This window comes from Leptosomus discolor, chromosome 10 (assembly GCF_034619465.1).
Source record: "Leptosomus discolor isolate bLepDis1 chromosome 10, bLepDis1.hap2, whole genome shotgun sequence".
In the NCBI taxonomy this organism is placed as follows: domain Eukaryota; kingdom Metazoa; phylum Chordata; class Aves; order Leptosomiformes; family Leptosomidae; genus Leptosomus; species Leptosomus discolor.
The window spans coordinates 12,997,752-13,112,539 of NC_141400.1; the positions used below are offsets into that span (position 1 = coordinate 12,997,752).

General features: G+C 45.0%; 4 protein-coding genes across 7 annotated transcripts; 2 read left to right on the top strand and 2 right to left on the bottom strand.

Annotated features, from left to right (window-relative positions):
* Positions 1-8,251: 8,251 nt before the first annotated feature.
* CYFIP2 (cytoplasmic FMR1 interacting protein 2) lies at positions 8,252-53,840 on the bottom strand. Of its 3 annotated transcripts, none has more exons than XM_009946403.2 (30): positions 53,724-53,840; positions 51,576-51,665; positions 51,418-51,495; positions 48,498-48,599; positions 47,335-47,516; positions 46,909-47,005; positions 46,095-46,223; positions 44,602-44,706; positions 41,461-41,549; positions 38,531-38,648; positions 37,564-37,683; positions 36,829-36,954; positions 35,661-35,827; positions 35,262-35,409; positions 34,772-34,925; positions 34,065-34,221; positions 33,223-33,319; positions 32,583-32,659; positions 31,534-31,642; positions 31,060-31,179; positions 30,182-30,381; positions 29,573-29,660; positions 20,645-20,788; positions 18,984-19,074; positions 18,162-18,292; positions 14,494-14,566; positions 13,886-13,980; positions 9,634-9,872; positions 8,973-9,120; positions 8,252-8,419 (listed from the first exon to the last, which is right to left on the bottom strand). In XM_009946403.2, the coding sequence occupies exons 1-30, from the start codon at positions 53,838-53,840 to the stop codon at positions 8,252-8,254; spliced, it is 3,759 nt and encodes a 1,252-aa protein (XP_009944705.1). The 3 variants fall into 3 exon arrangements, with proteins under 3 accessions (XP_009944705.1, XP_009944704.1, XP_009944706.1); XM_009946402.2 differs by having other exon boundaries at positions 41,461-41,552; XM_009946404.2 differs by lacking the exon at positions 51,418-51,495 and having other exon boundaries at positions 41,461-41,552.
* On the top strand, positions 28,075-28,740 carry FNDC9 (fibronectin type III domain containing 9). The gene has a single exon (XM_009946399.1). The coding sequence runs from the start codon at positions 28,075-28,077 to the stop codon at positions 28,738-28,740; it is 666 nt and encodes a 221-aa protein (XP_009944701.1).
* Positions 53,841-66,215: 12,375 nt separating the features above from the next.
* Positions 66,216-97,691, bottom strand: ITK (IL2 inducible T cell kinase). 2 transcript variants are annotated; one of them, XM_009956833.2, is made up of 17 exons: positions 97,521-97,691; positions 83,275-83,379; positions 80,302-80,383; positions 78,775-78,903; positions 78,084-78,124; positions 77,156-77,307; positions 76,609-76,674; positions 76,366-76,420; positions 74,022-74,101; positions 73,234-73,370; positions 72,384-72,458; positions 71,513-71,684; positions 70,639-70,855; positions 69,834-69,898; positions 69,626-69,744; positions 66,826-66,983; positions 66,216-66,287 (listed from the first exon to the last, which is right to left on the bottom strand). In XM_009956833.2, exons 1-17 carry the CDS (start codon positions 97,689-97,691, stop codon positions 66,216-66,218), a joined length of 1,896 nt encoding a protein of 631 aa, XP_009955135.1. The 2 variants fall into 2 exon arrangements, with proteins under 2 accessions (XP_009955135.1, XP_086326861.1); XM_086470735.1 differs by having other exon boundaries at positions 83,275-83,376; positions 97,521-97,658.
* An 11,409-nt stretch (positions 97,692-109,100) lies between these two features.
* MED7 (mediator complex subunit 7) lies at positions 109,101-110,718 on the top strand. The gene is made up of 2 exons (XM_086471079.1): positions 109,101-109,116; positions 109,720-110,718. Exon 2 carries the CDS (start codon positions 109,738-109,740, stop codon positions 110,428-110,430), a length of 693 nt encoding a protein of 230 aa, XP_086327205.1. The 5' UTR covers positions 109,101-109,116; positions 109,720-109,737; the 3' UTR covers positions 110,431-110,718.
* Positions 110,719-114,788: the final 4,070 nt, after the last annotated feature.

Below are 114,788 nucleotides of genomic sequence, written 5' to 3' on the forward strand. Positions count from 1 at the left end.
GTGTGAACAGTTTGGAGTGTGTTGCACACCAGTGTGTTTTGCCTTCATCCCTACCCTCCTCTGCTGATGTCCTCCCTTCCTGTGTTTGTATGTGGTGACCGTGTGTACACAGAAACCTACTGCTGATACAAAAGCCCTTTCGTTGCAGCAGGAGCCGTTAGCCAGATTTTGCTATAGGTCAGCAGACATAAGTAAAACCAATAGCATTCCTTTAGCAAGCCCACATTTATAGGTAGAAATTATATCTGTCATAAGGCAATATGAAGATGTAAGATCTGCAGGATTGGAGCATGTCTGAAAATTTGCTCTTTTTTTCCCCATAAAATATAAATTGCCCTTAGACCATCAAGCTGCAGCATTGCTATCACCGTATGGCTCCCTCACTCGGCGCCTGATCCTATCTCTGTACAACTGTTTTCTCCAGTGAATGTAATGTTCAAGTGTTTTGTGAGTCATTTGATTTTAATTGGGTCTGTTCATCAGTCACAGACCTGCAGGTCACTGTGCCAGCCAAATCCCACGTCCTCCCCTTTATCACAGGAGCACTTGATAATCAATCCAAATTGTGTGGCAGTAGGTTTTGATGTAGGAAATGAAATGTGTGCTGATTTATCAGTGATCTGGGAGCAACTTCTGCTGCTGTTACATATCATGCAGGCAAAAGACACCCTGGGCAAGACAGTGATGGCAGGATTTGGCCTTTATTTAGCAAATTTACATGCTGATGCTGGTGAAGAGCTATTCATGCAATGTGTGAATATGAGGCTGATTGCAGAAACTGAGGTGATGGCAGAGTGGGACATGTGTTTGCTGTGTATGCAGTGCTGACTGTCTGCAGGAATTTGTGTCCTCTGTCCCCTCGCGGGCTGTGCCTCCTGCTCGCCCTGGTGCTCAGGGCACTGTGGGTTTCTCCCCTTTGCTGGACCTTCTCCAACCCCCCAAGATCTTGCTTGTAGCTGGGGAGTCCTAATGGTGATGTGGTTATTGGCTGTTAAACTGTGTCCAAAATAATTTCCAAGCTTTTGTGGGTGAGTGTTGTTGACATCTGTGCAGAGCGCAGTTGCCTGTGGTGGACAAAGAGGTGTTAGAGAGGGAGCAAATTTTTGTGGAAGGGGTTGATCTGGGGTTAAAATAATCCTTTTGGTCAAGGTGCAACCTCATAAATTACTGCCACAGCAGAGGGGGTGGGACAGTCAAAAGCAAAAGGCACTTTGGGCCACAGCTTTTCCTTCCTCTGTCAGCTTGATTTCCTAAAGGAAAAGGCTATGCGACCACATACACGTGGTATTTATGTTTATGCACACCCCTTCATCACCAAAGATATTTGAGCCCATGGGCCACTTTTGCCAGATTTGACAAGGGGTGAGATCTCCAAGAGAAGCTGTTTTCAGTTCTGGGAAGAGACATGACAGGGAAGAGGTCCCAACAGGAAGGGGACACTGCAGTGTGAACTGACTGTAGCAGACTCAGGGAAGGAGCGTGCCTAGTTGTCACCACCGTGGGAGAAGCTTCAGTCAGAACTTGCAATCAATCATGGGACACAAGTGTGTCACGTATTTCTTTCTGGTGGAGGGGCTGCGGGGGTGTGGTGTATAAAATCACTAAGTCACAGGAGTTGCATTTGTTGGATTTAGCAAGGCTGTGTATGGCAATATGGGAGTTAAAAGCTGGGTAGGATTGGCATGGAATTGCCTACTATGCTAAGGACAAGTTGAGACTGATAACAGTAAAACAGAGATGCAACCAATGCCTCTCTTATTGCTTCATATCCTCATTTTAATGGGAAGGCTGTAATTAAGGGAATTCAGCTCCAAGCTATGACCTCACTGGTTGATACTCGCATCAGATGTTTCCTTAAAAATAACTCATTAGAAATCAGGGAGCCTTACTTAGCAGCTCATCTTCTAACAATGCAGTTCCTCCTGAAATACTGGTTTCCAGGCCAAAAAACTTGACTAGAATCCAGGGGTAGAGCAAGACAGCTTTGACTGCAAATAACTTCCTTAGCAACATCAAAAGGCTTTTCTTTCCCCTGCTCTTCTCTGCTCATCTCTTCTGGTCTGGAAAAAACGATGGAAAAATACTGGGTGTCAATTGTCCTGTGTTACAAAGAATGGTGGAGGTATCCTGGTAACAGGTGGTGGAAACTTTTGCCCTTGGAAGTCTGCTAGGCATGGTTCCTGTGGAAACTTTCAGAACAGGGTTGCAATATTCTGTTATGGCTTTGTATAGTTTCAGGGCTCCAATGAGCTGTTTGCTGCTTCAAAGGCAGGGTAAATCCTTCTCTTTCTGACAATGACCTGATTGTCTAGAGGTTAAATGAATCGCCTGGTTCAGATGGTTGCATCTGAATGTACATGAAAGGATGCTCAAAGCTTGAAAGACTGAACTTTCTTGAGCAGACAGCTTCTAATTCAGCCTATCTCAAGGTAACCCTGTCTGCAGTGGCTGAGGCTGTTATTTCTTGCTACAAGAGTTTAGACACCACCACCAACACGGCAAGTTCCCAAGCCTGTCACACCCATGGTGGGTTCCTGCCCTTGCTGTACTGCCCTCCTTGTGCCAGTGCACATAGCTGTGCGTCTGTGCTGTGGGGCAGCTGAGTGATCCAGGGTCATTAGGCCATGAAACACACCCCAACTCCTTTCTCCCAGGGTTGTTTATTTTTTTTATCCAGATCAGTTCAGTGATCCCGGTCACTGTGGCCCCATAAACCACGTATGTTGGCAGAACAGGAGTGGTGGGTTGGTGATGGACAGGAGGTGGATGTTCAGCTGGCATTGAAGGCTTTAAGGCATCAGAGCAGCAGTGGGTGCTACGAGGTGGAGAAACATGTAATCAGCAGATCATTTGTTTGCAGACCTATCTGCCAGGTGTTTGCATCAGAACTCTAAATCGAGCAAAACTAGATGTGAAAGGCTTGCAGAACGGGTCACAGAAAGGGTCATTTTGCTATGCTTTTGAAAGAATGAAACAATCATTGATGAACTGTTCTTCGCATTGATGAAGTGCCTTTAATCTGAAGATGTACACTTATTTAGAAACACTAGGAAGAAGAAAGACGTGGGCCTGTATCTTTGATGTTGGTCTCTTAGGGTTGGTTATGCAAAATTCAGTCTTGGACCCTGATACGCAAAGCAAGTATTGCTTCTGGCTCCAGGTGAGACCATGCAGCCCGTGGGCTCTTGGCACTTCTCAGGGCTGGTGTTAGTACTGGGGTGTCTGCAAGACAGCAGCTGAAATTAGTTTGAAAGAAAACAAAACAAAAAAAAAGAAATCTTGATGGAGGAAAGGATGAAAACCAAACAACTCCCTAGTATCAGTGGCTGAGTCAGGAAGAAAGTCCTGCTCTCCTCTCTGCCATTCCCCATTGCAGAACCATGTTGAAATCAGTAAACATTGGGCAACCTTCAGCCATCAGGCAAATAGTCCTCCACAGCAGTATGTTACCCACAGAGCTGCAGGCACATCATGTGTCCCGTGACTTAAAGCACATCGGAAAGATCAACAGAGCTGCCTGGTCATGGTGTAAAGTTCAATTCCAATTTTATGGGAAAATCATTGCATTTTTATTCCTCTTAAGCTAGGAATCTGTTCCCATGAAAAAACCTTGGGAAGAAGCTATGAAAGGGAACATCAGTTACATTTTGTCTCATGCTGACGAAGCATAGGTGCTCCCGCTCCCATAGATCCACGACGGTTGTTTCACCCTAATTCCTCAGCTCCCAGAAGGTCTTTTCTGCTCGGTTCTCACTGCTCCTTCTGTAGTCAACAACTACGGCTGCTCCTTAGATGCTTTTAACACAAACCTAAGAATGGCTTCAATTGTTAATTTGGAAAAAAATAGCACGGAGAGTCTTCTGGAATAAAAAGGCTTGTGTTGAGTTGACAAGGCTATGGTAATGAGAGGAAATTAGTTCCTCGGTTTAGCTGTTTTAAGTAGGGCCCGCCAAATTCTATTAATAATAACTACATAATTTTCCCTCCCCTAGCCTGTTTATACTAAAACAAGTTTTCAAATGAAAATTTGTTGTGGAAGGATGATTTTCTCAAAGATTTGATAGGAAAATTTGTTTGTTTTGGCGTTGGCCACAAAGCCTCATTTTTTCCCTTTGGTTTTGACAAAGCTCGACATTTTTATCAACAAAATGCTGCCATTATTCCTCTTAGCTTTTTCTTTGTGCCAGGTGCAACTGGAGGCTCTCCCCAAATAATAGTTATGGCAATGATGACACCGCAAGGTAAAGTCTGCCCATTTCATGAATGAGCCCAATTTTTATTTCTCTTCATCACAAAAGTCATCCCACATTTGTTGTACACACTGTTGGTTGCTGTGTTATGGGACATATCACCATGTACCAGATGCTTTACTCTTGCAGAAGCATTTCTAATGGAGATGGAAGCTTCTGTTAGCTAAATTTTAGAACAACAGCAAAAAATAATAATACAAAACAAAAATATCATCTTCAGCTGCATAGCAAATATGGATCCAAAATTTAACACCGTATCAGAACACGAGCGTAAATATACCTCACCATAAATAAAACTCATTATACAAAACTCAAGCAGCTTTTCATACAAATATGGTACATTTGACAAGAGTTTTTGAGAATATTTTCTTGGGTTTTTTACACCTTCAATTATTTTTTCTTTTGTTCTCAAACACACGTGAACCTACTGGACTGGAGTAATGCAGGAGAAAAAGGACTAACATGTTGTTCAATGCTAATAAGTGCTGTCAGAGTTTAAAAGGAAAACCACTGAAGTGCTGAGCTTGAACTAGTTTGCTTCCCCTTTCTATTGTATCACTGAAAGTCAAGGGTAGCATCATCCAAGAAAGGCATGTGCACTGCCAATAGTCACATTTTATAATGTCAAAGCCAGAGGGAACATTAAAATAACCTAGTCTGACTTCATTCATGACACAGGCCATCCTTTCTCCCCCCTGTAATTCCTGTATCGAGCCAACAACTTGTCTTTGAAGTAGATGTTCCAAGTGGTGCCTGGTAAATCCTGGGGAGTTTGCAGACTACTTCAGAGTAAGCAGGAAAATATAGGTAAAAAAGCAAGCCCATAGTCAGTGGACTTAAAAGTATCCAGACAGGGGTCCACATTTCCCTAGGAAAAAAACATTAGGGGTCTGCAGATTATAAAAGGCTGGAAACTACAGGATTAGAGTGTATCTGCAAGGAAGATTCCCAAAGTCAGCAGAAAGTCTGCAAGTGTGGAGAATATGCCTGACCCCGTGTCAATCTGTTACTATTTAGCCTTACTGTTACAAATTTGCTCACTATTTCCATTAACAATTATGACATTAAAAAAAGGATAGGAGTAAAAAAATTCCATTTTGATGGAGTTTTTTTAAAAATCTAAGCCCGGACCTCTTTCTCATACACTGTCAAGGAGGGTTAGAGAACTGAAGCTAAAGACTATTTGCCTCATTCATGTAATAAAAGGACAATAACATCACATCTCAGAAATGAAGACCAGAAGACTATTCCTAGCTGGTATCTCATACTACTTGAGCAACAAGGCAACATATCTGCATACACTCTACAGTCAAAAATACTTTACATTTTGTTCATGTATTTTGGACATTTCACTCAAAACATTTAATCCCTTGGAATCTGAAGGGATTGTACTTTTTTTGCCAGCAGATGTGAGGGCAACAAATATTTCACCTACCTGTTCTTTCAAGTACACGCAACTGTGTTTTGCAGGGTTTCAGAGAATTAATATGGCAAAACTACAGCAAAAGAATGTAAAGTGATATTCGTGTTTAGGTAAAATATCTCATGACTCACTCCAGACCTAAACAGATGAAAACAGGTATTTAAATTCAACTTACTATGTCCTATTTTGTCTAGGTAGCTGAAACTGGGCCGTGTGGTGAGTTTGTCCTCTTGTAACTTCTTGCTGATGCTGGTTTCTGAGAAGACTCCAACATCCCACAACATGTCAGATGCAGTAGGACATTTAATTTGTGCTGTGCCCAGAGGTGGCTCTGAGAGCCAGACAAGGACTTGTGCCACCTTTTCAGCAACACTTTCATACCAAAATAACAAGCACTTAAATATTTAGGTCAGGAAAAATAGGATCTCGGTTGGATCTATCTTCCTCGTATCTTGTTTTCCACAAAAAATAAAGTGCTTGATTGTCCTCTTCCTTTTAAAAATATATATCTGTAGATACCCTCACTCCAGTAGTGTAGAAGTGTTGGAACATGATGGAAAACCTCAACTGACATCCTTGGTGGAAAAGTAAATAGAGTGCAAGAGCCCTGCAGTGTTATCGAGTCCCAGATGCTCTTCTGCTGCTCTTCCTCACGACATGGAGGAGACAACTCGCCTTGCTGCGCTGGGTCCTTCCCTGCCACTCAAAGATTTCAGCCAGACTTCCTGAGATTTCATTTTACTTTCAGATTACTGTGCCACACAATTTCCTCCCTGCAGTTTAAATTTCTGTCTTGCTAATTAAAGGAAACTCAAGGTGTGAAAATGTCCAGCACTTTTCACATGTTGGGTATTTATTGATTATCAAGGGGTTAGAGGGTGAGCCTCTGGGAGAATCAATTCATCCCACTCAGCAAGAAATCCTCTTGCTAATAGTAGTTTGCTGGCTGTTGTTTCCTAAGACAAAATATTCCAGCTGGGACATTTCTACTAATTAATTATATGTTTCCTCTGAGAGAATAAATGCCCAGGCTCTGCCTTTTTAACATCTGTAATAGCATGCAGTTTACAAGGCATGATGAAATGCATGAAAGGAATATATGTTATCACATCTGTATACTGTAACAGCAATTATCTGCTGTGACCTGGCTAAAGCTGAGAAATTAAAATACTGCCAGTGGTGAGACTAGCATCATTTTCTCTTGGAGCATGTGGTTCGATCTCCTTTAATTTCAAGTACAAGCTTTTGTATCACTTCAATGACACTACTGAGAGGAAGCAGGGAAGACCATGAGCTATGAAATCCTTGAAGTTCCTGCTGAATTTGTTCTCAATATCCAGGGATCTTAGATTAGCTGAGTGGGAAAAGGAAACAGACTCCAGTGTTCCCTCTGAATGCCTTCAAACCTGGAAAATTCTAGGTATTTTTTTAATGCTTATTTTACCTCTTCTAAACAATCACATCATTTCTGAGCGATGGGAAGTTTCCTGAGCCCTGCTGGTAGTCACCATTCTCCGAAGAAAGATATTTTCTTGCTGTGCCACTAGCAATTTGTCTAAAACAAGGGAAAACAGCATCCCAGAACATACACAAATTACACACCCCAGTGCTCATCCTTGGCCGAAGATCAAAGATCATGTATGTTTGAGGTAACTACACTTGCCTCCTGTCAGGACCAGTGATTATTTCCACCCAAATTAATATGTTCAAGAGCACATTCACATGAATGCAGCCTCTTCCATAGTCTGTAAGAAATCTTGTTTAGTCCATGGAAGATGTGTCTTCGGGGGAAGAACCCTTGGCATTGAAGTAAGTCGATGTCCCATAGCGGGGGAAAAAGCCAGGCCATTTTTTTCCCCAGCTCTCTGAAGTGATGAGGAGTTATTTGGTGACCACATCATTGCTATTCTGAAACCCACGTGCCACAGCTCCCTTTAACAGACTCTAGGAAGGCCAATGACGTGGCAGAGAGCATGAAGCTAGCTTCAGCCTGAGGCATGCAGCCATCCAAGACCAGCCCGGCACGGCTCCTCTGCGCCCATCACTTGATCCTCAGGGTGTCACCCGTCTACAGGTAATATCCCGCCTTCATCCTTTCTTCCCCCCAAAGAGGGGCTTGTCTTCAGACCCTCCTGCTCCATGGCTGGTGGCACATGTCATTAGGGGTGTTGATTTGCCTCATTGCCTCTGTGGTGGGAGTGGGCTCCTGGTGCTATGGAAGCATGGAGCTCTTCCACCAGAACCCCCACATTTGGGGCTGCAATATGGCTTCAGAGTGATGTGTTCAACTGGATGAATCACAGGGAAAAAACGGACCACTTCATGGAAGAAAAGCACATTACGCCCGCCCACCCCCACCCACCCCCAAGTCTGAAAGCTACAAGTAAAACCGATCACAGGGATGGTACAGAAGAACATGCACTCAAACAGGGCTGCATGGGAAGATGTGACCTCGTGGGTAGTAGGCATACCCAGTCTTACTTTGTTGCCAGGTCTCACGCCATCGAGTTTGCCCCTCCCAGCTGTTCTGGGTTCAGTCCCTTCTCCCTTCCCAACCCATGGGGGGTCAGTGTCCACACTAGCAGGTGGTGGCCAGTGACTGGTGGATTGGGGGCTGGAAGCAGCGCACGTGCTCCACCGTGGAACTGTCTGTTTCTACCGACTTCATGTACTTGTTCAGGATGGCAAAAATCTCGTTGTTCAGGATCTGATATTTCCTGATCCTGTCGGCCATCTTCTTCAAGGGCTGGAGGGATGGTGAGGGAGAAAAACAGCAGATGAAGAGAGTCTAATGTCATCTGACAAGCTAGAAAGTACCAGTACCTCTGCCCTGCTGCTGGAAACCTCTACTAAAGCAAAGCAGCTATAACATGTGTTACAGTTCCACTTAGCACCTCCCAGGCACCAGTGACTCACTTCATTATAGGGTCTGATGACTCAAGACAGAGCATTAACAAGGCCAGTTAGTGGTCCTAAGTTAACCGTTCTAAAGTCTAGACTCCCAGCTGCTTATTGATAAAGCCACTGAGATCACAGGATGGTTGCTGTAAATATCAGCTTCTCAGCTTCAGCTTCCCAACCCCAGGGAGAAGGGAAAAGCTTTGGGAGAAAAAGATTCAACTGTCAAGCCAATTAAAACCTTGGCCTCTCTGCTGAGACCGCAGATGGAAGTCTGCAAGTGTGCACAGTTTGAATAAGGTTAACACCGGGCATGGTTGTAAGTTTGGACAAAGCAAGATAGAAAACAGAGAGAGAAGTGTGCTGATTCAGGTCCTTTGGGCCCTCACCCTTCAACTTACCACGTTTTTTATGATTTCATCCTTCCCATCCTGCCTCTGTACCTTCAGCAGGTGGTAGCAGAAGTCAAAGAGGTCGAAGCGCCGTTGCTGTCCAAGGAGAACAATGATGGAGCAACCTGCCCAGTTCAGACCATCGCCAAAGCACTGCCTGGAAGGACAGGGTGATGGGATGGGGAGAGATGACAGGATAGAGCTATGTAAGAGAAGTCCTGCCATGGCACCAGGAACTTTCCTTGATGAATTCCTGGGGAAATCAGATTCAGTCCTACTCCCAGAAAATGGGTATACACCTAGAGAAAATGAACTCAGAAGGAGATACGCAGAATTACACCAGTACCAGGCTGTGCAGGGTGCATGACTGGGTAAGATGGATGAGGACCTATCCTCTGACTTGGGTTGTTGGCCCATCTACCCATCTCCTTCTGCATGTCACCTTGGGCATGTCCCTTTACTTTGCTCCCTTCCCCAGCTGTTCAGATAGAAAGCTCTCTAGGCATCTCTGTGTCCATGCACAACAAAGTCCTTTGATCAAGGACTTGCGTTCTCCCTCTACATCTACGCTAGCTGAGGCTATCACTGCAGCTGAGGGCATCCTGGGAGCTTGCTGGCCCTGCTAGCTCGTGCGCGGCACTAACGGCGGAGCCAGCCGACGGACACTCACTCTGCAGTGAACTCGTTGGTGCCCACGGGGATGCAGTACACAAACTGCATGGCACTCCAGAGCCGGTGAAACTCCACGCACTCATCCACGTGCATGACCCCGTTCGTTGGGGGTGGCCCGCGCCAGATCGGGTCCTGCAGGTAGCTCCTAATTCGCGTCAGGATCACCTCGAACATGGACAGCCCGCAGCATAACCGCTCCTTGGTCAGCAAGTCACCCTCCCGGGCAATGGCTATTTGCTGAGGAGGAGGACAACCAAAGAAACAGAAGTGACGATGTAATACAGATGGACCCTCTCGCTGGACTTAACGCTTCCTGGTCTCCCCGTCTCTTTCAGAGTTAACACACATCCCATGCAAGGTCCAACCTTACCTCGGATGGCTGTTCTCATGGCACTCCCCACCAGAGAATACTCATCCCTCAAACGGAAGCAGACTTAATACTGTGCTTAATTATATTTCACCAACCTTAGTATCTTTTGAAATAGCTACATACGTCAGAAAACAAAAGTTGAAGGCAAAGCTCTGATCAGAAATACTGATCCTTAATTCTGCTAGCATGCTGGTCTGTGATATTAGTGCTACTCAGCATTGCTGGGTTCAACTTAATGATTTCTGCAGATTATGAAAATAAAACAGGAGAGAACAGGGACGTTTTGCTTCCCAGGACACTGCCATCATCCCTTTAAAATGTAGCTAGCTTATGGCTTTCTGGATTTCTTTTGTAGTTAGGGTTAAAAAGCTCTGAGGAAGATGAGAAGCCACTGGAACCTTAATACTGGAAAACCTGTGGTTTATAAGAAAGTCAAATAATATTTTTTTCCAGATATGGAAACTTTACATGTATAGAGAATTTCTGACATCCTCACTCAGATTTACATGTACAAATCTGGATGGTGTTCATTTGGCTTTTACACTAGAGGAAAAATAAGAAAATTGATTTCATTTCAGCCCCATTGCTGCCCCAGAGCAAAAAAAAAAAAGGGGGGGGGGGGGGCGGGGATTTTGAATAAGCAAGCAAGGCCTCCCCCCTGGTACAGGAGCACTGACTCTATGGAGTTCACCGAGTGGGGCTGGGGTGCAAGCGTGGAATTTGCTCACTGCCCCAATAGCCTCTTAGCTGCCCCATTTCTTGCCATTTCCAGCGGCATTACTGACTTCTCTGTGCAGCACTGCCAAAAATAACACAGGGAACGGGAGCCGAGTGCTGTCAGAGTCATGCCTGTGGCTGTGGGAGGCTCCAGCTCTGCCGTGCTCACCCCGGTAGGTGAGTGGCTGCCACAGCACCCTGGCCCCACAGGCACAGCCTTTTACCCCTCTCACCACTTCAGCAGAGGCATGCAGAGCAAGCGTGACATTTACCGATCCCCTGCCTATCCCAGAGAACTTCCTGGAGCTTTCAGTAGTTTTTATGCATTTGCTCCATTTCCAGCTGTCCCTATAATACCTATAAAAATGTCATCCTGATCAGAATCACGATGGGGGCTCAGAGCATCTGGTACAACGGGCAGGCACATGTCCTGGCTAGGGATTAAGAACATGAATTATGCTTGGTTTACTTTGGTCATCTCTACTCCACTCTAAAAAAAAATGAATGTGTCTGCATATCCCCTTTCCTGACTATCAGTTTATGCTGGCAGTAACTTAAAGCATTTTTAGTTTGGTGGGTATTGAAATTAGAAGCGTTACAATCCCTGCTTGTGCCACAATTTCAAGGACGTTCTGGGAACCTTGGATCAATTAATGTTCAACTAATAGCAAACATCAAGGGAAAGCTGTATTGCTGTGCAGAGGCCAGATTGGGTCTGGGATTCCTAGATCTGTTAACACAGGAATGATATCACCAGTTTCATGGCATGCACTTGCATATGTTTGCTTAGCAAGTAAAGATGTATTTTATCCAGCTTGTTTTTACAGCTAAAGGCTGTACACTTTGTCTCTTCTCACGTACGCCAGACTCTTATGGGTACTGATTAGCATCTGCACACACTATGAGGGCAAAATGGGGACACAGTAGAAGTAAAGCCATTTCAAATATAAATTAGGTATTAGCATTACTCTTGTATATAGTATACATATATATAAGATGTAGTAAAGAACAGGTATTTTTGAGAACAAACTAGTCCAATGATCTTAGTATACTGTTTCTGAAGAAATCTTAATCTAGAAGGGGATGTATCTGGCTCTCAAAGGATGTAGTGCCACCCAGTTATGCACATTCACAGACAGAATTTTGTTCTAAAATTCATCACCATAAGTTTTTGATATAGGACTACTACCGTTGGGTAGATACCTAACATGATGAAGGCAGCTGGAGAACTATGAGTCCTGTGGCCGGATCTGCCTCAAAGTCTGGGGCCCCATTGATTTCAAAGATCAAGAGAGAAAGGGTGCTCTCGAGATAAATTGTCAAAGGATGACACTGTGCTGGCTCAACCATTCCCTGTCTTCAAGAGGAAAGGCTCCCATTACTTCCAGTGAAAAAAATCAGACTGAACAAGTACGTTTGAAAATCCCTTACTAAATACCCAATACCCTTAATAGCATTAAAAGGGAGAGGATTCCTTTAATGAACCACTTTGACCCCCCTCATTCTTTATGAATCACCTATCAAACAGCTGATTCTGGATTCTCAGTGCAAAACAATTAACTTACAACAATCACCAACAGTTTTCCTGTCATTGCACAAATCCAGTTGTGCCATACCTCTTTTACAGCTTGTTAACTGACCAGCTTGCAAGAACCGTACCCAAAGCCTGCAAATACTGATAGACTCCCACTAACTACAGCAGCCTCTGGCTCAGACCCTTCACAGCATGTAATTATATAAAATGCATAGGGCCACCTTTTGGGAGAGGCATCTAGCAGGCAACTTCTGCTCAGATTCTACACAACTGCTAAAAGGCACTTATGCATTCTGCAGGAAAAAAATCCCATATGGCCTGTGTCCAAAACTGCATTTCCAAAATGCATGCCCAAAACTGCATAAGGAGCAAGCTTAGAAGCTATGCAGGCACCTAAGAAAGTGACTCTTGTGTTCATTTACATCTGAGCTCAAAAAAGATCTGATACTCAACTGTACCTGTGTGATGAATATGGGAGCAGTTTACGGAAAAATTAATTTTTAGCACATGAAATACCTTTTGTTTTCATCACCATTGTAACTATGGCAGGGATAAGCAACGAGTGGACTCTAATAGCAGATTTCAATGATGATTTTGCATGGAAAGAAGGAGAGATAGAAAGACCAACACAAAGACACAAAAACACAGAGGTGAATTCTTTTTCTCGAGTGTCTCCTTTAAAAGGAAGTCAATGGGAAGTGAGAGAAGTGTCTACAAGGTAAGATAAAGCCCTCAGTTATCCAGCCAATTTCTTTGTTTCATATGATTTCCAATGAAGCAAAGTTCAAAATGTCCTTGATCCACCAGAAAAACAAGAACAAAAATCAACAACTTTGTCTGCCACAGATCTGTTACCTCATACAACGGAGCGTTCATTCCATTCCCTTGGCAGTACATTACAGAAAAAGGGTGTTGATTGATTTAATACTTTGAATGATTTTTATCCCATCAGCCCCACTAAGTAGGCAGTTTGTTTGGCTATTGATATCAATGGAGCTCAAATATTTCCCATTACATTGATCAATCTAGGGAGATATTTTTAACAGTACACAATTTCTGCACAAGAGATCTTTTCCAAGCTGACCCACCTCAAGAAGACACTTAAATGGAGCCATAATTTTAAGCATGTGCTGAAGCTCTAAGCATGTGCTAGGAGGGGAACCATTCTCAGATGTATTCCTTGACAGGGATGAGCTTAAAAATGGACCACACTGCAGCCCTAAAAGGGGATCCCCAAAAGTGATGGCAATTGATTAAGTCAGAGGCAGCCCTGCAAAGTTTCCCCTCAAACCACCCCAGCAATTCTCCATCTTTTTGAAATGGAGAAGAAGAGTTTTTCACAGTTGTTCTTATTCAGAGCTGGCTTCTAGCACGCTTGCCTTACAGCTCCCTGCCAGCTATCCAGGCTGGAGGCAGCAGCACACCATCTCTGGTCCCGCTCACAGATTTCCCTTCAAAGTGTCTGCTAGGGCAAGGATTCTGATTTTCTTGTCCGATTGATGTTTTGGAAAAAAAAAAAAAGAAAAAAAAAAAAAAAAAGAAGAAGAAGATCACTTTCCCAAGGCCCAACAGGCCATCCGGGGACTGCTATGAATTTTCAACAGCCATCCCTTTCAATGAAATCCTTACCTGCGGAGTGCCCAGCCTCTCTATTAAGGGAACCAGGTGAAGTGGGGCATACTTGGCTTCGAGACGCTTCATGCGCACCTCCAAGCGTTCTCCTTCTGTCAAGCGAGCAGCAAACAGTGAAATGAGAGGAGGAAGTGGAGACCCGCAATTTCCGCCGAGTTTGCTCAGAGCTGCCCCCCAGCAACCATCCAACGAGACTTTGGATCAGTGAGCCAAACCGACAGCAAATGAGGGAACCAGTGATGCAGAGAAGGGAGGGATGTGCGATTGCAGTCTCAGCAGCAGCTTAATCACACATGTCCAAAAGCATGTCCCTGTTACTGATCACGCCTGTTGAGATGGACATTTCATGCTGTCATTCTCTAAAGAGGCCGTGAAATGGCTTTAAAACCTTAAGAGAACCCCCAAATTGACTAAGGTTTCATTCTGTAACTAGGCTACAGAAAATGCACCCTTGGCATTTGTTTGCACCTGACTTTTGGCTATATCCAGTTATCTGTTTCGAGGGGGAAGCAGGGCCAGAACTAATCCTCAGCAGAAATGGGAGAGAAACAGCTTCTGGGCAGAGACCCCTGAGTCTGTCCACTGCTCCCCTCTCAACTTCTTACCTTTGATGTAGACCCTGGGCAAAATATTTTGGAAGGGAGCAGCATGCAGCAAATCACAAACTTCTTCCTGGGACTGAGGCAGGAAGAAAGAAAGATAACGTAAGTTAAAAATACCTACAGGGGTTGAGTGAATGGCTCAGGGGCCTGGGCAACACTACAACAATTCATGTCTACGGCACCTGTTCAGATCCAACCCAGCTCAGTAGTAACTCCAGTGGTTTGAACCTAAATCATAGAATCGTTTGGGCTGGAAGGGACTTTAAGAGGTCATCTAGTCCAACCTCCCTGCAATGAGCAGGGACATTTTAACTAGATCATGTTGCTCAGAGCCCCATCCAACCTGACCCTGAAAGTTTCCAGGGATGGGGCTTCTATCACCTCTCTGGGCATCCTGTTCCTGTGTTTCACTACGCTCATTATAAAAAATGTCTTCCTTATATTAGTCTAAGTCTGCCCTCTTTTAGTTTAAAACCATTACTCCTTGTCCTGTCGCAAAAGGCGCTGCTAAAAAGTTTGTCCCCATCTTTCTTATAGGCCCCCTTTAAGTACTGGAAGGCTGCTATAAGGTCTCCCCAGAGTCTTCTCTTCTCCAGGCTGAACATCCTCAACTCTTTCAGCCTGTCCTCACAGGTGCTCCAGCCCCCTGATCACTTTTATAGCCCTCCTCTGGACTTGCCCCAATAGGTCCAAGTCTTTCTTGTGCTAAGAATGAACTACAACTGGAAGAAATACCTCTCAAGTTAAGCCAGGATGTTTCCTTAACTCAAATATGTTACTTCCTGCCTGTACAAGGCCAGAGCTTTATAGTTATTTTCTGTCCCACTTACTGGCACTGCAAGTAAGAGGGCATAAAGAACACAGAGGTTTCAGTGTCACCTTACCCTGATGACTTCCTGCTGTTTATCTTTACAGAGAGTGCTCAGGTGGAAGTTACACTTTGGCTTAGTTATTTTAGGCTGTGTACATGTAAAATATACTGATGCATGGCTCTATTGCAAATAGGTACATAATACGTTGGTCTGAAATTACTTGGTTGTTCATATGGTGTTCTCAGCCAGGGCTAGCAGACCAGTATCCCAGTGGTGTAGGCACCAGGGAGAATAACACAGAAGTCCAGAGAGGAATAACATCATGAGATGCCACCTGAGAGAACGCATGCTGATGCACTTGAGAAAAAAATAATCCCAAACACAGATGCACAAGGAGAAACCTAGAAATAGGCAGGTGGAGACTGAGGAGCGATGGCTGACAATACACTGTATACGAGTCTGCAATGGGAAACAGCAGCAAGGAAACCAAAGCTGTTTAACACAGAGGCATTGCGTCACAACAAGGCATTAGTTTGCTCCTACAAAAGTCTCGTTCTAGGACATGCTTTCAGTTCTGAGCTTATTGTAGAGATTTAGACACACTCGAAAGCAGGTCATGACAGTGCAGCAAGATATTTGGGGGCTAGATGGAATGACTCGGCTGGGTTTGTTTGGGATGCACGGGTGGATACCCCACCTTCCAGCCAAGAGGGAGAGGACAGTGGAGCATGGAGCTGCAGGAGGCTGTACTGGCGCATGGATGCTGGGATGAGAGCGAGTTTGTGGGAGTGCAGTTTGTGACACAGTGCTGGTGGGACAGGAACAGTTCAGGGTCCCTCCATGGGCAGAGAGATGCTGATGCTAATGTAGTGTGCCTGTCACCTTGGTTATTTTGTTTTCAAAATGCTGTTCATTCCTAGATGAATGTTCTTTCACTGCTGTTTCCCTCTGATAAATAGAGTATTTTCACCATTTGCAGCCTGCATCCACCCGGTATCTGTCCCAAAATAGTCATGTTACTAATAGATCTCCTCCCCAAGACCCATTACCTGAGAGTAAGAAATCTGCTTAGAAAGTTAGTCCCAAGCAACCCCTCATTCCTCAAATTTAAACAATAAAAAGAGGGTAGAATGGAGCAGACTGTGCAGCTTCACTAGAGCAGTCTGCCAGCAAATACCACCAGCCTTAGATCATTCTGACAGCCATGAAGACAACTGCACCATAAAAACAATGGCTCCTGCTGCACAAGAGCTCCATTAGAGGGAAAATCTTGTTACGCGATGGCTCTGCGTATCTGACATCTTCCAGCGAGTGAGAACCAGTGCCTGCTGCACGCAAAATGGCTTTATGTTCTGAATCTATTTCTGTGTGGGAAAACAGGGGATCAGAGAGGGAGAGACTTTGGCTGGCACAGAAAGTGGGCATATGTGGACTTTGATAGGCAGCCTTCCTAAAGAGACTCCCAAATTCTCACCATCTTCTTTTCTTTATTTTCTGCTATTCTAAAATGCCAGTATACTGCTCATGTACAGCTCCTGGGACTGGAGGAATATTTTTGCATTGAAACAAAGGATTTCTAAAAGAAACCACCATGTGTCCCTTTAGTGTTCACTTAAAGATGGGACAGCAAAGGTAAATGCAGTACATCCAGCATAAAATCCCACACTGAGAACAGCAGAAAGCAGTGACGAAGCCACAAAGGGAACAGAAACTGCCAGGATATAGTTGGCAACTCTGGTCATTCTATAAAGTAAAGCCAAGCTGCTAGGTGACATACATCTCTCTAGTTTTCTTAATCTTACGCAACTACTGCTCACTGGATGTGTTTGATACACCATATCAGGAACTAAAAGTCTCTATGTCTGGGATTAAAATGCAAAGACAAGGGCACAAATATCCATTCTGAGGACATGCAGAGATTTTCAGTTTTCCCTGTGTTCTGTGGCTGGATAAAACTTGGAATCTTTGAACTTCCTTCTGGTTTTGCTCTGAACAAAACTTTCTGGCTTCGCTTGGAAATCCCATTTTATGCTAGGGAAGTCTTTCTGAAATATTTCTGGAAAAACTGAAACAATCCTGCCAAAACCATTATGACATGAAAAATGATTTTTTCATGTAAAATTGAACACTCCTCAGTTGGCTCTAGGCCAAATGTGAGACAAATTAATTACAAAGTAAATTTATTGGGTGAAAAACTAGAAGCTAAGAAGATGTGTGGCACTGAGCCATAGCCTTTGCCCCACATCAGAAAGGGCATCACATGAGCTGAGAGACTTGTGCATGTACAAAACTCTTGCGCAGTGGGCAATATCAAGTCGTCACTCCAGCTAAGTTTTCAGTGAAGATATATATAGGAAATGTATCATCAGCTCTTCTGAGATTTCCTTCCTGTTGAATTGCTTTATCCTTATCACCATTAGACTCAATCAGGTTTTTTTTCATTGCACTGGCACCCCAAAAGAGCAAAGGGCTCAAATCTACTTCTCACTGTATGAATATATATATAAAAAAGTATTAATCCCTGCCCCAGAGAGCTTACAATCTAGAAATAAGCTCCAGTTGGTTTTATTTCCGAGAAGTACAACTGAGGGGTAGCTTTGGGTCCAAGAATTAAATCTAGATCTTCCAGTATTCAGATTCTCCTTCAGCAATCCCAGAGGTCAGTGACCAAGCACTAATGCACACCATGCCCATGGACATGCCCACAGACCCCAGTAACAGCCCCAGAGAGACCCTGAGCACACAAGAAGCTGGAAAGTAACATCTCCCGAACTCTTCTGCTGGAGAACCCACTTCCACTTATACTTTTGAGCTGGCAATTTCAAGTATGAGCTGTTGGTGCAGGGGGTTTTGCCTTACCAAAGCCTGCTCAATAAGGAGGCAGAAGAGGATGGCATTGCCCACTTCTCTGAGGCTCTGGAACACGTCGGTCTTCAGCTCTGCATACTCAATGATGTCCTTCAGCTGATGGTGGAAAAACTCCAGGATTCCTTAAAAGACAAATAAGGACAGTCAGAACAGCAAGAGCAGAATCACCCTCCGATAACTTGGATAAAAAGACAATCAGTGGCTGATATTTCCTTAATCACAAATTGCAAGCTGTAACTGCTAAACAGGATAGATAGAGACTGGCATTGGGGAGAACTAGCACACGGTGTCTTATTCTGCTTTCAGTAATGCTTGGGAAATAGGGCGTAACTCATGTGAAGTCCTTGGATTTCCCCACTGGAGGAAAAAAGAGATCAAGACTGTAATGGATGTCTTGATGCTGGTGCATGTATACTAGCTAATTTCCCCATCCAGCTCAATGGCAGCCTGCAGTCATGCTGCAAAAAATCTTTGCATCAACTAAGTAGAGCTTTTGAAAAATACCACTGAACTCACAATAACAAAAGCTTACAAAATCCTGGAAACAAAACAGAAGCTCCCAGAAGACATTCTCTTATCAGCCATCTGTGTGTTCAAAGGGAAACTTCCAACAGGAGACTTCTCGGAAAAGCTTCCTATACATGTTCCAGTGTCAATAACAAAGCAGCTGAAAGTGTGTCTCAACAAGCCTGGCTGCATGTTGCACTGGCCTGTCAGGTGCCAAACCTTGTTTAATTACTTGTGTGTGCCTGAGTAAATGCTGTACCAACACGTGGGTGAGCTCTTGCTCAAGCATCTATCCATAGCACCCACCTGGAGAGCCATATTCATGTCTTGGCAAGCGGCATATCTTGGGCATTACTTCGATCAGAGTCTTCACATACTGCAGGATGGTGCCTTGCAGCTGTTGGAGACAAAGGGAGGTTAAACTGGAGTGACGGCATTGGTTTTGAAAGAGGCTGGTTGTGGATGGGTCCGTATCTGACAGCACAGGATGAAACTTCAGCTGGAGTCCAAGAAGAACTTGCTTAATTTGGATTTCGGTCAAATATAAAATTCAGCCCAAGTGTATGGAGTTAAGAGTGCTTTTATAGCTCCCTCCCAAATAATAAATCGCAGCTGCATGGATTTTCGATTTCAAAATACAGCCTGCTGTGTTTGCACTGTGTGCAGCTGAAATCCAAACAAGGCTTAGTCTTAGATCCAGCTGGGCTTGTGCTCCTAACCCAGAAAGGATTTCACCAGAGCTGCTAAAGGAGTCCTTCCCCAGCACAGGAAATGTGCTTCCACCTGAGGAATGATCACTAGATACTCAGCGTTTAAAAAAGAATTTACATGCATGTAGAACAGGTTTCTGCAGATCTGATGTTCTGAACTAATACGGACAAGAGTGAGGTGTATTTCTCAGTTAAAAGCACTTGCTGTCATTGGAGTTACACACCTGCATCCTGGAGATACATTATATGGTATTATGCACTAAACACTGTTTAGCTAAACATAAAATCTTTGTCTTTGTGCTGAATGCTGTCTGATCTCGCACACCAGTTACAGCATTTTCAACTAAGTGACACAAATTACATCTTCAGTAACTATGGTGCTTTACAGTAGGGAAACTGGATACACGCTTGGGATTTTCAGTCATACATTGCTTTGTTAGACAAGTTCAAAATGGCATCATTGCAGTCAAAACAGAATTAAGTATTTCTAAAGAATGAAAATTGTCTTTCCAGTAAAGCAAGGGTTTCAGTAGAAAAGCATGACCTGAAAAATTATACATTTTTGCACACTCCCTCCTCCCTTCTTAATGCTCAGTATTGTTAGTGCCCTCACGGAGAACATGGTATCATTTCCCTGCAGACATTGCATTTCCCTTCTGAAAAAGAAGACAGAACTAGAAGGCAGATAGGACTATTGGCAGCCTGGCTTCAGAATACCTGATGGAAATGGACAGTATGGCTTAAATAGGGACTTATAGCAGGAATTTTCTTGCAAAGACTCAAAAAGTTGGTTTCATCAGTTTTGCTGCCTGCTCTCTACCTTCCTGCAGCTCTCCAGGGGTATCACAAGGCATTGAGACAGAGTGCTCTTGTGCTATTGCTCAGCATGAGCACATGTCTTAAAGGTCTCCCAGACTGCAGCACAGGCAGTGCTGAGGGATTGCGAGTGCCATGTCCTACCTCATCACTTCCCAGTGGCTTTTAGCAAAGCAGCATGCTCCACCACCCCCAGATGTAGGTGGCTGATCACAGTTGACACTTCAAGATGGTGGACATGCTCCACCATCCCACAGGAATCAGTGGGATTCCTCACAACACTGAAAATCAGACTGTTAATACAAGTGTTTCAGTGTGGATCAAGGGACGTGAGGTGCCCAGATGTGAGCACCCTTGAACCCAAAGCCCAGGCTGACTGTCCAACCTGCACCTCTCAAGGCATTGAGGTTCCTCCATCACCAGGGTTAGGCTCAGAATTACCAGGCTCTTGACGATCTTCAACAGCTCTTCCATGACCACGGCGATGCCTTGATAGCCAAGAAGCCTGCAGATTGTCTTGAAATGAGGTGGCCCCACAAAATTGCGGTATGAGCTATAGATGTGACTGTAGGCGATGTTGAGAGGCTGAGAAATTAGAAGCACGACGACAGTTAGACAGGGGCATTTACCAGACCTGTAAGTAATTCTGTTATCACAGTATTATGTTCCATCGCCTCAAATAATTTTTAAGGAAGAGGAGGAGAAATAATAATACCCACAACAATTCCCATTTCTTCTACTTCTTGTGGCAAAGAGGAGACTACTTTTCTTCCTACATAGTCGGATATATTCTAATCTCAACACACTGTCATGCCACAAGGTTTGTTATCCTGCTATGTAGCAACACCACTTTCATTTCCAAGGTAATTTACTCCCCCGTACATTCCCAGTCAAGGATTTCAGTTCACTGGCCCTTTGCCTCTTCAAACCTAAATTCTTCTCTACTAAAACAAAAAGCTTTATACATAGGTAACCAGACAGGGTTTGGTTTTTTTTTTTTTTCCTGTGGGCAATTGCTTTAAATGCGGCTTATTAAGAAAAGTAGGAACTGCAGCATCTGAGCTTAAGGGCAGTTGGAAGAGACATGGAAAAGATCCTTTTTGCATCCTACAAAGCTCTATATCAGCCTCTGTACTTAACAGACATCCCCATGGCACTGTGCAAAGGGCAAGAATCTAACCCTGGTCTAGGGAGAATAGTACCCAGGGCTTTGACCCCCACCAAATTTTTAGCAGCGGAAAACAGAAAGTGATTTCCAGGAATGTACTCTATCAGTGTGATCTTGGAAATGTGGGAATTGCCACAATGTTTTATCACTGGAACATTTAGAGGATCCATTTGGTCTGAGGAAAATATAAATAGGGGGAAATTAATTCACTTGTGTGATCTGAAAAAAAAAATATACTGAAAATCAGATTTAGCTGAGACACCGTATGCTTGGCTCAGGCTCTGCAATAGAAGTGTTGGCATCATGATTCAGCCCAGCAGAGAAGGGCTGCAGTCTCCTCCCATGATATCTATAACTGCAGCCTCAGTAAACAGCAAAAAACTCACATTCTTGAAAAGATTCTGGCATGTAGTGCCCTTTCTAGCAAAACACAGATAAGCTCCTGGCTTATGCTTACCAGAAGATCTTTCTTAAACAAGGGTAAGAAAACAAATTAAACTGTATCCCAAACGCACCGTGCACAGCTGCCTTCACTTCTTGTGCGAACGCTGTGTACCAGAGGCACACTGCATCCTCACGCAGCAGGGAGCTTGCTTCCCTGCACATACTGCAGACCCCTCTCTACAGGGATTCCCTTCCCTGCCAGCAGTGGAGCCGAGGGAGCAGCGGGACCAATGCATTGAAGAGCTTAGGGTGAAAGGGAGCAAGTGCTGAAGTAGTAGAATAAGTCAAAATGTTGTCTATCCTCCAGCGCTGCTGCTCCCAGCAATTGCAATACAGCCAGCTTCAGTTGTCCTCCAATTCTGACTCACTTACCTTGAGATTTACTTTAACACTAATAACTTAAAAAGTGAAGTCATTTGCTAAGAATCATTAAAGTATTTTCTTTTGCTCTCAGATACAGAATTTCAGCCGACTGATGTACTGATTGTGCTTTCATAGACTTGTCAGTTGCTTTAATTCATTAATTAACTGTCCCTCATTTTGTTACAGCCCCACTGCTCTGGTCCAGCAGCTTACTGCCCACTCTAATTCCTAGGTGCTCTTTGAAAGAGCTAGCACAAAGAAGACACAGAAAGTCCCTTACTTTCTGTGAAATAAAATTTCACCTACTGGTTCTGGTAGGTGAAAAACCCCCTTGAATACTGTAAAGTACAGAGAGGCTACTTGGAGGCTCTGTAGTGCATCCATTCACAACGAGCGTGAACTTTCTCTCCCATCAAAACTAACCCAAAGGGTGCTGAGTAAGTACAAGCCAGAGTTTAAAAATTAGTTAGGCAGACAGAAGCCTACTTTCAAAGATCCTTGGATGCCAACTCTTGTTAAGAGAATGGCATTTGAGCATCCTGCTTCGGCTTCCATCTGCACCCTTAGATAACCAAGTCTTTAAAACTCTATTTGGTAGAGACTGATCCAAAGCCACGAGATACGCACACTGATAGATGTGAAAACCAGCAATGGTTTGTGTTTTGAAAAGTGTGTCTGTTTAAACACCAGGTAATGCCCAGCCTGGAACATGTGCCAAACGGCCGACACGAGCACCCCAGAGGGAAGCCAACCTGCCAGGGCCCCAGCCCAGCCACGCTCCCACGGCATTTTGTTGTTGTGGCTTTTGCATGTGTCGTTCCAGCCCTGAACATCCCCAGAAAGCGCCACACCGCCTGGGTGATCCAGGCAGCCCCGAGATGGCTCCTCGCACCCTCATGCCATCGTGTCTCCCTGTGGGCTCCTTTACCCGGTTATTTCCCCACGGTTAGCACACTGGGGGGGAACTAAATATCCCCATTTCAGTGGGCTCATGAATCCACACTAATTTCTGGAAGCCTCTTTGCTACTCCATGGCTAGGAGACAGGTCTGTCTGCACACGTGCCATGGTCCCCTGAGATGGGCTATCACTGGTACCCAGTTGTGGAGCAGCTGGTCAGATCTTCCTTGTAATGAAGCAGATATTTTGCTGTATGAGCAGTGAGCGGATGGTGCTGCTGCACAGCCACCTACCTCGCAGCACTCCCTCGCCTCTCAACAGGATAATGGGGCTGGAGAGCAGCTTTCAAGTGGGCTTTTCCCTCAAGTGGGGGTCTCAGCAATAAGCCTGACTGGGAGAAGACACATTTTAGGATGTGCATTGGCTGCAGACGAGCATGATGATTCATCCCCGCCTGTCTGCAAGATGAGGTAGGTTCATCGAGCTCTCCGCAGAGCCGCACAGCACATTAGCAGCAGGCTTGTCTAATAATAATACTCTGCCAGCAATTAAAAATATAGCTCCATTTAAGGGTGAGATACACAGCTTGGGGTAAAGACTGTAGGATGTAAAAAATGACACCAGTGGGTATTTTAAGACAAAACAGCTGAAGGCACAAGCTGGCTGCAAGGCATGGCTTGCTCCCCCACACTGGGCAGCCGCTTCCATCCCCTTGGAGATCCAGAGCAAAGCCCCTGATCTCGCCACTTCTTGGGAGCAGCAGCTGCCAAACACACTGAGGAGGTTTGCCCCACCTTTGGTTTGGGGCCAAACAGGCAGGTTTTGGGGCTGGGAGGCTGGGAGTGCATGCAGCATGGAGCAGAGTTCCCGGTGTCCCGCAGAGCCCAGGTGTCCCACCCTGCATGTGGGTCTCAGGGACAGCCATCTATAATTGGGAGCATGTGGGGAAGGCCCCCATGTTGCTTTGGGAGTTCAGGAGGTTACTAGAGATGCTCTGGAGCAGATTCAGCAGCAAATAAAGCCAAAAAACCCCAATTGTCATTTCCATGTCTTTGAGCTTGTTGTTGGCTGTCACCTAGACCTGTCTGAGCTCACCTGAGGGAAGGCAGGGAGAGTTTTATCTGATAAAATAGATCAGAGAGATAACAGACAGATAATACTGCCTGTGCCAGAGCCCCCTTGGAAAAATGAAGAGCCAATGAAAGAGGAATGTACTTAGAGACAAAAAAGGACTTACACACGGCCCAAGACCAGTCCAGGCTCCTAGCCAACCTAACTGCAGTATGACAGCCGAGACAGTGTCTTAGAAAGTGAAAAACAATTCTGATCGTAATTGTCAGAGGAGGGTCTCTAAGTCAAAGAGCCTGAATATGGCCTGGTTCCTTCCCCTGCCACAGGCAACCTTCACTCTCCCTATAAAGCTTTTACCATATTCAGCTGTATCAGCTGGTTGCTAAGACTTTCATGCAAAAAACCCCAAACATATTCTCTAGCTGGGATGGACAGGACACGTACAATGCAGCAGGCATGTTTACATACTGTATTGAGACTGTGTCTGTGTATATCCTGTGTCTCAGCATGATGCCTCACTACACCAACTACTGATTTTCAGGGACTGTATACACTGTTATTATTTACAAGAAGCCGATGGCCGTGGCAGGCAAGGTAGCACAGCCCACATGGTTGGTTGGAGGGGATCAGCAGCCTCCACTGCCAACACCTCCTGCAGGAACCACAGTTCCTTCACGCCTTTGTGCTGTTGCTGCAGACACGACAGCAGAAAATAAAGCGGCTCCATCCCATTCACATGCCGTAACTATTTTTACAAGCACTGGCTGCATGCACTGTCCTTCAGGTTACATCTGCCTGCACGTTCATTAGAAAAGGGGGGACAAATTCAACCAGAGAAAGGGAAACAGGGATTTCCAGTGAGTCTGGCATGACCCTGGGTCCAACGGTGCCAAGAAAAACAGGAGCACTCATGAAAACACATAAATGAAGCCCAATCTAAAGCATTTACAGAGCTAAGAAGTGGTTAACGAGCAGTAAGTAGCAGGTAGCTGGTAATTTTGCAGCTTCTTTGTTGGATACTTGGCAACCTGCTGTTTTTCATAAGTGCCTGAATGACAGAAAATGGCTCAGTTTCAGCTGGCCACTGGAGTGTGCCCACAGTTTGCATCCTACAATGAGGAGTGAGGGGTCCTCGGCAGGGCCACAGCTGGGTCCACCTGCAGATATGGGGGACACCAGTGCTGGAGCAGTCCTGGCACTGGCATGGTTTTGGTGTCTTCTAGTCCTAAGAAATACGAATTTCAAGCTCATCACCAGCGTAAACTGGTGCAAGCTTTATTTTGGGAGCAGGTAATACCAACACCACTGAAAGCTTTGCTGTGGTTTCCTTTGAGCTAGTGGTTTGCACAGCACGCAGAAAGGTCAGCAGGACCCTTTGCTGGCCTAATCCAGCTATTCCCATTTTCCTCGGCTTCCTCTCTTCCTGCTAACACATCTTATTTGTGAACAACTGAAATTTAATTTCAAAGCAACCATGAACACTGATAAACTCAACAACCCAAACAGCCTAAGAAAGCAGTTCTCTCATGAAAACATTACCACCTTGTGTAATCCACCTTTCTGAAGCACGGACTTGTACCCTCAGCTCTCTCCCTGCAGGCAAGGATGTACTTTACTCACAGCACGGCACCAGCTAAGAGCTCTCTATCCCCCTGCTCCTGTAAGCAGGACTGAGTTGTGCAAAAGGCAGGAAGCCACCTGGGAGCACTTTCATCTCCATCCCTGCCCATAATTATTTTCATCTCTGCTCCCAGTTTTCAGCTCGCTGGCAGCTGCAGCTCACTCACAGAGACAGAAGGGAATACAGATCTTGGAAGACAAAAGCAAAACATCCAGAACTGCAAAACATAATTCCAAAGCAAGGGTCACGCATACTCCCCAAGCTTGTAACAGTCCCTCCTGATGCAGTTTGCATCATCTCATCACTGTTGATATTTAGAAGATCTTCAAAAGGTTGCAAGCACGACATAGAACGAGTAACTCCAGACCCAGAACCAACATTTATTCTGGGAAAGTTACTCTCACAAACACATTTTGGCTTCAGAGAGCAGCGAGCCACTCGTTCAGAGCCTCTCCTTACCAGGCCCAGTGCCATGTCTGTCCCCTCCTGGCCACAGGCTCGAGCTGTTCCCCTGAACACCACTGGCACTGACTTTGCCTCTCCCTCCTGCCCTCTCATCAGACTGACAGGGAACATTCCCAAGTTGTCTATAAAGCAGGGGCACTGAAAGAAGAGCCTGTCTTAATCCCACAAGAGTTCAGCAGGAGGTCGAGGTCATTGAAAACCCAGTTTCTACTCCTATCACATCGCTTAGAAAATATTAAAAAGCTAATGGACATTGCTGCAGCATCAGAGATGAAAATCTACTGCTCACTGGCTTTGGCTTAAATCAGTAGTTTAAATGTTCAAGACATCATAGAATTAAAGACAAAGCCCCTGAGTGCTAAAGTATCAATGTGGACCACAGGCCAGGATCCTGAATTTCATACTATGTGCCAATATGTCTCTAACCCCAGACCCTGCTGGGGGGCAGTGAGGGTCTTGCAGGGGGACTGTGGATAGGGAGAAAAAAAGAAAACCCCAACCAACACAAACAAGCCAGCAAACAAAACTACCTGGCTTTTTTTTGGCGCCTCAGAGACACATACTTCTCCCAGGCAGAAGCTTTTAGCGACAACATTCCCAAATCACTCGAAGATGCCTGCCCATCCTTTCTTCTTGGTTGCTATGGTGAGAGATGACGGAGCCCCAGATGGGTATAATATGAGGCAGTGTGCGGGGAAGGGATTTAGCAGAGGCAGGAGGGAGGTGAGCGGTGGATAGAGGAGAAGGCACTGCCTGCCCGTGGCCACACTGCTCACCAGCACTGACGGGCCACCACGGACCTGCCTGGGGAGGTAAGCAGCTGCCCGAGGTGCTGGGAGGGCTCAGCGATGGGTGCGTGTGCTGTTCTGCTCTTCATGTAAGAATGGTTAATACAGTCGTTAAGATGAGCTGATTTTCAAGTGAATTAAAGGGAGGTTAATTATAGTAAAAGAGAGAGGAAGAAGGAAAAAAAAGAAACCAGTTCTATTGCATGCAGCTCTGGCTCAGAGCACTCGGCTTGTTGGGAGAGATAACCCTGCAATGAGGCTCAGGGAGCACTTTGGGGATCTAAAGGAGTGATGTACTGAAGTGATTTGGGGCTGTTGCTAAACGGTAATTTGTCAGTGGTCAGTGTCTTTTATCTGGGGGAGAGCTTTGTACTTATTATTAATATATTTGTATTTCCCTAAAGGCATTGATTTTATAATTCACCAGCCTTCAGATTTCACATTTAAGGTCCTGATATTACAATGTGACATCCTGCAGGAACAGAAAGAGTTTATACTCTATTAAGCAACAAGTAAGGTACAGAAAATGCAGCAACAACTTAAACCAGTGAATTAATCATTATGCAGCTTTTAAAATGGCATTTAGGAGTAAAAATCAGAATATCTATTGGCAGCTGCACAAGGCAAGTTGGAGCTAGTTTAATGATCAGTTTATGTTAACCACACTTGCAGTATCCTTTCTATTCCATGGGAAACAAAAAAGCCAAAAAAGCTTCCTATATAGACAACTAGTCAGAACAGATTTTTTAAAATCTAACTAGAGCATAAAGTATGCCTTATGTACCAGTCGGGGGTTTTTTGGCTATCATAGAATCATAGAATGGTTTGGGTTGGAAGTAGGGCGATACAGTAGTCTGGGCACCAGCAGGATTCATCTTTTGTAATTGTAGCCATCTAAGACCTAGCATCTAATCTAAGCTAGCCAGGCATAGCCCTGAGTCCAGTCCAAGGGCCAGTAAAGCTGGTGGAAAGACTTCACTGATGTCAGTGGCCTTTTGAGCCTGTACATGAATCGGGAAACTCAGCCTCTCCCTGCATCTGGTTTCAGGGGCATGATGAACATCGAAGTGCACAACATCACTTACACCAGTGCCACTGTCTCCTGGTCCATGAACAACCCCTGTCCAGAGAACTACTACCATGTCATGTACCGCCCCAACTGGAACAGTGTCTTCGCCGGGTATTTACGCCAAAACTTCCACCGCGAGGAGCGAGTTCCTCACCCCCTCAGCTCCCTTGTCCTCCACCAACTCACGCCATCCACCATCTATGTCCTCTGCATCACGTGTAAGAACTCTTACCCCTCCGGCAACCACTGCACCACCTTCCACACTCTGGACAAAACCCCCCTAGTTTTCGGTGGCTCTAAGCACGAACCTACCCCCTCCATGTGGATGGTGAGCAGCCTGCTGCTCCTCTGCTTCATTGCTCTCCTGGCCTACGGCTGCCTGCAGTTCTGGTCTGCACGGTGCCACCAAGCTGCGAGGCTGAAGCATCCCAACTCCAGCCCCGAAGAAGTGGGCGAAGGGAGCAGCTCGCCGGAGGGGCCACTGAGTGACGGATTGAGAGAGGAGCTTCTGGAAGTCCCCATGACCACTGTGCTAATGCGGAGCTCCAGTTTCACGAGGGAGAGTCCGTACAGCTCCCCTCACTGCTTTTTTTCCTATAAAAACAGCGACGATAAAAGGGCCATCTTGCCACAGCACGGCCTTCAATGAGTGAAAATAAAGGCAGACCCTCCTTAGAGGTTTGGCTCGTGCTGCTCTTTCCCAGCTCGTGCCCACCGGACTGCCTGTGTGTCCATGGCGGCTGTTTGTCCCAAGGTAGAACATGAGATGCAGACATTGGTCACAGGGAGAAGACTTTTGTCAAGTGACAAAAATATTCTCATTTGCTGAGGGTTTTTCAAAAAAGAAACCAAGTCAGCTCTCTGGGAACTGCCAGGCTCGACTGACTGTAGTGTCATTAGCTAATCTGCATCAGTGCTGTAGGTTCCCTTCAGAGTCATCAATCAACGTGCACAAGAAATAAACTCCACTCAAGTAGTTTCATACTTGAGCGATACTCCACTAGCATCACACCCCAAGCCCTCATAACGCATGTATAAACAACAGTCATCACAGCCTGACAAAAAAAGCTTTTTGTCAGTATTAAGTAGTCTATATTTGCACACACAAGTATTTTAGTAATTCCCATTTTGAACTACAAATGGTGAAGTGGTACCTTCCTTGGGGAAGAGCACTGCTATGGAGCTCCAACTTGGTCTCCTCTCTGTGCATTTAGATGGACGTGACTTGGTCTCAGTGCCAACACCAAGCACAGAGCAGCGTCAACATCCTCTAACACAGGCATGTTACGGAGAAGAATATGGGACAGAAATAGCAAAAGCATACTGAATTTGCTTCTTGCATGGCTTTTTGGTTTCACATGGCTACGTGACCCTGCACATTTGCACTCGCGATTCTGTTAATGAACTACTTCTTGCATTTCTTTCCTAAATAAATACTTCCAACATCAACCCCTTCTGGCTGTTGTGCCTCATTTACTGACCTTTGATCCGTAGAGGTAATACGGCTGAACATTGGCTGGCTTGTCCCGCTGAGGTTCCTGCGTGAACGGGATTGCTGTCCTCACAAACCTGTGGCGGGCATGGGAGATGGGGAGGAAAGTGGTCAGAGCCCGGCCAATCGTGCTGAGCGCAGACATGGCATGCTCTTGGATGAACTGCAGTGGCAGACTGATTAGCTATTCATCACCCTCGCTACATGACCTGGAATGCAAACTCCTGCCCCAGTCTATTGGGGGTGTAAACCATGTCAGTTTAACCTACCAAAGGTGTGGTTTCTTCTCAGTTGGGGCAGGCAAGAAACCCATATACAAGTAGCTACCACAGCTCTGCTGCTCAGTAAACCAACCCTCTAAATCAAACTATCTCAGTTGCTTGCAATCACTGTCAAACTCTGTTGCTTGAATTTCTTACTAACATTTTCAAGGCCACGGGGAGCTGGTGGGCTTTAACTTCATTTTAACCGTAACCGCTGCATCCCATAGGGAATGAAAACCTCACCACAATGCATGTGACTCTTACGTGGCAGATTTGCTATTTTGTAAGGAAAAGCAGGGTTTGCAGGTGACCCCTGCCTTGGTTTTTCTCCTCACCTGTTGGTGGATCCATTGTAGCAGTAGTTGGGTAGAAAGTCAAAGTTGAGCTCCCAGAAGACGTGGAGGGTGATGCGCCCATAGGGTGCAGAGACGTTGTGGTTGGCCTCCCGGAACATGGCATCAAAGCTGTCCAAAGTCATGTGCTTGCACAGCAACCTGTGAGTCAGGCGATTTATTTCCAAAAGCCACTCCAGCTCCTGCAGCACATAAAGCAGCAGCAAATGCAACATATTACCAAGGTGACAACAGAAACAGCTGATTTAATTGCCAAGGGAATGATTTTATATCCACACCCACAGAGAACTTTCCAGGTGAGGATGTAGCAAATGCTAAAGGCACCAGTTTAACTCAGTGGCTGAGGTCAATTGCACTTCTACTCAAGGGGTCCTGGTCCAGTATCTCCTAAACCTGCAGGAAGCAAAATTAATTTGTTCCCCACTGAGCACTGGCTGGCTTTCACATCAGAATCCTTCAAAGGTGGATACTGGTAATTTTACACTACTTGACTCTGATGCTCCTGTAATGTTATCAAAGGCAGCAAATCCTGTACACACACAAATGATGTCTCAGCCACCTTCATCCAACAGCGGGAATTAAAGCCAAGATTTCCTTCTCCCCAGTTACAGGACTCTCTTACATAAGCTCAGCAAAACCTAATTGCTGACTGTCACCTTTCCATTTAGGCAGATACTTAATGGTCCAATAATAATGCAATTAAAGCTGCACAAATAGAAATAGTAGAGACTCAGCAGCATAAAGGATACATGGCTGGCTGAAACCTACTGTAGGTGGGACTTGAAGCAGAAGACAGTTGACTGTGTATCCATAGTAGTGCATTCTCTCTATTCATACTCGTAGTCAATAACAATTCTTACCACTATGGATGTCAGGTCCTCGCTCTCAAAGCGGCTAATGGCCTGGTCTAACGATTTGTACATCGCTGCCGAGATACGCTGGGTAATGAGCCTGTTCAGGTCAATTGATCTACCCAGCAACTGGGAAAAGAAGAGAAGATATTTGCATGTTATATACAGATGGGGAAAAAGTACTTTATTTTTTTTTAACAGACACAAATTAAAACCAAACATCCAAATCTGCTTAAATGTGAAAGTGGTGATGCAAACGCCTCAGCTGAATTTAGCATTACTTAAGAGGGAAGGAGGGAAATGTGGAACGTAACTCATATTCCCTGCAGGCCCCATGCCTTGAGTGTGGTGTGTCAGAAATAGGTTCAATCCTTCTCATTCCAGCACCGACCTCAACTGAGCCCAGCTCTAGGATGCCAGCCACCAACAAAAGGACAATAGACCAAGAGCTATGAGTACTGGAGTCTACTACTTGCACTGTACCTGGACATGCCTCTGCTTGAGCAGTGTTTCATAGCGGTTGGATGGTGGGTATGGAATAATCACCCCATAATTCTTACATTCAGCCCGGAAACGTTTGTCCAATAAAACACTAAAAAAAGGAAGCAGTGTCAGGAAAAAAGACACATATACTATCAGGTTCTCTCTGGATCTTTTCCAGAGTTGTTTTCATGCTTCTTTTCATCTTGCTTTGAATGCCAAGAGATTTCCACACACCAATAACTCTGCTTAGACCACTACATCACAGAGCAGTGGTTGACATTTGGGGACTTTCATGCTGTTGTCTATCATTCTTGGCTTTTATGGCTAAAACATTCAAAAAGATAAAAGACTGTGCTGCAAGATAACACTACTGCCAGGTACTGGGGTGGTCCCTGCTTGAAGATCTGCTGTGGGAACAGCTGGTTGGTGATGATGATTGTTCTCCTTCTCTAAGGCCAAATATGATTGAGAGACAAAACTCCTTGCAGAGTTACACCAAACTTTGTTCACCTTTGGGGACATGAAAGGAGGACTCTCACTAGAGTTCATCCATGTTCTTTAAAGTAGTAAGAAGGAAATGTCACAAAGGGCCTATCTCCCCACAAGGAGGCAAGTGACTCTGCAGAAGATACTGAGTACCCTTCTAGCTTTTTCAAGTCTTGGTTCTTTACTAGGGTGAGGACAAGTGCATATTCCTGTTTCTTAGAGATGGGAGGCTTCCACTCACCTGCCTGGTACACAAACAGAACTCAAGCAAGGACAAGTCTTCAATCGGCACAGTTTGCTTTTTTGCTGCTTTCACAAATGGTACTCAGACAGCTATTTAGGATGCCAGTTATTATTTTTCCACTTTTTACTGTGTCTCCTTGCCACCATTCATTCATTTTCCCCATCTACACTGGTCTGACATGGACAGCCAGCTCTGTGGGACAGAGCTGATCTATTCTGTTATGTCTTGCAGTGGCTACTCCCTGAGGGGAACCTTTTGGTTAACAGCAATTTGTATGCAGCGATATCATCAGTCATCATCGTCAGTCAGGTTCTCCTACCTGCCAGCCATTGCTTTATAATAGGCAAAGATCTGATCTGCCAGCTTGTACACGAACTGATCAAAGCACAAATTCACCTGGGGGAGAAAAAACAAGACTTTGTGAGGGTGTCACCAGCACAAAGCAGCTCCTTCCTACGCACACAAGATCAATACAACTCAGCACAGAGCTCTAATTTAATACATACATGTATGTCACACTGTCTAAAATCCACACTGCAGTTCTCACATGCTAAATTTAAGCAAAAAATTGCAGTTACAGTTCTCTTTTAGAGTTTCTGCATGTTCTTACAGGTCCTGGTCCCTCATCCCCAGTCATCCTCTCTCAGGGATCTCCAGTTTCTCATTTTCCTCTGATGTCTCATAACCCTCTGCCCATCAGACAGACTCTTCCATGCCCCCAGTGTTTAACAGCCTTTGGCTTCCATGGTTCCCCATGGGTACAGCTACGCTGAAGCCCTTAATCAGCAGAGTCTGTAAGCTTTCTGGAAATTCTGAGCTTTTGAAAACTTCTCAGTCTGATGGGGTATTTTTTTCAGGAGGTGCCTATAATGAATTCGCTGAATGCTCGGTGGGGCTGCCAAACAAGGCAATGTGACCCCAGTGAGCTCTTTCCATGCAATAACATGAAGAGAACTTACTTCAGCTTCAATTTCATCGTACAGGAACTGCTTTTTGAACTTGGTCAAGGCATAGTATGCGCTGTCGTTGTAGAGGTCCAAGGGGTACAGTACGTACCTGAGGGCAAGAAGACAGATCATGTTTTAAATTAACTCTGGAGCATACCAGCATAAACGACAGCCAGTGCATGTGTCCTGCTTGGTGAGAAAAATGGCTTTTCTCTGACTTCACTCCTATCACTTCCACTCCCTCCAGCTCCTCAAATACTCCCTCTTGCTCCTTGTGTCCTGCTGGAAGCAGCTAGAACAGATCTGGATTTGAGCTAACTGTGACTTGTTTGATCAACACTTGCTCCTTCTCTGCCCTTAAAAAAGCTTTCATCCTGCCCTCAATCTGCTCACAGTGCTCTGACAATGGCTGTAAAATGGAAACCAAAGTTTTCCTAATGAGGAAGATATTATGAACATAATTATACTTGCATAACAGCAATTCCTCTCATCATTTATCATGTATATTAAAAAAAAAGTGTTTAGCTGCCTTAGCGAGGTCCCACAGCCCTTTGGGTGCACATGCTGACTGCTGCATGCGGCTGACGGTACCACCAAGTTGTGCCCACATCCGAACAGAGCAGTTGCCAACTGCTGGTTTATGATGCAAAAGTGCGTGCCACTGCCAGGAAGCTGCCTATGTGCATCTGCTAAAAAGGTGTTCATACAGCACACATTCATGTGACAGCAAGTCAAGAAACACCTATTTTCCCTCCCACATCAAAAAGACTGTTCATCACCAGCCTACCCGTCTCCAAAACAAAACCACAAGCCCCAGCACATGCGCAGTCCCAACACAGCCCATCGACTCTTACTCCATCATGGAGGGTTCTTTGGTTTCCAGAATATGGTCCGTGAGGATCCAGGGCATGGACATTTCAATGGGGAACTGGATGCGGCGGCCCATGGTCAGCTCCAGGAAGAATTCCCGGAACCAGAGCTGGGACAGGTCACAGCACTGCTGCAGCGCTTCTGAAATGCAGAGGAGATCCCCCCGGTGGGGGGACCCATGTTAGCCCCACGGGGACGGTAGTGAGGGAAGTGCACAGGAGGCAGCTGTTGCAGCCTCATATTGGACTGGTTTTGGGTATGAAACATTTTTCTGGGATGTCTCTGTTTTTAAACCCGGACCATGTCCATGCTGTCTGAGCACTTTGTAATGGAAGAAGAAAGAAGGGGTCATTCTTTTTGCTCTAGAGGTCCAGGGAGAACATTTCAATACCTCAGAGTTACTCTGGAAGATTTCTTCTGTACCCCGTGGCTCAGAAGTTTGTCTGGGACAGAAAGAAAACTCCAGTCCTAGAAAACAAACTACTACCTGTGGCTATTTGCTATTGTTGACACATTCCTGTTCACGTAATGATTACTACCTAGAAACATGCCTGAATCAGGCAACAGTAGGACATTTGGGAAAAATCAAGGAAAATCTTCTGCATAGGTCAATGAGGAGCAAAGCTGATCTACCTTTGCCTTTCTGAGCATGCAAGAGTTGGATTCAAGCTGCCCCCTGCTGTAACCTCACCACTGATGTTGAGAAGGTGGGTGAAGAAGAAGGACTGCTTGTGGAACTCCTCAATGGCCAAGACTATCGGCCCATCCAAGCTGCTCCTCAGAGTCTTCTTTGAGCCACTCTTGTCTGCTATGAGGGACTCCAACATGGTCCGCACCATGTAAAGCTTTGGAAGAAAGTTGACGTTCAGTTACCACTCTTCAGTGAGACACCACCACACACAGCCATGGTGTTGCAACAAAAATTAACACTTCCCCCAGGTGGCTACTACTCTTTGCACCCTTAAGTGGTATCTTTCTGAGCTAGAAATAATTACACCCCCAAAAAAGGAGGCTTTGGGAACTATAAAACAACTTAGGCACCAAAGCCACATTTAACACACAACAGTGTGAAGACTTTGTGGAAGAGGCCATGGAAAGAGCTGCTAATCGACAGGGTGGGAGACTCCTACATGGCTGTTAAGACCATTAATTCCCTACACAGGAGATGGACACTTACATACCTGTGTACTTGATGGTCCTACTGCTCGTCGTGGGACTTTAATATCAAATCCACCTTTAGGATCCTTCTCACCTCTCAGGCAAGGATCATTTGGAGGCTCTCGACCTCCCTCCCAATCACAGATTGTCTTCCGAATTGCCTGAAGGACACTGGAGTGGGTGGGAGAGGAAAGCAGTGCTTAAGCTTGATTCTACTTCAGGATTAAAATATTCACTGTTGCGCACATAGGGGAGGAAAAGTATCTGAGGTGAGGACATACACCGTTTTTATTGGGGGACTCGTGCCCAAAAGTTACTTTGGAAAGAGCTGCTGGCCAAGGTATGTTGGCTGGCTGTATAACCCTGAGGTGTGTTAAATAAATACAGGGGATTTGCATTACATTCAAGAAGAACAGACTGACCTGATCAGAACGTTCTTCTTCTTCCTGACCGCCTGCCTGAGCGGCTCTCGCAGGGTCACCTGGGCAAAGTCCTGCAGGGCTGCATAGATAGTGTTGCGGATGGCTTGGTTAAAGACACTCTCCATCCGGCCCATCAGCACTTGCAGACCTTTGATCATGGCAATTACCTGAAGCAAAAATTAAACCCAGATGTATTTGCTATTTTTCCATTGTATGAAGAGGTCCATAAATCCAACATTAAGAGAATTTGCGACTAAATCAATTCTTAGATCCAGTAATTAGGAGGATGATTTTTTTTGTTAGCTGCTTTACAGATCACAAAAACCTGAGGGGAGCATTTACACCACCAGTTTCTTGCAAATGGCCCCTGTCCCTTGGCAGGCTCTGTTTCCAGTCCTGATCTCCTGGCATCATCAATAACACACAATCCCAGGACATGCTCTACACGTGGGTGCAGCTGCATGGCTTGCACAGACCTGCATCTGCTCCAGGGCACAGTCTTCCTTGTACAAGAGTACAGTGACATAGTGGCAAATCCCAGGAGGGAGCGAGCCACAAAATCAAGGCAATATTCAAACGACCTTGGACTGTGTAAGGCAAGGTGAAGGTGTGAGGGCCTCCCACAGCCAGGCTCAGAGGACTATTCCCACTGCCCACAGGCAGCTGGACTGACAGTTGATGGGTCCTGGGGACTGGCTGAAGATCTCTTGGGTTTGCACAGCACCTGAATATACCTCCTGATCTTGCTCCAGATCACACTGCTCTGCAAGTCCACACTTTTTTTTTTCAGGAGCCCTGAACGCCCTTTTCAGATCAAGAGAGGCTTAATACAGCTACACTAAGAAAACACAGAGATTCACCTCTGTCTTTCTCCAGCACACAAACACAGCGTAAGAAGAGCAGGATCAGGAAAAGAGAGAATTGCTCTTGTCATGCAGTGGTGCAGTGTTCCTATCTCAGGAGCTTCTAAGAACTTAATTGACCCTTAGGTTTTGGGCAAATTAAGGGCCACAGGGATATGGGAACCTTAATCCCTTAATGTGGGCCACAGGGATAAGGAACCGGCTGAGTACAGTGAGAAGCCCTTCCCTCTTCTTCCCCTGGCCTGAGGAACACGAACAGGAAACCTGCCCTGGCTGGTTCTTACTCTTGTGCAGTTGGCACCTACCTCCACAAAGGCAAACTTCTCTTCACTGGTGTAGTTGTACCGGGTGGCTCTCTCATACTCTTCTGCTGTTCCTGGGCAATCCTTGTTACAGAATTTATCTGTGGGATGAACCAGCTTCCAAGAGTACTAGAAGATGGAAAGAGGCACTGTCAATACTGCAATGAGTAAGAAGCCAGGCTGGAAAGACTGAAGAGGGCCCTATGCCAGGAAAACACTCCCTAGACATTACTACAGTTGTTTGACATTCCTTTGGGAGCAGAATCTGTGCTTCTTCCCGGCTTTCTTATCACTGTATTGAATATTGTTTTTGTTTATTTGGGAGGCTGCCAGTCATATTCGGCTTTTGACATCCATGGACTTGTGCTGAGATGTGGTCAAAATTTTCCAAGTTAAGAATTTCCATCATCATTTGAATTACAGTTTTAGTTCCTCAAGACTCAGACTCATCCCAAACAGCTTTCGGTATTAACAAAGGTGTTATAGTTAGGGGAACAGTCACCTAGTCCCCCTCTAACACTGCTGGGGACATCCCAGCACCTGCAAAGAGTGGTTCAGGTTCAGGGTGAGATGATCAAGCTCTCTTTCTCCATTTCATACAGAGGGTGTTCAGGGTCATTAGCTGCCTGATCTTAGCGTGTTTGTTAATGACTTAAAGTTATGTGCCATGTTAAAACATTCACACTCCCTGGAAAGAGGAGGACGTTACACATTCACTGCTTCCCTGGATATACTCACCACTTCCATGACGTGGGCACTCCACTTGGACAGCAGCTGCAGTCCCCGTAAAGCGAGATCAAAGAGCTCCCTGTACTCTTCATCTGATTTCTGGCTGTCCAGTCCTGAGCCAGTGACCACCTGCAGAACATCACATCATGTCAGGGCTAGATTCAGCAACTTGCTGCAGAGGCTTCATGGAGTGAAACAGCAGTCATGGATCTCTCTCAAATCCCAGCTGAAATGAATCCCCCATAAGCAATGCATAAACTGTCCCTCAGGGAAAAGGGTATAACTTGTCAAGGCTCTTTTTACCCAGGCACTCAATTTATTTCCTACAGAAAAATAAATCTGACGTGCCACCTCAGAGCATGTAACTGACTGTTTTCATTCCTTTTTGAAGGTCTAATATTACTGAAATCCTTGAGAGGATTTAATTAGTGATTTAAAGTTCAAATAAGCACTTACAAATGCCAAAAAGAAAAGGGCTGAGAATGCTAACACTTCATTAAACTAACACTGATGAATGAGGACCAACACATTTCCAAAAAACAGTCACAATGGCATCAGAGAGGGTGCTGACATTTAGTAATGAAAAGAACAGAGATGGCCTCATGAACTTTCCTTGAAGCCTTGACCTATGAGCCTAGCTCTATGTAACAGAAAAGACCCATTTGCAAGTCATAGGTGTTCTGCCACCTGGCTGATAATAAACATTTAGTTGCAAAATTTTTTCTGCTACTTATTTTAGCGAAGCTGTGGCCAAACAGCAGAAGCTGTTGCAGTAGATCTTTGGTGGACATCATTTGGCACCTGCAGGGGCCTTCCATAACATGCTTTTTTATTGCCGGTTCGAGAAGTGGTTTGTTCCACCTGTGTCGTTCTTCACTCCTCACTGTACGTCCTTGGCAGACCATACTCCTGCTTGTCCTCTCCCAGACTTGTCCATCTAACGAGCCTGATTGCAGTGACTACCCGCTGAGCTTACCTCGCTGTTGCTGTAGCGAGCGAGCTCTGAGATGAAGCGGATGTGGTCGTCTCGGATCTGGACCATCTGCTCACAGATGTTGTATTGGGGACTTATGCTGCTCTGAGTGCATGTCCACCTGGGCAAAAAAGCAAGGGTTTCAGGGACAGGACACAAGGCTCCACTCAGACACCCCCAGGGATAAAGCCTTGTGCTCAACTGCTCTCTTCACTTCAACACGCTCAAGACATGACACCTTCAGGGCAAATGTCAGCCTGTGCCGACTCTCTCATGTCCCCTGGTGTATGTGGTCTTCCAGAGGTCGTCTCACACAGCATGATGGGGACAGTTGCTTCACCTTTCAGTCTGAACATCTCTGCTCCATCCACCCTGAAGGCTGCTCTCCATGGGCAGAGATGGCTATTTCCCAGGCCAACACTGGACAAGCGTTCAGGGAAGGATGAACTGCGAAGACCCAGCATCATTGCATCGTTTCTGCTAAACTTAAGAATAATCATGCCCTTAGAGGTCATCCCTCCAGGTCTGGAAGAGCTGGGTCATGCTGCGTTCTCCTGCAACAGAAGACTCTGCAAGGGGCCAGCAAGGGAATATCCCTCCCACTCTGTTTTTGGTTCTCTGGCTCACAACACCAGCTCAGTGAACCAGCCTGAGTATAAATGATGAGCAGAATATGATTAAATGAACTGGATTTTCATTTGCATTGAGCCACTTGTACCATGCCACAGTGTAACGATGTCCATTTTAAAAGAAGGCAGCACTCCCCTTCCAAAGGCACAGTCATATGAAGAAATGGTGCAAATCAGGTCTATTTAATTTAGCATCTCCTTTTTCCCCATTCTGCATTAGCCGCAGACATAGAACCACAACGGCTCCACCAAAATGTTTTGTGCAAGCAAATGTCTGTCTGTGAGATTCTCATATCTTATTCTGTCATCACAATGTAAATGTTCAGATCTTGGGTTTTTTTTTCACCCTAAATAATTGTCCATCTTAAGACAGTGATCTTCTCCAATCTAGACTGGCTGTACAAAAGGAAAGTGAGAAACCTGTCTCTGATATGGATATAGACATGAAGACGTATTCCTACAGTTAAGTGTGAGGCACCTGTTGCCAATATTTGTGGTGGTGAAGATCCTGGAAATGCTGGACCATGCCATCCCTTGTGAAATCCATCCTCCCACAGTCCCATCACTTGACTCTTACCCGTTCAACGTCCTGTGCTCCCCACCGGACAATTGGCAGGTTAGCAGGAATGGCCAGGGCTGCACCAGCCCTCCCTGCCACACACAACCTAGTCCACAGTGCAGAAACAAAGCGCCATGCAGGAAAAACACCAATTAATTCCACTTTCATGGAGACAGGAAGGGAAAGAAAGTGACAAAAACAATATTAGTAAGAAATGGGGATTATATGGAACCACTTTGGCAGAGTTAGTGTTGGGAATCCCATGCAATTTGCTGGGGAAGCAAGTGAGTGAGGAAGAAACATTGGTTAGTAAGGTACGGCACACAGACCTGGTAAGACGGATTTCAAGACAGACATTAAAATTGTGCACAAGTGAACGGCCCACGAGCTACTTTGGTTTTGCAATGAGAAAATGAATGCAGCTGACACGTTTCGTTGAAATGTGCTTTCTGAATGATTTGGGATAAAAAGGTGCAATTTTTTAGACAATTTTTCCCTTTTAAATTGAGTTTTGAATTCGCATTTTGTATATATATATATTTTTTTTTTAAATTTTAATAGAAACTCTTTTGCTCAGGAAGTTTTGCCACGTTGTTTTCAAATTTCTCCTGAACAATTAATTGGCACTTTTCAACCAGCCTTTTGGAGGACAGGGGAGGGCTGTTCCTGGGTGAGCCACATGGTGGGCAGAAAAGCCAGACCCTCTGGGGTGGAAGGCGATGAGCAAACAGAAGCGGAAAGATGAGACTGCAGGTTAGTTCCTGTCCTGCTGAAGAGACTGCTTGGCTAGGCTGCTGCTCACAGACATCGGAGAAATCTGACTTCCACGCGATATGGTCCCATGGGTGAAAGGCTGGCCTGCCATCAGCCATTACAGCCAGACACAGCTCAGACACACTTTGCTTACGTGTGGTTGCAAACGCCATCCCATGGATATCCAAACTGAACACCGACTCTTCTAGCAGTAACTAGCGATGCAAAGCTGCAAACACACGCCTGGTGTGGTATGAAACAACTTCTGCAAATTCATCCGATGGGAGCAGGGAACTGCCGGTGAACCCAAGCAATGCTTTACGCTCCATGCCACTCCTCAGCTCTCTTATAAAGACTTCGTTTCTGCCCTTCTCCCACAATATTAATTCATTCCCAGTGTATCTGAGCTCTCGGTTCAACCCTCATTCCCGCCGTCCTTCTTCACAAAACCTGCCTGAGCTAGAGGAGACACCCTGGCTACTGCAAAGAGACCCACTGCTGTGTTCATGCTCTGGAAGATTTTGTCCCTGAGATGAAAAATGTGGATTAAAATCTCTCCAGAGCAGGGACACGCTGCTCGCACTCACACACCTCCGGGCGCGCACACCTCGCAAGCACTCAGCGGCTGCCCCAACCCGCATGCCAGCCGCCTTTCCTTCCTCCCGCCTCGCTGCCGGCTGCTGAGCACCCTCCCAGCCCTCGCCAGCGAGAGCAGATGGACAAGCATGCCTGCCCCCCTGCCTGCACACAGGGGTATGGGTATACGTAGGGTCAGCGCTGGCTGCACACACACGCACTCAGGGGCCGCCGAGGACATCTTCCCATGCAGGGACAGGTACACACGTGCACACAGAGCTGGCACGCCGGGACTCACACTTCACAGGGACACACACAGGTACCTGTGCACAGACCTCACACACGCCAGGGAGTTGCAGCTCCCATGGCTTTCAGGACACACACAGAAGCCAAGAGACATTATGGCAGGCACTCACTTGGATTTGTTCTCCTCATAGTGAGCACTGGTCTTAATGTATCTGGCCAGTTCTATCTGCATATCGCCGAATAAAGGAACCACCTGCAGCTGCTGGAAAAGAAAACAAGAGATGGTTGAAACATGGCAGAGAGAGAGCCCGTGGCCCCAGCGCACCACAAGGGACTATGAAACGGCATCCTGCGTCTCTGAAGCTATGGAACATGTCAGGCTGTTTAAAACAAGGTGCAAACCTGGACTCAGGGTCATTTCACACCTAGGAAGCGACCAAAAATTATCGCAAGGGTTTTTGTGCAAGGAAAATCACCCTCTCAGAGTGCTCTGGAGCCCTGGATTCACCAATACTGGGCTGCTTATGGCCAAAATGGTTCAGTGCTGTAACCAGCCAGAGGAAAGGCTCTTTTTACAAAAAGAGAGGAATGTATTCCCACGCAAGTATTATTGCCTCCCACCATAATCCTCCAAGACAACAGAGAGATGAAAAGCCAGCATGTTGGTATTCTGGCAGCAAGTTGTTGAGGCTCCCTTCAGAGGGGAGCTGTAGTCTGCTTTGCTGCCTGGACTCCCCAGGACTCAGACTGTACTTTGGCACTGCGGCTGCTTGTGATGTGTCTTAAAACTTCTCCACAAAGAGAAAGACACAGGTAATATAACATGGCTTTGCTTGCTCTTTACATCTCAGGAGGATCTGGATGGGAAATAAATTTGAAGTGCACTGAATGTACCTCAAGCTCAGCCATGTCCCCGTTTCACTAAGCTGTCAGCTGCAAACAAAATTCAACCAAGAGCAGCCTACATTTCTTCAATAAAATATGAAGCTTCAGCTTCATCCAGCTATAAAAGCTTTGCCCCAAAATTCAGGGAAGATGGCGGCAAATTCCCTGTCCTACTATCACATGCTTCTCTTCTCAGGCTAACTTCTGCGGAGGACGTGTAATGCTGTCATCAGGGATTCCTAGTGGCACTTTCACAAAAGGTTTAAATGAAGGGGTAGTTCATTCTCACTTCTCAAATTCCTGGTCAATCCACTAGAAATTTAATCAGAAGGCAATAAGCAGATGTAGTAAGAGGAGTAGCTGGCCTTTTCTTATTGAGATCTGATAGTCTGGAGTGGTACTTAACTGATTAGGTGAGACCACAGCAGATGTTGGAGAAGTGCAAATGTGAAAAAAGCTGGAAAGGAGAAAGTATTCCATGCAATGTAACATATTTTACCTCATTCTCTGATGGCCCACAGCACTTTCCAATGAACAGCAAGCCTGTCTGAATGCACCAAGATGACCAAACTCTACGGATTACACTGAGGGCTTGATTTAAACTGAGATTCAGTGGAATCAGCAAGGCTGAACCAGTGAAAACTTGGAAGACTCCGAGGTATGGCATGATAAATCACCTTTGCAGAGCTGCAGTCCACAGAAATCTCCCCAATGACTGAAGGGTATTTGATCACTTCATTATCGCCATCTGTGAGGTTATCGTCTGTCCACGGCCCCTTATGTGGGCATTTCAGCCCTGCTCTCAGAGCTGTCTCCAGGAGATGATGTAAATTGGGATAAACAGGTCACCACTCACTCAGGGTGAAGATGCAGCAGCTGGTACACCAACCTTTCATGAAACCAGCTATCTGGGCTTGCCCACTCCTCTCCTCTTGCAGACACCCAGCAATCATCTATAAACTTCAAGCCGGGGCAACAAGCAGGGAGGCATCCTCTACCCTGTCATCACAACCAACCTCTTCTTTCAGGGTCCTCAGCAGCAACCTGAGTAAAGCAGCAGGGAGAATCCACCTTGCTGAAAGAGGGCTCTGTGGCCCCCCAAGAATCATCATCTTCTCATTTTCCTGAATGTGGAGCAAGTGCTGGTAACAAAAACTTGTCATCTCAGAGGAAAGATTAATACAGTGGAGGCAAAAGGAGTCTGGAAGGACTGCTCAAGCTCAGTAGGTCTAAAAGGAAACTAATTGCTCCATCTGGGGAGTTATTCTGCTGTCCTCCTGCTATACTGTTATTCTTTGCTGCCAACACAGTTGTTCCTTGCCAGATCCCACCATGCCTCCTAGAGCTGACCTGCCCCAAAGCCGAAATGCCTCCTAGACCCAGCCTTTGTGCAGAAGCAGTGGAAAGGAGGTGCCATTTCCCCCTGTGACTGCCCCAGGCAGTGCTGTGCAGGATCTCAGCTCCTGCTCTCCATCTGCCAGCGGTGGCTGGTGGCTCACACACACGAGATTTTGGGGGGAAGCAACAGGGTGATCCCAAACCTTTCTCACGCTGAGTGGCCTCAGGGCAATGCAGCCTGGGCTGCACATGTGTACGGGCAGAGGGAGGCTGCACAGCTGCTTCCCACCCTGTCACTGGGAGCATCCAGTTCTCGTGGGCCTTTCCTCAAAACCTGGATCTCAGATGAGACAAAAATGGTTCATCAAACCACTGTGTGAGCCCTTTGAGGAACTTGCTGAGCACTTCCAAGTCCCAGCTGACACAAGCTCCCCAAGAAGCTTTTTCTGTCCTACAGGGAGCTCAGTTTGTACACAAAACAAGACTCCCAGATCACAGGTTGGCTGGCCAGCTGTGTCCCCTGTCCCTCAGCTCAGCAGCTCGCTAAGGTAAAGGGGAACGCAACCATCACCCACACAGACCTCAGCAAACCAGCCAGGTTTGCCCGTGGCCTGAAATCACAGTGCTCCTCAGGAGACTCCAAACCTGCCTCAGAAATGTGCAAAGAGATAGAAGCAACATCAGCCTGGCATGCCCTTCTCTCGTCCACAAAACAGATAGCCCATGTGCTGTCCCCATCCTTCGCCCCTCGGCAGGAAGCAGGCAGAGCCGCAGCGGCAGAGGGTACAGAGTCCTCAGCTCCCACTGGCTCCAGCACCGTGGGAGCAGAGCCAGCCTCAGGCACTGCACACCATCCACAGCCTTGCTGGCACCAAGGGCTGGCATCACTCATCTCACCCATGCTGCAGCTCTGCGCCCCTGCACGTTCACAGCAATCCCATTCTTGATAATTTCTTGACCTTTTGGTTTTTTGGACCTGTAAATGATTCCTGCGGTTTGGTTTTTTTGCTGGCTGCATGTGCAATGGTACAGGTTGCTATTTTATTGGTCTGCAGTAAACTCCAGCCTCACCCAGACAGGTCACTGACCTTGAAGAATTTGTCTATTTTGCTAAGGTTGATTCTCTTCTTGGCGTCCAACTTGTAAATGTTGCTGACATTCCCATCCATGAGATACAGGCCAAACCCCATCACCTGAAGGAAGAAGGAAAGGTTAGGTTTCATTAGCGTGAAGTCAGCAGCACAAGTCAAAGACAGGTCTCCATCACTTAGCATGAGGAAAGACCATTTCAGGCTCCTGTACCACCTGACACTCATGAGAAGACTGTATAAAACGTGCATATATCTGCAAGGATGTACACAGTAGACAGAGGACACACGATGGATTGCTTCCTTTTTGTCTGTGCAAAACCACATGATGCTCACTTTGGTACTTTGTTCCTTCTCTCTCCCACATAACAACAACCCAAAAGTCTTCTCCACTCAAAGGCAAACATTTACCCCTGAGAAGAATTGAAAACATTTAAAATATTCTCCTGGATTGATTTCTCCCTTTAATTCAGTACAAATCATTACAGATATTCAAACTACCCACATTATCCTTCAAAGAACCTTAGCTGACTCATACCATGGTAATGAAGTTCTCATGGTAATAGTGACTGCAATCACTGTAATAACTGACTGACAGTAAAGACAAATATACAAACAAGCAGATACTTCGGCATATTAATCTTGACGGCTCTTTAGAGTCAGGAAACCAAACCTGGAAGGATCTGCCTTCTGCAGGGAATTACTGCTGGGAATGGGCATCAAGAAGAAAATTCAGTGTTGCAAAGTTGGTGGTCATTTTGGCACGTCCTATACGCTAACTCAGGTCAAGTCCATGATCCCACACACCCGTGCACAACAGAAAAACCCCTTCCAGCTCTGGAGAGTGCAGAGCACCCAACAGTGCTCTCATCCACGAGCTGGAGACCACCACCATGCACGTGCTTAGTCCCAGACAGGCAGAGCTGCTGGCAACCTTGGGAAGGATTGGGGGAAAACACAGAGATGGAGATGGGGAAGATCAGAGGAAAGGGAGAGAGGAAGGAAGATATTTATACGGGAATATGGGAGAAGGACAGAAAGGACAGCAGAGAAATGATGGGAGAAAGTCAGTACAGTGGGAACAGAGGCAGCTGATGGCACTGCCTCACAGAGGTGCCACTTCAGAGCACTGGGATGGGACATCTCCAAACCACGGCCACATCCAGTCTGTTCAGCTAAAAAGAAGAGCTGAAAGGGGAGAAAGAAATGAGGTGACTGAGGTGTCACAGCAGAAGACACAAAGGAACAGAGGTCAAAAGGGAAACAGGAAAAGGAAGAAGGCAGCTTTGCTCCTGATGCAGATAGCCTTCCCATCTCATAGCAACTTGTGTGTCCAGGACACTGACTCTGCAGAGAAGGGATGAATGTAAACCCAAAGGAGCAAAAAATGAAGAAAATGAAGAGAAACATTGTCCTGGGAGAGAATTTCATTTTACTAAAACAAAACTGAAACTACGTAAGCATCCAGCCCCATGAGCATGATCGAACCTCACCTTTAAGAGCATGTGTTTCTCACTGGGAGTGAGATACATCTTGTTTTCATAGTAATCCACACAGATGTTGACAATATCAGCCAGCAATTCCTCATAGCCAGGGATAACCTCTAGTTGTTGGTGCAGACACTGAAACATCAACAGGGGCCATGTTATCCACATGGACAGAGGAACAGCAGAAACCAGAGGAGAAACATATTTGAAGGATTAAGAGTAGAATGATGTTTCTTCACACCTTGTCTGTCTGCTTTTCTTAAGTTACCAGCAGATTGACCTCATTACCAACCTTAAGGAACAACCTTCCTTCTGCAGGACAGATCTCCCCTTCAGACTGATCACAACAGCCAAACATCAGACACTGAGATGTAAAGAAAGATGCCTCAGAAGCAGGCTTTCTGACCCTCTCCTGTCTCTGTGCAGTATTTTACCTAGTCAGCAGAAGCTATAGAGCCTGTGGAGCATGGAGGGCCATGGGGTCTGACCTGCAGTCCCCATGCAGTGGTAGAGATGGACTGGATGGATTTCCTGGGGAAAACAGGGGAACAGGTTCTAGCAGAACCTCCCTCTCCAAGAGCTCTTTTTCCATCTTTTAAACCTTCATATTTGTCTTGACATAGAGACCTCCAAAGCCACCCAGAACGACCCACGAGGAGATACTGCTAGAATTATACAGCCTGACCAAAAGACCATAAGAGTCAGTGGCAGTTACCCAACAGCTATTGCCAGAGTCTGGTCTGAAGTGCTGTCTGCCTTGGCGAGATCATTGCCTCTCTACTCACGGAAAGGTTAAGTGGTTCAGAGAAAAGGGACCTGCCTGTGTGATGCGGTTGTGGTTTGCCAAGAACATGGAGAGGTTCTGGGACTCCTGGATGGACTGGGGGTCTGCCATCTTCCGCAGAAACTGGGCAGCTCTGGAAGGGAGAAATCCAATGTCACCAAGGATCACTCACCCAATGTAAGACTTACCACTCATCTTCCCTGTTTGACCTGCAGCTGCAATGCAGCAGCCTCAGACCCCCCTGAAGTATAGCTCTGCTCTTTCCCCATTTTATCAAGAGGGAACTGAAACACAACAAGGCTCAGAGATTTGCCTAAACTCGCAAAAAGAGCCTACAACAGCACAGAAACCCAACCTCCAGTCTCCTGATGTCCACCTGACCTCACTGCTGGGCACACCAGGCACTCCCTTGCAGACCAGGCACAGCCCTGTCTCCACTCCTGCTGCTTCGCCCCCTCTCACCTTTTGTAGGCGGAATGGTCATTTTTGACACTGCACTTCATGTTCTTCAGCTCATCCAGGACGGCAAACATGTTAATGAACTTGCCCAGCGTGAGGAGATAGGCCTCGGAGACAAAGTCTTTCCTCCGCTCAGCATGGCACAGGCGCTTCACCTCGCTGCAGAACCGCTCGATAGCCTTGCGCTGGAAAGCAGCAGGACAAGGTCATCCCTCCACCCACCCGCTGCCTCCTTCCTTTAACAAAAGCATTTTTCTGCTGAGGATGGAGGCTCCAGGGTCCCTCTCCACTGTCACCACGAAACAAAGTAGCATTACGAAGCACTGCAGACAAACATCCTTAGTGCTGGAGGGGAGGAAGGGGCTTGAACCCTCTATTTGTGGCTGCTCTGAATGCAGCCTGTTCTGCATAATCAGGCCTCAGTGTTTTAGGTCGTGCATAAAGACCTCATAGGACATCAAACCTAAAAATGATGGTGAAACCCAGCTGCAGCCAGTCAAATGCAGGCGGTGATGGGGAGAGGCCCCTGAACCCACAGCAGCTCTGTGTTTGCCATGTGGTCATTGCTCTGTTGAGATCTAAGCGTATCATTTTGTCAAGTGCCTCAAGCTTAGCAGCTGCTAAATTTAAGCTTTGGTGCTCTTTGCCAGCTGACCCCCAAAGTTAGGGAGCTGTGAGCACATCCCTGTTCCTGCTGGCACAGCAGGAGGGTGTCCAGCTGCACGGCTGCATCCCACCCCAGGCACCAGCTGCACCAGCAGCCCTCAGCTCTTCCTGGCTGTGCTTCAGAGGGAAGAGAAGAAGAGCAAGCTGTGCTGGTGCTGGTGGAGAAACAGCTCCTCACATCCACCAGCCAACACCCCAGAAAAACAGGAGCCTGTGCCACCCATTAGCTCCACATAGTCGGGGCTCAGGTCCTCCAAGACCTTTAAGGGCTGAGTGTGCTCATTCCCAAAATGTATCCAATATTTTGGGGCTGAGCAAAGGACACACAGATATTCCTTCAGACAGGTCTCAGGTATCTGCTGGTGGCTGCAAAGAAGAGACCTATGAGGGGCTCAGGGGCTCTCCAAGCTGCCCAGGCAGGCAAGGATAGCACAGCCTTGCTTAGGATAAGTTAACACCAAAGTAATAAATTATTTTTGCCTCTCTTCTTGACCGCTTACCTGAAAATACATGAACTTCATAAGCTTGGTGACTTCTGGCTCCAGGACTTCCACTGTCTTCTCATAAATCTCCACTCGGTTTGGCTGTTCGTTACATTTCACCTGCATTGCAAAGACAAATCACCTTGTCAGTATCAGTTTCTAACATAGCTGCGGACTGCAACAACCACCACCTTCTGCTTGTTTCACTGTGAACCCTGCCTCCATCGAAGGACAACAGAGGGACTGGAGGGAGCTTGCTCTCGAGGCAATAGGTGACAGCAGAAGGGGCTACTTCTCAGATGTGAAATTCTCTCCATGCATTATGAACAGGCACAATCCTGACTCTAAGAAATAAGTCTTCTAATGCATTTGTCTGGGGTAGAACACACGCAATATGCAGTCTGGACTTGCTACACAATGTGGGAAAGTTATCTGAGACTTTGTGTTGCAAAGTCCCACGGACACGCCAGGCACCAGGCTACGTCTCCCTTATAGCCTCACCGGGATAATTTTGGTTCTGTTGACAACCCGTTAAAAATCACTGGGCTTGTATGTGGCTAGCAGCAATGAAGTGAGTCACCTTCACTGGAATCCTAGGAAGCTAAATTTAAGGACTTAGTCAGTTGTCATCCATCTCATTTCCAAACAGTTACTTGGAGTCATTAGCAAACTTTTAGGGAAAACCCCAACTGTCCAAGGCAATGCACCCTGCTGTACTCCTCTGGTTTTGTTTTCAGTTGTTGCTGACACAAGGCTGTGACGGGGCTGACAGCTCTGGTGCAAATTCAGTAGCCCAGCAGCTGACGCACAGGGCGCGAGGGGACAAATCAGCTCGCTTTACATGTGGGAAGATGCAAAAGCAGCTTTGCCCTCTCTGTAGGGGGGAATCTAATGCCCCTGCCCTGGTGTTTCATACAGCAGTCGGACAATATTGATGGCGACGAGGAAGCAGCTTGCAATAGGGAGGAGTGGTGCACATTTAGGTGTAGGCGCTGTTCTTCGCCTGCAAAACCACAGCCTCTGATGTAGCACAGGGAGGTGTACATGACCAAGCAGCCTGGCCACAGCCACGTGCCCCACGGCAAAGCACAGGGGTCACTGCAAGATCAAATCTGGTGGATCTGTAAATGAATCCTCTGCCGTGGTGTAGTTTGCTCCTCTGTCAGACGTGGCACTGCCTGCAGCCGTGGCGGGGGAGGACGGGGCAGAGAGCATGGACCCCACAAGCTGCGCTCTGAAAGGCACAAACAGCGCATGGGCGACCGGGGCGGGAGGACACTAAAACAGATTGTCTGTAGTACTGTCTTGACATCAGCTCAGCCACAGCCTGCCTTCTGTTAGCGCAGCCAGGAGAGGCAATAGCAGCACAGCATCAAATATAAATGGGAGATAAGCAAATATCCAATCAGCAGCAGCAATCTCCCCATGGCTGGGTCTCACGAGACCATCAGCAGAGTATAACCTGAGGGGAACTGAGGTTTGACCTTTCCCGGGGAATCACAAACATGGGTACTGCCAGCCATGTGGAAATATTTTTTCCTGGCTTCACGGAAGCGCTGCAAACCCTTTTATCTGTAGGGTTAACGGAAGTGCACTGCACCCACCCCGATGCTCTGTCAGTCAGCATTTTTGCAGTGATCCAGCACATGTTCACATTGTAGAAGAAACGCTCTGAGCTGGTCTGAATCACGACCAGTGGGCCACGTGGGCCACCTTACTCATGTCTGTAGGTGTGTGCAGGATGAAGCCACCAAAATTCAGGTTGGAGATAGAAGGACTAGAAAACAGTTGAAGCAGAACTAGCAGTAGAGGAGGAGAATGATTAAATGTGAGGTGAGCTCAGGATCCTCAGGCATAACAGCAGCAAAAAAGAGCATTTGGGAAATGTTTCTGGCATATCGAAGTGCTCCTTCATGTGTCCTTACACAACAGCTACAATTCTGGGGCTCCCATGGGAACAGAGAGAGCACCCCAGAGTCTGGGCAGCAGTTTGGGATGCTGAAACCTGCCCCAGCTGCCTAATCTGCTCAGTGCAAGTCAGGGAGAGCCTGTATCTGCCACATCTTGAGAGGACCCGCTATTTTCATCCCAGGGTGCCTTGGCTTCCTTCTTCACACAATGCAAGAGTCCCACTCAGCACTGGGGCAATTTTTAACTAAAGCTGAAGTTCCTGATACCGTGTAATGGTATGATATCATACAATGGTATGATATCATACAATGGTATGAGGAAAGCGTGATATAAACCAGATCTAATAATTTTACTCTAAACTTCCAAAAAAATAAGTGCCTCTGCCTGAAGCAAACTCTATCTCCCCAAAACATGAGAAAGAAAAATATTCAAGTGGTGCATGAGGAAGGATATAACCACATTGCTTTAGTTAAAGCAAAGGCTACCCATACTCCAGACTGAGAAGTGTATAAAGACCCAAGTGACAAAACAGCACTATCCCAAGTACCATGCTAGACCAGAGCTGTGCTCAGCTGAGTCCTGCTAGCAGCTGTAGGACAAACAAGCTGGTCCTGGAGGGACAAAATACCCACAGGTGTGACTTCTTTGGGGAGCAGGGGAGGGGCTCATGAATCCAGGAAATGTATATAAGGCAGTTGGCTTGTGGTTGAGTGTGACTGAGCTGAGAGGCACTGCTAGGAGGGGGTTGGAGCTTTCATATACATGAGGGTGCAGAGCAGAGACCCTTTGTGAGGGCAGCAGTATAGTTCTGCTTCTGAAATGGCTACCAGCTGCTGAGATCAGTGGTTGAGACTTCGGTGGTGACAAGACAATCTGAAAAGCCATCAATCTTTCTTTTCAACATTTCTATCTGCTTCAGTCTTCTCTGCTTTTTTGGTCTTCTGTCTCCAGCCCAAGCTAACCCACACTGAAGACAAAACCAACCAGGTGCTCTGGCAACATCTCTGCCTAGGAAGGGCTTGAGTACCTGGGGGATGGCTCGTGAGCAGCTCCTCCATGTGTAAAGCATCACGGCATACTCGTGGCCTTCTTCCAGCATTTCATTCTGAAAGACAGAGCGGTGTTGTTGGGGCAGGGCATACCCCAAAGGCTCAGCATCACTGGGGCAGTGCCTGGAGGACTCACCATGCTGGAGTGCACCGTTGCCTGCTCGATGTACCTGGCAATGCCGGTCACAAAGGCATTTCTGTCTTCAAAGTTTGTGTCAAAATTAGCCTATGGGTGAAATGGAGAGATGGGGATTAAAACACAGCTAGTTGTTTGCTCACCTGATACAGACCAGCATGGGATATGCTGGCAAAAAGCAGAATCAGTAGGGTTCCTGGGGCATGTGAGCAGCTTATGAACAATTTGAGGTGCTGCACCTCTAGGTCCAAGGTAGATTTGTACATGCAGCCTGAGATGCTTCTGAATCACACGTTCATTAGAGGAAATCCTGCAGATTATATGTGTGAAAATACGGCAATGAAGACTGACAAACCCTTGTAAAATCAAGCCAAACTCAGGTGGGGATCAGCTACAGGGAACTGCAGTCACACCAGAGAGCAAACCTACAGCAATTATTCTACGGATTTTAGCTTGGTAACTCAAAGACAGATGCAGCCTCATTAATTCCTATTTGTGCCCTGGCTGCTAGGGGAAGACCACATCCTGTCAGCAGGAACTGTGGAGAATAAACACACAGAAAGGGCAGGGAACAAGATGTCTGGAAAACATAAATATGAAGGTCAGCACTCATCCAGATGCTATTATCAGTGCTAGTGTTGCTCTTGCAAGCAAATGCTTTGGGATGAACAGTTGTTTTGGAAGCTGAGCTACTGCTTTGGGTTGGGACAGGGGAGCAAGACAGTGCAGAGCAGGGCAGGGGATGAAAAAGCAGCTCCTCAGCCTCTCTGTGCCCAGTGCCCATTCACACACTGTGCTTGGGTAATCTCCTCCACAAAAGCTGGCTGATGGTATCTGCTGGAGGGCAGAGCATGCAGAAATCCCAGGCGCCCAGAGCTGCTCCTTACAATGACATTGGCATTGCAGCAACTGCGTTCACCTCAATAACTGATTTCCTGAGTAGGAAAGCCATGAGCACAGACCCGTGGCCACAGGGCTACTCTTCTTAGTGCCTCCAGAACACAGCATGTGACAAGAAAAGCTGAGGCTGCATACGCCTTTTGGGCTAGCAGGGGAGAGGGCTACATACAAACCAAGTACGATAAAGAAACAGGCTTGGCCAGTATCTCTAGATCCAGTTTAGATGAGGTTTTTTAGGCTCAGCAGTGTGCACACACGCGTGGCCCTGAAAGGAGGCTGTGCCACAAGGCTGGACCCTGAGCCCCTCACAGGACACAAGCCAGCAAAGGGTAAAAATGATTTAAAGAAGAAATAAGCAAAAATGATATGAAGATTTTCGAGAGAGAGTTGAATTTTGAACAGCCCAGAACTGCCTTTGGGCCTGATAACCCATAGAGATACAAAGGCTACTGAACGAGCCCGCAGTCTGATCTGCTGAAAGAGATACTGTAATTTCAGACCCCTGCGTACATGGCACGGCAATCACTGTACGGGTGTATTTATACACTGCCACGGGTGAATTCAGGAGTGGCAGGATGGAGAAAGTAACCCCGTATTTTATTTAACTATGGGTGTGTGCTATAGGGCAGGGTGTGGTGTGGTGGCCAAGCAGCCGAGGCATCCTGCTGCAGATCCAAAAGCAGGAGTTTGAGCCTTGCCCTGGGCTCATGCCAAGCTTTGCTTGGTCAGTGCAGCTGCAGCTAAGTCTGCGGTTGTTCAAGGCAGAGAAGCAGTTGTAGCGACTGCCCTCCCTTGCATGCCATCAGCTCCCAGACCAGCAGCTCCAGCTGTGCTAGCGGCACAGGCCAGCCAAAGTCAGGCAGAACTTTGATTTTGACCTACTTAGATGCGTGCACTACCATAAAGAGGAAGCACAGAAGTATGTGCATAATAAAACACTGCTGAGAACTTTCCGCTGTTATCACAAATCTTATCTCCTGCTTCTTAGCTGTTCATGCACTCTGGTCCCCATTTTTTAAACTTCCTATGTCTTGCTCAGCCTTAAAGATCCCCTTCACCAATCTCTAGCGCTTTCTTTTTAAAGCCTCTGGGAACAGATCTGTGGCCAGACCTGTTCTGAACATTTCCTGAAACATGGTGAACCCAGGATGCTTTCAGCTAGTTCTCACAGCACCATGTGCCCCTGTGCTTTGCATGAGCTATGGGAACAATCCTCCCTGCCCCACCACCTCCAGCAGCTGAAGGTACCTGGTACATGATGGAGGACGGAGGCGGTTCGATGCATGGCTGCTGGTCTGGTAGAGGCAGCTCCTCCAGTAAGTCCACATTGGACAAGGCATCCTCTAGCGTGACGTGAGTGGTCATGGTTCTGGATGTTCAGTTTCTGCGCTAAATCCAAAGGAAAAGAGGTGATAGACAGACAGACAGCAGTCAGAAGACTGAGTGGGAAAGCACCAAGGGACAAAACCGGAACCACGACTGGCTGGCATGGCAGGAGACATGATCCTGGTTTATCTCGTTTTCCTCTTCTTGTGTAGTTAACCTACATCTCTATGTCATCTCTCCTTCTGTGATTCCACAGCAGAGTAGGAATGAAGAATGAAAGGAACACAACTACCCACCCATGCCCTTCTCTGCTTAACTCTATGCAAAACTGCTTAAGACAGAGCACAGCTGGGTGCTGCAGCGCAGCTTTAGCAGCCCCGAGTGAAAGCATGTGCTCTGAAATGCAAAGCATCACTATCAAAAATATCTCTCAAAACAGCACGAGTAGAAAAGTATGACCGATGCTGACACTCACATGCTCTCCTCCTCACACACCTGAATGGCGCTGGAAACTGTAAACAACAAATTGCATTCTCAAAGGTGAACCGGAAAGGATCGAGTGCTGTGCAGGCAGGCTGTGGCACTGCAAGCAACTAAAAAAGAAGTTGCCTTTAAAAAAAAAAATTCCCTGTGTTTACCACACATGCAGTGTCCCCTGCCCAGTCCCAGCCTGCTGTGGAGCTGCCAACGGTGCCAGCTGTACAGAAATAAAAAGCAAAGGGAAACGTTTCTGAGAGCTCAGTGGCACTTACCCTAAGGGGAACCTCAGGACAAACCTCTATGTCCCTTATCTCCTCTGCCATTCACCTTGGCTGTAGGAGCACAAGCATGGAGGGATGGCTGCTGACACTGAGGCTGAGCGCTTGTATAATCACAGCCACAGGGCTTCCTCAGTTAATACCTAATCTGTGTGCAATAGCTGTGGCCAACCTAGAGCTTGTGTCTCCTAGAAAAACACCCTGCTGCATCTAAACATTTGCAGAAAGAAAACTTGCTTTAGATATTGACATGTCGCTCGATTAGCAAATCACACGCCCCCCGCGCTTTTTTCCCCACACAGAGCCTGTCTAGTTTCAAATGTGAGCCACCGAGTTTCATCGCTCTAATCTGCAAGACAGTAGAGCTCTCTGTTATCAAAGTTCCCATCAAGATACTCACATATTGCACTAAAACATCCTGCAACCTGAGCTTTGGCTCAGGCAAGTGGACTGAGCTGTTTGTCTGCCTTGATACAGAGTGTATTTTCCAAAACTTTAATCATCTCTTTGGCTTTTCTCTAAGCTTGATCCAATTTTGCAACTTTTTTGCTGAAGTGCAGACACCATAGCAGGACACAAGGCTCCAGCAGCATCTGCACAAGCAGATACAACAGCAACGTAACCTCCCTCCTTGTGTACAATCACACCAGTTCCTTTGGTCGCATCAGCATCTCCATAGGCGCTCATATTCACCCGATTATCTGCCACAAATCCCGTAGGTCCTTTTTTTTTTTCTGAGTCACTGTTTCCAAGAATATAAGTTTGCTTTTCATTTCCAGCACTGGGAGCATGCAAAGACAATGGCTTTGGGATGTCCATAGATAAACACACATGCACCCAGCAAGGACCACAGCCAAGGTGGGTGCACGCTGTGTGCAGCCCCAGGGTGGCTTCATGTTGGGTGGCAAGAGGGATGACTGCTGCTGTGCCTCCTGTCACCACTGCTGCCTGCACGCATGGGCTGCAAGGATATGTTTGAGCCTGGCAAAACCCATTCCACCTCCACAAACGCCTCCCCAAGGTACCAGGCAGCTGAGAAACACGCTTGGTTATATCTGCAGCTGAAGCACCATGAAATAAGTGCCTGGAAAAAAAATCTCAAGCATCCCTTTCCCTACACACTCAAATTTCTGTTCCTTCTTCACTCCTCTTTGCTAAAATGGTTTCCTGTTACAAATTGTAGCAACTGTCAAAACCAGACATTACGTCCCGCACGCCGCAGGCAGAAGCAGCTTCCTCCCTGCCTGCAAGCATCCTGTGCTGCTCCACGCCAGGCGGGCAGCTCCACTCGCCCAGCCCCACGGGCCTCCTTGGCTGCCCACCACTCTCCACCACCATCTTCCAGTGCCTCAAGATTCACCTCTGGGCTCCCAGAACAACACTCCTAATACTCACACATTCTTCATTACATACTTCAGGCTTGGGAAGATAAAAACTTTCCATTTTACAGCTTTGAGGATGGTAACTGTTTATTTGGGCTCATTTCTCATTTTTCTGTAAGTCAAACTCTGTGGCCATTTGTGCAATGTGTTGGCAGTATGCTGTAATTAAAGATGCTTCCCCAAAAACCCTTTGACACCCAAAGAGCTCAGCAACTCAAGGGACAAAATTACTGCTGCTGTTTGAGCCATACTAGAAGACACAGTCCCAAATACAGTGTCAGGGTCCTGCTGCGCCGGGCAGTGCACAAACCTGCAAGACTAAGCCAGTCCTTGTCCCAAAGATCTTCCACTCAAATAGAGGAAGAAAGGCAGCATACAGAAATATATGAACAGAAAAAAGAAGTGCCAAGCCACAGTGAGCGAGCGGTGCAATCCTCTGTTGGCCCACCCTGTGCTTTGCCACGGCCGAGCAGAGTGCAAGAACCTGAATTCAGATGGAAAAACTACGCAGACTTTGTGGGTTTGACAGATGAGTCTTCACGGGGACTCCCAATTTCAGTTCTATGCTTTCTTAAGCCTGAAACAAAAACCAACAGAGGCTACAGGGAAAAGCGTGGTCTGTCAGGACTTCCCCCAGGTCTCATGCCCAAAGCACGCTGCAGCAGACAGTATCCTCACAGCTGGAGTGCGTGATGGAGGGGTTACTGGTCTAGGGCTGGCAGACCTGGACCCTCACCCCAGATCATTCATGGAGGAGCAGCCTTGAGCAATCCCCCATCTGCCTGTGCTGTGGCCCCTCGCCCACTCCTGGGGGCTGGCTGCAGGGCTGGCAGGGGTCCTGCTCTTAGTTGGGGTCCATTACCCATCTAGCAGTTAGAGGGGTCATGCACTGGTACAAAGGCTGGGGAAGGCTCTGAAGACATCAGTGATTGCTTGGCCCAGTCCATGGGGCACTGTGTGGTATCCTCCCACCACGGGGGCTGCCTGGGAGAGCCGAAAGGGGAAGTCCCACTGCCACAGACCCACACCACCCTCCCTCACCTTCCTGCAAAAAGGTTTTTAACACAAACGTGCTGGGTCTGCCCCGGAAAATCCAGCTTCATCCCCTCAAGGGATGACAACGGGGGCAGCTGTCAGGTAACGTGGCAGCAACGAAGCAGCTCCAGCCTGAGGAAGACGGAGATCTCTGGGGACACTCATCAAAAAGTCCTTATTAAGACTGAACGAACATCCACCACCTGGGCCTCAGGGCAGGGGCAGCCGCACTGGGAGGACAGTCAGCCCATGTTGGTGGCTTGCCGACCGCACTTCAGCACAGCGGCCGTGGCGCCACACCGTGTGTGGGTGCGCTGCCGGGGGAGCAGCGCAGCAGCCCTCCCAGGAACAGGGCTTTTTTGGTGCCATAACACGTGCATGGCGGGGCGAGGCATTCCCTCGCACACAGGAAGCATACCTTGTGTACAAGGACTCAAACACAGCCACGCAGGCTGCTGGGAGCCGTCGTGCAAAACCACTTTCTTCTCCATAGCCCACCGCTGGTCAGAGAAGCCAAAGTCCCTCCGGTCCTACATGTTTTGCCAAAACTGAAACTGAGCCTGGCAGAAGCCATCCCAGCCCAGTGAAACCCTGGAGAGGGAATGGAGGCACTGGGCTGATTACCTCTTCTGCTAATGAGTGTTGGTGCTAACAAGTGCTGCCCACCCTTTCTGCCCATCTGCTGCAGAAACTTCTCTCCCCATCCCACATCTCAATTGCAACCCCTTTGGCCATCTCTTACACCTTCTAAAGCCAAATGACCACAGAGAGGCACAGGGACTTCTGGACACTGGAGGGAGCCAGCCACATGTGGTCCATGCACAGGGCATGGCCCCACCACTCTTAAATGGAAATTAAGAGTTCCCGACATGGTCACTTTCTTGTGGCAGAAGTCTGGGGGCCAGCTTTAACAGACAGTGTAGGAAGGCTTTGAGAAGGAGTGAAGATGGACATCTCAGATGTCTGAACTTGCAGGGCAGGTCCTACCTTCCCCACCAAAATGCTTGCCTAGAAGTATCGGTGCAAAATCATCTCTTCGCAGCGAGAAGAACAAAGACGACTTTATTGTCAAAGCAGCTTGGCGGAACAAAGGAAGACTTTAAAAAGCAGGGCCATAATGAATATGTTGCATGCATGTACGCTCGGCTTCGAAGCTGCACAGCTGAGAGCTCTGGGGAAGTGGCACGGGCTGTTTCGGGTTTTCAGCTTGCCTCCATCTACAGCAGACATTCATGCTGGAGCTGCAGTAGCTACCAAGAGCAGGAAAGGAGACAAGAAAAAATTTGCCCCAGAGATTGGCAGTAAGACAGGGTCCAAGTCCTGCAAGCCTGGGGTGAGACAAGCAGCAAAATGACTTTTGCTGGGAAGATCGCAATGTAGAGGAGGAGGCCAAACTTCTGGCCACCTCCTGAGGATCTAGGATTCTTCTCCAGCTCTGGTGCCCAGTCCCTATGTAACCTGTGAAAGTAAATTTATTTTTTGCCCCTGTGATAATGTTTCTCCCTTTTACTCCAAAATACCATCTAAGCAGTGGTCAGGAACCAACCCCAGTAGACTGGTATCTTGGGTGCATACAAGCAGAGTGTTTCTGGTACCCACTGCCTCACAAAAAGAGGAGGATAAATGCTCCTGGCCACCAACGTATTCTTAGTCAGGAAGAATAACTTCAGGGTGAAAACATTTAGTTTGACCCTTGCCTAAAACGTACAGGATTAAAGTCCCCTGTGGTTTAAGATGCAGGTCATCAACCCCTTCTCTCATGCTGTAAGAGTCACTTGTATTTGCAACCACCGCCAGAGTCAGGAGGTTCTTTGCAGAGGCAAATAAACACAGCCAGGATGAGCGAGGCTAGCAGAGCTGGGCTCCTGCCCTACACAGGCACAGATGCTAATAACCATGAAATTACCCTTCCCATTAAAAAAAAGAAGCCAAACTGCATGACTCCTGAAGATGTTTTTCTGTATCACCACTCTACATTTTCTGCCACTCCATTAGGGCTGAGTTCCAAGCATTTGCACCGTCCTTGTCTCTCAACAACACAATTATTTTGGAATTTATTTCTTTTAGAATAACTCATCTTTTTTTCTGGCGCCAAAAAAAGAGGGTCAAGGAAGGAGGCAGGTATAGGAAGCTACATTTCCAATAAAGTTGAGAAATTTAGAGCAAGTTTGCAAGGAACCCCACTGCTGACAATTCAAGCGCTTCTTGGGAGATTAAATCGTACAGGACAGCATTGTTAATAGCTGGCCAATTACTGATCTTCCGAAACCAATCTTCCTATTTTTCATGCAAATATGATTGTTTGTTAATAAAATTATTATCATGCAATTTGCTCAAGAGACCCTGGTCAGAAAATGGAAGATTTTTCCATATTCCTCAGGCTTCATTAATAACAATTAACTATATAGAGAAAGGAAAAAAGAATTATCCTTTGCAGGGAATTACCCTAGAATTATACGGCTGACAGACACCAAAATACTGGGCTAGTCACCCACGTCAGTGACTAACCCCAGACAACTGTCATCATGCAAAACATGAGGATGGTTTTTCTTTTGCTATCTGTGCAGGGCAGAAGGGGTGCAGAGGTTTTAGGGACTCAGCCTAATTCTTTGAGATCTTTGTGATCCAACCCCCCCCCCCCAGTCGGGAACCCCCCGTGGAAAGCGGCAGATGGTGAAGGGGGACGAGCTCTGCTGCTGGCAGCGTCCTCTGACAGCACACGCAACCGTCACCCTTCCCCCTGCTCCCAAACAACCCCGAGCAGGCAGAGAGGGTTTAGTATGTGCCTCTTCTCCTTCTCCTCATTCTTTCCCGGTCCTTCCAACCCGCGGAGGTTTCCTGCGGAACCCATTCATTCCTCCCCAGGTGGGACGCGGCTGGCACCACACATTTCCAGCCTCCTCGGGTGGAAAATTCAATACAAAGAACCGCTACCCGGGGCGCACCTTGCTCCTGAACGGTCTCACGCCCGGGAAACCCGGCGGTTTTGGAAGGGAAAGCTTTTGCCGACTCCAGCCGAGGCCAAAGCACGAACCTGCGGGCGCAGCTCCAGCCCACCGCTCCCAACCCCGGCTCAGACCCCGTCGTTTCCTCCTTCCCTCTCCTCCCCCAGGGACACCATATTTTCACGCCACGGGTGATCCGGGCGCTGGTCGGGAACCCCCTCCGGGGCCGCCTTCAGCCCCCGGCCCGGCGCTTGCCGCTCCTCCATCCCCTCCATCGCCCTTTCTCCCTGCGCCAAGCACCGCCGCGACCCCGGCCCCGGTTAGCGCCGCCGCTGCTGCCCGCCGTGGGGCCTGCAGCGCCCGCCGGGCCGGGGGCTCGGCCCCTTCCCCCCTCCCTGGGGGCGGGGAGCCAGGATGCGGGGTTGGGGAGGTGCGGGGGTGGGGGGGGGAGAGGGGGATTTGCGTTATTTTATCTCCCCCGGCGCCTTGCAGTGGCTGCGGGGGGGCTGAACGCTGCAGGTAGCTCTAAGCATTGTGGGATACATCCCCGCACATCCCGGCCCGGCCGGGCCTCCCGCCCTCCCTCTGCCCCGGGGAGGCAGCACCTGCCCCGCCGCCCCCCACCGAGCCCGCCCGGGGCGGCCGGGGGGCACCGAGCTCGGCGGCGGGCGCAGCTCCGCGCAGCCCGGAGGAAGGAGGGTGGGTGGGTGGGAGGGAGGGAGGGAGGGGGGGGGGGATGGTGTGAAGCCGCGCAGCCCCCGCGCCCACCCCCGCCCCGCTCACCTGGCGCTCCGCGGGGTGCGATGCTCCGCGCCGCGGGATGCTCCGCGCCGCGGGATGCTCCGCGCCGCCCGCACAAAGAGCAGGAAATGGCTGCAGCAAGTGCACTTCCGCGGCTCTCCGCCGGCCCCTCCGCACGGCGGCGGGGGGAGCCCCGGCCCCCGCCGCGGGAAGGGGCTGGAGCCGCACGGGCGGCTCCTCCCCCGGGCAGCGCGGGGGATGCGCGGCGGGGCCGGGGGCCGCATCCCCCTCCCCACGCTCCGCGCCGGGGGCTTCCTGCCGCGGCCGCTCCGCCGGGGCGGGCTGGGGTGGCGGCGGCGGCGGGGCGGCGGCGGGCTCTCCGGCGGGGAGGGGAAGGCCACCACCCCCCCCGCCCCTCCCGGCGTACGGAGGGGTCAGGGCCGGGGGCGGCTGCCGCAGCGCCCCGGGGGCCTGTCGCTTGGGGAGCGCGTTTGGGTCCTTGAGAAGGCAGGATCCGGCTGGGGTTCCCCATCTCCCCGCTGCTGAGCTTGCTGGGTCTCGGGTATTCAGCCTCTCTTCCCCTCAGAGGACCTGTGCCATCGTTAGGTTGTACCTGCCATTTTAACGACAGCCCTCTTTACAGAATACATATAAAGCCTTGGACGGCTGAGCAGTTAGGGACCAAAACCAGAAGGCAATGCCTTTGCTCAGAGCTCCAAGCCTTTTCTGAGTCAGCACCGCATCCAAACGGTCTTCCTTTTGGCATTTTTGGCATCTGGCATTTCTTCAGGGACCAGTTTCCAGTCCTTCTGCTCATGCTTCTTTTTAAAGCTCCAATACAGCTCTTCAGATCTACTGTGAAATCCAAACTAGACTTCTTACAGCTTGCAGAAGAACATTGCCCCATGGTGACTGATAGAAACCCTGTATAGGGCTTTCATTCATTTTTCTGCAGCCTCCTCAGCTTCTGATGAGGCTGTCTGTCTGTTGAAAGACGTTGGTGGATACCCAAGGCCTATTGAAAGTCTAGATACAGGTCTAGATGTATTTCCTCGGAGGCCCTGGCAGTGTCCCTTTCCCGAGCATCAGCCTATGCTAAAAACGGACGGCCATCTGGCCTTTTGCGGATTAGAGTGACCTCTCCTGATTCCTTAGAGACCACTGCTCTGCTGTCCATGCTACTATAAGGCTGAGCTTGCTCCACATGGGTGTATGTTGGCTCCACAAGGAAGCTTGGACGCCAGGTTCACACTGTGGCTCTGCTACTATAGGTTGAATGGATGCCATGGGCTGAAGGCACCAGGGTCTGGAAACAACAAAAGCAGCAAGACAGTCTTAGAAACGATCTTTGTTTTAATAGACAGGACCACACCTGAAAAAAATCTGTTAATAGCACCTCTGGGAGTAGGCTCTTCTCCTTCCCCTGCATAGCATTTCTTCTGTCTCACCTTTAACTGGAACATTTGTAGCCATCATTCTGCTTTTTACTATTTATTACTTGTCAGAAAAAATGAGTAAGTGAGCATTGTTACTGCAGATCCAAAAGATTTAACAGCTAACATTGCTCTGAGGCCATGGGTGAAATAAGGTCAGTTCAAGAAAACCGTGGCAGTGAAAACTGCTGTGGACTTTTTTTTTGCACAGTTTAATCTGCTCTCATTATCAGCCAGGCTCAGGGGGATGGGGATTCCATGAATGTTATGATACTATTTTAATTTTCTACTCTGCGTTGTCTTAGATCGTAGAATATTAGAATGAACTACTCTGTATTTGTCCTGCAGATCTCTCTGCAGGTTGGGAAGAGTGGCAGCGAGGGCAGGTCCCATGCAGCTACAGACGCAGGAGTGTGTGCATCGGCTGGTTATGTGTGGAGGGGAGAGATAACATGATGGTGGGGTGAGATGAACAGAAGAATACACACAAATCTGAAGTGGCCACCAAGTGAGATTTAGCAGGGCCATTCACCTGAACCCTGCCGTGCTGACGAGTGCAGTGTTCATAGAGGACAAAGCCAAACATCATGTAGAAACATGTTCATTAAAAAATGTTTCAGGAAATTCTAGATTTTTTTCGGGCCTGATTTTAAAGTAATTATCCACTGGAACAAGTACCAACAACTCCCGCTTCCCTGGGGTGACCAGCACATGCCCAAGAAAGAGTTTTTCATGGCTAATGTTGCTGCACTCCAGCCCCTGGTCTCCACTGAAAAGCATCAGCTGCTCTTTCTAGATGAGGTTACTGCTTGATTGCCTTTCCCTAGCTGGGACGCCAGCCTGGCTGTGCCAGTGCCCAGCCATCGCAGCAGCGGGTTGGGGACGTGCTGGGAGAGTGCTCTGGGCCTTGGCTTTGGCCAAATGTGCACTGTAGGCAGAGCTGCTCAGAGAAGGGTTGTTCACTTTGTGGCAGGAGACGGATATTCCCACCTCTGCTTTGTGGGGAACATAGCTAGTTAGGCCAAGTGAGGGGCACAGGCCTGAACCTGCCACAGAAACTGCTATGGTGGGAGAAGACTGTATTCCGGGGTACATCCATTGTGGTGTCCCTGCCCGTGGCGGGGGGGTTGGAAGTAGATGAACTTTAAGGTCCCTTCCAACCCAAACCATTCTATGATTCTATGAATATCATGCAGTTATCACAGTACAGCACTGGCCTCTTGAGATTCGTGAAGTCCCCCATAAATAATCATGGGGAAACACGCTCTGTGAGCACTCAAATATTACTACCCCCATTTTATGAAGATTCAGAGAATTTAAAGCCACCACAATGGATGTTTAGATTTAAAAATCTATGTGTCCACATGGTAAATTACCCAATTTTCAGAGATTCTGAACACTTCCTACCCCCATAAACCCAGCACCTAATCTAACCCCCAGAACACAAACATAGTTCTGGGGAACAGTGGTATTTCAGAAAGCCAAATGAAGCCTGTTTGCTTCTTGGTGGGGAGGATTTGGAGGAAGAGCAAGCTGTGTGATTAGAAGTGCGTGAGGATGTTTTTTGCATTTTTGCTAACATATAGTGAAAGCCACAGTTGGGACTCAGCAATTTTATTGTCTGTAAAAATACATATTGTGTACACAGAAATATTGCAGAAGAAAACTGAACATAAAATATCACAATATTATTTTGTGCAACATTCTCTAGCTAATAAATATTACACTTACCAAATATAAATATAATCTCAGAAATATTACCTAGCAGAGCAATATTGGTGCTACTTAATAGCAACCTCTTCAAGCTCAACAGACCCCTGGTTCCTCCAAGGATGGAAGGGGCAGCAAGCCAGAAGCATAACTGTGTCAGCCTGCAGATACCCCTGCACACAGAGTGTTTGTGCTCAGGGAAGGACCGTTTCAGAGTATCCAGTGGTTGTATGGATCGTCTAAGTGCAATTGAGAGGGGTAGAAAATAGAGTTATGGCCAGCTGTCTGTAAATTCATGGTCAGGGCTACTGAAAACTTCACTGGCTAAGAGCCAAATTTAGCATCACCAAAATGTGACAACAGGCTAACTCAGACTAACGGGTGAGAGGGACAAAGAGAAACTTATCTTAAATTCACTGTAGGCAAAAATTCAAAATCTGTTTATAGATGCTCATATTCCACATATTGGTTCAGACTGCCAAGAAATTTTTGTCAGCGATCCTGATTTGAAGGTAGCACTCTGATCCTCCACTTAGGGTTGAGAACCTCCCGTCTGAATGTAAGGATTCTCCTTGTCTGGGAGAGTCATTCTGCCTGACATTTGTAGGAGTAAACCAAAGAAAATAATGTGGAATCAAAGCAAAGTGGGAAGACGTGTAAGGCAGGAACTAACGCCTTGCCCATATCCATATATCTGAAAAGATGTTCTGGCTCCTAAAAGCTACCCTAGAACCATGGGTCTGAAAAACACCAAAATTAAGCCTTCTATGAAGAAATAGTTTGACGCAGGATATGTGAGAACGTGTGATTACATTATTTCCTTGTTCCATTTTTGTTGGCAAACGTATTTGAACCTGACTTCTGTAATAACGGACGAGATTGCTGCTGGAAATTTGCGCCTCGGAGTTCTTGTAAACTGCTGTCACGTAAGGTTTACTCATGTTCTCACCTACCCAAACAAAGAAGCATCAAAAATACATGCTGCAGATATGCACGTCACCTGTGAGTCCTCTTGACTTCTCTAGTTATTGTTAATGCTTAGCAGAAAGTCCTGATCTTATTTACAAGTTCTGCAGGACACCAACACCCACACTTTTGATTTTGAGGTCAGTTATGTCAAAACAGTGTCTCTGTCTTGTGGTAAAAATACAGATTTTAATTGAAATACCAGGAGATGGATATTGTTTATACCTTCTGCTGTCACCACATAATGTAGAACTCCTCATGGAGTAAGTACCCAGGCGGTCCATTCATACAGGACTTATTCTTTGATCCGTCTCTTTGTTCACGGAAGAGATGGAAAAGTCTTTACTTGTGATGATTCAGTTACTCTTTGAAGTATGAGAAAACTCTTCTCATTATCACTGGTGCACTGAGCACATAGCCTGCATGTTTCCTCCTCATGGCCACCCTTCTGAGCCCTCTGGCTCCTTCCTTCCAAACACATCAGTTCAGGAGTAGGTTCCTGTACCTTTCACAGATAGTCAGATCCTGGGATCCTGTCTTGTCCTGGACTGGGAGCACACAGCACTTTGCACTGCTCAGTCCTCCATATTCCACTCAAAGAAATTGATGTAGATCATGTATTTATCTTCTGATGTAGAAAGACTGAAGAAAAAAACAACACAAACTTTCAGCTTTGACTTTCCCCCTCCAAGAATGTCTCCATTTGCACACAGTCCCATTTTCCCACTCACTCTACAATGCAATTTGAGAGAATTTCAAGACTCTTCATACGCTGCTTTTTCTCTTCTTTCCTTACAAACTCACATGCACACACAGGCACCTCTTCAGTTTACTGGGTACCAGAATCCTGTTCCTCTCATGCCACAGTTTCAGAGAAAATCATGCAAAGGGAGAACAAAACCACCTTGAAATATCAGCATCAGAAATGCAGTCACTAAATCCAGCCTGTTCCCGTGTGTGCCAGGCTTATTCCTGTTCCAAGCTTTCAGGTCCAGCCCACTCTAAATTAGAGAGCCATGGAAATGTCAAAACATTTCTCCTCAGTTGAAGACAGGTTTCAGGTTTTTTCCCCAGGGAAGATCTTCCATTTGGGAGTTCACAGAACTGGAATAGCAATGTCAGGTCTCTTAGTTCTGAGGCTGTATATTCAGGAGAAATACACTTGCTGGATTGTGTGGTTCAGGACTCTGTGCTCGGTTGCTGCTTCTGCTTGTAAGATACAAACCACATTCTTGGCCAAACCAAAGCCTGTGTTTGTCTAGGCTCTGGAACACCTGGGGATATCTTGTCTGTCTGGAAGTACCAGACTCTTCCCTCTGCTTCTCCCCAGGCATATGGCAAGTGTCTATGGTGAGAAGATTCCTGTTAATGCTTTGTGTGGGGAAAATCCAGCCATCTGCCCTCTCAGGACTCTCCTAGCTTCACTTAGCGGCCAGTGCCCTGATTACAGATCAAACTCAGAGATCTCACTCAGTTGATACAGCAGAACAGAAAAGGACGGCCGGTCATCTTTCCTCTGAGCAGGGGAGAGAAGAGAGAGGGAGAACATTAATGTCAGCTTGAGAGGAATGGCAAGGTTAGGAAGGAAGACATCGTGAAAAAACTGAGTATTAAGAAAAACACAATCTATTGTTATAGAGAAAATTCCAACAGAAGAATGAGCTTCCTTCTGTGCAATGGTTCTTTTCTACTAGCAGTGAATTTTGCTTAGTGGACACTAAATACCTTGTAATGGGTTGGCTGTCATTTTTACCATCACTTTTAAAACTCAGCCCCACAGATCTGCAGCTTTCTTAGGAAGCAAACTTGAATTAACTTGGGATAGGTGCACTACATAGACTTCTTCGTGAAGTCAGCACACTCTATAGAAACAGCAGCTTAAATGCAAAGAGCCTAGAGTTTGCTTGCTAGTGCAGATGAAAGCTACAGACCGCTTCATCTCCAGGATTTTATCTCGTGTTAGCACGTGAAGTATATCCCTCCCTCCTCCTAAAAGCCAAGAGGAAGAGAGGTCTTTGCTTTGGGAACATGGGCTCTCCCATTACAATACTAACCATCCTCCAGCAGTGGCTCATGACCTCATAAATCGCCTTGGAGGCCAGCTTGGGCTTGTAGAGCCGAAATCCTGCACTGATTTCTTCCACCACTTCTCCATTGGTGCGATTCTCATAGGGGATTTTACCTTCACTGAAGACCTCCCACATCAGCACTCCTAAAGCAAACAAATGAGAAAAATCACAAAGAAGCAAATAAAATCCTCCGGAAGCCCACAACCATCTTCCACCTGCTTTTCTCTGCAGCTCAACACTGGTGTCTGTTACTTGGAAAAGCATTTTCACTCGGATTCTCAGTACACATCTGAAAAATCATCCCTAATACAGCTGTACAGTTTGAGGATGCCAGCTAGGATCTCTGCGGGGCACTGGACTGTGTGGTAGTACCAGTTTGGTCACTGCAAGTTTGACTTCTCTCCATTGTACTTCATGATAGTCTAGCACGACGGGGATGTCTTTCCCCATGAGTCAGATGAAGTCTAAGTGTGTTATGTGTCAGAAGGCAGAGCAGTGTTGTATGTCTTCTCCCAGAATGTGAAGGAGGGGGAATGCTTGTACATGTATTCCATCCGGATGTGTAATCTGAGAAAGAGAAGCCGCTTTTTGTCACTGATTTGGTTTATCTATTTTTGCTTCCAGTTAATCACATGAAAGAGACATGTCACTGATGTTCCTGCCTGCAGTGTGTCCTACACCAGAATCTGCTTGTATTTTCGTGAGGCTTAGGAGCAAGAAGGCAATATGAACTGCTCCATTCCTGTTAGTTCAGCTTAGCCTCAGTACTGGGAACTCCTTGCCTGCAAAACATCCCAGGTGGTGTGATTCACTGGAATGAATTCACATGCAATGACAGTGGAATTTCAAAGGATTGCAGCACATTTCTCCTTTTCCTAAACAGTCAAGTGTTTTCCTGTGATTACTGTTCAGAGCAGTACAGAAACTTGTGCTTCTCTAGCGTGGTGGAAGAGAGGCAAAGACAGACCGTGGAATACACTGCAGTTGGCCACTAGATCAGAGAGGCTCTGCAAATGGAGTGAATACAAGGCATCTGTGTTATTATTCGTTTTAATTTCTCTGGTCACCTAATATGACTGACTTGGTAACTGTGGTCACCCTGTGTTAGAAAAGGGAGGCAGACAGATAGACTGATATGAAACAAGGTTGTGTTACTCCACAGTCAACTTTGCTAAATAATGCCTGCTATCCAGCTTTGAAATCTTCGAACAGGAAGATGCATAGAGATTGCAGCTCCTCACCAATGATGTTGGCTCAACTGAAGAATAAGCAAAGCAGTTGTACTCCCCCAGTGTGCAAGCTCCTGCCCTGGGAATTTCTCACACCCATTTTCTTCTTGTTCTCCTGGGCACAGCAGGATTTCAGGCCTGGCAGAAGAGATGAATGGGCTGCAGAGTAGCAGAGCAGAAAGCTTCTCACAGTCATGAGACCATGACATGTCAGAGGAATCCTCTTACGCAAACCCCACTGGATGGGGAGATAACAAGTCTGACAGATGTACCACACTGCTGTCTGCACATTTCACAAAGAAGGACTGACCAATGCAAACAAAGCTCACCGGTCTTTCATTCAGCACTGAAACTGGAGTGGGCCAGCTTCACCAGGGTTGGCTGGACTGTAAATCAAACTGAGCACCCTTTTTGGAAGCATCTGGCTCTCAGTGTACAGGCCAGTTGCTGATCTGTGGAGCAGGAGAACATCCTGACCAAAGTAGCATCTCTCCCCATGTCACTGCCACTTTGCTGTGAGGCGTCAGAGACAGCTCCACTGGCAAATGTTGTCTCTTGTTATTATGTGGTGAGTGCTGGCAGCCTCCTCCACGTGTCAGGGACACGGAGAGAGGAATGGTGCCCTCTGAAGCATCTCTGGCTTGGGTTCGTGAAGGTGGTTGCGTGGGTCTGAGCGCCCAGCTCCCACTGCACTGCTCGTAAGCCACCACAGGAATGCACGGCTTCAACCACAGCAGAAGACAGTAAAGGGAGAGGAAAGCACAGGATTCACGAGCGCAGACCAGCAAAGGTTATAATCCTGCATTATTTACTGCTAGGCCTGGAGCTGAGTGGCACCCCATTGACTGTGTGCTGTGCACAGCACACTGCACCGATTCATTCTGCAGCGCCGCGATTTGCATGCTGGCTGGAGATGGGCCAGACACATCAGTGTGCCAGACCAACAGGCCAGGGGGTAGCCTTTGTTATCTCCAGTGCCGATGACTTTGGGGAAAAAATGTACAACGGTTTTCTTATCTAAGAGGTCCAAAACAATGCATTGGGGAGCAAGAAATGAGGTGAGAAAATGTGAGCAGTGAAATAACATTTTCACATTGGCATAAAGCAAATGGAGTCATCAGAGCACACTTGGAAAGGCAGAGGGTTTGAGTGAAGCATCAGTGTCCGGGACTGACATTCAGAGAGATGAAATGCCCGCAAATATCTTTCCTTTCCTTTCCTTATATAATCTTGTGAGCGACTCGCCAACCTTTTCTTGGACCTTCCTACTATATCAGCATGAAATAGAGTTCATTATTTGTATTATATACTATTGCACAGGTATAATACATTAAATTGGCAGTATTTGCAGAGTTCCAAAGTATCTAGGTAGTTTAGTATTCTTTCCTTTCTTTCACTTCAATGATTTAGGCTTGCTTTCCTAAGCCATTATCCAGGCAAAACACCCTTGAAGCCCAGAAGATGTAGTGTTTAGGAGGGTTTACTTGAGGACTGAGCCCCTAGGTTTTCTAAGCTGGCGTTTGTTGAATTTTCTCGTTCTGACAAGAGGTTCTTACCAAATGACCAAACGTCAGATTTGGTGCTATAGTTGCTGTAGGAGAAAACCTCTGGAGCAGACCACTTGACTGGAAACTTGGTACCCGTGGAGCTGGTATACTGATCATCAAGGACAATCCTGGAAAAGGAAAAGAAGGGAGCATGCTAAGTAACCCCCTCATCCCGTGACAGCCCTGCAGGGAGCATGCCCAGCCTCGGCAGCATTACCTCGACATCCCAAAGTCGGACACTTTGACCACGTGGGATTCCCCCACCAGGCAGTTCCTAGCGGCCTGCAAGAAAAGAAGGTGCAAAGGCAGAAGGTCAGAGCTGAAAGACTATCTCAGCCACTCAGTTGCTTTTATCCTGACAGAGCAGACAGTGCTTTAAAAAAGGAGGATCAAATGACATCACACCATACAAAGAGGGTGAAAACTTGCGGTTCTCATGCTTTCTGTACATTTTACGGCCAGCATGTTCCTTTTGCCACAAAAGCTGTTCAACCATCAGTCTGACTTGCAGGCCCTTGTTGACCAGAAAGGGCAGAGAAACACCCTAAAATATCCACAGCTACTCACAGTCCTTGCTCCCCTAACAGAACAGCAGCACTGACTGATGCAGCTCGATTGAACGCCATGTAATTAAAAGTATTTTATCAGCAATGCATGTTTATACATATGTTAGAACAGGTCTTTTTGGCATCTTCACTGATTTTAGACATGGAGTGGTCAGTACCCAGGAACTGTGGGAGCTGGGGATCTCAGGGAGCAAACGAGTCCACTCAGAAAAACAGACAAACTTTATGCCGTCATTTCTTCTCTCCCAAACACAATTAAGAGAAATAGATTAATCAGTGCTCCAGGGGACTTTTTTTCCCCTAAAGTACTGATGCTGATTCTGCAGTAAGGGGAGATACCGGATCCCCTGTCAACAGATAGGCAGGAGGAGTGTGAAAGCTGAAATTAAGGAAGGGAGAAAGCACAGGGAAAAGCCCAGCTGGAGCAAAGGAAAAGTCTATTTGGGACCAGCATACCAGGTCTCTGTGGATGACAGAGTTTTGTTCCAGATAAGCCATTCCTTCGCACACATCTTGGCACATCCCCAGCAGGGTTTCCTTTGAAAAACTGCCCCGCTGGCTCCTGAGGTAGTCAGACAAGCAGCCGTTCTCCATGAACTCAAACACCAGGCATATGGGAGTGTTCTCAAAGCACACGCCATAAAGCTGGACTAGCTTGGGGTGAGACAGCTTCCTGTGGGATAGAGAGGGAAGGTGGAAAAGAGACTGAAATAGGCTCAGTGCCTTCTGTCTTTACAGCAAGTGTGTTATATACGGCCGCCTATGTCACCCTGCTGCACCCCTCTCTCTGCAAAGGCCAACAATGAAAGCAGAAAGAAAAAAATGTGTAGACCAAGTCTAACGTCAAGTAGCACTATCATCCCATTTTAATAGTAATGGTCACCAAAAGACTTTTCGGCATGGAAAATCGTCCAATCGAACAAAGGTAATATGCATTTCCATCTGTTTTGAAGGGAGGGAAATGTAAAAAATACCAAGTCAATAAAACCAAAGAGAAATATTTTCAGTTGTGCAAAGCAAAAATTTTTTCAGGTAAGGTTTTTCAATAAAATTTCCCTCAAATTTTAAGACTTCTCCATCTAATTACTTTGACAAAACCCACTTTGCTCTCCAAAACACACCATCAGTTAACCCTGCACAGTAAACCACCTACACTTTGAATTTTCTTTCTTTGTAACCAGCAGAGCTGGTCTCCCTCTATACTATTAGATGCATAGTAGATAATCCAAGTTTAAATTCCCCATTCATATTCCCAAACCTTATCACAACACTTTGGTTTAGTCTTATGAATCCTATAGGGTCTGATTTTCTTGGTGAATCTACTACTTACATCAAGACTTTAGCTTCCTCGATGAAATCCTCTTCAGACATTGCTCCTTCACGAATGGTCTTTATGGCTACTTTTGTCTTCTCCAGCAAGTAGCCAAGGTAGACCACCCCAAATTGACCACTGCCAATTTCCTGTACACGGGTGAGCTCAGAGGGGTTAATGACCAATTTTCCTGTTGATTGTAAGGGAGAAAGGGTAAGGATCTGGCAGTAAAATGTCAAACAAAAAGCTTTTGTGGGTCAAATGTTGAGATAGGACTCAAAGTGAGACTTTCTGGCTCGCCCTCAAATTGTCTGTCTGACCTTTGGTAACTCATTTGACTAGTTCATGCTGCAGGTCATGTTCAAGAGTAGGAACAACAACATCCCCTTTCTTTCCCCATTTGTCTTGTCTATCCAGTTCTTCAGGGAGGATTGTTTCTACTATGCATATGTGCACTACTGAGCACAGCATGGGTTTGAGTTTCTTTGATGTCTCCAAGAGTTACAATAAAGATGATACCAGCAAGTCTGTAGACAACAATATGCAAATGGAGGCATCTTTCAGGAGGGACTCAGCTTTCATCAAGTTATGCTCTGCTCCTAATCCCATCACCTTTGTTCAGCATTCACTTCAGTATTTAATGTTGGCTTCATTGAGACCCTGGGGTTCTCATCACCCCTCTCAAGGCACTGCACGATCAGTTCATTCAGTTATCAATGGTAATGACAAAGATGATAGACGACTGAATAGTGTAAGGTAAAGACCTGAAGAAAGCTGTTTATTGTGGCAATAGTGACATGAATATTCATCAATATCCATGGTGATATTCAGGATGACCCAGCTAAACAGCAAGGAGTGTGATTCCTATATAGTCATGAGTGTACCGTACCGTAGCTCAGCCCTGCAGTGATTGGGGCCTTTTTTCTCCAAGAAGAGACTGCATACCGCAAACGAGTGACAAGACCTGAATAACAAAGGAAAAGGTGGGTTCCAGTTATTGTCACAGTCATGGGAAGTGTGGCTGTCACTACCCTAGAAGGCAGCCTGGATACTGGAAGCAGATTTATTGTACTGAGTTCTCAGCTCCACTTGAGGGCAGCTGAACCTCTATTCAGATTTTGATTTCCTTCCTGCTAGAAGGAAGCCAGTTCTCAGCAGTTTCAGCTTATTTCCCTTTTTTACTCTGTCAGCAAATGTGAGCTGTGAGTCTCTATTAACTCTGATGAAACTCCAAGTTATACCTTTTATTTGTATTTTGAAGCCCAGTTTCCCTTGGTACTCCTGGACTGTAGGGATGGGAGTCTTTGGTGACTCCCATGTCTGGCTACGGATCCTGGCCATGTCCCTAGCTTTGTGTCAAATCGAGGCCCAAGGATATATCGCCTCCTGGGCAAGAAGGCCCTGCAGCGTAGTTCAAACAGGCAGCTTGGTCTGGCAGTGGTGACACATCTCCATGGGCTGCTAGGAATGAAAGGGCTCTCTCTAGTATGTCATTACGACATCTGTGTTGGTCATAGTTAGCCTTAGAAGGACAAGCAGAATGAAGATATAATGCTGGAAGCTGGCCTGAGATGTAATTTTCCTGCCATCCAAGTGCCAGTGTAAGTGTAAGAAAAGGTGATGTCATTTAACATTGCATTGTAAAGACAGAGGGCTTGGGAGCCTTCCTTGCTTCAAAACAGACACCTGGCTGCATGGTAAAACAGCAGCTTCCCTGGTCAGCATTGGTCTTCACTCACCTCCTGCATTGTGCTGGTGATAGTTGATGAGTTCAGGGATGCAGTCAAACACATGTTTTTCTGCCAAGTAATATCGCTTGGGAAAGTCAGTTGTCTCATTGATGTGATAATGCTTTATAACAGGGTTGTTATCTGTGCTGAAAAAGAGGAGATTTTCTTTGAGGAAAGCTAGGTTGCAGCAAAAAGATAGGAATCTGGGATGTAAACAGAAGAGGAGCAAGCAAGCAAAGGGAAGGACCTTCCCTATGCAGAATGAATGGGAGAGGAGCAAGGAGTGAGTAGCAATTGCTAATGAAAGCTGTGTACTTGTATATTCTCCCTCTCACTCATAGGTGGTCTCATCTCTAGAAAGGCTGAGGTTTCCCGGTTAGAGCAGGTTGAGTACTAAGTTTCTCCGCCTCTTCTTTCTGAAACAAAACATTCTGCCCCACTACTGAAACCCTTTCACTAGTCTTGTATTACCCACCTCTGATTACTGCAACATATAGTCCGTGTTGATCCTACTGACACTTCAGTTGGGGGGGACAATTTCATCAAAATTACAACCCCAGTGATGTCTAAGGGACTATTTCTAGGGATATATTTAGATACAGGGAGTAGTGGAGCCTTTAATATGCTTCACGAATGGCAGCTAACTCTTCTGCCTTTTTTGGAAGTGTTTTCCTCTATCATTTTCATGAGCCTTCTGCTCTCTCTTTATAATGCCAAAACAACCACAGAGATTACACTCTCATAGAAGCCATTTCGTTGATGTAATTGATGTGAAAAGCTGCTGAGCTCAGCTGTACCTTAATGCTTTGGTGAAAACAGAGACCGTGTACATTCCAGGCTGCCTCGAATCTCTCACCATGAAGGCACCTTCCCTACCCTGTATTGGGAGCAAAGGAGAGAAAACTGGTTAGAGACATAACGGAAAAGAAGAAGCGGGCTGGGGGCAAAGCTCTGCTCATTTCAGCCCTGTCTATGCTCAGTCACAAGGATATAATAAACGTGTAGGAAAAAAAAGAGCCATCAGCCAACCGACAGAGCTTGGTCTGTTCCATGCACAGCCCAGGGCCTGCAGGTACACCCAGCTGGTCTCTGTTGGGTGCTATGTATTTTTAGCTCAGTTTCCTGAGGAAATGAGACTTATGTACTTGTGCTGAGTATGTGTGGGCGTGGGTACACGAGTGTGTGTCTCTCTGTCCCTCCAAGCCTCTCCTCTAGAAATTTTGAACCCATTGATTGTTTTCAACCGTATCTGACAGAATACTGGTCATAGCAATTTCCAATAAGTTCAATGAAATGGGCAGCCAATTGGAAAGGCAACCCCCTTTGAGCTCCCTCCATCAGGAGAGCAGCTACAGAACAAGAACACAATTTATTTAACACCAGAGACTCCATATGGGAGTGTATGAAAGATAATTTACCAATGTACCACAAATGGGAAAATCTTGGTCAAGATCCTGCTCTTTCATAGGTACCCCAGTCATAAAGTATCTTAACATAGATGCGTAGGAAAGCAGGCTTCCTCCACTCTGGCACTCACAGAACGATTTAATTTTTCACTGTAATTGTTTTATACTCATCTGAATGCTAAAATATATCATAGGCCATGATCCTGCAGGGCCAGCACTAACGGATCAGATGCCAGAAGAGAAAATTTAACATTACAGTTTGGATGTAATCTGCTGTGCTGACCTATATATTGATAATAAAACCCCACACTTTTCTTCTGTTTTTAGATAAAAAAGCTTTTCATCCCAAGTGGCTGATTATTTTGTTCCCTCCTTTGCTTTACATGGTAGATTTCCTCCATTTTATGTGTCTATCCACTCACAAATCTTGGTGCAAACTTAATCCACCAAGTGCATCCTGCCTCGGCCTCCTTCCCACCTCCCCAGCAGATTGCTTCAGCTGGGGTGAACACAGAGGCTGAAACTGCTACTGCATCCCCTGTGTATGAACTGCTGGCTTTCACTGTGCAGCTCTGCCCAGGTGGGACCGGGCAACTGAGCTATAAACCTTCCAGGGTTGTCTCTTCAATGCACGTTTGCATGACATCTACCATATCTGCGCTATACAAGATCTAGCACAGGGAAGCTCTAAAGAAAGGGTCTCCAGATGCTGTAGAAACATGTATGTCATGCACTGTGAGGGCTTTAGGGGCTCATCTCCCTGGCAGCATGGGGTTGCTTGCACAGGTAGGTGAGTATTGGAGACAGCATCTTGCCTGAGTTACTTTAAACTCTGTTCTGGCTGTTCTGTCTCACTTGACAGCAAACCTGCCCGAAGATCACTTGTGAGCTTGGCCACATTTCTGGGGGAAGCTGTGGTGGCTGCGAGGTTTTGAACCAGAAGGCTCTGCAGTCACACGGGGGTAGTTGCCACAGAAAAGTTGTGCTGGTAGGACCAAAAGGAAAAATAAGATCACTAAACCATGTGTGGACACATCCCGTAGGAGTTTATAGGAACTAAAAGATTTTTTAAAACCACACAAAACCACTTTTATTTCTATAAAATACTATCATTCCAAGAAACATCACTTTATTCAGGTCTCCTGTTAGTGTTAAGAGCTGATTTAAAAACTAAGGTTGTGTTTGTGTGGAAAATTTGAACACGAAATTTATTCTGTTTATTTTCACTAGTCTTCACTGGAAAACTCTGGCTCAACTGAAAAATTAAAGATGTGTGCTCACATGCACACACATACACACAAAACTAAAATAAAACCCCAAAGTCATACTCTTGGCTTTCACCCAAAATATTTCAGCATGAGATTGGTTAGATTTTTGGAGAACTACTGGCATCCGCAGGCCTCCTGCAGAGACAGAAAAGATGAGCTAAAATCACAGTTTTCAGTCAACACAGTGTTCTGAAATGGTGTTTTCCATCAGCCCCCGTTATTGGGTGTGTTTGACTGAAGAAGGATGGCACATCAGCTCTCTGCCCACACTCAGCTGCCGTGGAGGTAAGGGGGGTTGCTAGTGGTCCTTTATCTTGCATCACACAGTAAGAACAGCAAAGGATGGCAACGCAGGAGGAACTCAGGGTTCAGCTCTCTCTTACACAAAGCAGCCCTGGCAGGCTTCTCCTCTTTTGTCATTAATTAATTATTATTGCCCATCCACCCTGAACATAACACCAGTTTACCTCATCCTTGAGGAGTGTTTCTGCTTTGCTTCTGCTGATGTTCTTATTGTACCATCTGAAAACATCAAAAGACTCAGAGTCAGCGTTTTTAGGCCAGTAAAGTTTCTGCTGAAAAGGTTCTGAATTGAGCATCCCCAGCGCTAGCGGCAACACATTATGTGGGGCAGGGACATTTGAGGCTTGTAGCTTCTAAAACAAATCCAGGACACTTAGAGGCACAAGAAAAACACAGGCACAACTTACTCATATATTTGCAGATTCTCGGGTGATTTTTCCGCCAGGTAGCTACTTGGCACATAGCCTTCATGTCTGTTAAAATGCAACACAGCGTGAGAGTGCTAGTCAGACAGGATCTTCTCTGCATCTGTAGGAGTCAGGCCTGAGAGATTTGCCTGCTCTTTGCATGATAGAAAGGCTGGTAGTTATGTAGTTAGTTGGGTTACTGGAAAAGGAAACAACTTATTGCACCTCTAAACTTGGACAGTTTCACAAATTTCAGCTTTTTCCTCCAGGTGTATGACAGCGAATATCAGCCTGAGCTAAGGACAGCTTTATTTTTTTAAAATTAACTTTCAGATCCTTTTTCTTCAGCTTCCTGAATACAAGCAACATCAAAGGGAAGAAAGTTACTGTAAATAACCTTCCATCACTCTTTTCCTGTACATCAGAACATAACACCAGTTATGTTGATGCTTCACAAAAGTTATACTAGAGGCCAGCATATATGTTAAGAGAAGAACAAACTGGATTTAGAAAGGATTTGTAAATTGGCTGTTGAAAAGGGACTTACCCATTCTTATCTTGAATCAGCCACCAATGTTCCTCAGAGCTGTCAATCACATAATATTCCTCATTATATTGTAACGTCAGCTCCTGCGGATTCTGGGCTTCATAGTCGTATATGGCCATGACTAAGGCTTCCTTTGGGTCTAGCAACAATTTCTGCACAAATTAGGAAAAAGGCTCATCATGTTCATATTCATAAAAGCCAATGGCATGCTCTCTAAAACATCTCCCTGGCAAGCACTGCTGTCCTCTGGGTTCAAAAGCCTCAAAACTAGGAAAGCACCCCAGGGCATCTAGTGGGGTATGGTGGCAACATGAGAATTTCAGCACTTTCAAACAATTTCATATAAAAATTTTAGTTGCACAGAAAATAGTGATCTACTCCTTCTTAGGGCAGGATTACCTCTGTCTGATCTATTCTTCACAGATGTTTCCTAAACTCCTCTTAAAAGCCTCCAGTCATAAAGTCTCCATGGCCTCCCTAGAGGGATTATCCCAATGCCCTGCCGCCCTCCAGTAAGGCACTCAGCCCTAACAAACACCCTGCTTCTTCCTTCTTATTAAATAAGCCAATGACATTTTGTCCCATCCACAACTGGGTTTGGAAAATCACTCCTCCGTTCCTCTCCACAGCATCTTTTCTTACATCCCTCCTACTTCCCCAGTTTCCCTTTCTATAGATTGAAAACAAATACAGTTAAAGCTTCACTCACCATTGGAAAGCTATTTGTGAAACCAAGCTGTCTTTGACAGAACCTAACTCTAGTGGGATGCTGCTGATTTATAGCTTATGAAAAAGTATGGGAAAGGTAATAGAAAAGCCCAGAGAATGTTATCACAGGTGATATTCTAGGTCACTGCGCCTTGGTGAACCTTAATGAGGTTAACACACAGGATGCTAAGGACAGCTTAGCGTGCCTCACTGCACTCACCCGGTTATCTTCAGGAGTGGGAGGAAGAGGCTTCTTTGAGGCTGAAATGAAATCAAGAAAGCTAATTTGAAGTAAATCTGGACAAAAAAAGGGGAGAAACCATCAAGGTAATGAATTAATAAAGGTGATACCAAATCAGTGGATAGCAAGCCTTGGTCTTTTAGAGTAAGATGTGTCAACAGCATGCAGCTACACAGTGACCCTCAGCCACACAACACAGGTTTGAATCTGGTGTACAGATTACTTATGGAATTACCCAGATATAAGGTAAAAGTGTCTTGGGTGAAGAATGATCGAATATGCTTTTTCAGGAGACAAAGTAAAGATTATGCTTGGCCATTGAAACCACAGAGGAAACATGGTTAGGACAAAATAGGGCACACAGGGTTGAATGCATATATCTCAAGAAAGTTGTTATTATGGCTTATCAACTGACCACAGCTGATCAAGTTCTTAGTTCTCCATCCCATTCCAAAAACAGCAACAAGCATCACACAGAGGAAAACATTAATTTGAAACAAAAAGTGCCATGTACAGTAAAAGATAAGCCAGAATATCCCAAGAAGCCAGCAACACACATGTCTCTTGATGGAAATGTACCATGATATTCTTTGGTGTTTTGTATGAAATCTTTTACTTTTGCTAGGAATAAGTATTTTCAAGGTCAGGCTGGTCTTAACAAATCCCATACCAGTTTTGGTGGGGTCATACTCCACACAGCCAGCTGCCAACTTCTCTGTCTGAGCACAGCATCTCCACTTGCCATCTATCCAAAAATCTGGATGGCACTTTGAAACCAAACTGTTGTTGTTTCTGGTTTCTGCAAAATGTTAGTGGAAAAAAAGGGAGGGGGAAAATGAATTTATTTGCATTCACATCAGCTCTGAAAGACATCTAGAACTGAATGGAAATATTCTGCACTCTAAAGAAGCTTCTTATTCTTGTTAAATCAAGCGTTGGTGAATATTATCAGCCTTCTCCATTAATGTTTTCCTTTCTCCTGAAAGGAGTGAATACCTCCACTGATGTGGAGGAATAGCTTTCCTGCTGGCAATAGAGCCCATCCCTCTCTACTATAGGAGAGCAGAATCCTACCAATGAGACTCTCTCTGTAAAATGATAAACACCAAATCCACAGAAGGAAGGTCTCATGAAGAGAAAGAAAAGGTGGCAGGCCATATACTGATGATTCCCATGAAAGTCTACAGCTCTACAGTATGTCTATTTGTAGGACACAGACACTTGCTGCTTTGGCTTAGTGTTCAGAAGAAGCTGTACAAGCTGGCATTCACCAGCACTAAACATTTTTTGCACATGTAAATACCAGTCTTGAATGTCTGCATAAGTGATTAAAGGTCCTTCTTTTTGAAGCTCAGGCTGTCTATCTGTAATAATAATTTTCCTTAAAGAACAAAAAATTTCAAGAGACCCTTCAAATTGTCCAAGGGAGGGGACAGTCTCAAAATGTTGAATGAGAAGACATGATAAAGTAGAAGCTTGGAGCGTGTGTACTCCAGAAGGGGAATAACTGGTTGCAAGAGTAAGGGCATGAACTTAACACCTCCATCAGGCACAATGTTTTCAGAGTGAACAATACAGTAGCTTGTGTTATAAAGCAGGAAAAAGCTATGATGGAAGCCTGGTGCAATTTTCATGTAACTAAGTAACACCTTCCTTACGTCCAGTATTATGCTTCGTTTCTGCCTGCGGTGGTTAGTTACCGCGCCTTCACTTCAGAACCATTGTGGTGAACCATGGCACAATTCAGGAGGTGAACAGGAAATGAAAGCTACCCATAAAAATGTTTCTTAATAATCATGATTCTCTAAGAAGGTTGTCATCTAAACAAAAAAAATCTATTAATAAGAGCTGAAAAGTCTTCTACGCAGAAAAGATTAATTTCTTTAAAAAATTAGTTATAGAAAAATCTTCATCTCTTCCTGAATAAGAAACCTCAAATTACAGTAAGATATTAACAGTTTACCCTAGAAAGAGGCAAGTAAAGCATTCCATGTCCAAATTTCCCACTGCTTCTGAAAACACACCCACCAAATTTACAAGCAATTTGATTTTATAACCTCATTCACCATTACTACTTTGCATGCTTAGATCCAAGACATTGGCTCCTCTTGCACATTTTCTCTGCATCATAGCTTGTGAGAAAACTGGTCTGGGATGAGAAACTTCAACAATTAGGTGAGCACAGGGGTTTTATTACCTTCCTTCAGCGTAAAGACCCATCTCTGCCGGCTCTCACGATTGGGTGCAAACACGTACAGTATGTAGTTATCGTGGACAATCTGGAGAAGGGAGTAAAGAAGGGCGCCAGCCATTAGAAGCAATCCCAGATATGCTGGGCACGATGGAGTCACTGAAGGAAACAGGCAGCAGCCCTCATACCAACAAGTTAGATGACATGGGCCTGATCAGAAGCATCTCAACCTCATTGACTTTTGATTATTTAAAACAGAGTAGAAACCCTGATCAAGAAAGAATTCTAGAGAAGCAGTGTTTTAGATCAATTTTATGCTGATAAGAAATGCCCTTGAAATCAATGGAGATGTAGCAATTTCAGTCTGCAGAGGATTCAGCACATTACTCACTGACTACAGTTGATCCTTCTAAAGCATCTCTGGGGAAATGGCATCTGTTTCTTATCAGTTTCTTATAAGATACCTTCAATTAAGATCTAAGAGCCAAATTTAGCTTTTCTTGTGTCAGTATAAATCTGAAGCAACTCCCTGGAGATTATTTAGATTCCTATTATTCTTCAAAGTTTTTAATAGCTTTCAGTAGGATTATAGGGGGAAAATAAAAGCTGGAGCAGATGAACAATGAGCAATCAAGACGCTGTTTTCATCAACTTGGCCTTAATGACCAACAAACGAAGGAAGAGAAATACAGAACATTTGTGAAGTTTCAGACCAGGGAGTAAAATCATCACAAGAACCAAAATGACTCAGAAACTGAATCAGATGACTACATTTGGGCCTAAAATTTGATGTAACACATAATCTATAATTCTCTTCCAATATTTATCTCAACTTAATTCTAAATGGGGCCTGGTCTCTTTGATGCACAGATGCTCTGAAAAACTTTGACCACTGCCTTTGAACAGAGGTTTCTACAAGAAAGCAGCTGTTTTTCAAAATTTCTCCAGGAGCGTAGATGAGGCAATGTTGATTATTGTTTAAAGAACAGGAAACATTTGCTATCTCTTGGCCTGAAGCCCTTGCAGGCACACACAGACAACCATGTGACTCAGTTGCTTTGCATGCTATGGAGAGATAAATTATAACCTCTTTTACAAAAGACAGAAATAGGGGAAGAATAATTCCCCCTTATTTAAAGCCACTCCTGTTGATATTATTGTTATGTCTGTATAATGTTTTGACAATCTAAGGCAGATTTTGAAATACGCAGTAAGCAGATCTCCAAAAGACGTAGCCATGAACATGCACAACTGCACAAAATAACTCATTTCATGCCTCTCTGCAAGGAGCTCACTTGCTAGATAAGCCACACAAAACCAAAAAGCCACTGGTGGTTCCACAGAAGATTTACAGCTGGGTGCAGCCGAGATATTATTTTTAAAAACCCAGATAATATCATTTTACAATACACCACAAAATTAACTGTGGAGCAAAATTCAGATGGGCTACAAGCAGAAGTGGTTACCACCACCTCAGCGGAGCACTGTCCTTCATGACTGGTCCACTGTTACGATCTCACCAGTACCAGCCACCACCTTCACTTTGTATTTTGCTGTTCCTACAAGCATTGGAGATAGGGAGATGCAAATTTGGAAATTCAGAAGGAAAACAATCAGATCTAAGCATTTGATCCTTCTCTAGTCTATGTTCACTCAAGTTAAGAGCAGTTGAGGTTCCCCCATCAAGCATTCCTCCAGCCAGGCAGCTCCTACTCAGCCTCAGTTAAGAGCTTTCCTGTCGGGCTGCTCATTGAGAGCCGTCTGCAGTGTACGACAGCATCTTCTGCTGCTCCCAACTGCTCATAAACAAGGCTGTAACACTCTGGTCATCTCGTTTCTTGTGTGCTCATTATGCACCAACATACCAACATTTTGTAATATTCCAGGACAATTTTTATGATCCTGGTGGGGACTACCCCAAGCTGGAGGGCGGGTTTCCTGACCCAACCTAGTTTGGGAAATTATTTCCTTTCCCTTCTCTTATCTCTGCTAGGTAACATTTTCCAGGGCTCAGACTAGAGCATGGTGGATATGCACTTTTACTGTTCAAATTAAGATTTAGAGAAAACTCTGTGAGCTACTGCATGATTTGTCAGAATGACAGTACCAAGCCAAGCCTCCAAATGGATGCTGGTTTTGAGACAACAAGAATGGGGGGAAAAAAAAAAAAGAAATCTTGCTTTATAGTTATCTTTTTTCTTTTTATAAAGTTATCTATCTTTTTTAGCATTTATTGTGTTCATGGATCACAATCATTAGCTTTTATTTACAAATCTGTGTCCAGATCATTCACTTTTAAGGCCATCTGTGAACAGAGATGACCATTATTTGCTGAAATCCATAGACCATAATTATTAAAAAAATACTATCACCAATATGATAAAGTTCTGATAAATAGCAGCACAGGGAGTAACATAATAAACTGGGAATTTGTCTTGCAATAACTGAGCAAATACTCTGTGGCAATGTAAATGTATCCCATATGTATTAATAATTAACACTAGGCAATGTTTTCCTCATTCTAGAGCTAGCACTGTCCACCTCTTGGTCATTAAGCCATCTCATCACTAAAAGCCCTCTCTGTTCAGGTCTGGAGCAGTCTCCCTAATGCATCACATCCACCAGTTTCTGATGCAAAGGCCACTGAATGTATTTAGTTTCAGCACCACACAGGTAAATTGGCCAAAGCCCTGGGTGGATTCCCCATGTGAAAGATGGGCTTTCTCTGAACATGAGTTAGTGGGACAGCTGAATAGCGTGTTAAACATGGGGTATGATTGAAACCAATGAGTGTAAGCGTTTACGGATCTTGTAGTAAGACTCGGTCTCTGATTCGTTTCAAACCTCAATCTGCTTTTTCTTCCTTTGTTGTTACTCACCCTGATGTTTGGTTCATTAACAACTGCACTGTGAGGGAGAATTTTATTGAAATTCAAAATGAAGTGATAGCTCTATCAGTATAGTCACAGACAGACTCACCTGGAAAGGATATTTATACTGACAGGGAATGATGATGTCAGTTTTCACAATTTCCACGCATTTAATCCTGGAAAGTTCCACAGAACCCTTCAAAGTCCTTTTCTTCTAGAAGACAGAGAAAATCATTTGGGTGATGCTAATGATTGTGGATTAAGTGAATAATTACAAAAGACTGTCATGTGCATGGGAGATTTAATTTTAATGGAGCAGAAGCAAATTAACTGATTATGTAAGACATTAAAAGAATAAAGAATCATTCTCATATATGGCACCTCTATATGGACTGCACATATACATACATATATGCACATACATATATTTCAATTCAGCACATGGACTCTTAGAGAACCAGTCAAAACCTTTGGTTGGAATTCAGTTTGTTTTTTTTTCCCCAACAAAATGAAATGCTCTTTTAACCAAAAAGAATTATTTTCATGAAAAGTTCAGTTTAATAACACTCCTGTTTCATACTGAAAATCTATAAAACAATAAATATTTTATTAAAAAATATTTGGGTACTGAGAATTTCAAAACTATTAATTCTATCTAAAATGTAACATTTTTACTGCATCTATTTTTCCAAGAAACAAAACATTTCTCTGTTTGTATTTTGTCTGGATTTTTAGCTAAGAAAAAATAACAGGAAATATTCTCAAAAACTTGATGACAAAACTATTTTTCTGGCAGCTTCTGTTGCGTTATTATTCATCATATACCTAGATAACAGTACGGGCAGTTAGGAAAGGGTAAGAACAGAATAGACATCCAAGTATCCTAACTACCTCAGCGTGCCCTATTTCCTACTGAATCCTCTCCCCGCAGCCCCTGGGCGAGTGGCACTCAACTTTCGCAAGGGTGGGGTGAGGCGGACACCGGCACGGGGCAGGCGGGAGCTGAGCTAAGCCTTGGTACCTGCTGTGTGCTTCTGAAGGATTCACTACAAATGTGTTTGCTCTTCGGAGGCAAACTGGTTTCCTGTTTTGATTCGTTTTCAGCAGGGATTAAACACTAGCTATCTCCCAGCTCAGTTTTGCAACAACGTGATGAAATCCGTGAGATTTAAGAACCCCCAAAACACTGCAAAACCTTCTGTTTTTTAAACACAGGTGACTATCAATGGAAAAAGAGCATGAACTTCAGTGACTGCATTGTACATGTCATGGATTATCACTCAGAGACACAGCAAAACTTTGGCAACCTTCTCGCCCTCCCTTGGACCCCCAGCCCAACCCTTTGTGTCCTTCACCCTCCAGCTCCCTCTTGCCCCTTGCTCCCTACGTTGCCATGACCCTGCAGCTCTGCCCCACTGGCAGCGGCCATCCCCGCCTCTGTGCTGACCCCCACTGCTGCTCTGTTGCTACTTTTCATCATTAAATTTAGCCTAAACCAGGGAAGCTGCTGCTGCTGCCACTGGGGATGGGGTGAGGTTTGCCACAGTGTACCACCAAACAGCCTCCAGAGAGGCCCTAAGGCTCCCCAAACCCCATTCTTGCACAAAAGGTTGTTTTGCCTTTGTATACTTGGACTTGAGGAAAGACAAGGAAATTATTGCAGTGTGATCTGACATTGCTCTTGCTGGACTTTGCTGGTGTATTTTGGTTTTGTATTTGTATTTGCTTACAGTTTAACCAGTGCCTCTGGACTTACTGCCAGGACTGTCTCCTGTAGACAACAACTGCCTATGTAGCTCTATGGGGTGGAATCGGATTTTTTTATATCAATAAACCCAAGGCCGTAAAGCACCCCTAAATGTAAATACCAATTAACTATCAAGAGTATTGCCAAGCCTTAGAAGGTCTTATTGCGCCCCATTTTCACCATCTATTTTCTTTCATTCTTGTCTATTCACTTCTTTCTTCCAGACTTGGCTTCCTCTGTCTCTTCTCCACAACCTCCTCTATCATTTGTTCTGCCCCTGGGAGTTCTACCCTTTTGATGAGACACAAAGCCATTTATTTCCTATAAAAACCTTCAATTTTGCTAGCATTGAACCCTCCTTCATCCTATTCCTTTGAAGTCCCAGGGTTTAACCACATGCACTTCTCCTCGGAGGCTTTAGGAAGCGATGCTGTGCCAGTCTCATGCTCTGCTTTTTCGCTGCAGACTGGTTTTTGTTGATACCTTTCAGGACTCTGCTGAAAGACAGAGCCCAGCCTTCTCAGGGAGCTTTGTCCAGTCGTCCCGCAGCTCTCATCACCTACCGTGCTCCTTTTAATCACATAATTCAGCAACAGAAGCTCCTTATACTCTCATGTTGCAGTGCAACGTCAGGGTGCATCCTGTAGCCAGTGCATTGCCCAGCAGATCTGCAGCAGATGGGACTTTGTTGATAGAAAGCAATTACAGTCCTGTAGCAGCACAAACAACTAGAATTACCACTCACAAACCAGGCATTACCCAGAAACTGGGCTGGAAACTAAACATATCCCTGCTTTTGTGATGGTTGACTGCACTTTAATCCAACAAAAGCAACTGGGCCATTTGTAAGGGAGTGGAGAGGAAAAGCCTCTTAAAAATGGACTCCAAAACCCCTCAGAGACTTGTTTCTAAGAGGACAAGACAAAACATGCTGACAGATCTCTGCTTGTTGTTTTCAGTCTGCCTGGAGTATAATTAAATAGATGTTTTAGGTCAGAAAAAACATCAGTGGTCATACTGTGTAATGTGTGTGGAAAGATAATGAAGTCGTGCTGCTGTCCCACGAGAAGTACAGTGTGCTGCAGTTCAGTACATTCTGGTTTATTTCTTTTGGTCCGTTATTTGCAATATGGCAATTCCAGGAAAGAGAGCTAACAGCTCTGAATGGAGCCAGGTGCATCATGAGCCCAACGCATTAAGGGCTTCAGCTTTGGTGTTTCACAGCCTCTTGCCACACAGCTCCAGCAGCTCTTTCACCAATTAATCCTTTAGTTTGTGTCTACTCCATGAACTAGATGACCACAATGGTCCCTATTTGCCTTAGATACTGGGACAGTCGACTATGGAACAATTGACATAGCCCTGCCCTGCAACACAAAAAGGCATCTCAATATGCTTGCTTGGGGAATGAGCCACCTGGCACCTACCATGTGCTAAGACTACACAACCACCAACACTGCTACTCACCCACGCCACAGCAGCTTGGCCACCCAACAAAATGGATCACTTTTCACCAGCTCAGGGTCTGGGGCAGGGGAAGGAGCGAGGATGCGGAGCTGCAGGTGACACAGATCTGCGCCATGAGCACACTTCCTGACCGCAGCTCCGCATCCTCAGGGTTTGTGAACATCTGAGATCTTCTATGATATGGGGCTGCGAAGTCTGAGGAATTTGCTGCTTTCTGGCTAACACTTTACTGTTCCCATTTGTGAAGCCCGTTCATCAAATGCATTGCATCAAGCATTTTGGCTGAAGGTCCTTTGGTGGATGCTTAAAAGTTTTGCTGAACCCCACTGTATTTACCAAAGGGCCCTGGCAACAATAAGTAGCCACCAGTGCAGGAAGCAGAAGGAATGGAGAGAGGCCAAATGCTAGGGAGAGGTAAGGCAGGGGTGGGCAGAGCCTTATATCAAGGAGCACGGGAGGAGAGAGCAGGCAGCATTTTCTGGCAGGCAGAAAGGCAGCATGCCATGTTTCATAAAGCTGCCTTGGTTCAAGTGTACTATAATAACTTGTAGCTTGTTTCTTTTGTGCTGGTGAGGGGAAAAACAAGCAATTAAGATCAATGCAGCCCCAAACTCCTCGTCAGCAGTAACCACCACGGGCTCTCCATGCTGGGCTTCCCTTGCCCCATGTCACTGGGTGTTTGCATTCACCTCTCTATCTCCCTCTACCTCATCGCCATCGCCCATGCATCCCTTCCTTTGCAATGCCTGCTGCTCCTCCCAGCCCAGCCAGGCACCTCACAGCAGAAAGGAGTATGTTCCCCTCTAGCCCTGCTGTGTCCCACCTTGGACATGAGGTCTGTCTACAAGCCCATGTTTGCCTGCTGCTCCCCAGTTGCAGCAGGACATTTTCCCTTTGTAGGAGGGTAGGGGGAAGCTAATTTATAGCTTCAGTGGAGCAAGGTAGGAAATTCCAGTCCCTCCTTTTGCTCAACCGCAAAAACATTTCCATCAATAGAAGTGTTTCATGACCTTCTCTGTAGCATCAGGATTTTTTTGTAAGAATCTGAGCCAAAACTCACTTCTTGTTTTCACTTACTGTCTTGACTAGAAGGAACCATTCTGAATTGGTGATTAATTAGTCAGGGGTCTTTGCCTTGGCTCTTGGCATGACACATTGTCCTGTGTCACCTGCTCTCTATCCCTCTGCGCTGGCTGGGCTCAGTGTGCAGCCTGGACAAAGGCAGAAACTGATTTTTGGGTTTCTTACTCTGTGGACTTGAGGTTGGTGAAACCAAACCAGGTTAATTTTGTCAATGCTGTATACAGTCCCACAGGAACAGGCAGGAAAAAAAAAGCAAAAGCTTTGACTTCTGCACGCCACTACAATGAAGCGTATGTAAGTGTGAAAAGAGGCTTGCATGCACATTGAGGTATTTTTAGAGTGGCAATGAGAGATGGCTGTGCTGGTGAGAGCAGTGCCTTCAACATCTACTGCAGGCACTGGCTTTAAGAGGACTAACGTACCTCTGCAGAGGGCTTATACTTGCACAGTGAAGGCTCTCTAGGTCCCTATCTACAGCTCTTACTAGTGACGTGGTAACTGCACACAGCAACAGCCTGTTAGCAATAACGATAATACGACTCAACCAAATCATACTACCATTACCTGTAGCCTTATCCCACTGGTTTCTGAACTGTGGTACCTGTGCACCATGGTGTGATGGAGAGGTCAAACTGGGCTCAGGAGAGGGCATGAGCTAGTTTCAGGGAGCAGAAGCAAAGCAGCTGCCCTGGGGCAGCATGAATATCAATTTCCTTTCTAAAATTTGGAAATACAGTGCTCAGCTTCCATCTGTGTTGCTGTCCTTTGGCTGCACTTCCATACAGAAAAGTGTATTTACTGAACTTAAGTGCTGTAAATTCAGTCTGGGATCTTCACACTTTTTTGCCTTCATGTATGTTACCACCTGTCATGAAGTTGTACTGTCAGACATGCCTATGCAACCCCACTGCTTTTAAGACCAGAAACACCTCCACTGCTGATACACAGGCAGCAACAGGACAGAAAAAGAAGCAGAAATCCTTTCCACTCAGCTGATAAGAGCTAAGAGTGAACAGGAGTAAAAACAGAGAGGGCCCTTGTGTTCCTAGAGCCCACAGCTGCCGCTGAATGCTCACAGAGGTGGATGTCTTAAGTAACAAAGCGACAATTTTATGATGTTGCTATTAAGAGCACAGTAACCATTTTAAATATTCCCCCCAGCTATGAAGAGCAAAGGGACACAGTCACAGCTGGGAAGTGGTGTGGGCTGCTCCTGGCTCAGCACACATTCTCTAGTAGCACCTGACAGCAATGAGCTCAGGCTGACATAAAATGGGAAAAAAACCCAACAAATCCCACCATAAAAATAAATGCCTGTCTTCAGAATAATTCAGGTGGATTTCAAAATGATTGAAAATGCTATTTAAAGTTGAAAAGTCTTTCTCCCATAGAGCTGTCTCTGAGCTTAAGGATAAATAAGGTCTAAGTTTCTACAGTCAGATCCTTCAAGATATTGCCTATCTGCTTCCAGGAAAACATTTGAGGCTGTTTTTGTAGTTTTACTCTAAATGGCAGGTACTGACCACTCCAGGAGACAGGCCACTTGGCTCATGGACCTCTGATGTGATCTATGATCACACTTTTATATTCTCATGTGCTTAAATTAAGCTCAAAATAATATAGGAACATATATCCATTGCTTGCTCTGATTTCTCTCCACATAACTCTGTAAGAAAATATTTACCATAGCCACACAGTGTTAAAGCTCTACTTGAGCTATTAAAAAGTCACTTTATGGACGATATGAGTACATGGCTTCAAGGCAAGAGGCACCATTACAGATCTAACCACTGGTAGGAAATAAATGGGTCAACGAACGGACGAATCTAATGGACCTGTCTGTCTCTTTGCAGACAGATTAATATTGATGTGAGCAGAACTGCAAGGTGTAACACCTTCCAATGGCAGACAGCTCAGCTGGCTTGGTGAAAATCTTTTAAAATTTGTGACATGTTGCTGCCTTTCAGGTATGATTTGCTTCAGGCCTTGCCGAGCTTCTGAAGTAATTTGGAAAGGAATTTCTTTATTTGCTAAGCTGCCCTAATTCTGCTTATGCCTATGATGTTGCAGCGTCTTCAGTTTATTTAGACTATGGGTGTCTCATAGTCATGTGCTGGTGCTGAGATAGCAATTAAGAAGAATACAGAAAATAGTAACTAGGAGCTTACAAGATACCGCTGTAATAAGACAGACTTAATTTTAATGGTAATTTTCCTACTATGGTATTTTTCCACTGACCAAAAGACTCGAGCATGAACTTGAACCTCCTTGAACACTGTGTTGATACAATTATTTTCTATTCCTTATCATATCCCTTATCTATACGTTGTGGTATGTGCTGTTTTTATCATTAATAGTTAGGATATTAAGAACTGTTGACTGCTGGATTGACAGAAATTTTGCCTGAACCCTAGCATCATTCAGTATTTTGAGAGTCCTATCTCTTACTAGGAAAATCAATAGTTTGAGGTTTTATGGGAAACAAAACAATTTAAACAATTTTAAAATGAAATCTGAAACCTAAATTGAGAAATTTGAATTTTAGAAGAAAGTTGTAAGGGATTTTGCATTTCCTGACAATACTAAGTGCTCCAAAGGAAAATCGGAAAGAAGTGACATTTGATAATATTGGGATTTTCAGCAGGGCTCTGACTGTTGCATTATGCTTCCATACCTCCAATATACCCTGCTATATTTGATATTTATGTCCCTAAATGTAGCTGCTTGGTTCACATGTCTATCATGACTACTTTGTCCTCCTACTTGAATTAAAAAAAAAAGTAAAATTTGTTTTACAGCTATTTTCACATCTAAAGAACACAAAGATGTTTTAGAGGTGGGCACACCCCGGATGCAGAGTGCATTGAATTGTGTTGAATGACAAAATCAGCTGCAATCAGTGCCTAAGATGCCTCCATTCACCTAACCAGTACAGATGGAAAAGCACACCTAGTCTGGGGAGGCAGCTGGAGGGCTGTGTCTGCTTCACTCCTGTAACTCATCCATGGTCACTCCACTGCAGTCCTCAGTCACTGCCATACCTGACTACAGCAGCTGCAGCCACTAACTTTTTGCCATGTTTCCACGGGCCTGCAAAGATCTCCTTGATTGCACCCTCACCTGGAGCACAGGACATGGGAATAGATGCTGAATCACAGCAGGTTCCTACATCAGAAAGTAAATCTTTCATCTGCCTGCGAGACGATACGGTGCTGATGATTAACTATTGTGCTGCCTGCTGTCCGCACGCTTTGCATGCTATCAGTTTGCTCATCATGCAGTGTCACTCCTGACAACTAATTTCAGTATCATATCTCATTTACTGAGGCCAATACTGTTTGTAGCCAAAGCCTATTCCATGCAAACAATCTCAGTTTGTTATCAATTTACTCAGTTAAATTCTCAGTTTACCTGGGGAATATCTGCTACAGCAGAATTACTGCTACTATCCTCATAAAGTCCTATAGGCCAGATCCAGTGTTGCATTTCCACCAAAATACTTTAAAACCAGAGAACTCCAACTTTTTTTTTAAAGGCCAGAGAAGCCAATAGATCTACACTGCAGACCTGGACCTCAGACACTGCACACTTAGCCAAGAGTTGGCCGGTTCACTGTTAGCTCCTCCAGGCTTGCTAAGATGTCTAATTTTCAGAATTACATGAGCTGAAAACAGAAGACACACAGGGGAAAACTGAAACTATAACCTTTCTGCAAGGTGTCTATGGTACAAAGTATATATTTTCAGAGGCTGTGGGGGTTTAACATTCAAGCAAAGAGATCTAGTGGAAAAGCACACTTGGCCATGAGAGCATTTTTCTCTTGGTCCATCACAGGGCCTCGCACATCTGCAATAGCCCAGTATTTCCACTGAATTCCTATTTTAAAATCGGACAAAGACACTTCCAATGTTTACATTGTCTCAGGTCCTGTCTGAGGTGATTATCAAGGTGCACATCCCTATTATCAGTGCAAGTGGTTTGACAAGAAAATCAGTGTCACCATCAAGAAACAGAAGAAAAAAAAGGAAGATTCCTGGCTTTCAAGTGATCTTTCTAATATGATGAAAATAAGTCTTTTATGTTACATAAAAGAATATGGAACAACTACTGAATACTAGAATATCTTTCTTCAAAACTATTCTTGACTCTAGCAAAGACTGGGAGGAACAGATTGCAGTGAATAAAGGATTCAGTGAAAGAAGGGAAGCTAAATTAAATCGACTAAATGACATCACTTTTTCATTAAAAAAGTATAAGCTTTAGGGAAAAAAAATTGGTCAGAAAGAATGAAAGACTATAAAACAACAGGCAGGTGTTGCAACAATATCAGTTACAACATTGATTTCAATATGAAGGAAAGGCAGGCAGTGGAAGCAAAAATGGCCACATAGAAAAGTCTAATAAAAGGAAAAAAAAATGAAATCTCATATTTATTGTAGTATATTCATATTAGGAGGGATTCCTTCCTTCTTAAAGATAAAAAAGAAAACACTGGTTTAAGATTTTGTTGCATCCTTAATGTTCTCTGACAGAAGAAAGATTTGAGCTTTGTAATGTAAAGAAAATGGAAGTATCTGACATTTGCTGGAAAGACATTGCTCAGAAGTAATTTTAAAAAAATTCTTGAAAGATTAAAGAACGATACATACCTAGGCAAAGATCTAGTAGGAGCAGAATTGGGTATGCACAGAAAGTGCAAATAGAAAATTATTATAATCAAATTCTGCAAGATAAAATTATTCCCACAAAAAGGAGCTATTTTGTATTACCAGACTCTGCCACACATTTGTAGAGTTAGAAAGACCATAGACACCAGACACAGAAGAACCCGCATTTTGCTTAAAGCAATCTTGTCTGGACAATATCAGCACCCTGAATCATGCTGCAGCAGTCGTGAATGAGAACTGCAGTAGATGGGAACTTCGTAAATACCCAGAAAAACATTTGATAAGATGTATCGGAACAGGTTGCTGAAGACGTGAAGTCTCTGTCCTTGGCTTCCCAGCAGTGGCTAGTCAACACTACGGCTGACTACTTCTAGTGTGGGCGATAGTCCTGCTCTGAGTGTTGATATAATGCTGGCCCCGTGCACGAAGTCTGACTAAACGAATTTAAGAAGTGCCCTCCAGCCAGTATTACCATGATTCTGTGATTTCACAATAGAAATGAGGCTCATTGTGGCAAACTTAATCCTCCTTCTATTCCGATAATATAATTATTAAAATACGCATTTTAAATTTACAGAGGTATACTAAAGGATTCGTTTAACATCAGGATTAGGCACAGGTTTGTACCTTGTCTCCATCTTATTTAAGGTTGTATTGATTTTCTTACATAAAAATTCACTGAAACAGGTGTGATGTAGAGAGATGCCAAGCCTGACTTCTCTGTGGGTGATACGTGTATTACCAATAGATTAGTTGGAGATATGCATCAGAAGACAGATGGTATTGCAAATTCTGGCAAGCAAACAGAACTTGTTAATAAATCCATGACAAGTTATGAAGAACAACATATCTACTCAGATATGTATTTATTTGGAAGTTAGCCTTTAAAACCATAATTAAATTCCCTTTAGATGAGGATTATAGCTTCAAGAATGTTGAGGTATTCAGAATACACAAAGCAATGAGAAATGGCGTGAATGGTCACTCCAATTAACAGGAACACCAAAATGGGGATCTTCAGAAGAAAAGTCTTACTCTGTTTACATTAGAGTCCTGTGGAAAACCCCAAGTCTTTCCAGGGCAGGATGGCCAAGTCAGATTCTGTGTAGAATAATCAAGGTAAAATGGACTGCTGGACTAAGGAACAAAGTGTTGCTTTTGCTGCCATGGGTAGCTGGACTGTTGCAAGTAACCCAACGTGTGGTTAATGCAACAGAAGCAGCTGAAGCATTTTTAGGATGCTGATAAAAGTCTTTTCAGCCAAGTTAATACTTTTGTTCTCCTGGAACAAGAGACTGAAAGCAAATTTCAAGACACACTAAAGTGCCATCTTTATATCTGAATATCAACGATATGAATGAAAGAGCCCAAGACAAAGCTGACTCATGCTATGTGACCTCCTGAGCATCTGACCAGTGTAGCACTGATGGAAATGAAAAGAGAACTCGGTCCTTCTCTGTGTGGACCTTTCATTGCTGCCTTTAAAAGCTGAACTAGTAATAGCCCATGAGCACATGAAGATACAAAATTTAAAAATATTTATGTGCTTGCACTTCCCAGGTGTTAGGTGCAATTTTCCCAGCCATGAAATACTTCTCAGAAAGCCTGTATAGGGCAAGATGCCGATTTTTGAAGAAAGGAAACGGTGGCATAGGGACATGGAACACTTCTCTGTAGTTGATACAGACAGACCCAAGCACTCTCCACAGGTCTGAGCCATGCCAAGATGAGCTGCTCTAATGCAGAGATCATATAATGGTAATAGTACCAAATTAGTGTGGTACCAGCCCAGAAGATAGTGACCTGTTTATTAAGTGTGGCATCTGCCTCAGACATCTGTGCCACTTTTAGACCACAGCCAGCTTGAAATACAGGGAGATATGCTCACTTCTGGCTGTCCCCATTCAGGTTGGAATGCGACATGCCAAAATCTGTGCAAGAACCCCTACTCAGTGTCTAAAATACTAAACTACCTCTCTTCACTCTCCTGTCTGTTAACCTGAAGGATTTACCAAACACCGTAAGCTGTTAGGTGAATGGGATATAGGTAACTCACCAGTTTAAGTGTTTTTGTTAAGTCTAAGTAAGGACATCTGAAACTCTGCCCTAGACACCTCTCCGAAGGAATTCACTTGTCTGCTTCTTCTGCAGTACTGAAAGTGTACTGGCACCCTAAGAGTATCACACAGTGTCTGCATCATTGGTTGTTCTGATGAGGATCAAACTCATTGAAATAGATAAAATGATGACTCCCATGTGCTCATTTACTCAGGTGTACAGTAGCTATAAAATCAGACCCTGGAAAAAAAGAATTTTTGCCTGTGGAATTGATTTGCATGTTATAATAAAGGCACTTCTGATGTATTTTAGTAGAGACGGGGGCTGAATACATGTGCCTGTTATCAGGGCTTTGCTTTATGTTAAGGCAGCCCTGCATTGTGCACTGTGTAACGAATTCCAGAAAACACAGCTTCTTATTGTTGTCAGTTATTGGGGGCTTATTCTTCTAGTGAGATATGTAAATATCTTTCATTAACATTAATGGCGATTGTGTGCTTGGCCGCTGAGAACAGTGCTCTCTGTCTAGCTACAGCTGTTACGACGAAAATGCTCTTATAGTTATCACAAAAATTTGCCTTTATGATGTTGCCTGGTTATCCATTTACAGAATTATCCCTGTATCCCTTTGACTTGTTTATTTCCGTGATTTGGACTGCTACAATAAACGTTTAAACATCTTTTTATCCCCACAGTGCCAAAATGCCAGGAAAGGGACTGAGTGCTAACTTCTGCTAAATACAGACGAAACATATTAAACTGAGCTTAACACATAAGCATATGCTTTACTTTAAGCCACCCAGCTGAAATCAGTGAGACTTCTCAAACTGTTAAGCAGTTCGCTAGTTGTTTTACCTGACTTTGTGCACAGGCTGTTACTGCTGACTGACCAGATGGGTACTGTACAGTATTGAACTCTGAGTACAGTGAGCCACTGAACAGGTTGGTAATGAGTTCTTAAAGAAACTCAGAAAACTCTTACAGCAAACATCCACAGAGATTTCCCTTAAAAAAATACACACTGTGAAAGCCCAGACAGTCGCTGGCCCCATCTATATGATGCAGTACACATGTCTGAGGATACTTCCCGTCCCTGCAGCTAGCTGGCAGAGAACAGCAGCGTCCTTACTGCTCTGTCCTAAACCTCCAGAGCAGGGGGACCACATCCAAACTGCCTGCTGGCAGTGGTGACAGCCTGTGCTAACCCCCGCCAGCCCCACAAGCTGTCTGAAGAGTCCCAGCGGAGCAAAGCCAAACCTGTGCCAGGGCCTGCGCTAGAGAACAAGCTCTACAGACCATCGATTTCAACGCCTGCACACGCTCCCCGGCCCTGGCTCACTCATGTGGATGGGCATAGCCCATGTGTCGGGCAGGTACGGTAATTTTCCCTTCACTGGCTGTGACCTTAATTGCTGGGGGTTCGCTCTGTTCTCAGCACAAAAGAAGATGGTGCTTATGTGGGCTGTCCTAAGCTTTCCTCTCCAGAACCATGAGGACCTGATCATGCAGAGGTCTCACCAGGATGGTCTAATTTGGGGGAAGATTACTTGAAGAGGCTGAGGATCAGTTCTGTGAGTATTTCATAGGACAAACTCTTTTCTCCCTATTTGGTACAAAGTTCTGCTATTCATTTAACAACCTGATATTGACAGTTTGTGTCAGAAAAAAATCAGCATTTCATGGAAAATCAGCCCTGTAATTACAGATATACCCACTGTCCCTCAAATGTGTATAAGGGCCTAAAGTTACACGTGTGTTTACATATACGTGTCTACACATATATAATGTGTGCATGTTTATAATAGATAATACATGAGATAAAGTAAACAACATAGCAAACTCTCATCTGGCCTAACTGACCTTTAGGAAGACTAGGGAATAAAACTTCCAAAGACGCTCACAGTGTATGAAATCTATGCCCCACTGAAAGTCACCAAGTCAGATTTCCGAAGCTATTTCAGTGTCTAGAGGCACCTACCGCAATTCCACAAAAGTATCTACGCAAAGTGCATGTTGAATTAATCAAGTCCACCAAGACTCAGAAAGCCCCAAAGAAAACTGGTTTTAGAGATTTCTCTAAATACCTACAGCAGAATCACTTAGACATTTTTGAAAATTTTACCCAGAATAATTAAGTGGAATAGTTATAATGGAATTTAAAATCTTAAAATAATGGCATTCGGAAGATAGCTTGGATAGCAGACAAAGAGAGTCTCAAACCAAATACAGACACAGTATGCAGCATATTTTCCTATTTAAATACGGAGGCAAGAAAAACGCAGTCTATAAAATAAAAGCAAGAAAAACATTTTCTTGGGCGTATTTGAGAGAAATAACTTGCAAGTAAAAATGACTGTTAACACTTAAAGCTGGTATCCAACCTCAGCTCTGTTATGATACAATACAAGAGCATATACTTCGCTTTTCTTTTTGGGTTCAGTTTTAACTTAATTTCCTACAACTGAGCGAGATCAGATGGTCTGAAGTTGCCAATGCTGGATAGTAAGACAACATGATCCCAAATACTGGTCTGCATACAGTAACAGTGCCTAAACATAACAGATTAACAGCATGTTCAGTGACTGTTGGGAAACAAGCAATATTATTTACAATCCTAATGAGGCTCAGCAAACATCCAGCTAAACAGAAGAGGAAATAATTTGCACTTCACTAAAACACTTAGCACAATGGGGTGTGCAGATTGACTTCTAATTTTCTTCATATTTAGCAAATCAGCGAAATGCAAGCCTGCAGAAACAATGCCTAGTCTAAGCATGGATCTCTTCATTGCATCCCTTCTGAAGCTAACTGAAGACTAGACCTGTTAGGCATGGCAGCGGAATCGATTTTAAAATGTAAGACTGGTCTCCTACAAGCCATCAGTCTGCTGCCCTGAAGAAAAGAATGGAAAAGTGAAGATCTTGGATGACTCTTTTCGTAGATGTAATCAGGGTGCACTTGAGATCTCTGCAATATGCCACTCCAGGTCACCCCTGTACTCATGTGAACTGCCAGGCACATGCTTACACAGCTGTTACACACACCGGTTAAGACAGCCTGTGCTAAATTCCTACAACAAAACTAGATCCTTTCTATAAAACAGCAAAGTAGTCTTTTTCCTCCATGTGCACCAAATGCCCACTGATCAGAAGCTCTACATGACCCACATGACCACCTTGCCATTTTCAGTGAATGGTGCTGTAGCAAGGAGCAGAAAAGTTAAGTTTAGAAAATTTTACAAAGATCATCCTTCCCTCCACTAGTATCCTTCCCTTAACAAATTCCATCCTTCCCTCCGTTACCCTATCATGAGAGAGAAAATGGCTGACATACCCCATGGCGCTGTTCATAGTAAGCCAGCTTGGATCTGGTTAAGACAAAGAAGCGCACTTTAAAGTTGGAGGGTGAAGTCCTTCTCTTCTGCTGGGATTTTTTGATCAGCAGTTCCTCCAGGAGCACACAGTTATTCATGGCTGAGCCAAGAATTGTTGTCTCCCAGGACATGGGATGTCTGTCCTATGTGCTGAGCGCCTGTCCAAGAAAGAGACAAAAGAAGGAAGACAGTTAATTTGAAAAAAAAAAAAAAGGTGTTCAAAAGGCAGTGTAGGTGCTTTAAGCCTTATCTTCCCGTCTACAGCAAAGCTTCCTTTCTGTCAAACCATAACCACATCCTCTCTGAAGTCATAAAATGAACAGCACATGTTGAAATATATGCTAAGGTAAATGTTGTGGAAAAAATAACACTTAAGGGACATTCAGTAGATGTGAGTCAATGATTAAGGATTAATTAAAGGGGTGTGGCATGATTAAGCATCTGTCTCGTACTAGCCCATCTAGTAAACACAGTTATAAATGCACACATTGAACATGGATGTATAGGATCAGTGTTTCTACTGTCCTCTTAGAAATAGGTCAAGCATCCGTATTTCTTTTTTGAAGGAATTTAGAGTATTTAACAATTGACTGTGAGTCTCAGAGATTTCATACAACTTATTTTGAGGAAGTTTCCCACATAATATGAAAAATCCTGCTATGTAAGCAAAGAAAATTATTTCCAAGATGTACTTATATAAGGAATGATAAATATTTGTAGTCATTAGATATTTAAACTGAAAATAAATGGTTACAATAACTAATTAATTATAATTGGTTATTATTTACTGACTGCTTCAGGTGCAGTCTAATGAGTCTGTGACTGGATGTTCCAGGAGGTACAGGCGCAACCTGCGCTCTGCGGATGCAGTCAAGACCAGTGTAATCAGCAGAGAAGTAAGCACAAACATCAGACCAAGTGCAGCTGGTTTCCTCAGGCCTTCAGGGCACCATTCAGGGCAGTCTGCATCAGGCTAAATACGGAATTATAAAATAATTAATATGGACCTAACGCAGTCAGTACAACAGCATTGTTATATTTTAAAACAAATGGAATTAATTCTTCTCTGCTTTTTCATTTTTGTGTATTTTTTTATTAGTGATGTATAATTGTATTGCTCATGCTATTGAGGATTGGAGCGATGGAGTCTGGTGGAATGCAGGGAAGCTGCAATGTAAGTATTTTCATTAATTTAGTATTTCTGAAAATTGTTCCTGTGTAAATCATTTACCAATGCTGACTTTTGGCTTTAGTTTAATGTAGCATTAGGGTATAAGGAGGTAGCTCCCTATTGCTGATGTATTTTTAGAGGTGTTTGCAGGCTCCAAAGAAGATACTTCACTATTTTAAATTCAATTCATGAGGAAAAAAAATCTAAACAAATACCAGAATTGCAAACTGTTTACACAAAGATTTTATAGGGCAGTTTGTAGACAGACTTGGGAACCATATTCCTCAATAGAATGTATTGGTTATCCCTCCCGAAAAAAAGAGGTGGCATACCCCTTCCTTACTGTCTTTATGTTATACTGTTTAGGCAGCATGTTCCAGGGATCATCAAACATTCCTTACCAATTTTGTTCAATGCTAATTGAGAACTTGCATTTGCCATAAAACCCCTAAATTTAAAGACAGCACTTAACATACAGACCTGCAAGAGAATTTGCTACAGGCAATGCGGTACCATGGAACAGAAACAGACAAACAGAAGCTGTTGAGCAGTTGATCCCTATGCATCTATACATATAGATATATATCTATAGATACCTATGTATAGAGAGATATATGTGTGTGTGGTGGTCTTGCTGAAGACAAGATGCAGCATATATCAAAACATTCGTCATGCGCAAGTCTAGCGAAGCTATGTTTCATTTCTTGGCAGAGTGACTGAGTTCCAAGGAACTTTTGTGGTTGAACAAGAAAGATGACACAAGTCTGTGATCTCCTGAAAAATGGTCACTGCTGCTGAGGGGGATTTCATATCTATTTGTAGACTAGGATCAATACTCAAGCCAAATTTCCCAGTTCTTCTACAAAACAGTTTGCCTCATGAAATGCACCTATACAAAAAATGCAGAGTCTGCTGTGAGTCTTCTAAAATAGTGCTCTGTGTAAACAGCAACTGTTTGGATACTTCCAGACCCTGTTTAGGTGCTTGCACCTCCAAGATGTAGGACCACTTTTACATGCACATAACTTCCCTCACGCTTGAGGATTTGCTGGTTTAAATTATGCTCAGAGATTTTTTTCTTGTAATTAATAAACCAAAACATGGACAGTAGAGTGCCCTGACAGTGTACGGACTCTGCTAGCAACAGTGAATCCCTTGCAAAAGGCTGTTGATCTTAATAGCGTTTTCCTTGATTTGTGTCAGTACAGACGAATTTATAACCACAGTTTGTAATGTCATCGCATTTTTAGCTATGAACACTTGTTTAGGACTATGTTATCCTTTCTAGTCTCTTCTTTACACTAGCCATAGTGTGTTAAGGACTTTCTGAAAAGTCCTTGTAGCTTGAGCCAAGAGGGGTTGCAGTCTGTTGGCAGAGACGTACATGTTGTCTTCTCGGAAAATTGAATATAAATAGAAATGCAAGGGTGTGACACTGCAGCTCTGCAGAAAAAGCAAGGCATACAGGACAGTAAAGAGATGAGACGCCAACAGGTAGACCTCTGAGGGGAGCAATGCTGCTGGAGATGAGAGGATGTGGGGGGAGAACAGATTCAGCAAAGGTGGTAAGAAGTGGGGGGAGAGCTAAGAAATTCTTTGAATGTGGTGACTGGCAGCTTGATTTCTTCATGAGATAAGAGTTAGCAGAGAGACATGAAGAGGGGAGCAATTTGATCAAATGTTCAGATAGGGGGCTTGGCAACTGCACTTCATTTGACATAAACATGGTATGATGTGATGCGTTGTAGGAGGTCTGATGGGAAGACGCTGTGAGGGTCAAGGCAAGAGAGAAACAAGGAGTAACCAAGATGTGGCTCTGCATGTAGGAGAACTGGACAGGCTGAGCTACTGTGGAAGAGAAGGTACAGGTTTGATACAAAACATGTAGAAAGACACACATAGTTGTAACAAAATAATCACAGATTTTGGCCTGGGGTGGTAGAGAATCTGGTAGTTATGTTAGAACTAGCAGGATTTAGCAGGCAAGATCAGCCATTCTGAGTTTTCCATGGTAAGTTCAAACTGGTGATGGGCCAGCTAAGATATTAGACAGGGAAAAAAATAAGAATGACCATAAAGAAGGAAACAAGTCAACACAGACGGATTTGGGTGCGATTGATATAAACACAGGAGTTGATTTCAGTGAGAGCTGCTATATCTGTTTTGCAATGTCTTTATCAACTGATAACTCTTCACTGTTGGACTAGGGAGGAAGGTAGGGACTGATGTATTTTTGTATCCACTCTAGCCACAGAGCTATCCCTTTATGTTCCTTCTTCACTTTAATCCCAAACCCCGTGTGTAGCAAACATGGAAATATTTGCGTTTAAAAAGCCAAAACCAGAATATGAATGCTCTCTAAGTCTAATGGATATATAGCCAGGTTAACATATCTATACAAAAACATACGGTCTAAGAATTGTACTTACATTTAGTTATACATTTATAAGACAGTAACCTGCTTATGTGTATTTGAACTTTATTTAATTTCAAAGATCATGATTTCTTGTCCAATTTTTAAATAAAATTCTTTGTTGCTTTCAAGACATGAACTGTAGACATAAATCATATGTCATCATCCACCTGGGTGACTAATAGGTTATAACCCTTTGAAACTAAGCCTCAGTCATTTCAGGGCTTCAGGATCCTTCTACAGTAGAGCAGGATATATATATAGAGAGAGAGAGAGTTAGGTAGAAATACACCACTTGTCTAGGGCAAAGTTGGCTGCAGAGCTAGAAGATGTGAGGACAAGTCTGTAGAGCTCTACACACAAACTACACAGCCTTCCTGAAAGGGCTTCTTGGGTAAGCTGGAATATTGAATTTCTGGAGCCTGCCTTTGTATGACAGTGCAGTCATACACTGAACGTATGAGCACGCTCACAGAACCACAGAATCACAGAACGGCAGGGGTTGGAAGGGACCTATGGAGATCATCTAGTCCAACTCCGCTGCTAAGCAGGTTTGCCTACAGCAGGCTGCATCCAGGCGGACGTCCAGGAGTCCACTCCTTTGTTCAAGGCTTTTGGCATGACTATATATTGTACAGAAATGCTGTATCCTTAATAGAAAATAATTAAATATAACTGTCCTAACTATCTTAAAACCACTGTAAGTCTATCCCTTAAGATGAGGAGACAAAGCCTGACAAATTTTTTAGGTACCCGACATCTTGTCTGCTTAAGCACTTTTATAAAGCCTGCTACCATTATCCTTTGACATTTTTCCATCCATATGCAGGAAAATCCGAAATATTTTAAATGGTTCAGACTTAAGTTTGAGCTGGTGTTAAATACTCCTCTGTGCTGAGCAAGTTGAGGTTATAGATAAACTTACTCTTATCAACTGTGGGCTCCTTTTTTTTTCTTTTAATCACCTTTGTTCTTCCCTTGCTATCTTCTGTAAACTGCCCTATTCATGCTCTGAAAAATGTTATTTTAGGGATTGGATTTTTTCTTAGGGGATTTACCCAGATTATGCAGTTCACACCTTTATTACTGCAGACTGTGGAAATCTCCCCACCCGCACATCCTGCTCTGATACCAATGCTTATGTCCTGAAGGCGGCAGAGAAATTTATAAAGTTAAATATAGATTTTGTTTTTGTAAAAAAACCAGAAGACTGCAACTGTATCTCCACTCTCATAAAACAACCTGTATACTTCTATTGCTTAATATTTAGGCCAAGTTTACTGCCTGGGTGCCAGCTCTTTCTTTTCACCAGCTGTTCAATATGATGATTATCATTCAACTTCCAAGCTTCCAGAATTCAACCCATTTTTCTACTTAGCTTTTTTAGAGTGTGAGAAACTCCATTTAGGTTACTCAGCTGTCTTGCTTTGGCAGTTCATTATCACCCCAATAAACATGTCTCTACTAGACTCAAAGAACAAGACAGAAGGCTGCAGAAAAAGTGAAGAATTACCCCGGTCTTTATAAGCCAGATGCATCCAGCTTTCCTCTAGGTCTTACAGCTGCACCTTTGAATCTGCTCACACTGCTCCCAGTGACCAAGTGAGTTGCTCTTGTAGAACCAGAGCAAGATTCTCCTGTGAAATGTTCGGGAGCCCTGGGAAAGTAGATGCCTTGTTCTGAGCATCTGCTAGGAGGATGTAGTGAATTATCCATAATTTGAATGCCTGAAGCAAATCAGTCCCAGGCTTACTGACTTTGGCAGTAACATAGAGAACATGTTTTATACTGGTGAACTTGTGCAGGGTTAGCACAGGCTCCTCCGTGACGAAGGCACAAATAATCCTTTGCTCAGCTGTTCTCTCTCAGGCAAAAATGCAGAAAGGAAAACCTAGTTTCATCGGGTCATATCCAAACTGGGAATTTGTCCCAGCTCCTTTTATTAGTGCCCGCCTATCATGGTTCCTGTCTGTTACTATTTCCTTCTGAAGACAAAGGCATGACTTATACTGCTGGCAAAACTACAGTGCTGCGAATCCTGCAGTTTATTCTGGCAATATGACATGTTTGCAGCTACCCAGGTTGCTGAGGCTGGATAGGGGTTACTTCTTCACACCACGCAGACATATTTTTTGAGCCATGTTCATTTACAAGATAGAACAGGCAGTCACCACGGGTGTGTGACCCAGTAAAGACCCAGCATTAACGTCTGGATTAAAAATCAGGTAGTGGGGTTGCTTCCAGAAACAACATTAATACTGTAAGCATAGGAAAGAGTGCTGGCTGATTCTATCAAAATGTGCCTGGATTTTGAGCCATGCCGATTTATTAACAAGTAGCGAGATACCTGTTTCATTGCTAAATAACCGTACGGGCTCTGTGCTGAGATTTGAATCTGTTTGAATCTGGTAATAGGCTGTATAGCAAGAAACAATTCAACTGTCATGTGCACTGAAGATTGATGTGCCCCAATTTTTACATAACGGAAACATTAAACTTCTTTCCTACAGTAGCAGGCACACCAATAGGCTGGGGCTGATATTTTAGTCTGAGGAGTCAGAAAGAAAAGGCAGCACAGCATTGCACTGCAAATTCATTAATTCCCAAAGCCACAGCAGGAGACAGGGAGATGGGAATTAACCACAGCAGATGGAGACGTAAAGCTTGCTTAAGTCCCCTTCACCCCCAATAGGCTCCTTTTCGTTTCCCCTCCTCCCTCGTATATCCTGCAACAAAGCCTATAACAATCACCAAAAAAAGAAATTCCTCAGCTCATTGTTTAACCAGGCTGTAAGATGTAACACTCAACCTAAACCAAACAGAAACTGGAACTGAGTTTCATTTTGGGGTTGTTTTTCAGACAACATGGGAAAAAAAAATCACACTTTTATTTACCATTTAGAGTGCAATAGAAATCAGAAATGGAAGAAATATTTTCTAGCACAGAAGAGAGCAGTGCTGTTCTAAGACCATGCATGAAAATGGGGTATTTACTGTGTAAATTTACAGTATTTACTGTGCTTAGATTCAAATTCTGCTAAAATAACTTAGCATACAGCAATAGCACACACTGTACACACTGCTGCTGAATTAACAGAACTGGAATGCCTGAAAACAAAACATGTCAATTTGCCTAAAATTAGTTACGAAGAAAACCAAAATAAACCTAACTAAAGCAATAAATTAAGATGTTGTGTCTTTGAGGCGCAGAATACAATTGTACTGATTCACCATCTTCTGAAGGGGTGTCCAGGTTCATTCCCACAATTTGGAGATGCTGTAGGAATTGTGCTGTATTATCCGTGGTAGGCTTGTACTGCATTAGCGTCCTTATTCCAGAAAAGAGCTGAAATGTAGCAGAAAGCAAATTGTAGAGTGCTAGGCATGACACTCACCATCGTTCTTAATTTCTCATTTGGAACCACTGTAAAGAGAAACGTTAGCAGCTCTCCATAGGCTGGAAAGGGTCATCCATGGCTCTTCTGAGAATCAGCCATGCTACCAAGAATGAGACTGAAACCCTTTTTTCTTCTTTCATTAGTTGACGTTATATCCCCTCTGTCTTGGCCACTACATACAGACTGGGAAAATGACTCAAGAAGATCACAGACATCATGTAAAAAACAAGTGCTTGGCCCTCCACTGTCTTCTACTGTTTGAACTCACAGCATTTTACATCCTTGCTGCACAGTTCACTGAGTGCAAGGCACTAGAGAATCCTGTTAAAAGAATGTGAAATCAAAGTCTGGAAAGTCCAATAAAACCAAAGATGTGTTAGTACCTCCTACTACATGGGTTTTTTCGTGCATCTCTGCAGGCAGTGCTTTTTATTCCTTGCCTGTCTTTCAGGGTATGATGTAACAAAATTATTTGAGATGAGATAAGAGCTTGCTGCCACAGAAACAACGAAAACCATTCCCCTCACCGTCTCCCCGATCTCCTCCTTCTGCCCATACACTCTCCTCTCTTAAAAGCTCACCCTGATGCTCACAGGATAGACAGCACAGTGAGTTGACTTAACTTACTAGAAGAGCTGAAAACTTAATCTAGAAAAAATACAGTAATGCTTTCTGTGGGGTTTGGAGTTGCATCAGTTTACTTTGCAATCCAGTACCTGACGGTGATGGTACAACGTAGTAAGAAGAAAGGACTCCCAGCCAAAGGTGGGGGGCTGGAGGAGCATGAAGGAAGAAAGGAGAGTGGGTCCAGGAGGAAAGAGTAGGGGGGGAGGGTGAAGAAATGAGACCTCCCTTTCCAAAGCAGAAAACTTTTTAGTTGTAGCATGGAACTGCACCCTTGCTGTATTTGAAAACTATGCTCTCAGTTCCATATTTATGCATCATGATAAGATCCCCATCCTGGAGTACCTTCATTTCTTCAAAATAATTATTTGTATGCGTTGAAGTAGTACTTAGAAACAACCACCATGCTAAGAATAAAGAATAAATAAAAAAAAAAAAGATAAGCCATCTCAGATCCCCCTGGCTGACAGTACATCATTTTCTGCTCTAAACTGTTTAGATTCTCAACTGACAAGGTCACCAGCTGATGAAAGAAGCAATGTGATAGAAGTATTTTATGAATGAAGATTAAAGGTCTCTTAAATCTTCCTGATGATCCCAAAGGATTTGTGCCTTAATATGGAGAGTTTGAACGACTGGTTTGTGTGAGATAGCAAGCCTGTGGCACGGAAGACCCAGCTCAATGCCTGCACCCAAAGCACTCCTTCACTCTGCAGAGACCGTAAGTTCCATAGCCGTGGCAGGGAAGTGGTGACTGCTGGCAACTTTTTCAATTTCTTCATTAACTTGTTTGTGGTTTTAAGTCTTGTCAAAATAATTAAAGGATACAATATTTATTTCAGACTCAAATTACCTTTTGTGCCTTCCAGTTTTCTTAAAGGTGGATCTTACTAACAGACTGCGCACTGGCACAACTCCTACGTTTCAAAGGGCTGGTTAGCCCCAGTCCAGTGCTGAAATGCTGAAAAGTGAACGCAACATGGGCAAACCACCTTATCCCGTTATATTTCTTCTGCATTGTGCTGCCCACCGTGGCTGCTCATTAGGATTTTTCTGCACAAAAAATAAGAGCTTTCTTTACCCAGGCTCCTGGGTCTGAGCAAGCCATTCACACTCGTGACATTTCAGTCTGCATGGAAGTGTTTCTGAAAAGAACACTAGATTAATTCACATCTTGGGGCACCATGAAGTCCTTAATGTAAGGATCTTTGTCTCACTTTTTAAGTAGAAGTAATGGCATCAAAGGCAGAAAATGTGAAGATACTGCTTGAGATATCTTATGGCATCTGATCTGACAGTCTAGAGACAATTGACAAATATAGATTGTGCCCAGATGAATTTACTGTCAGTTTTCCCTAAATCAAAGCTGTAAGTCATTACCAAATGGTAAGAATGCTTTCCTTTGGACAATATGCATACATTCAGGCCTTTTTTAGAAAAAAATAATCCCTTGAGCCTACATTTGAAAACATAACATAGGCCACATCCATATCTACATATACATGGATAAACACCGAACTATAACCACACTGATGACATCGATCTGTTCGAATACAGCGAAAAGGACAAACCTTTAACTCAGACTAAGTAATGAAGAGATACGAGACTAAGAAACAGTGTAGTAATTAATCAGCAATGTCACAGAAAATGTGTAAGTACGGTACAGCACTGCCAGAGAACAACAGCACTGAACTTCGTAACAGGAGAGACTTCAGTTTCACGGAAGTTCCTTCCTATGTGACAGACACTCGCTACATCATCTGAGAACAATGTCTCAAAGGGGGTCGTTTCCTCCCCAAGGGAGGCACTTTGGTTACAAATGAAAATTGATCAGCCCATTTTGCAGCCAGGGTTGCACTCATTGTCAATTGTAGAGTCTTGTTTGGTTTGGAGTATTTATATATTCAGATATTCAGTAAAATGTGAGCTGTAAATTTTTTTCAGGTTTTCTTGTCAAATAAACCTAACTATTCTGGAGTTTCTTCACATTGCTTTACAAATAATTAAGAGAATACAAAGTAATTATCATTCAATCGACATTTTTTTTTTGTGAAATAATCAATCTTGAAAAGTGAATCTGTAAATGATACTGCATGTGCACACAACGGGCCCCTGTCAGACAAAGGCCATTGCTGCCATCTGCTGAGAAAACAGGGCATAAATGACCAATTTCGAAAAATCCTTTCCTGTTGGCCATTTCAGGAAGAAATTCCTGCAGAGGTGATCCCAGCAAGCCCAGGTCCCCACGATCCACAAGGTGAAAAATTTAAATCCACAATTTTTCCTTCAAATGCTCCTAAAACAAAACTGAAAGAAACCCAACGGAGCCCAGCTGTCTAGTATTCATGTGGTCAGGCTTAGTGTAGGCAGACGAGGCAACGATGTGAACGCTTTCCAAGGTAATGTTGCAAATCTGCAGCGGGTAAGAAAAACTTATCTACACAAAATTAGGTAAGTAGAGACGTCCTTTATTAATGATGTGCACCGGGGACATGGGATCCTTCCCAAAGATGTCCACCGGCACATTGCAATCAACAGATATTTATACATTAAATTCACACATATTTAGTTTATACAATGCATATTCAATTTCATCCTCTCAATGATTGGTTCTTCTTTTCTCGCTTCTGATGCAAATTAGTGCACAGCCTCAGTTGTAGTCTTCTATTGTTCTCTTTTGTGTAGGTGGTATAATTTGGGTAGGTGGACTGTGAGTTGGAAGTCTCGACCACTCCCCAAATTGACCATGTATGGTCAAGGCACATGTCCTTGGCTCACACGCTCTTGGCTCGTACCTGCTTTGGTCATGATTCAAAGATTATACACCATGGCTCCCATAATAAATCCTGTCTTGTAGACATCTTGGACTATAACACATTGTTGTTATTTCTGGCCACTAACATATTATTGGTTAATGAATACGTTAGGTCTGGAATTTTATAGAGGCACGCTAGCAGCATAAGCAATACAGATTTTATTTTATATTTAATCATTTATTCTATTTGAGACTGATCTACCTAAAATTATCACTAGTCATCCCTACTAATATCTATTAATTAGAATTCTTGATATTCAAATCAGAATAAGAGGGGTAAGGGGTTTTCAAACAGCATCACTGGTGCATTAACAGGTTTCAAGTTTCTCTAGTTTCTAAACCACCATCACCTGGTGAAGTTTCTATGCTTACAGATTTTAAAACACTCACAGTTCTAACATTCTAAATCTGATGATTTTATGCAACAGTAACACCTTCATGGCCGGGGTAATGCCCACGTTTCTGACGCGGGGAAGCACTGCCTGCCGCACCATCACTACATACCACGGGATCCCACACTACGTGATCATGTGTAATCCAGTGTTTAACGTGGCAGAATGACGCTGGCAAACCCCCATCCGAGTACGTGCCTTCAAAGCAGCCCCTGCTTCCCAGCAGCAGAGACACACCGACCCCAACGCCCGTCTCCAAACGCTATTTCAGCGCAGCGGGGAAGCCCCCGAGGTGGGGCCCAGGCCTGCAACGCCAGGTCGGCCGCTCCCGCCCCCGCAGGCCTCTGGCCTTGCCGCCTCACGGGTGGCTTCCGGTGAGGGAGCTCCGCACCCCTGGGAGACCCACAACAGCGGCCGGGGTGCGGCTGCCCGCCCCGCCAGGGCTGCGTGCCGCCGCGTCCCGGAACACGGCAGCCGCTCGCAGGGCCCTGGCCCGGCAGCACCGCCATAACGCGCAGCCCGCAACTGCTCCGCTCTGCCCCGCGGCTCTTGGCACCGCCTCCCCAGGGAGGCTCTGCGGTGAGTGGAGCAAGCTCCTGACCGGTGTTCGAGAAGGCCAATCAGAGCGTGCCTCCCCGAAGTTGGCGAGCCAATGGAAGGGAAGGGAAGGGAAGGGAAGGGGCGCGGGCTGCTGGCCGGAAGCGGAGCCCTGGCGGTGGTGCTGAGGGGAGCGTGGCGGGCAGGTGAGGGCGGGCGGCTCCTGCGGTCGCGGGGTCCCGGCGGGGCTCTCTCCTCCGCCGGGTACGGGGTCAGTCGCCGGTGGGGTCTTCCCGTAGCGCTCCCCCAGCTCTTCTCTCTTCGGCAGTGGCCTGGCGAACCCAGCGGCGGGATTTGGGCCTTTGCAGAGCCTGGCCCGGCCCGGCCTGGCCTAGCCCAGGGCAGGTCGGCGGCGGCGGCTGTGGGCCCTGGGCGTGAGGCCGCGTCCTCCCCTGAGGGCGGTGCTGGCCCGCCGCCGGGCTGCGCTGTTTTCCCCTCTCGAGTGGTGTTAGTGGGCCAGGCCTCAGGTAGGGAAGGGGTCTTCCACCTCTTCCTGTGTCTGCTTTGTGTGTACGGGCTCGTCTTCCATGGTTCGGGAATGAATGCTTTATGTGAAGTTAATCCTGCTGAAAATGTGCCTCAGTAAAAAGATAATATGGATTTGTTCGGGAGTTTCCTTTATTCTACACATTGAGATGGGTTTCTTCTGGCCCATTTCCTTGCAGCCAGCTGCCTTATCTTTGTTTCTATTTATATGATAAAGTTGTCACACGAGTTGATTAACATATATTTTTTGGGACGTTCCCTAGGTATTTCATCTGGCAAAAATGGGTGAACCTCAGCAAGTGAGCGCCCTTCCTCCACCTCCAATGCAATACATTAAAGAATATACTGATGAAAATATCCGTAAAGGCATGGCTCCAAAGCCGCCTCCACCTGTGAAAGACAGTTATATGATGTTTGGTAATCAGTTTCAATGTGATGATCTCATTATTCGACCCTTGGAGAGCCAGGGCATTGAACGGTTACATCCTATGCAGTTTGATCACAAGAAGGAGTTAAGAAAACTTAATATGTCTATCCTCGTCAACTTTTTGGACCTCTTGGATATCTTGATAAGGAGTCCAGGGAGTATAAAGCGAGAGGAGAAACTGGAAGATTTGAAACTGCTTTTTGTTCACGTCCATCATCTTATAAATGAGTATCGCCCTCACCAAGCTAGGGAGACGCTGAGAGTCATGATGGAAGTGCAGAAACGTCAACGTTTAGAAACAGCGGAGCGATTTCAGAAGCACTTGGAGCGAGTTGTAGAGATGATTCAGAACTGCCTGGCTTCCTTGCCTGATGATCTGCCTCATTCAGAGGGAGGACTGGGAGTGAAAGTGGAAGCAATGGATACTGATGATGGCAGCAACTGCCTTGGACAGAGCGAAAAGCAGAGAGAGCGTTCTGGTGGCAAGAGAGATCAGGTTTTAGACAAAGATGCAGCTATGTGTAGCATTATTGATGAAATGACGTGAAGAAAACACTTTTTTTTTTGTTAGCTCACCATAGTAAGGGGCAGAATGGATTCTGAGGGTATATGTTGTATTTTGCTTTGCTGTTGTATTTTGCTTTGCTGTTGTACAAGCAGACAAAGCATTTATTGTGTGTCTGTTGGAGGTTGTGAGTGACTAGGCAGATGAAAATGTTTACTGTTTTGTGAGCTATGTGTTTATTGGTAGAAACAAAAAAATATACTTTTTGTTAAATGTATCGTGTGAGGTGGTAGCCACAGATTAAAGTTAGCTTTTTCTGTTGTGCTTTCATTTGTCACTTTCTGCTTTTTTGGGTATGCTTTTTTTTTTTTTTTTTTTTTTTTAAACTGCTTTATAGTGTGGAAGCAAATAAGGGATCTGACTGAGAGGAATTGCGGTTGACAGTTCCTCAATTTCAAATAAGTAATTTACAGTTTCAGTAGGTCCATTCAGAAATGTGTAATTCAATATTAAAATCAAAACTAGTGTGAAATCTGCAAAATCCATTCCTTTCTAGTTTTGTAGTAATATAACTGTACTAAAGATAACCTAAGAATTCCTTTACTACAAATGTAGTGTGGTGTAATTTGCCTTATAGAGACACACTGTCAGGAATCTCAACAACTAAATGAATTAAAATTATTTGGATTTTAGTTTTCTTGGATGTAAATCATAACCAGTCTTGAACTTAAAAAAAGGTCTACTTTTTTTTTTTCTGTTTACACATAGATGCTTAGACTAATGTCTGTTTCCTGCGTAGTTAATAACATGCATGAAGTGAATCATTTTGCAGTGCAGATGCTTTGTATTTGCCTTTTAGGTGGGCTGTGTGCCCAGCTGAGTGTTTTTCTCAGGAAGGAGAGTCTGATTGGGTAATTAGCCTTTACACTAATTGAAAACTTCTAAGTTGGAAAGAACCTGCAAGTATTCCATCAAGTGGAAGCCCTGTCAGCCGTGTTTAAAGAACATTTTGAGTTGGATCAACCCCCTCACAGCACGAGGGAAAGGGCAATTTGATTGTGAAGAAGTGGCTTTACCTTGCCCCTCCTGCCAGGGAATTCCTTAGGCTTCCATCTTTTTGCCATGTAACACTGCAGGTTGTGTGTTTTCCAAAGTACGTACAGCAGCTGAAAACCAGGTGAACTTTATGGGTGGGGGAAGTTGTTCAAACTCTGTATTTAACTGTGATTTAACAGGCTGTGTCTCTGTTTCATTTGGTAAGTCTGTCTTCAGAACTGTTGCTTAAACAGGCAGAAGTACTTAGCAGTTGGGTGCTGGGGATTGAGGTTGGTGCAGATGCAGATGAAGTGAACTGAAGTGAGTTTATGACTCATCGGAGGACATCGTCTGCTATTTTAAGTGCACATGACATTGTAAGGAGCAAAGTAGTAGAAAATTATTTTTAGAAATGTATAAATAGTTTTACAAAGTTAACCCTTTTGTCCTTTATTCAACCACCACTGTTGCCTTCCTTCTCCCTGGACTAGATCTGAATTATGTGGCTTGTACTACAACAGTTGCAAGTGAGCAGAATTAACTTGCAAGTGTTGTTTCATGTGGAAGATATGAAGAAACACTTGTGCCTCCTGGATAAGAGTTGTCCTGTGCAGTGGAACTACAGTTTGTCATGGACATTTTAACTTTGCCATTCAAAAAGAGCTGCTGTCACAGGTGCTCAATGGTTCTCTGTTGATTTTTGTCTAATTTTTATGCTTTTAATAGTCATAGGCCTGGGTACCACAGTTTCAAAATACTGCACAAGCTGGGTCCTGGCAGCGACTAACAATTGCAGTGAACATTTTTGTGAAACCATTGAGGCAAACGGGGATCATGGAATGTAAAAAATACTTAAGGCTGCCTTCACTTTCCAGTAAGTTTCATGAATAATTTGTCTATTCTAGAGGTTTGGGGTTTTTTAGTATGTTTAAACAAACCCTTAGAAAGCTGTGGGAGGCTTCCTGGTTTTTGTTTTTGTTTTTTCAGCCAAAACATTGACTTTTTCCTCTTTGTCAGGTCAAAACAATGACAGTTTTCCCTTTTTTCTGTTATGCCTTTGCTTTTGGGAAGCCAAGGGACTGTAGCCACAGGTAAGGCAGTGGGTGGCATATGCCTGTTAGTCTGGGGAAATGCACATTTTGTATTCCGTGGGATGGTGTGACTCGCTGCCTAGCGAATTTCCTTGTAAGCGTCTTCTCTAGCGTGTTAATTAACCTGTCCCTGATGAGATCTTCCCTTATCTCAGCAAATCCTGAATTTATTTTTGGATGTGATAACAGTTGAAGTATTCTACCCCTAAAATGTTAATGTGTACAATATATGTTGGACTGTATACGCCTTGTGAAACTTGGTGAGATACAGGTAACATCAGGTGTTAAGCAGCATCTTGTTGGATGTTTTCTTAATTGGAAAAAAAAAGAAGGGAAAAAAAAGCTCAGCCCTTCTATTATGTTGTCTGAACAAGCACAGGGATAAATACAGTCCCATGAAAAGTTCCAACAGTTTCTTGATACAGAGAAGCCAAGGGTGTCACCAGAGGACAAAAGGGGAGCGTTTGTAGCTCTGATCATCTAGGGGGAAAAGAAAAGCTGTTTAATGATACAGCTCTAAAATAGTGCAATGAAGAGATTTTTCCAACAATGCTTTAAACTTATTTCAGTGTTTGATGTTTGAGTTTGGTTTTGGCTTCACAAAGTATGATCTGACTGTATGCTCTGAGTCAAGAAAAAATGTGCAGCTGTTTTAAGAGCTGCATGAAAGAGGTGATGTTGGCTCCTTTTCTACAGAAATGGTGCTCTTTTCTTGCACAAATAAAGAACAGGAACTTGGAAAACAGGAATGTAGAAACTCAGAAATTATGTCAGGGCGTTCCATATGGACTGTATCTGAGGTGAAATCCAAAGCACGTGGGTTAACTGTTGCCCTGTAGCTCTCACGTACTCTTACTGTGTGATCAGAACGGCTTTCCTGGGGACACAGCCAGCAGACAGCACGGAACTGCTGTAGACGATCGTATGAACGGAACGACCTGGGTGAAGTGAGCAGAATGGACTCAGGCAGAGCTCTGGGATAACAGTTTCCTTATTTTCTTACCCTATTTATTTATTCAGAGCTCGGACGTGGGCCGTGCAGAGGAGGAATCTGTGTGGACCTGTGCTCAGTGTGTGTTATTGCAGGTAACGGGCAGAAGGGACGTGTCCTGGTCTGCAGGTGGAGGCTGGTCACCCGCTGAGCCACCAAGGTCCGTCAGCTGGTGCCATGCACTGTCCTGGCACAGCTGTGGTGAGTGTGATCACCCTCCTCCTGCCACAGCCAGGTCGCCCTGCCTTTTCCATTTGGGCAGGGCAGTTTCAGGATCCTGCCGTTAATGATCAGAATTGTTCCCGTAGCAGTTATGTGCAGTTTCCTGCTTCCCCAGAAACAAGAGTGAAGAGGAAGCATTTTCTTGACTCCTGCTTCCAGCCACAGCATGCAAAAATCCCCCTTTCTCTCAGTTCTCTCTACAAATGTGTTGCTCGTGTTTGTCTGTCTCTCAGCTGCTTTAATCCCCTGTTTTTCCTCTTTTTCACTATATATAGTATATATATATAGAAACTATAGCTTTGGTGACTGCTCTCGTGTAAGGTAGTCAGTGCGAGACAGCTCTGTTGGTTCTGATTCTAGCCTGAGGTATGTTTTTGGAAGCATTTCTGCTGTTTCAGTTATTGATAAAATTAACACCTTAGAACTTATTTTTGTCTGTATAAAACTGTGTGAAGTAGGTTGGTTGCTTCAGGGAAGAACATCTGTTGGCCCTAGATCAAAAACACTGGATCACAGCTGCAGTTCTGGTCCAAACTATAAGAAGACAAGGTGTCCTCAGGAACGGTGAGGTAGGTAATCCGGGGACATGGAACACTGTTTCTCGAAAGCTGTATTTCAGCAACATTTTGTTGAAGCGAGCCTTGAGCCTGGGGTGACATGGTTTCCACACTACTTTTAAAGTGACCTCTGTGTTCCGTACGTTTGGCTTCGTATTGCCGAAGCCCAGATGCATACAGAATTTGTAAGGGTCATGTGAAAAAGGGCTACAGCTCCATCAGGCTACGGCTGCCTAACAGTAGGCCTGCTTCCCAGCACTACCAAATTGCAGTCTACAGAGAAAATAGCATTTGCCTAAAGATGCTCTGAGCTGCCTCTAAGTAGCAGAATCAGAAATTTGCCGTTAAATGCTTGAGTAGTTCTTCCCAGGGATCTGTTGCTTTGCCAAACCCTTTCCATTTACCACAGTCTGTTACGTATCTTATGTAATCTCTTACGCAAATTCTATCTACTATGGTCAAAAAAAAGTGTGGGGAGCAGTATGATGGTTGTGTCAGCTCGGT

What these genes read in the sequence shown, in the direction of transcription:
- ITK (XM_009956833.2), bottom strand. Translation starts at nt 97,691, where the DNA reads ATGTCCTGGGAGACAACAATTCTTGGCTCAGCCATGAATAACTGTGTG. An exon ending in GGTCTTTACGCTGAAGGAAG is followed by an intron (nt 78,904 to 80,301) that starts GTAATAAAACCC and finishes AACATTTTGCAG; the next exon opens with AAACCAGAAACAACAACAGT. An exon ending in CTGATTCAAGATAAGAATGG is followed by an intron (nt 76,675 to 77,155) that starts GTAAGTCCCTTT and finishes GCATTTTAACAG; the next exon opens with ACATGAAGGCTATGTGCCAA.
- CYFIP2 (XM_009946402.2), bottom strand. Translation starts at nt 53,840, where the DNA reads ATGACCACTCACGTCACGCTAGAGGATGCCTTGTCCAATGTGGACTTA. An exon ending in AAATAGACAAATTCTTCAAG is followed by an intron (nt 41,553 to 44,601) that starts GTCAGTGACCTG and finishes TTTCTTTTCCAG; the next exon opens with CAGCTGCAGGTGGTTCCTTT. An exon ending in TCAAGCAGAGGCATGTCCAG is followed by an intron (nt 31,180 to 31,533) that starts GTACAGTGCAAG and finishes TTCTTTTCCCAG; the next exon opens with TTGCTGGGTAGATCAATTGA.
- FNDC9 (XM_009946399.1), top strand. Translation starts at nt 28,075, where the DNA reads ATGATGAACATCGAAGTGCACAACATCACTTACACCAGTGCCACTGTC.
- MED7 (XM_086471079.1), top strand. Translation starts at nt 109,738, where the DNA reads ATGGGTGAACCTCAGCAAGTGAGCGCCCTTCCTCCACCTCCAATGCAA.